The sequence below is a fragment of the Corvus moneduloides genome, chromosome 9 (assembly GCF_009650955.1).
Source record: "Corvus moneduloides isolate bCorMon1 chromosome 9, bCorMon1.pri, whole genome shotgun sequence".
Lineage (NCBI taxonomy): Eukaryota > Metazoa > Chordata > Aves > Passeriformes > Corvidae > Corvus > Corvus moneduloides.
In genome coordinates this window covers 27,871,791-28,013,277 of record NC_045484.1, presented here as the reverse complement: position 1 = coordinate 28,013,277, position 141,487 = coordinate 27,871,791, and the positions used below count along the sequence as shown (strand labels likewise).

At 44.9% G+C, this 141,487-nt stretch overlaps 4 protein-coding genes, 1 long non-coding RNA gene and 1 other non-coding gene across 10 annotated transcripts; 1 reads left to right on the top strand and 5 right to left on the bottom strand.

The window, feature by feature from the left end:
• Positions 1–38,581: 38,581 nt before the first annotated feature.
• LOC116448397 lies at positions 38,582–50,883 on the bottom strand. The gene is made up of 3 exons (XR_004241926.1): positions 47,263–50,883; positions 41,647–41,779; positions 38,582–39,508 (listed from the first exon to the last, which is right to left on the bottom strand). It is a non-coding gene; the product is annotated as an uncharacterized LOC116448397 (long non-coding RNA).
• A 907-nt stretch (positions 50,884–51,790) lies between these two features.
• On the top strand, positions 51,791–114,023 carry USP24 (ubiquitin specific peptidase 24). 2 transcript variants are annotated; one of them, XM_032117540.1, is made up of 68 exons: positions 51,791–52,279; positions 64,211–64,376; positions 65,325–65,392; positions 66,835–66,978; positions 67,489–67,611; positions 68,518–68,553; positions 69,134–69,199; positions 70,708–70,773; positions 71,583–71,657; positions 72,393–72,551; positions 73,624–73,738; positions 74,276–74,379; positions 75,523–75,630; positions 76,104–76,199; positions 76,301–76,462; positions 77,688–77,732; positions 78,305–78,412; positions 79,018–79,167; positions 79,815–79,946; positions 80,449–80,560; positions 80,817–80,893; positions 81,794–81,934; positions 82,090–82,143; positions 82,327–82,442; positions 83,206–83,272; positions 83,432–83,542; positions 83,910–84,008; positions 84,088–84,258; positions 84,862–84,947; positions 85,089–85,182; positions 85,445–85,600; positions 88,567–88,664; positions 89,417–89,512; positions 89,666–89,894; positions 90,759–90,918; positions 91,197–91,352; positions 91,893–91,963; positions 92,684–92,844; positions 93,258–93,319; positions 93,672–93,863; positions 94,114–94,231; positions 95,550–95,694; positions 96,406–96,525; positions 96,746–96,871; positions 97,087–97,185; positions 97,401–97,483; positions 97,691–97,832; positions 98,142–98,261; positions 98,646–98,866; positions 99,298–99,422; positions 100,000–100,141; positions 100,451–100,601; positions 101,629–101,724; positions 102,358–102,461; positions 102,545–102,658; positions 103,405–103,501; positions 103,718–103,834; positions 104,522–104,614; positions 104,935–105,037; positions 105,918–106,039; positions 106,528–106,641; positions 106,897–106,962; positions 107,233–107,299; positions 109,250–109,328; positions 109,910–109,985; positions 110,722–110,808; positions 111,277–111,387; positions 111,544–114,023. In XM_032117540.1, the coding sequence occupies exons 1-68, from the start codon at positions 51,974–51,976 to the stop codon at positions 111,604–111,606; spliced, it is 7,839 nt and encodes a 2,612-aa protein (XP_031973431.1). In that variant the 5' UTR covers positions 51,791–51,973; the 3' UTR covers positions 111,607–114,023. The 2 variants fall into 2 exon arrangements, with proteins under 2 accessions (XP_031973431.1, XP_031973432.1); XM_032117541.1 differs by lacking the exon at positions 77,688–77,732 and having other exon boundaries at positions 51,974–52,279.
• A 1,765-nt stretch (positions 114,024–115,788) lies between these two features.
• PCSK9 (proprotein convertase subtilisin/kexin type 9) lies at positions 115,789–120,944 on the bottom strand. Its single transcript, XM_032118622.1, has 12 exons — positions 120,544–120,944; positions 120,278–120,463; positions 120,038–120,161; positions 119,713–119,846; positions 119,222–119,363; positions 118,950–119,146; positions 118,648–118,831; positions 118,196–118,366; positions 117,790–117,938; positions 117,521–117,686; positions 117,090–117,271; positions 115,789–116,829 (listed from the first exon to the last, which is right to left on the bottom strand). The coding sequence occupies exons 1-12, from the start codon at positions 120,673–120,675 to the stop codon at positions 116,662–116,664; spliced, it is 1,935 nt and encodes a 644-aa protein (XP_031974513.1). The 5' UTR covers positions 120,676–120,944; the 3' UTR covers positions 115,789–116,661.
• Positions 120,945–122,663: 1,719 nt separating this feature from the next.
• Positions 122,664–122,734, bottom strand: TRNAG-CCC. The gene has a single exon. It is a non-coding gene; the product is annotated as a tRNA-Gly (tRNA).
• Positions 122,735–125,116: 2,382 nt separating this feature from the next.
• On the bottom strand, positions 125,117–128,009 carry BSND (barttin CLCNK type accessory subunit beta). The gene is made up of 4 exons (XM_032118334.1): positions 127,833–128,009; positions 126,733–126,812; positions 126,143–126,385; positions 125,117–125,402 (listed from the first exon to the last, which is right to left on the bottom strand). The coding sequence occupies exons 1-4, from the start codon at positions 128,007–128,009 to the stop codon at positions 125,117–125,119; spliced, it is 786 nt and encodes a 261-aa protein (XP_031974225.1).
• A 1,332-nt stretch (positions 128,010–129,341) lies between these two features.
• TMEM61 (transmembrane protein 61) lies at positions 129,342–141,012 on the bottom strand. Of its 4 annotated transcripts, none has more exons than XM_032118536.1 (3): positions 140,701–141,012; positions 131,994–132,401; positions 129,342–129,882 (listed from the first exon to the last, which is right to left on the bottom strand). In XM_032118536.1, the coding sequence occupies exons 2-3, from the start codon at positions 132,338–132,340 to the stop codon at positions 129,537–129,539; spliced, it is 693 nt and encodes a 230-aa protein (XP_031974427.1). In that variant the 5' UTR covers positions 132,341–132,401; positions 140,701–141,012; the 3' UTR covers positions 129,342–129,536. The 4 variants fall into 4 exon arrangements, with proteins under 4 accessions (XP_031974427.1, XP_031974426.1, XP_031974425.1 ...); XM_032118535.1 differs by lacking the exon at positions 140,701–141,012 and adding an exon at positions 135,810–135,864; XM_032118534.1 differs by lacking the exon at positions 140,701–141,012 and adding an exon at positions 135,810–135,861 and having other exon boundaries at positions 131,994–132,452.
• Between the last annotated feature and the right edge of the window lie 475 nt (positions 141,013–141,487).

The window sequence follows — 141,487 nt, the reverse complement described above, 5'->3', positions numbered from 1 at the left end:
GCCAGTGTTCAATTAATCTGAAAAAAACAAACCACGCTGATTTTATAGCAAGTGAGGAAGTTAGTTCATGCTTTGAGCTCCTTTCATCTTTATTACCAGAGCTGTGGCTTTTTTGTCCTTACAGCTGTCTGTCAGCAGTACTCCAACAGAGGGCCCTCCCTTGAATTTCAATCAAATATTCTGTTTCTTGAGAGAACTTTAAACACATCATTTAAAAATAAATAGCCAAAAAAATATTTAGAGTCAGTGCAATTGAAATGAGCTCACATAAAGTAAGGATGATGGAGAGACTCATGTTTTAAAAAGGAAGATTTACCACATGTCTTATAAAATAGATGGAAGCCAAAGGAGCTGCAGTCCTTACTGCGCATTTCTCACTCCCCCCCTGCCTTCCCCAGTGTTTCCATGACCAAGTACTTGCTAGCAGAGTGAAAAGCTTTCTTTGGGCCTTCTTCAGCTTTGAACTTGGCTCTCAGTCTGCTGGTGAGAATAAAAGCATCATAACTCCTACTCAGGACAGAAATTGTAGCAAAGTGAAATTATGGGACAGTTCAATATATTTAAAGCCATCCCACCCAGTTATTTCTCTACCAAATTACCAGACAGCAGCATGGAGGGGAAGTGTAAACAGCCTCCATAAGGTGCAGGATGAATGGACACTTCATAACTCTGATTTCCAACTGAAGTCACTACAGTAGATACATTCAAGTTACTAACATGATGGTTCCCACCATAGCAATAATCCAACTCCTTTAACATCAGGTGTAGACACAATTTTCAGTTTTCATCCAGGGAACTGAGGGAAGGACAGAATAAATGGGTATTTGCCCTGTGTCCCCGTTTAAGGCGATAAAAATAAGTATCAGAGAAGGATGAGCAATAAAGCTGTTGAACCACAGCAGAAAAGATGCCCAGTTTAGCAATGTTTCTTACCCTAGAAGTAGCTTCAAATGCCCAACAGACATTATCTCATCAATTCATGAGGGATGGACACTGCGAGGACAGTGATCAGAGGCCCTTTTAGATCTCCTGTCTGTGGGAGGTACCTTTGCTCCCAGAGCACGTGCTGCACTCACTGCATTGAGCTATCAGCTCTCGGCCTGCAGAGAGGAGTGGTGAATAGCACAGGGGAAGATTACACATCCCCTTCCTCCCAGCCCAGTGCAGAGACTATTTTCTTACTCCAGGCAGTCACTGTTCTCATAGACAACTGATGGAACCCCACAAAAATGCTGGATCGTGGCTGACACTCTGGCCTTCATTCCTGCAGCAGTTCTGGGCATGTCATTGGCCTTATCTTTGAGCTTCCTGCCTCATGTCACAACCCTACTATTATTCAAACATAGTTTGGTATTTAATTTAATTTCCTTGTTTTTGTTTAGCTTTGATAAAGGAAAGGAAATCTTTTCTAATCGGCTCAAAACAAGACCATTGACTCAAGACCAAGTTCAATGAGCTATCAGGGGCAACAGGATACTAATGGCTAATGCAAAAGTCTGAGAAAGAGTCATGGGAACAAAAGCCACTGGAGGGAGAACAACTTGTCCTTTAAATCCACAAAGAGGAAGAGGGACGTGGAGAAAAGTTCTGATTTGAAAAGCCATTGCAAGAGGGGCTGTGACAGAGCTTGAGCAAAGAGCCAGGGTGAGCTGAGAGGGAAATCACAACGTAATAAACTGAACCTTTTGTGAATGTACATGTGCAGGTACCTAGGTGTGAATATGTTTGTTATATGTGTATGTACATAGATATAGATATAGACATAGAGAAAAATTCATGTGATAAGGGTTTTTTGCCAAACAAGGATCCTGGAAAGGAAGACTTACCCACAATCACAGCACATCAAGGAATTTGAACCACAGTATCAGAAAATGTCTTTATCATCTCCCCCAGGATGTTGTCACACATACTCTCAGGACATAATGTTGATTTGATTGCATGTCAGTGTAGAAGAAAAAGATCTGAGCAATGAAAAATATAAAGGGGTCAGTTCTACCAGTCTAGGGCAACATGTAGAGTTTGAAGCTGGCAGAGAATTGTGGATACCTTCAGTCCTGACAAACAGCCATGTGACAGAGCCTCATCCACAAGTGTTTCCAGGAGCTTCAGAGACCTTTGGCTCATATCCCAGAATCCCTGCAATTTTCAGGCTAGATAAGGACAGAAGTGTTCCTACAAGTGAACACCATAAAGAGTAAATCCAAGTCATAAAAATATTGTGCTAGCAGTTGAGAAGGTTAGAATAGAAACACAAGTGAAGAAACAGATTAAGGTCAAACAGTCATGTCAGAATGACCCCAGTGTGGCGCATTTACAGCTCCTTATCTCCAGCAGAGACAAGTTTTTATGTAAGAATTCACATGAAAACCAAAGCTGCAGCCATCGGAACCTTTCTAATAACCACCAGCCAGACTTCCAGCCAAATCGCTTCCTTTCACAGCTCTTGGTTTGATAGTTCTAAACTATCTTAAATCTTCCCAAATATATTTGCCCTGATTTTCACATTGATGTCTAATATTTGGGTCAGATCTACCTTCCAACCTACTCCTTGGAAAACTCCCAGTGCACTTTAACTGCATGGTATCTGCCATTACAGAAACCCCTGTTACGACATCCAGCTTTTAACGCAGTGCTAGTTACTTATTTACTAGCTCTACAGGCCCAAAAATTCCCTGGCTCTTTCCATAATTTGCTAAGACTGTCAAGGGCATTTTTTTTTTCCATTAGGGCATTTTTTTCTCCATTGTTACTAATCCACATTAAGGGCCCTGGGCCATGCTCAGTCATGCTGCCTCTTTGATCAGCACCCAGGTCAAATACCATGAGAACAGTCTTTCAAGAAGTGTTTGGCTGTTCTGTCTTCCATCATCCTAAATGTTGGCTCTGCCAACACACTGGCCAGGGATTTCATTACCTTTACAATATTAGGTTGTTTACAGACTTCAAGCTCATCTTTATTAAATCTTCTCCACACATTTTCCCCTACAATCTCCAAAAACCTATCCCAGGACTTTGTTCAAATTATTTAGCGACCATTCTTCCATCTAAGTAGAGATCCAACAACTTGGGAGCTCTGCAGCTTGGTCTCTCTCACTCTTTTGGACCTAAATGTTACCTGCAGAAAAAGTAACACCATTATCACTCTTAACAAGCCTTAGTTTCCTCTGAGATGTTCAAACCCTTTAACATCAACATAATCTAGAGTATCTACTGACTCCCAGAAAAGCATTCCCAAGAGGATCTTAAGCTAACAACTGGGCTTTATTTCCTTCAAATTTAAGCACTGTTTGGAGTTTGGTTTTTTATTTGCAGTACCTTCTGGCCTACAACTCTCGTCTGAGCTGTATTTCTTCTCTCTCATGACAGTTAACTCACTACAGTGGTCAAAAAGGAAATGTAAACTGACACTGTTGGGGCTGCCCAAGGCAGCACAGCGTCCAGCTGCACACATCCCTGGCTTCTGCTGCTGCAGGCAGGGGCTGGCTGCAGCTAGCAGGGAAAGCTGTCAGCTGCAGCCTGCAGGGAAAGCTGGCTCCTTCACAAGGAGCAAGCCCCAAACAAAGGCGGTGTAAAAGCATCGGCAGAGGCAAAGCATGAGAAAGGGGTCTCTGTGTAGGTTCCAGCTGGCTTATCGCCAGAGAAGGGTCCAGGGACAAAGACGAGAGTGAGAAAGTTTGCAGTATTTTATATGGAGGTGGAACAAAGGGAAACAACCAATGGGGATCGACTGAGGAGGAGGAGAGAGCAGGGGAATATCCAATAGAGATAACTTAAGGGAGGGAATTACATGAGTAGACCAATGGGGCATCAAAGAAGGGAGAACTTTCCAGAACTAATACATAAGCAAGTGGGGGAAATACATAAACATGAACTTGCACATAAAACTGGGTGGAGAGCTCCTGAACCAATAAACTTAAAACATGTAAACTAGAACCCACTCGGAACTTGGGAACTTGCCATAACGACAGGGTGAGAATCAGACCTCTGTGTCCACCCTGTCTCTGAATGCTCTGCTGCAGTGGCCACTGTCACCTGCACTGCAGCAGTAAACCATTCAAATTCACACCATACTAAGATTTTCACAATGAGTGCATTAATCCCACCCAGTCATATTAAAAGTTACAGCAATGGCACTTAAGCATCTCTCTGACTTTACTGTTCAGTGAGGTCAAGCAGAGCAGAGTGTGCAACATTTGCTATTACAATCAATTCGTATTTGCACGTTTCTAATTCATTTTTCAAGCTACCCAGACCCTTTTTCTGCTGGAAGTCAATTTGTGACAAATACACAAGATTTCTTATACCTCACTAAAAGCTAGAGAGCAAACATACACACAGAGATAGATAGATAGATAGATTGATCGATTGATCCTGATCACATTCCTGTCTTCTCCTGAGCGCTTAATGGATGAAGTCTCTCCTCTCCATGAACAAAAATGGGGTTTTTTTGTAAAGCAATTAGGACATATTAGGCTGTACAAAGATGGGAAAATACTGCAACATTTCTTCCATTCTGGTTTCTCCCTTCTAGAGAATTGGGCATATTCACTCGGAATTTATTCAAGTTTCCAAACCAAATCAGTTTCAAAAGCCTTTGAGTCTGTGTAGGCCCTCCTGTTTTCAATAATGCAGCAGGAACACTATCAGCCCCTGGTGCTTTATTGGTCCTGAGAATTGTAATTGTCTCTCAAAGCTCCTCAAAATGTGGTATTTCTTCAAAACAGCTGAGCTGTCTGGATTACAGCCAGTATCTCTTTTTTTCCACCTCACTATTGAAGCGATCACAGCATTTTCTCTAATTCTTTAAAGTTGCACTGTAATTTCCACTTTCATCCTTAATCCTGCTCACTCATTTCTTCACACATGGATATTGTTGTAAAGTGCATTCACATTATTAATACCTCTCTTCTCTCCTGTAATTTCTGTTGTGTTTTATTATCTGACTTGTCATTTAACTCATCCCTCCACCTGTATTGTAATTCTCAGCATAAGGTGCCCTCTCATTCTGAGACAAACAATTGTCTCTGCAACAGCCCTCTCAGCCTCTATACACTAAGTTTCAGCTGCAAGTTTCTTCTCTGTGGTTCTAAAAAAATCTCTCATTCACTATCAACAGGTTTCTGAAACCTCAAACCTGATCTCAACTAAGATCAGCAACATCTGGGGTTTCTGGATATGTCAATTATTTTGTCTTGTCTCATGGGCTCATGAATTTCATTGTGTTGGGTCATTCTCAGCATTGCTTCTTTGAGGTCATACACTGAGCAACACTCTGAAGACTCTTGGGATATAACCTTGTCCTTTGAATAAATAAAAGTGTCAGACTGACTGACATCAGCTCCATTTAATCTTACAATCGTTCCACTGCTCTTCACAGCTGTTAGACATTGCAGAACTAACTCACCTATAGTATTCAACAACATTAGAAGATCATCCAGAATTCTTTCAAATTCCACATAGGATGCAGTTTTAATTTCATCAGAAGGCAATTATTTCTAATGTAAGTTCATACAAATCGTTATGAACAAAACAAACTGTGTGTTATCCTTCTATTCTGGAAAAAAAAAGAGACATTCACTGATAGCTTCAAAACCAAGAACTTCTGAACCCTGTCCACCATGACAAAAATTTTACCCATTTCATGCCTCTGAGTCTTTTCAGCTCAGTATATTTCTGAAGAGAATTATGTACTGTGGCTTTTTGCAGTGACAGGATGCTATGGAGGTCCAGTCCTTTGTCTTAACACTTCTTTCCTGTATTATAAAAATAAGCTGGAAATACTGATTTTTCAAACAGTCAAGGCAATGTAGGAGACTTACTCATTTCATGTAATTTGGAGGCTTTCTCGCCACATCTCAGGGAGCTCAGAAGTTCCATGCTCCCCAATCCCTGTCCTCTGCCTGTAGGTCCTCTATCCATAGAACTAACTTACTGGGGATTTGTTTGTTTGAAGGTTTATTCCAGTGTTTAACTGAGCTTTATTTGTCCTTTGTCCTACAAAATATCTGACTTAAGAAACATTTCTGGCCCCATCTCTCCTACCAACATTGCTCTTGTAGTCACAGAAGGACCTTCCAAAACATCACAAATCTGCAATGCACCTTTAAAGATTTTGATGCCAGGTGTTTGTGAAAGCCAACCTGGATACAGCCTGAAATGCAAAGCGTTTGAGCCAAGGCTCACAGAATGTTTGAACATGAAACCGTCTGGAGCAAGGAAGTGACAACCTTGATCCAAAGGTGTTTCCACATCATTCTCCTTGGATGCCAGAAATACACCAAGATTCCTTTACTCTGCCTAAGTGGAAAAGGCACAGGTCAACAGGAGTATCCCACAAGGAAGACAGGGGGAAGTTCCAGACCACTTTATACATGAATCTGGGTTTAGAAACATCATTACAATGAACAACCAGTGCATGCCTATACCATTGTGCACAGCTGAATGCAAGCAGATGAGTTCATTTCAGTATCATAATAGATCCTCTAATGCTCACTGCTGAAGTAGTTGTTTCTGTATCATGGGACAAATTCCTACAGTTTCAGAGACAGGAGTTTAATCCTGGCATTGAGAAGTTCAAAACATTAGTTTTCAACCTGTCCATTTTCTTAGTATGATCATGTTTTGACCAATGAAAAACATATGAAATCCTACAGTTTATTTCCTTTTCTTTATAGGATTATTATTTTTTTGCTGTCCTGGTGCTTCAAATGAGACAACTTCTGTGAACCTTGTTTGGAAAGAGACACCATGTGCTTACGCATCCCAGGAGTCCAAATTGTTCTGATGCTACGCTTAAAGTTCTTCATTAAAAACAGCTGAACACAAATGGAAGGGATTAATGTCTTTGTTCCTTAATTATTAGATCAATATCTATGTATAGCTGAGATTATTTAAGTGGGGAAAAGGCAATATTATTTTTTAAATGATGAAAATGTTTTTAGCACTAAATTCATGTAAGCAGAGACACTCACAAACTAGTTTGAATCACTTCTGTTTATAGTTGGTGGCACCTCTTAGTTCCTGAGTTTTGGGAAAGCAGCACTTACTGTGAGAGGACAGTGCACTCAAAATTTTCAAAGCATTTTAAATCTACAGTTCTGAGTTCCTTATGCTGAGGAAAAGCTCGAGAACAAGGATTTTCCATTGTGTATTTCACCTAAAAAAGACTGGGCAAGACCCCTTAAATACTTCCTCTCTTTTCATCAAGATATGAAGCAGAATTATTATCTGACCTATTTGTACAAAAACAATAGAAAAGGCGCAATTCTTTGCTCTCTTCCAAAAAGGCAGCCTGGGATCCCAGCAAAGCCAAGGGGTAACTCACAGTGATCTCATCAGCTGAGCTGCGCTGACACTTTCCCTGCCAAGAGCAATTCTCTGCAAAGGGACTTCCTGGACAGATAAGGGTAGAGAAACCTACTGAGTATGTTGTTATTCCAAAGGCTAACTGGTGAAACATGCGGATGTTGAACAACTCCTGGAGACCAGCTCAAGAGCATGAGGCAGCTGGAGAGAGACAGCTTTAGAATCGGCGCCTCAAGCTTTTGTTCCGAGCCCGTGCAGCAAACTCGCATTTTCTCCCTTCTCAGGAAATTTTTTCCCTTACAAATCCATTTCTCTGGAACATGATGAGAGCTTCTATGAACAGGCTTGGGCAAGGCAGGCCATGATGAAATAATTATTGGGTTTACAGTGTTGGTACAATCTTTCCTATAGATTTTTAAGGGTGCCGGAGCAAGGCTGTATAATGAAAAATTGACTTATAAAAGTGTCATTCAACAGCTCTGTATTCACAGTTGTGATCAATGTTAAGTCGTTGACAAAGACAGAACTGAAATTCTGGGGATGCTTTGTGCCTACAACCAGTAGTGTTCTTTAAAAGTTGTTTTTGTTTAGAAAGTAGTCAGGAACAAAAGGGAGGCTGAGAAAAGTTGCAGCAATTGCTTGAATAGAGGAGTGTTTTCTCTTCTAGAAACAACTAAGCAACTTTTTTGTAAAGAATTGTAGTGTCTATTAAAAGTGTAACGGGACTTTAGACAGCAATTACAAATGCCTATAAAGGTCCACAATCTGCCTTTGATTTGAGAGATTCTGGGACACTTCTTGCTCTTTTCAAGTCCTCATCCCCAAGCCTGCTAAGGATGGCTTTGTCTTTCCCAAAGCCCTCTCTCTGTTAAGCCAGCCAGCCTCCATTTGCTTCTGCAAGCATCATTTTCCTATTAGAAATGATGTTTTTATTACTCTCCTATCACGCTGAGCAGTGGGGGATATTCCTTCTCCAACAGCTGGAGTGCAAGGCCTCTTACCCTGTGGGGATTTGGCAAACCAGTTGCAAACTCAGTGGAGCAGGGAGCGAGATCTGCAGAGAGGATGTCTTGACTGTAATAGCACACAGATCGCTCCATTCCTGCAGAACTAAAACCAGGCCACTATTTTGCTTGTTAAGAGACAATAGGTCTCTTTCTCCCTTCCTCCCAAACAGGCCAGGCACAATAGCTCCAAAATGAAAACCTTTTGTGAGTGCATATTATTTGGTTTCAAGCTGCCTGGAGTATAATGATGATTTTTTCAGCTCCTTGCAGCAGCTGCCAGCATTTCTGTGCAAGGAGATGGGAGTACTGAATATGTTTGTGTGTGTTATTTGCTATGATTTTTAATTTATTTTTTTAAAAAACGTTCAAAAGACTGTTTAGGAAATTGCTGCCAGCCCTCCTGGTAACCCCAATGCATTTTCCTTATGGAAGGAAGTTCAGCAAGGAAAGCCACCACTTAGATTTAGAGAGCACTGACCTATTCTGTGCTACAACAGAAACTCACAAAGTCTAGAGAAAACCCTAGAGAAAGAATGAGGAGTGGAATAAAAGCCTCTCAGAAACAATAGAAAGGCTCTTCTCAGATTCATACAAGAAATATTGTTATTTAGAAAAGAGTAAAACTCACAACTGATTTGTCTTTCTCTCATCCTTTTCCCCCACCTCAGTCCTTTTCTAAGAGAGGAGCTCCTGGAACTCACCTTTTCTGCATTCCTTGGCTGGGGTTACAGCCAAGTGTGAGTAAGCACTAATGCAGCTCCAGGTATCTGGCTATATAAGTGGTTCTGCAAGGCTTAAATTACATTTTTTGGGGTAAGGGGGGCAGTGTCAGTCCTCTTGTGACATCTTTGGTAAGTAGTAGCTAGGAAACAAATAAAATAGAGTGATTTTCTTTTGCTGTTGTTTATTTTTGCTTAAGTATTTTTTTCATTGTACCACATTTTTATAGAGACTTTTCTTGTAGCTGAATCACTTCACTCCCAGACAGAACAGAGCAGAGCAGGGACTTCACTGGCTCGCTTTTCTGCCGTGTCAGAATCATGGGACAGGTGTGACTTTGGTTTCTGGCACATGAATCCTTTGTCAAAGACATCTGCCTTACGGGTTGCTGACCACTGAACCCAAGGGCTGCCACTCAACCACATCTGCAAAGGCTGAATTAGAATCCCCCAGTATTCAATACTTTTGAATAAGATGTCTCACTTGACTACAAAAAAACTTTACAGCAAAACTAAGGCCATACTTAGAGCATGGCATAGGGGTCAGAATTCTGCCTTGAGGTGAGGCTGACCCAGGCTGATGATGGAGTGCACCTGTAGAAAACACACACCTGTATTTTTTTGGAACTAAAATGTATGGTTTGTCCTGCCTAATGTTTATAAACCTATTGCGTCAATTTGGTGTATGACAGTGAAGCAGGACCGATTCATTCTGGGGAAAGGAAGAAGAAGCTTGCAAAGGACTTTAACTTTAGGTTTGGCCTGCTCGGAGAGGAAAGAAGAGAGAACCCAAACCAAGAGCATTGCAATGCCCCATCTTTCACAGCAAGAATGGGATTTGAGTGTGTTCTGGCTCGGTGCACAGCAGTCAAACTCTCTCAACCTTGTTGAACCCCAGGCTCTGGTGGATTTTAGCTCAAGCCTATCCCCAGCAGCCGTTCCCAGTGTTGGCAAGCAAGGGAGCAGTGCTGCCACTATTCACTGTCACAGCCTCAGCCAGGGGCCTCCTGCCTTGTGATTGCTGATTTCAGTTCATTTCTCTGATTTACAGTTTCCTGAATTGCAGGTTGTTAAAATACTTGTAAAAAACACTTGTCTGGAAAACGTTCCTAAATAATTATGTCAATGACTAAAAATCAGGCTGAAAGGGCTTTAATTCATAGCAGCTTATACAATAAGAGAGATTTAGAGAGAGCTTTTATTCTCCACTTGTATTTTTAACGTTTCATTCATGTTCATATCCTGTACTACAGACCCCAAAGTGAGTTTATATGGCTAAACTCTCATTCTGCAGTCAGGGACTACTTCATTCTCTGGAAAAGCTTTCTTAGGCAAGTAAATTTTTCTATCGGAAGGTTAGTGCTATGTTTACATCTTGGAGGGCTTGTGGGGAATCAGAGTATTTTGCCCTTTAGAAGGGGATTGTGGGAATTGAAAGGTTGGTGTTAAAATAGGGAGTTGAAGCACCAGTGAGAAACTGAGGTCGAGAGGTGCTCCATTGAATTATACAAATAAAGATCACCACTGAGGCTGTGCTCAGGGATTTGTGCAGTACAGCCTGACAGATCCTGGATCTGCAAACGAGCAAGACACAGCCAAGACTACTTTGATTCTTACCTCTGGTGTTGAGCAGAGAGAGATCTGTTGCCATTAGCCCGGGCTAATTTTTAGGCCTGCAATGGTGTCATCTCAAGTTTCTTATTTAACCAGTCCCAGCTGTGTCAAATTCTTCCTGCAGCAGAGCTGGAAGTTGGAATTAACCATTGAACCTCCCAAAATGTATGACTGATTGGCTCTATTGTAAGGTCTGGTTAGGACCATTTTGACATGTCTTCTGCTGGAAAATATCTTCGTTAAAACTCTTCAGAAATGCGTCTGTTACTTAATACCAAGACAGCTCAGAATACCCTGAGTGAGGCCTGGCCAGGATGGAAGATGGGCTTTACCACATCCCAGGGGAATAAGTTCAGGCTATTGTGAGCTGTTTCTGGTTTTGTAATGACTCCCAGCAGGGAAAAAGCTTGAGATTCACATTTTTTTGCCAATGAGATAAACATTCTCTGTTCAACTCCGTTTGCAAGACTTACGTTATTTAAAGGCCTCGGAGAAGTTAACACAAGAACATGACTACATTCAAACAAGCTTCTTAGGTGGGATGGAGCAGTTTCTGCACTAAGGGAACGTGGATTACAGGAGTTTGTCCATCAGGTGCAATAACAAACATCTTCATGCAGCTTTGTAGGCCAAGGCTGTTTGTGAGCTCCCACCAAATCCACAGGCACTGCCCCAAGGTGCCAGAGGCTCAGGTGGGAGTTCACTCATATGGAGAGAAACAGAACTTCTGGAAGCCTTGCTAATACAGAATTCCTAAAAGTTTGGAACTTGCTTAGCAGTGTAATGTATTAATAGAAGCATTAAAAAAGAAAGGCCTTGGTTAGTTAGTGCAGGTGCTTGCTCTGCCAGGAGGCAGCTCTGAGGGAGGAGAACTGATTTCAGCTGAAACCAATTACCTTGATGAGTGAAGCAAGGAGGGCTGTGAAAACACTCTCTCCTGGTGTGTTGGACAGTTGATGTGCCCAGCATCTGCTTTTGTCAGGGCAGAGCTAAATGACATGACCTTCCACCTGCTGTGACTTGCCAGACTCCTCTTTGTAGGATGGTGCATCCTCCTTGTCCTGCCCCCAGGAAACATTTGTCAGGCAACGTTTGCTTTGTTTCATCCTTCTACATCTCATCACACCTCCTTGTGCACAACAAGGACATGCTAGAGTACTGTGTTAGCCATTGGCTTGGAAGATAGCACATTGGAGGAATTTTCTTTGCTACTGTACCACTAAGGAAAAAAAAATATTTCTTCTATTAGAGCAATTGATGAAGCAAAGAAGAAACAAGGTCTTGGTCAAAAGTTTTCATTGAATTTTAGAATATAAGACAGCAGAATGGTGGTAGAAGATGACCTAGTTTTGAGAAGGTAGAAAGGGTGTTTTAGGAATTGGCAAATCATGGCCTTATGATTATTATGGCTACAGAATGGAAGAGAAGAGCAACAGCTAACCAATAACTCAAGGTGAATTTGCAAACTAGATGCACATATTTCCAAGGCATGGGCATGTAACGTGATATTTGTAGTGCCAATTTACCTGATCTGCTCAAACACTCTGAGATCAGCAAATTCTACCCTCTCCTTTAGCAATTTCCACAGGAGCAAGTAGTTTCATTTGCAATTATCTCCTTGTGTCAGTTTAATTTACAGTTATCTCCTTGAGTGAAAGGATGAGAATATAGAACCAGTCCATTTTAGGATGGAGGTGAGGGTCTTGCCAGTGGAGAAGTCTGCTCTGCTCTACCACAGCTTTTGCCATTTATATCCCTTAAGGGACCCCTTAAGGAACTCCCAAGGAGGAAGCACAGACAGAGGCAGAGAGTTTTTAAAAGCCCTTTCCACTTTTTTAATAATGTGTGTGAATATTGGATTTTATTATTTCCTCTTTGATTTTATGACTATTGCAGATTATTCAAAAAGCAAACTGAAAAGCCATTTACTGCCTGGGTTTGTTTTGTTTTTTAAACCTGTTACACTTTAAAGCATCGTGAAGAGTTCCAGATCATACTCATAACAACAAGAATGCTTGATGAATTAAAAGAATTTGACTGCAAGTCTGAACACCACTATAAATGGAGGGGTGGGAGTCCATGTGGAGCTGTAAGGTTCAAGAACCCAGTGAAATTGTGCTGTAACTCCTGACTGAAGCATCTAGAGAGGCTGCCAGCTTTGCTAGGGCTGCCTGCCCTCTCCAGATGACCTTCCATAACTGGACTGATGATGTCCTGATAAAAAGATATCAGGATAATATCTTCCTGATCCTTTGGGCCTTGCTAGAAAACAGATGTTCTTGGAGTACCTGACAGTCTCACTTTGAACACTGGCAGGAAATAGATATTGGAGAACACAGAAATAAGAAACCCTTTTTTTATTGTTATTATTGCACCTGATCATTCTTGAGCCTTGATACTGGGGACTAAGATTTGGGCAGGGATCCAAACTGGCTCTTCCTCATGAAATCCATTCTCCTGTTCCCACATGCACATTAAGGTGAGCATGAAGTCTGATGTTTCAGTTTTAAATCTCAATTCCCTTGCTTAGGTTCTGAGCCAAACATTTCCTGGGGGAGAGACAGGCACAGAGGATGAGAATCCTTCTTCCAGGGTACCTGTGTCCACTAACTGTGTGATGAAATTACAGATCATACTGAGTGGTTTGGGCTGTTTTGTCCAAGACACCAGCTAATTAAGCTGCAACCTGTCCCCACCTTGACCAAGTACATGGTTTTTGTACAGCAATCTTCACTAAATACTGCCAAAGTGCAGGTGGCACCGTGACCTAAAACTAATGCCTATGTCACCTGCATTTCAGACAGCCATTTCTTCAGGTCACAGACCAGGTCTAGTTAAGTCACCATTTTTCTTCCCTGGTGGCTCTCTGGTTTATTTTAAACCAAAGGGTTTACGTTCAAAATTTACTATAGATATTAAAGCACTTTTTCCCCTGCCATGCTCCTCCAAACAACCCTATTGAGCTTTTCCACCCAGAGGAAACTCCATTTGACTGTTTACATAATGTTTGACAACTTAAATGCATCTTTTGTGCTGGTTTTCCAGTACAGTGGGCTGCTAAGCAAGCTTTTCATGGCTTCAAGAATCATCTTATCAATGAAAGAAAAAAAAAAAAGATGGTTAAGTACACAAATCATAGTAACTTCAGATAATTGTAATTTGAGTAACTGTGAAACTGTCTTATCTAACAGATTGCACCTGTTTAAGGTTAGTAAATATTATTTGGAAAGGCTATTCTTAAAACATGATGCTTCTGGACCTGAAAGCAGTGTTAATCCATAGGTATTCATATCTCTGCCACTGACCACTTCAATATGAACTGAACACCCAATCCAAACAAGGATTAGATTTGCCAGTCAGGTAGTGGCAGTAAAATTCTGAAGTAAAAGTATTTCCAATGTGTCAGGCTGCTCCTGCAATGGGAATTCTGCATATATCATGGCAGTGTCAAACATTCTGTAGGAATAAAAGCCAAACTAAGTAGTAAGTGACTTAAATAAGGCTACTGGCTTGCTTCAAATTATTCCAAATTAAGTCATTTTTGAACTTAAAACCTTTGGCTTAAAATAAACCAGAGAGCCATCAGGGAAGAAAAACCTGAGTGCCATGAAAAGTGAGCTCTGAGTTCATGGATATGATTCATTTTCCCCTTTTCCTTCCCATGCATTCAGGGGCCAGCCAAATGCATCCCTTACCTGGCCTTTCTTTACCCTGAAACTCAGAGTAATGGGAGGAACAGAGGAGGTGATGTGGCAGGATGTTTGTAGGCGGCTCTGCTGTGAGTGGCCTGTGAAAGTATATCCATATATATATATATATATGTATGTATAGTGTAGTGATAGAAAACCTGGGCCTAAACAATATGTCTGGGTGGTATTAATATGGAATTTGCACAAAATCACATCTCTCCATTTCTTACAAGCTGGGGATGGAGAGATCCCTCACACACACACACACATACACACATCCACATAACCCTCTCAGAGTATGGCATGAACATCTGAAGCCCCCCTGATTGCAATTTTTGTTGTTGATGCTTGCTTTCATCACATCTAATATTTGCTCTGAACTGGCTGCTTTTAAGAATGTCAATCTTCACAACGTGTATGGATATTAATCTTCCAAAGAGGAATTTAAATGGCAGAGTGGACCCTTCAGGCTAATACAGGGGAGGTGATGCCCTGTCTGTTTTTAATTAGAGCTAGCTTGTTTAATGAGGTAATGTTCTGTTGTGCTGGGTTATCTCCTGGAATACAGGGCAGCAGGCGAGCTGCTGGGGAGGGACACTTGAAAAACATCACAGGCAGGCTGTTTAATGTTAGCACTATCATTCATCACCCGGGCTCTTTGGAGAGCCTGACAGATGGAGCACGTCCTGTGGGGACTCCATCAGCCTCTGGCGTGCTGCTTAATGCAATTTAGCCAGATGTATCAAAGCAGCAGGCGAGACCCTGCTATTTGGACAGCATTTACAGCATCCTGGGCAAATAGTCAGGAAATGTTCAATAATGTGCCTTGCACAAGTGTGGCAAGAAGCAGATTCTTAGAGGGACGGGTTGCCAAGAGAAATCCTGGCAGTGCCTCACTCCAGCTTTTAGTCACATGCTGGTTTTGTTGTTATTGTTTGAGGGCTTATTTTTGTAAGGGCTCTCTGAGTTTGAGGTTTCCAAAGGCCGGATTTAAGGTGTCTTGAACACGCCCATCTGGTTCCTGATCAAGAGGATGGATGTGAACAGCAGGATCCCTGGAGCGCTCGTGGATCTGGGCATGGGGCCTGCTGGAGGGCTGGGGTGCCTTCCCAGCAGACAGAGCAGGGCAGAGCTGAATTCTTCAGCAGCCCAAACACTCTGCTCCTGATGCAAAAGGGATCAGTGGTGTTTGGGCGATCAGAGAGCAAATATCAGTACAGACAGGGAATTTAGTGGGGCCTCTGGCTACATCTCCACGCTACAGAACCCAGTCTGGTATGCTGACAGCCTCTGTTTTGGAATCCAAGAGGGGTTCTGCAGAGTGTAGTTCAAGTACACCTAACTGCTTGACACTGAAATAATAATAATTCCCGAATTTTGCCATATGGACCTTTTCCCAAAAGCCTGAGTATACCCACAGACCTGTCTTTGATTCTCAGTGTGGAATATTATGTCTGTGAGATCTCTCCATCAGTTACTCTGTGGAGGATTGCTCGCTCAGGACAGCAGAGCCTGCAATAGGGACAGCACATACCCTGGGGAAACAGGTTTCTGCTTTTTCTGCTCCATGTCCTGCTGCCCAGACAGGTGGCCATTGGCACCAGCTGCCAGAGAAACCCTTGCCATGATTCGTGTGGGTGCTGAAAGCAGATGGGGTTTGTGGCACTGGTGTTTTGCTATTTAAATCTACAGCTTCTTTGCCAGGAAAGGAAGAAAAGAGCATGGTTAATGCACTGCCCTGTGGGCTGCTGGCAGAAGATGTTTAACTTCTAGAGGGGGAAAAGTTCCAGTGGGCCTGGAAAAAGAATAGTTGTGATGTGTATTTTCAGCCTTAAGGCCAAAGCCTCATTAAATTCCCAATGCAGAAGCGAAGCTGTCCTTTGCACTGATTCTTTTAATTATTATTGCTATTAGCAAAGCTCTACCCAAAAACACTTTTCTGAGGAGACACCCCCCCACTTCTCCCAGGAGCCAGAACTGCAGCCGGGGTGAGGGACAGACACACAACCCAGACACCTCCCCATGTGCTGTGGTGTCAGCTTCACCTGTGAATTCAGCTTTGGCTCAGGGCTGATGCCTAAAGATGTAAAATCCATCTGGGCCTTGCAGTCTTGGAAAGCTCTTTGATGATGTTTCCAGCAACAGAAATGTAGCATGTGCAGAGCCTTGCATCCTGTTGCTAATAAGTCTGCTTTTACACCGCTCTGCTACACTTATTAACTTTCATTTACATATTTTTCCAATAATCTTTTAAACAAGTGACTAGATGACCATAAATCCTGGAGAGTGAGGAGTGCAGGGTATGTTGGAAGAACAAGTGCTTGGGGATCAGTTTAACACTTCAGTCCCCACTAGAAAAGCCAGGGCCAGAGCAGCAGTGTCCTGCCATGTGCCCAGCAGAGAAGGCTGGCAGGGAAAGGTAAATGCTTCAAAAGGAACATAATTTCTTCTTGTGCTATCCCAAAAAAATACAAAATCTGGTGCTGCTGCCAAGCCCCAAAATGCAAATTGATGCAGAATGGGGAATTTGAAATGTTTTGCTAGCAAGTACACGCCGTGGTTCTGCATCGATACTCAGCTGCTGATGAAATCCCATCCTGGATTTAGCAACCAGGTTCACGAAACCAAAAAGGCCTTCCCTGCTTGATGATATATGATGAGGCAAGGGAAATCTGGTATGGCTTTTTAAGGCAGGACAGAACAGACAGCTGGGTGGAGTGTGTCAAATACCAGCACTATCCAGAGCCACATACTCTATGAAAAAATAGGGGATTATTGGGGTGGGAGGGTACCAACACTGAATTTCTAGGTTTAAGTTCTTCCCCCTACTACCCTTGGAATTCAGCCTCCTCACTGAGAGAAACAGTGACAGCTTGAAAGATTGTCCAATATATATAATTATTTTTTATACATATATACACATAGTTGCTTCCAATTACCCAGGAATAACTGTTTCCTCTACTGAGCCAGCTGCATAGATGGCTGAACAATCTGTCTGTTCAAACATACTTCAGTCAACTTTCTCTAGCTGATTTGGCAAGAATTTTTCTTCCTATGACTGGATGTCCTCCAGTAACAACTTAGACAGCCTTTTGACTTTGGGTCATGGCTGCATGACACTGAATCCTTTCATTTGTCTCTCTGCAAGTAATGATGGGAAAGCCAAAGGACTGCCATGCCTCTGGTTGAGAAAGGACAGTTTAATTCTTTGTGCCACACATCTAGGTGTCAGCTGATTTTACACCACAAAACAGGACAGTTTGTCTCAAAAACAGGGTTGGACCAGCACTCAGAGGTCCAAGCCCTGACACATCCCCTGGATAATTCACCCATTTTTGCATCTGGTTGTATGGAAGTAACTTCTCACCTCAAAAGGTTTCTGTAGGGATGATATCCTGTTATGACTGGAGGGCTCAGTGTAGTGATGAGCATCAGGGAAAAGAAATCCCAGTTCCAGGCAACCAAGAAAGATCTGGGAAAAGATCTGCCAGCAGCAGTGAACGAGAGCAGGAAGGGACAATGTTGTCATCAGGTCTACTTCACCTTTCCAGTCTCACCCTTTTGTGACAGCTCTACTCAGGCTGAGGCTGTAAAGACTATGAAAACCTCTAGGCAGGTTACATACAGCCCATGTGCAAATTTACCCTGCTCTCTCTAAAACTCCAGCTTGGAATGACAGCCATTCATAAATACTTCACATGCCCCAACTGAGATGCTGGAAGAAAATGTGGCCTTGATTAGCAACTGTTAATCAATTTCCTTTTCAATTAAATCTTGTTGTTCCAAACACAGAGTGAGACCACTCAGTTTGTAATGTTCCCAAACCTTATGTTGCTGCTTGGCATGAGGAAACCAGACCCCAGCCTCCAAGGCTGTCATCCTGGAACTTTCACAAACAGTGAAATGCTATTTTGACAAAATCAGCACTTTTCTGCAGCCATTTCCCTGATGACTTAGGGCAATCTGCTGGGATTGAGTTTGATAAGGGCCCCTGATTTTAGTAATGCAGCTTAATCTCCAAAAGCTGGATTTCAGCACTACCTAATCACATTGGGCTCCTTTGCCTTTGCCAATCTATTATGTTGCTGCAAGCTTCAAAGATTTTGGTGGCATAACGACATCTTCAGACCCACCTTTATGTATTTCCAAAATTCCCATCCAATCCCATGTGCCAAAGGGTATCATATTATTTTAATTGCCAGCTCGCTACTTTAGGGGCACCTTCCTTCATAACTTCTGCTTTGCTTGTAATGATGAGATCTCTTGCAGATGCAGTTAATCAAAAAGATTACAATCACTCCAGAAACACCTGCATTGGAAATAAGTCTGGCTTTTATTACTATGAATTCCTACTGCTGACAAGCTCTGGGAGGAGAGAATGGGGGAAAACCCAAGATCCCTTTGCACAGCTGGAATATAAATGTGAAATTTTCTTTCCATTTATTTTTCTTCTGTAAATGGTTTAGCTGCTATTGATCAAGATTACCACCAAATAAAAATCAGAATCTACTAGCTTGTGGTGTTTTGTGTAACACACTCATAAAACAAATTTATGCCTTCACCACTGGAACAGGCCATAGTTTTGCTAGGATGTGTACAGAACTGGAGATGGTGTTCATTGTCAGGGCTCAGCAGGCAGACACTCAGGAGCAGGAAGGATCCTGTATTGGGATTCCATATTGCATGTGGAAGGCAAAATACTTTAGTTGTTCCCACAGCCTGCATCCTCTTTACCCTTATGAAATTAAGGATAAATATAAAAGAGCTCATTAGTTGTAATGGATAGGTACAACAGGAAGCAGCGAAGTCAGAAGTATTAAGTGAGCATAAAAAGATGTGTAATTCATTGCAGGGTAAAAAGACATTCTGAAAACTGTTGCAAACTCTTCAGTTAATATCCCTGTTACTGTGAATCTCTTCTCTCCAGCTCTTGGGTAGGTGCCAGCACAGTTTTTCTGAGAAATACAAAGTTTTCAACAAAGCCCTACAGTGGTAAAGGTGACAGAGTGTCTCAAAATTCCAAGGTTCAGATAATAAAAGATCTTGGGATCCTGAAAACTGGCAGAACAAGAAATAAAATGCCATTCCTCACAGGAAATGAAAGAACATCCACATCCACCAAGGACAGAATGGCAACAGTCTAAGAAACAACTCAAGGCACATTTATTAAGGAATGTTAATTTATTGAAGTCTGCAATAGTCGCAGACTGTGGACACAACTTTTTAAAAATTAAATATTACATTCAAAAGCCATGAAGGATGTTCACAATTTTTCTAATTTTTTTTTTTTGCAAGTAGCTGCTAAGTGCTACTTCTACCGTGATCTACTAGCACAGGAAGAAGAAAAATCAAAGTGTCTCCCTGTGTCAGGACTGAATTCCCACTGCACACAGAGTCAGTACGAAATGGTTCCAATCCACAACATCCTGCTCTCTCTCACTGGATAACAACTCAAACCAAATGCATGCTCAAAGGAATGATTTAGTGGGGATAGTCTGTCCTACTGCTTCTGCAAGAGCTACAGAAAAGAATCTCTAACACAAAAGCACAAAATGTAGCCCCTTTACTGGCTCTTGCTAATAATATTTTCTTTTACCTTCTATAGGTTCTTAGCTTAGCTACCTTTCAGATCCATAAACCATCAGAGGCTGGGCTGGCACAGTTACTGACTGGTTTTAAATGGATGTATTTGTCATGCATATCCATGCAACTTCATTTAAATAGCCTGGAATTGGTATTAGACAACTAAGAAAAGGAATGGCCCTATCAGAGAAGATGCTTCATTAATAGCAAGGTGACACTTCATATTTTGAGCAGAAGAAATATTTAGGGCCAGATCCAGCAAACCACTCAGCTACTTACAGTTCAAGCTGGATGTGTTACAGATATCAGCATCCAAGAACATAAGACACAAACTCCATGTAACTTGACAATTTCTGAATTTTGCATTAAAGATACACAAAGTAAAATATGCATAGAGTTTTAAGACCATTGGAAAGCAAGGGAATGTCTTCTGTGACAAGAGTAATGCTCCTTCTGGCCCTGGCAGCTTCAACAGGAGAGCTGAAGAATCCCCTTCCCTCATCCTAAGTTGTCTTCCAGTATGAAATTGGAGGAGGTGGATCAGAAGGGCTAAAGGAGGATTAAAGAAGGTTTAACCCTGGGCAAAAGAAGGTTTAAAGTGTACCTCTCCCACTTCATGAGGTTTTGCCCTTGTGGTCTGCTACAGGAGGCTGCCACTGCTGTGACCCCCTGGCTGCCTTTAGGAGCAGGCCTGGCCAAAGGAGCAGTGCAGCACCACAGCACTCCAGGACATTTTGGGCTGTGGAGCACAACCTCAGCAAGCTGGTGAAATCCAGCCTGCAGGAACCTTGAGTAACAAGAAGGGAAATACTTCAGACGTCCTTTCCTCTTTGCCATTCCTCCTGGAAGCCTTTCAGAGCCCTCAGCAAGCTGGCCAAGGTCAGTGCTGGGGTTGAATGACCAACTCTTCACTCAGCACATAACTCAGTGCCCAACACCAGTTAGAAATGGCAACACAGTGGTACTTACTACATTGATAAGTGTTCAGCTGTCACAAATAACCACTCATCCACTCACAACCATACTCTATTTCTTCTTTCCAGAGCAATGCCAAGGTTGCATTACTGGGGCATGTCTAAAGACAGGCTGCAGGAACAGAAGGGCTTTGCCTAACAAGAGATAGGAGGCCACTGAAGTAACAGTCATCGCTGACTTCAGTGTACTTAAGTCAGACTTAGCCTGTGGTTAAATATACAAGTCCTTTGCCCTTTCAGGCTTAAAATAAATTTGCCTTAAACTACTGCATTGGCTTATATTACAAGATAAATTATGAAAAATAAGTTGGCCTCAAAGCATAGTTTTGCTTAGCTGCTCTGGGCATGAACTGTTTCACTTGGCCTCTGTTTTCCAGACCACCTATCTCCCTCACCAGGAGGATGAAGAGAAAATAATCAAGAAGGCCTGGAGCCTATTTAGACAACTGGTGAGCTCCTTGCAAAGGGCTCCTTCTTGGGTAGAAGACAGAAGATCCACCACAGAGGAAAAACAAAGCCTCCTAAAGGCTGATCATGATGCTGGTTCAATGCTCTGATGTTACTGGACAAAAAGGACCAGGTTTATGGGTTTGACCAGGAACACAGCATATGGTCAGAATCTGTGCTTCCCTTTTTCCTCTCTCCTCCTCCTCCTCCTCTCTTTCTCTGGCTCTCACCTTGCCTTCTCCCTCATCTTTACTACTACATTTATGTAAGTGCTGAACACACACAGAGTCTTGCACACTACAACTCTCATCACACCAATCACTTGACAGTGATGATCCCAGCGCCCTTTATGAGATCTGCAACCAATTACAGCTGAAATCAATATGAATCCATCAATATAAGCTCTTGAGCTTTACAACCATGGAACAGTGACAGGCACAGCCTGCATCTTTTCTAATAACACGATCTAGCTGACTCAAAAGGGGAACTGTATTAAAATAGAGTACTGCTACAGTATGTCATATATAAAATGTCATATATAAAATGTCATATATAACGTCACGTACAACAAGAGGGAACGAACAAACTACAAAGACACCTCTGTAAAGGCATTATTGCACTGCTATTGAACAGTGCCTTTCAACAGCAAATCAGTCACCAGTTCCCTTAAATGTACTTAGCTCCAATAATACTGCCTTTCTCATTTCTATTCCCAAGATTGGCCCACGACTGCGTTGCCTTCCCAAGCTTTATGACAGCTCAGCAAGGGTGACCCACTCCTCCTGATCTCATCAGCAAACTTTCAGTGGCTGCCTTGCTGCTGCCTCTGTTGGTCAATCCAGGCAACTCTGAAACAGCAGATGGGGCTGACTGCGCCTCACTCACATTTCATATGTGCCCTGCACTGGGTTCATGCCTAGACTTGAACTATGAAAAAAGAAAAATTAAAAAAGAATTTATGATCTCATGAACCTTGAGAGCAGAGGCCCTTGAGCATCTTGTGAATGACAGCAGCACTCTTAAGTCTGGATCCCAGCCCACGTTTTCCATCCAAGAGGACTGAGCGATGTTTGGAATTACATAGCGAGGAATCTAAACTAAACCAGGTGTCTTCCCAGTTTTGCCAAAAAAATAGTTTGACACATACTAGCTTATAAATAGATGGTTCTGCCAGATCAAACAATGATATATTACACTGACCACTCAAACAGCCCAACAATGAAGCAATTTTCATGAGGATGCGATACTTTTTACTTTTTTAAATTGAAAATAATAAACAGATTGGTTTGTATTATCATGAAAAATGTGCTAAAGGGTAAGGTCTGTGAAGAAAAATCTGACAAGTCATAGGTCATAAAAGTTTCGGTTCAAGCTTGTTCATATTACAGTGAAATAAATTATTGCTGAAAACTTCTTTCAAAGAGTTCCTTTTTGATTGGGTCTTGGTTTTAAGATGAGCAAGCGCTTTAAATGTGAGCTGTTTCCATTGTTTGTGAGCAATAAACATCAGGCTGAATAGAAAAGCAGAGACCAGAAGTTATTCCCACTGGTGTAAAAGAAAAGCTGCACAGTGTTTCCTTCCAACCACAGAACACCCTTTATCTAGCTATGATTATACAGATCACCTGTCCACACACAGGCACCAGGACAGGGAGTTCTCAGCATCATGCAAGGCTTTTCTTTCTCCTACAGGTACAACTCATAAACCCAGTTGGGACTTGGGAAAATTCAGTTCTGATGTGACTGACTCCAGGACAACCTGACTCCACTTCTAAGATTTAACTCCTTTTACTGGAACTGTTTACCACTTAATTCTCATTTTGTTCTTTCTAGAATGAGACTGTTTCGATCATGATGAGCAGTGTCTCGCTCGGAACAGAAGAGATTTTGAGGGGAGATGTGATGTAGAACAGTATAGCTGCACAGGACCAAAGAGAGTCTTGCAGAGATGGTGTCTGCAGCAGAACTACTCAGTGCAAATGATTCATGGAGAAACCTCTTTTTGCTGATAGGCTCTGGAGAGATGCCTGGGTACAGTGATAAGGAGCTGACAGGGAATCAGCCATGCTCAAATGCCTTTCAGTTCATCTAAATTTGCAGAGAAAATCTCCTCCCACACTTAAAGTCTTTGGGACCCTTCCAGTCATGTCTTTCCCTTCTGACAGTCTTCCAGCTCCCTGGGACTTTCTGGCCCTCCTCAGCATCCTCTTTTGTCTCCTTCTGCTACCCCAAGGACAGTTCTGTTCTTTTTTCAGCCCATTCCACTTCCACCTGGGAAGTTTTTGGGGAAGAGGCCACAGGTGGAGCAGCCTGTGCTGGGACAGGCTGCCATCAGCTGCACCTTCTCCTCACTCAGGACCCAGTGGATCCTCTCAGAACAAGGTTTTATCCAACACAGCAGACTCAGCTCTTCCCCAATGGTAGTTTCTAGCAGAGCCCTGTGCTCCAGCATGTGAAAGTGCTCTAACACACATCACACATTTTTCCAGGCTCCACCGTAGTGTCAGGTTTAATGAAACACTTAATTATCAGACCTCAGAACTCGGGATACCCCAGCCAGACAAATGGACAATCTGCATCAGGGCCTGGCTGTGCAATCCTTCCTCTGCCCAACACTTGCTCCTGGGAACACGTAAAACCAACAGGCTGAGAAACAAAGAGGCTACATGGCTACAGATAGGAATGAGGTGATGATGGTAACTTGTTCTGCCAGCCTAAGGAAAGCCTGGCTACAGGATCCAAATAGCTACTTGGCACCTGAGAAGCAAGGAACTAAATCAGAGGCCAGACACCTAAACATTAGTCCTAGAGCTAGAACAGGAAATACTAAAATCATTGCAGTCCTTGACTGAAGTAGTCTTGCCTAGAAAAGGCAGATCTAGCTGGAAGAGTCTGGTCCAATGGGACACAAGCAAAGGATGGAGACAAGAAGACACCACTGAAACTGTGGCTCTTGTCCCTGTTTCTGCTTTCAGAGCAGCTCAGTGAAGTCCACCCCCAGCTCTACCCTAGCACTGAGACATGGGGCCAGCACTCTAAATTCTTAGGTATCTCAAAAAGTTGCATCTTCTGGGCCAAAGAACAAACACTTCCAACTGCAGTGCCCATGTCATAGAGAAGCACAGGGGCTTTTGTAGCACGGGTCGTTTGTTTCCTATTGAGCACAACAATTCACCCAGGAGTGGTTTCTCCCTCCCAGCCTGCCAGGCACAACATATTCACCAGTTTCCTTTTCCATTACAAATTTAAGATCTGCCTGCAAAATATAAGAAGCCTGCAGCAAGACAAACATGCAGAGTAAGAGGAAGAGAGCTTACATCTGTCACTGCTGTCTGTAAATCCCTTTGGTAGCTGGGAAGTTCTGAGGCGGCAAGTTTTCAGTCCTGATCTACTGTTATCTGAAATGGATTTTATGGCTCTCTGGATTTTTTTTACCAAATCTGTAAAACCACTGAAACAATAGTTCTGGTTATAAGAACTCGTTCAGGGTGGAGTGAAAAAACAAGAAACCATTGCTGGAGAGTATCTTGTGTTGATCACAAAGAGAATAAGTACTATTTGCCCAGAGAAAACAAGATTTTTCCACTAACCTCTTATTTTGCTTTCTCAGCAAATTTTTCTGTTTTCTCTAGTCTGCAGCCCTTCTCTAGCCAGTAAATTCAATATCTTGTGAGATCTAGAGAGAACAAAGTGAACATTAGACAGACAAACAAGGAAGGGGTCAATTATTGTATTAAAATCCCCAAGTGCATTGTACTAGCACAAATTTCACATTTGCTTGTGCATGCTTTTAACTGATTCCTTACTTTGTACCTTATAAATGGGCACCAGATGCCAGAGAGAATGATCAAAATTGCAGTGAAACTCGAGATCAAATAAGTTTTTCCCTAAACTAAACCTATTTTTAAAATATCCTACATGCTTTCCCCTCCAATGATTTAACAATAAAAAGAGCCTTTCTCCCGATCCGTCACCTTAAGAACTGTGCACACAAGTTGCAAAATCTCAAAGACTTTGTGACTCCCTCCCAATCACTCCCCTCTTGAGGCACTGGAAGGACTGGAATTGTCCTTGCCTTAAACTCACGAATCAGCTTTCCTTTCCCAAATACAAACATCCAACAGCTGTAAAAATGGCATCCAATCAACTGCTGACTCTGCCAGTTCTGCAGTGCTCCTGCTCACGTCCATCTGTCTCCTCCTGCCACGCTGCAGCACACCAGAGAGTGCTGAGGAGGTAGGGCAGAAGTTGACTTGCTACCCGTGTGTGTGGGCCAGTAGCCAAGTGATTGCACTTTACAAGCTGGCCACAGATCCACCTTTCATGTCGAAACATGGGGAGAATTAGGCAACTTTTAAAATTAAATAATTCTTCAATGGATGTTCTCCTGTTGTTTATTTTTTTTTTCTTCCTGAAAACTTCTATTTTTTTTCAAATTTTTAATTAGAAACACCTTATTTCTCTCCTTTTAAAGCCCTCCTGGATTGAGTTAGTTGGGTCAAAGAACAGCAAGTTCTATACAAGTAAGATCATGTTAAGTTACGGAATCTTTCTGTGAACTATCTGGCTGCCTGCAGTGTGGCCAGAATATCTTTTCCCAGCATATGAACCAAAGAGAGACTGCAAGTCTTTCATCAGACACTGCCTTTTAAGAAAAAAAGTCCTTTTAAATATAACCTGAGGTACAAAACCTCAGATTTACTTCATGCTCAGTCAAAGTGTATTCCTATCTATATTTTCAAACGTTTGGGATGTTGGAACCAATCTTGTGCTCTGACAGAGTTCTGTCAGGAAGCTGAGCCTGTCCCAAGCAAGGCCTGCACAGTTTTCTAGAAGGTATCACCTCTGTCTTGCTGTAAATCTAAGAGCCACAGGTTTCTCCTCTCCAGAATGTTGTAGGAGTTCTTTTTTCCCACAAAAAAAAAAAAAAAATTGAACCAAAAAAATTATTCTTATCTGATTTTTCCCAGTGTGATGGGAATTATTCCCTCTTCATAATCTACTAATTATAAACTTTGAACCAAATGTGACCGTTTCAGAACCTGGATTAGTTTGGCTGATCATAAAGAAGTCTTCCAGCTATGACCCTCCTTGAAGGACAGGAGCCTTCAGTGGTCAAGTGAGCATCCATCCTAACCTTATGGACATAAACCAAAGCTGCAGATTGCAGATTGTGTTATTCCAAGCTGGGAGAAGGTGCAGCAAAGCACCATGATGGGTCTTGTTCCCGTGGGAAAATGGGATATGGCTCATCTCCATCTGTCAGGAAAACAGGAAGAAGAAATCTTATATGGGCATCAAAGTTACAATTTCAGTACTGGCCTATGACAGAAATCTCCCCTCCTTTCTGTAAGGGAAAAATTAATTGAAAGGAAGGAACAGAAGAATCAAGAGAAGTTAGAGGAGCTGGAAATTGCTGTATCACAGAACTCTGACTCAGAAATTGTGAGTGATTGCAACGCAACAAACTACCACATAGCAGCTTCCCTCAGTCCCCATGCACACTCAGGTCCCTGGGGAGGCTTTTTTTTCAGATATGTGGTAGCTTTCTCACGAGTTACAGAGTAAAACACCAAATCTAATTGTTTCCCATTTATTGTGGACTGTCACAGGGTCAGAATACACCAACAGCAAGTTATTACTGGGCAGCTGACAGATGCTTACTGCTGTGTCAAACCCTTTAGATCAGAAGCTGAGCTGAGTCCTGCTCCTTTTTAAGCCAACAGAACCTCTCTGAGATCTTTCACTATGTCCTAACACTGTTCCTTATGGCAGCTAGGAAACACCAGGTACTGCCTAAGTTTGACACCTGGCTCTATACCAATTTCAAGTTAACACAGCCCTCAAAGTGGGGGTGGGGTGCTTTATGCCTTTGGAAAGCCTGCTCCACGTTTTTCCATATATTTGGATAGTGCAGAATTGCAGGGAGTAAGTTTGGAAAGTCACTTGTGTGACCTCCCACTAAAACTCCAAGGAACTATTCAGTAATCCAGCCTTTTGGAAATGTTTGCATGCTGCTTACAGAGCACCAATCATTCATTTGACATAAATAGGAAAAGTTTTTTGCATCAAAGCTTGATAGGTTGGAAACCTTCTTCTTTCTACATATAATACAGAACAACTTCCAGAGCTGAAGTTGCTGAGGGCCAAACCCTATCAGTGGGAGCTTTGCCATTTGCTTTATTAAAACCCCAGTGTGGCCCTACCAGAACAGTATATACTTTATAACTGCAACTTGAATTCGGTGTTGTTGCATAAAATATTCTCTCTTCAACTGACAACACCAGAAAATTTTGCCCTCTGTTGCACCTCAGTATTTGTATTTTACATTAAAGTCTTTCAGGCCACACTGCCTTTGTTGGCTGGTGGGCTCAGCCCACAACTGGGCTCAGCCCAATTTGTCAGCCCACAATTTTGCAGGTGAGAGTGATGAATTTACCACTCAATCTTAACAAACATTTGAATTCCACCCCCTGTTAAAAGACCTCTTTATTCTCCTCCTTTAAGTTTTGGAGAGGCCCTCGCAGGATCAAACTCTTCCAACCACTTTGATGACTATTAATGATGTGCACCATCAGAGGCTGAATTTAGCATGGAAAATGTCCTTGGATGACCCAGCAGCAAGAGGTCATCGCTGTATGGAGAGCACTTAATCCAACACTACACCTCCTATACGCCTTGAACTTGGCATTTCACTTCAGTGTGTAAAATGTTAGGACTCTCTGGAATTCAGACCATTTAACTTCAAAGTTCAGGCTTATTTGGCTGGTGATGGGTAGTCTCAGTGATTGACCCATGTTTACTCCTAAACAGTCTGCTCCATATCCTGTTTCCTGAGATGTTTATAAGCACTCTTGGGATGTTCATTTAGTCTCCCCCTTTCAGACAGAACATCTTAAGTTCTGACCTTCTTTGGGTTGACACACTGGGATCCAAGGGCTGGAGCACCTCTCCTATGGAGACAGGCTGAGTCGGTCATCCTGGAGAAGAGACAGCTCTAGGAGACCTTAGAGCACTCTCCAGTGTCTAAAGGGGCTACAAGGGAACTGGAGAGAGACTTTTTACAAGGACCTGGAGTGACTGGACAGCAGGGAATGGCTTCAAACTGAAAGAGGGCAGGTTTAGATTAGGTTATAGGATGAAATTATTCCCTGTGAGAGTGGTGAGACATGGGCACAGGCTGCCCAGAGAAGGTGTGGATGCCCCATCTCTGAAGTGTTCAGGGCCAGGATGGAGTCCTGAGCAAGCTGGGATAGTGGAAGGTGTCCCTGCCCATGGCAGCAGGTTGGAACAAGATCATCTGGAAGGTCCCTGTCGACCCAAACATGATTCTATGATTTGGAAGCTGGACAACATGTCATTACAGCCCTGTGGATGCACTTAAAACTCCCTGATGGCCAAAATATTGTAGATTAATTGTCATTTACCAGGTTTCTGGTGAGGATTTTGCTATATGCTTAACTCCCACAATACCACAGTAGCTGGACTGCTACCAGCCCCCAGATTTGTCCACCTGAAGCTACTCCCAATGTATCTGCAGCCACAGCACAGCCATGACTACTGCTGCATCTTGCTGTGATTGGATCAGCCCAGACTATAATCCTGATGCAAATCAGCTAGTGCAAATAATTTCATTCTCCAGTTAGCCACAGCACCCCACTGGTGTTTATAACCAAGGCCAGTGGTTATGACCAGGCATTAGCAAGCAAGCAGGTTCCTTTGGCAGCTCTCTTCTGAAGGGCAGCAGAACAGTCTTTGCTGCCTGTGGCTTAATGTGCCTGTGTGGAGCCCTGGAAAGCCAGGCTGCTGGGAAAAGGGTAGGAAAAAGCCATACTGCAACAGCATATTGAATGGACTGAAACGGGAGGGGGAGAATGGGGGTCTGAACAGCCAGAGGCAAGGAAGCTGCAGCACTCAGATGAGTGAATCCTGGACAAAGGTAACCACCAGGACCAGTTAAGAGTAATCCAACACACACAAGGGCATGTCAGAGACAAGCACTCCCATACAAAATCCTGCTCACAAAAATCTGCAAATGAGCTGACACTAATGAAAACAAGGGGCTTGGAAACTGGATGGTGGCAGGATGAAAAGAGAGGCTTGTTGTATAACTTGCCCTTCCTGCCCAGACCTGCCAATGCAGCTGGATTCTGACTTGCAGCATCATCACTTTTCCTGGCCTCCTGAACCTGCGAGCGGCCCCTCGCAGTGACCTGCCAAACCTTTGCTATCCAAACTTTTCCCCCTTTGAACAGCCTGATAAGGGGCCAACCTGTGCAGTAGCTTCTCACTATGCCCCGAAGGGAGAATACAATGAGGCCTAAAAAGCCAATTGCACTTGTTACCCGAGGCAGCTTTTGAACTCTGCACGAAGAGGCTGGAATGCCCCCTTCCACTTAGCAGAACAAAGGGCAGCCAACCTGCAGGGGTTTAAATCTGAAAGTTAAACATGAATGTGATTAATGTGTGGCTTTGAATTTCATGTATTATTGAATCGTATACATTACTCCAGGCTCAGAGGTTTTTCGCTTTTATACTGCAACACAATTGTAAGTTCTGTTTGGGAGAGGTGCAGAGCAGAGAACACCAGGCAAAAGTATTTCCATATGTATTCTGCAAATTCTCGGCCTGAAGGACTTGAGCGAGCTGGGATTTATACTGTGTTCCACTGACCCCGAAAAAACAACTTGAAACAGATTTACAGAAGATGCGCTGGAGCTCACTGCAATTGAAACACTGGATACTTGTTTGACAGCCTCCAGGAATCCTTCCAGGTCCACCCGTTCCTGTGAATCTGCTAAAGCTCCGGGAGATTATCAGAGCTAAGCGAATGTGCGGGATGCCGGGTTTTAGGAGACGGGTTGCCTCTCTTAAGACCCATAAAAACGATCATCTCATGTAACCAGTGCTCCCACTCCAAAGTCTGAGTCCTTGATCCCATTTAAGTCATAATCCGCTGATAGGAGCCAGAAAGCTGGACCACACCACTCCTGAGTGATCCTGCCAGCTTTGGTGGAATGCTGCATGACCAGAGCAGTATCCTGCCTCCTACTACTTGCGGAAAACCTTTAGCATATTTTTAGAAAAAGTTAATTAATCCCATTCATTACATACAAGGGGCAACTGTAAAGCACACCTGGACACTTCCAGTTTGGACATTTTCATTCTCGCTATGGCCCTTGGGCAAGTCTCCTCACTGCACCACAACATAACACAAGGCTAACAAAGGTCTTGAGAAAAACTTGAAAGTTTTATTTTAGGCAATACAGTTCTTTTCTGATTGGAGGGTTTCCCTGGGGAAATCTTGAGTAGAGTGTCGAAGTATCTGACAGGCACTACCTGCCTTTCCATGGCAGTGGATCTCCTCCTGCAAGTCCTGTGCATTTCCACTCACCCGTCCAGTCCGTGCTGTGCTGGGTGCAGCTCTCATTGCATTGGAGATTCTGTACAAAATCAAACAACGTGTTTGTGTAAATGATGAAGCTGCACAGTTCCATGCCCTGGCACTCAGTGCTATGATTTTGATGTCCTGAGAAGCACCTTTAGCTTTGCTTCAAAGACAAGGCACTGATTTCTCTCCCAGTATCTAACTCTGCCAACTGCTGTTGAACTCATGCAGTGCAGTCACAGGCCCAGCGTGATGAGTTTGTGGAGAATACTCTGCAGTATCCAGACAGATCTTCAGAGGACTGTTTTCACTTGGATAAGATCACTAAAAAAGGGATTTTCTACCTATCAAACACCACCACTCAGCTCACTATGGTTACTTCTACAAGGACCACCATTAAAATATCCAGCGAGCCTGCCTTCCATCCATGGGACACTTTTCACACTGGGCTGGGCAGGAAGGATCTGGTAGAAACAAGAGTTCCCATTTTCAAAGCTCAGATCTAGATGGCTTCTCATAATTTCCCATGCCAGTTTGCATCTGGAACTTCATTTGCTTGTGGAAGGGAGCATGACTTCTGCAGTAGGAGAGCTCTCTCTCCAGGAACAGCTTCTGGCTCAGGAGGATGACTGACCTTTGTTTTGGACAGGAATATGAGCTCAGTTGCTGTTGGACACCTTTGAATCCTTGTCTCCTATGCTTTAGCCATTACTTTAGCCTATTACTAGCCAGGACATGGATATGGTTTCTCCTAACAGCACTAATAACTTCCCTGGCTTGCCAAGCTTATTACAGAGTAATGCTTCTTTAATTCTTTACTTCCCAATCAAAAGGTCCAGACAGTGGATATGGGAATTGTAGCAGTGATTCTTAGACCTGATATATGTCCAGTTCTAATTTTCGTAGAGTCTCCCAGAAATATGTATAGAAGAATTACTGACCACTGAGGACTTTAGGGAGCAGGGAAGCCCAGAACATCTACCATTATCCACGGCCCGAAACCAGCCCTGCAACTTCATCCTCGGTCTGAAATCTGGCAAACGCTGTGCACTTGCACTTGCATGGAGCTTACAGAATCCAGCTGCAGCTCTGAGCTCTGAACTGCAAAGACTGAACCTGCTGCTTCTCCTGCTCATCTTGGTGCAGTACAGATACAAACCAGTCAAAACTGACACAAAAATGACAACCACAATTCTGTCAAACACCTGAAAATGCAACTTATTCTTGGGACAGAAGGGCAAATAAGTTTTGAGCAGGGGACTGGACAAGAATGCTGTTGCAGTTCTGTGATTCTCAAACTGGCCATAAAGCACATGCCAATGTATCAGTCAAAAATAGCAAAAATATCAAATACTTTTTGGGCCAGCCCCCAGAAACAAAATTTTAAAAATCTCTGTATCTCCTCTGCAAAATGGTATTTACAACCCTCACATACTGCTGCCAGCCCAGAGAGCTGCTGGTTAGCTGGGGATATCTGCATCACCTTTGCTATTGTCTGGCAGCAAGGCCTGACCCACATCTGAACTCATTCAGATATTTCAACAAATCTGCAGTTTCCCCATAAGCCCAAAAGTCCTTGGTTAGGACACCCCTGTCCTGTCCAAAATAAACCAATTCTCCCCATTTTACTTTGGCATGGCTGGTCCTCCTCCAGTCTCTTAATTAACACAAGAGGAAAAAATAGAAAGTGTGACAAGACCCACCAGTGGCCTCTCTCTCTGTGTGCTCATGTGGCTCCATCTTTGGGGGCTGACCCGGGGCACAGCTCTGCTCTCCTGCATGTATTTTCCAGTGGAAGCATTTCTTTTTTCCTCCCTTGGATTTTTTCAGACTCCAAACTTCAAATTCATCAAAACTGTCATGGACCATTTGCAGGATGGGAAGATATTGTGGGTCCAATCAGCGTGGGTGTCACAAACAATTATCTGCTGCAGAATGATCCCAATTAGTAAACACCCTGCTAACAGGCCACCTCCCCAAGGACACTGATTGCCTGTGACAGTGTATTTTCAGGATGTCTGCTGGAAAACTACAACTCAAGCCTTTGTGGCCTGGCTCCTGGCAAATTCCTTGTTAACCCTACAAAAGAATCTACACATGAATAATTAAAAATAGATTGGAGTAGAAATTTAAATTACATTTAGCTTTGTCACCCAACCCCCTTTATAACAAGACCTACTTCTCATCTAGAATAAAATGGAAATTCTATTCCCTGTCTTGGCTTGTATGAGGCACTCTGTGTTTTGATGCTTTGCTCTAGGCTTTTGGAACTAAATAAAGGTTTCAGTATAGCACTCCCTTCCACTTTCTCCTTTCTTCTCTCCTTTCCTCTTGGTGCAAAATTCTCAAAGAGTTGCCTGAAGGACCATCTCAGTGAGTATTTGAAACCCAGCTGCTTACTCCTTGCTTAACAAATGCAGCCTTTAACAACCCAACAGTTGTTTTTAGGGAATAAAATTTAGGGAAAAAACAAAGACAGGAACAAAATGAAGGTATAAAACTAAATATTTTCAAGAGTAACTCTTTGACCACCCAATTATCTCCTGGAATGGACTGGCTGTAAAGCTAGGATGAGCAGGAAGACTGATTTGGTCAGCAAGGCTGCCTCCCAGCCAGCCCTCTTGCTCCCAAGGAATGGGCTTCAGTGCCATACTCCACTTCCTTTCGAGTGTGCCAAGTCTTCCCACACTGCTCAGTAATACTCCCACATCTTGGAGATTTTGGCAGACTCCTGCACAGCCTCTCTCCTTCTCCTCTGGCCTGGAATAAGCAGAGTTCCTTCTTTAGTGTATGGGGGCAAGTGGATTTATTTAACTCATCCCTCGTACTTTCAGCTCTGATTTCAAACCAGTTGATCGGTAATTTCTCGTCAGTAAGTTCTACCCCAGCTGTCTCTTCAGCAGGGATAAACTGCCAGATCTGTGTAATTTCCATGGAGCTCTGCCACTGTCCCCAGTCCCAGCCCAGCCCAATAACCTGACTCCTGTTACGTTGTTGTCAGTCTGTCACACACACCCAGGGGCCCACTCTGCTGCATCTCACTCTGCTGTATCATTCACAAGCTTTCACGGTTCCTCCTTCCTAAAGAATTTTGCTTTCAGATGTTTCTCTCATATCGAAAAACTACTTTTCCTCCTCTAGCACTCCATCATTTTCCCACCAAAATGACCAAACTTCCTGGTTTCTGCCATGCTTCACATACAAGGTACTCAGTAATGTTTGAAAAACATCGCACCTAAAACTGTCATTAAAAAGCTCTTTACTGCTTTGCTAATGCACAGGAGGAGCCCTCAGTGAAATGGATGAATCAAAAACTTTCATCAGTCACATTGGTTGAAAATCTGCATGACCAGAGCCATGTATCATTTGTCATTTCTACTAATCCACATGACTGAGCTCCTATTTAAAACAAGCCAAACAATCTCGGAGGGAGGGCAAGGTCTTGTAAGACCCTGTATCAAATGCTCTACCAGGCTCCAACTGCAATATATCTAAGGCAATCCCTTTGTCCAGTGCTTTGCCTTTGCATGATTGAGGGTGAAATTGCACAACCATTCCCTCCCTCTCTCCCCCAGGCACAGCACCCTGTGGTTTGGAGCAATTTAAGACTTAGTTCAAAAATTTGTCTCACTTTTCTCCCATCTTGGTGGTCCACACTAAATCACAACCCTTTCTCCTTTGCTTTCTTACTCCTTTCTTCCTGATCCATTACAGTCCCAGCATCCAGAGCATCACCTTTCTTTCTCTTCACCTCCAAACTGCAAAGTCACAGGGACAAAATGTGACAGAAGATCTCTGGTATAACCAACCCAGTTTACAAAAACCTTGACACTGGCACCATTGCTCTCCTATCCAACACCCTCTTTCCGAAAGAGATTAAGAAATACTCAGAATTCCTGTCTCGGTAGAAGAGGCTGTTCAGCCCTCTGCAAACCTGCAAGAGGTATGGACACTTGTGAATTTGGGAGAAAAAAAGAAGGCTGGCTCTCTCCCAGGGGAAAGGCTTTGCACATCAAGCTGCAGACAGAAAATATGGCCCTGCTTTAAAGAGGAGAGGCATAGTTCTATTTCTAGCAGGGACATTGTGTGAGCAACTCCCTCTGAAGTCAAAGGATTTTTGCCCTCAGATATCCAAGGGCAGAAATCAGGAGCCATAGAGTCAGCCCTGGTGCCAGCTGATGGAACAAGCACCCTCCAGCTGTAGAAAAATAGCTCCCAACACTAGGATAAAGCTGGAGCCACTGGAAGTGTCCTTGCAGACGCAAACAGATTTATGACCCAAAAATCCAAACAGAAATTATCATTGCAACCACTGCTAATGCCAGGAGACATTCATTCCCTGCCTATCCATCCTGTTTGGCTCACAGATCCCAGTGGTCCTCCCTAGGACAGCCACACAATCTGTGTGAAAGCACTTGGCTTCTGGGGATGCCATGAATTTTCTGCGTTCCCCACCGCACACACTCGCCAAGTAAGTCTTGATTTAGCTACAGTAATCTCTGATGCCTGTTCCCACAGAGAGAACTGTTTATTTTGTAGGATCTCAAATGGATGGTAATAAACTGCCTGCCTCTGCATCAGAACAAGGTCACTGACCCAATCTGCTGCCCAGCAGATGTGTACAAATTCAGCAAGCCCCAGGCCAGCAGTGAGAGCCAAGCCTGCCCCATCACCCTGGGCTGCCAAGCTGGCTGCCTTGTGTTGGTGTAGCACGGACAGAGAAAGCCTGGCCTCTAAATGTGACTTGAGAGAGGATGGGACATCAGGAAATTGCACCCTTGGAAGGACAGCAGACCCTAAATGCAGATTCAACATAAGCTACACAACCAAAAGAGAAAAGCTTCACAGCTTGGCCAGCAGCAGCTTCCAGAGCTTTGGAGGAGCAACACCACATTGGTCTGAGAGGGAAGTACCCACACATGAGCTGGAGTGGCTCAAGGAACCTCTCCTTCACAGAAGAAGAGCACTGACTAGCTGGTACACTGCAGATCAGCCTGAGAAATGGGAATGTTCTGGAGGAACTCGCTTTCTGGCCACGAGACTTCCAGGCCAGAGGATTCTGGTGAATGTCTGAGTTGGTCTTGAAGTGTTTTACTGCAAATGGCCACTTTGACTCCACCACACACACGTAAACTGACAGGTTTTACAGGAGGGCTCATGGCACTTCCAAAGCCAACAGCTTCCCAAAGCCTGCCATCCAAAAATTTGGCATGCGGTCACTGTGCCTTCAGCAGCAGCTCCCTGACCACATGATGCTGAGATCTTTGTGGGACACTCTGGTGTGGGACTGTGGTCTCCTTTCTGTCCACCTAGCCAGGACACAGGCAATGGAATTTTGTCCAGTTTTATGAGTCTACAGCAGTAAAGCAGGTGACACCTGGCCCGGCATAAAGCCTAGCACAAACAAGGGAGTCTTCCTGGATGGTCTGAACCAGCAGATTGAGCTTTTACCAAACCAGCATGATCTCTCATGTGGCTGCAGTGTTTGGATCCAGTACTAACACCCTAAAGACAGTTTTATGGTATCGCTGTGTGAGGACTTTGTTTGAACTCCTCTGGTTTAAGCCTTGATTTAAGCTAATGCATAATTCATAATGGGGATGATAACAGATGGCAACTTGTGAAGCCACAGGAACTCAATCAGTTGTGATCACATGACAACACCCTAAATAATTTAAATCACGTCTTGCTGCAAGATCTGCTCTGCTGGGGCCCTGTAACAGAGATGCTGATGCCACACTGTGGGAGTCATCCTGCAAGGCAGGATCTGTTACCAAACCTCCCTGTTTGAGAACCTGAGGCACAGAGCAAGGGGCTTCCATGTGCTGGCTCCATGAAAGCAGATCCCTGGTGTCTTCCTGCTCCTCTGCCCCAGATCCCAGCCATGAGGCCCTGCCTCTCCTCCTCCGTATATTGCACATGTTTACAAAGATATTTGCAAAAGGTAAATTCAGGCAAAAAGCATTACTTTAAAAAACAGCCTCTCTTCCACAGCATGGTTCCTAACTCCAAGAAAACTCTCCAGAGAAGTTTATCCTCAGACCAGATGCTCTCATGTCAGAATATCTATTTCTTCTTTAACTACAGGAGGAAATTAGCTTTCCAACACATGGCCTAAACCTCAGTGACATGGAGACCCTTCAGTGTCTCTGTGAGAGCCAGGAGGCCCTGCCAAACTCCTTGGCCACTTCAGGAAGCAATGTGGGATGCAGGGAAGCAGGGGGGTTTCTCTTACGAGTTTCAGCACCTTCCTTTCCTTTCCATCAATTTCCAGGTTTTGCCACATGCACGTGAAATCTGGGGCTCTACAGGAAAGTTTTGCTCCCAGTGACTTGAAGCAGTTTTCTGAGTAAAAACATTCTTTAGGAAAGAAATGTTCTAGGAATAATCCAACGTGGTCTGGATTACAGAAATGCTTCTACCGTCACAAGGGACAAAGCACCATAAAGAATAAAAAACTTTAACGAATTGTTATTATCATCTCAGGATACTTTGAGAAGACACACTGAGTTTGAGCCTTCTCTGGCATTCCAATAAATCATAATCAGCACAGTCAGTCCTGGCTGAAGCACTGGCTGCTCACCATAAGCATAATTAACACAGACTCCTGCCTCCCGCCTCCTCATGTATTACTGGGAAATGGGGAACACTGCCTACACCACATTCGTCCTTAAATATCACTTGACTGCCAGACCATTTTTACTCTTCATTTCTGAAATCACCATCCTTTTTTTTAAAACACTTCAAGTATAAGAGTACTCACAAGCTGAAATTCTCCTGCAGTAACTGTTGAGGGCACTTTCTGAACAGAACATCCCCCAAACAGAAAGGAAATTGCCACCTAAAAACACTTCCCAGAGGTGTTTGAAGCCCTGTTGGTCTAAGCACAAGACATGGAGTTCTTCAGCACACTGATTCTCACCAAAGCACAAGTGTGTACTTTCTCTCTGGTGCAATATTAGTACTTGGCAAAGGTGTTTGGAGAAATACCACTACACAAAACAAAGCTCTGTGTGTACAAGATGGACCGGATTCTGAGGTGGACCAAAGCCTGAATTCAAGGCAGCTATGCCAAGTGACATGAGCAGAGATACAGAATTATGTTTCCTCTAAACCTGTGTGTTAGCAGTGAAAGACAGAGCGGTGGATAATAACAACACTGTCCTGATCTTCAGGCAGCAATGCAACTCAGAAGATACCTCATGCCTTGGGGGATCCTAGAAAAAAAGGAACATCCCTTCCAAAATGATAATAACCCCAAGATTTCTCACAGTTTTACACTCAGAACGAGGCCCTGCAAAATGTCTCTGTGCTGCCTGGAGCAGGGACAATTCTCCATCACTTTGCTCAGTGACTCCAAAAGCCAAGAGTAGCTGCAGCCAAGGGCAGCCAGCACTGAAGCAGGTCCCAAGCAAAGTGTGAACCACAGGTTTAACTGTAGACACTCAAGAGTGGTTCTGTCCATTTGAATTTGAACCTAAGGAAGCCCTGCCTTTGTAAGGAGAAAAATCCATTTTTGCCACCAGGAGTGACCAGCCCCAGGCAAGGCTCACAGTCTCTCTCCATCGCCCTGTCCCCAGGGCTGCCTGCATGAAAGCCAGCACAAACTGCTCGTCCTGGGGTGGGGTGCTGAGAGAAACCTCTTCACAGCATCGATGGATGCTGCCCTCCCTCAGTGACCTCCCCTCAGAGGAGGCACTTTTAACCCACAAATTACCCAACTTGCTCTCCTCAGAAGGAAGAGAACCACAACATGCACATACCCACCTGCTCAGGCTCTTCAAGGAATGCCTCTTTGCATCTGAAAAAGCAATCTGACGCCCTTTTTTTTATTATTTATTTCAAGCAAGTAAGGACATGTCAGTCTTATTGCACAAACCATCAAGGCACTAACTTCAAAAGCAATGAACCTTACACTTCACACTTATTACAGGGAATACAATTATAGGACCTTGTTTTTTTTAGCATGGAGAACTGGAGTGATCTGAACCCAGACTGAACTTAATCTCCTAAACAGGACCGTACCCAAATCTCTACTCCAAGTGCTTCCAAACTTCAGGGCAGGTTGTGTCTGGGTTATGTCTCTTGGTCCCGAGCGTGCCAAGTGCTGCAGCTCCGGGCAGGTCCTTGACACGCTCCCAGCAAAGCGGTGTCTTGGCTACCTGCCCCTGGGGACAGAGACAGAGCAAAGCACCAGACACTGCAGCACGGTGACCTTGGGCGATAAAACTGCCCGAGGAAGATGGATAGTCGGGGCTGCAGGGAACAGCTCCAGAGGAACCGGTGACAGAGCAAGGAGTGCCAAGGACAGCGCGCTCAGCAGACGGAGGGTGGCGGAGAGACGGAGGCTGGGGCTGTGAGTGCGGGATGATGGAGTTGAGACCAACCTGAGAGGGAACGCGCCCTGCCGTGCTGGGAAGGATCCATAGGCTATCCAAGAGTGTCCTCTGGTGGCAGCAGCCACAGCGGCAGGGCTCCCGCCCGGGGTATGCACCTTCCCTTATCTCCTAATTACGTGGGTGACTAATGGACGTGAATAAACAACTGTTACTAAGTCGTTTTGATCTTGCCCGCAGCTATAAGGTCAGGGTATGGGTTTGGTCAAGATGAGGAGTGAGAACTGCAAATCAAATCGTCCGGACATCCCCGAGGTTGCCTGGGGGCTTGTCCAGGCTGGCACCGGCAGCCCGAGCTTCACAAGCCCATCCCTCAGCAGGGAGGCTGCCACAGTGTCCTCTATCAGCAGCAATCCCAGGCTGACTTCAAATCCTACCTGGTTGCACTGGGAAAAAAAAAAAAACCAAACCATTTGAATGCTTTTCCAGCTTTCCCTTTCCGTTACAGTTTTAAAGAAAATGCCGGTTCAAAGGCCCGAGCTCAGAAAATGTAAATCACTAGAAAGATACCAAGTGGAGATTTGGAATGATCCCAGGCTTGCAGAGTGCCTTTCCCTCTCGCTGGCACAGCCAGACAGCACCAGCACGGAGCTGTGAGTGTGAGTGGCCATGGGAAGAAGCACCAAGGCTGGACATGGAGGCAGGAACTTCCCACTTTGACATGGTTCCTCACCAGAATGGGAGTCAGGAAGTCACCACCAGTACAGGTGAGCATTCCCTGCATGGCAGACTCCCAAAGAAGATGCCACAAAACTCACAGAACACGGAGGTCATAAACACACTGCCCAAAAAGGAGGGATGTTAGGAGCAGAGGCACGGAGATCTGGTGAGAGCGAGGGCGTTTCTTCCCATGATAGCAAATCTGTGCTGAAATTTTTTCATGGCACTTTTCCCTTTCTGGCACTTCAGCTCCTCCCACCATAATCTGATTTCTGGTGGTCCACAGGCCAGGAATGCCAAGTGTAGGTCCTGGCTTGAGAAAACCTATGGGCTGCTAGAGAAAAATGCAAACTCCAGAAATGGGCACAGAGTATCTCTCCTGCTCACCAAATCCACATGCCAAGGGTGTGGCCAGTCTGAGCAGGACAGAGAAACCCCAGTGCTCTGGGGCTGTGACTGCCCCATGCCCCCCAGCAACATGGGGGCAAGTGCCAGATGAGCCCTGTTAGCCAGCAGAGGTTTTCACACCTAATTCTGTGGATTAGGTGTCACAGGACAAGAGTGGGTCAGGTAAGCAGTTCCATGTTAACCCAATGTCTCTCTGCACCTACTTGACCCCCAAGATTGCCAGAAAGCAAAATTGGAAACCTCAGGCTCATCTGTAAGAATTAGGCACAAATAATATATTTTTTGGAGAAGAAATTGCCAAAGGCAAGCAAACTGAGACATCATTTGAACACCCCTTCCTCTGAACATGTGTGCAGTCAGGATTCTTTACATCTGGGCCTGGGAATGCTCTTCAAGAACAGGCACTCTCTGCTGTGTGGTGCTGTGGATCAGAAGTGATTTCTTTTTTATTTTAAAGGCATAAGAAAGAGTACCAGCCTAGCAGAGCGCTGAGCAGGTGTCCTGTACCCCAGAACAGAGTTCCTAAACAGAGACGTGTCAAGGTCTTTGCAAAAGCAAACTGAGAGCGAGCCTGCTCCCCCTGTACGAGCACACAGTGCGTAACTCTGCCCTGCTCTTCCCCTCTGCTTCCAAGGGAGAGTTCCCTGAGCCCTCCCTCAGCCTGCCCAGGCCTCCTCCAGCAGCTCATGGATTCAGGCAGTCTCTGGGAGATGTGTACAAACTCCCCAGCAACACCAAAAACCCAGCTCTCCCATTGCCTGGGTAGGTATTTAGATTTTGACTTTGCCTAGAGTCTGACACACTGTGAGCATATTCCCTGGGGGCTTCCCAGCTGCAGGGATGGTGGGGAGACAGAGCTACAGGCACACAGGGGGATTTGCAGCCCACGTGGGGGTGCACAGTGAGGGACATGACCCCTTGAGCAAGGCAGGTAAGAGAGATGAGATATTTGGGATAACAGGGGGTTTTTTTGGTTGGGTGTTTGTTTTCTTTTTTTTGGAACTAGCTCTGTGACTCCATGGGAATATAGAGATATCCATCAATCTGTGCAGCCTCAGGATGGTGGCTGTTCTGAGACACTCTGACCCAAGCACTGCCTGTTTCCAGCTCCTGCTCCTCCAAGGGTACGTGCCGTGAGTACACACGCTTCCAACTCACAGTGAGTTTTCTTGCTGACAGTAATTATTTTGGTAAAAGACAAAATGTAAGAACACAATCACACTGGAAAACAGCTAAATTTTCCTCCCCCCCACACCTCCTTCTTGCTGTAAAACAAAATTTCTGTAATCTAAAAAAGAGGTAGAGAATGTTAATGAGGTTCTCCAGGCCATGAGAAAGGCTGAGTACAATGTCAGACACTGCCAGGACAACATAACCCACACAAGGGCAGGAAGAAGAACAACATGTAGCAGAAATGGGAAAATGTGGGACCATTGCACCCCACTTGTTAGAATACCTGTATGGACCAGTGCAGAGCTCAGCCTGAATCACAGCACCAGGGACAGGATCTTTACCAAAAGGGGTGAAGTCAGAGATGCCTCTTTCAAACAAGTCTCTGTTCCCAGATTGCTCCCACATCTCCATTACATCTGGAAGTATAAATTCTCTGAAAAGTTTATGTCATAATTATGATTTTCCAGCATTTACATAAAATGCTCATTTACAAGCAAAACCAGATGAAAGTCTTCCATTGCATGCTTAAGAATCAGTCTAGCAGATTTCTGTGGTTTCTTACATCACTTTCTTGCACACAACGATAAAATCATTCCTAAGCTATTTTTCTCACAGTTGATTTCACACAGTGCTGAAGCTTCACATAAATCTTGTCATGAACTCCTGGAGGGAATGTTGGAATCACCTACAAAGTCTGCACCTCTGACCGAGTTTATAAATCACAGCACGTTCCAGTAATCTTCCCTTGGCCACCAGGATGCTCAGGAAAGGCAGGTTCCTCAGCCCAGATCCAGAGCCCATCCACGGCCAAGGGAGGGCAGTGTGTCCTGCAGATCCAGCCAGCAGAGCTCTCAAGAAGAGAGTGTCTCATTTCCTCACTACAACCACAGCACATGAACCTTCTTACAGCAATTAGGCTCCTGCTATCCATTTGGGGTGCATCCATGTCTGTGTGATCCTATCTGAGCCTTTTGGATATTGAAGTGCTGGCCTCAAAGGTAGGTAATTTTCCCCAACCTCATAAAATCACAACATCACAGAATATTCTGAGTTGGAAGGGACCCACAAGGATCATCAAATTCAAGTTCCTAGGTTTACTAAAGTTTTACCTCAGGCTGATGTTAATGGGGAAATTTCCTAACAGGTATGAAAGCAACTTTTTTCTGGAAATAACATTAATCAGCATCCTTAAGCTGAGTGCAAGATATTTCCAAACAAGTTTATGAAGGCAAGAAAAGACAACACTACAAACAAAAACCTGGGAGCTAGGAAGAAGAACCTTGTTCCCACTGAGGACAGGCTGAGAAGCTTCTCTGTTATTAGTCATCAACAAGTCTTTCTGTGGAAAGGTAAAACACAATCAGATGCACCAATAATCCTGCTATATTAATCATGCTCTTCAGGAAAATGCCTGCTTTAAAAGGTGAGGTCATTTGCAGCTTGCAGGAGAGGAAGAATGGAAGCAAATGGCTGTATCTACTTCCAGAAGAATTTTTGAGAAGTACAGACACTAACTCCTGTGTGCCTGTGACTGGACTGCTCCAGGAAAAGGACCATTCCCTCCTGCACAGCAGGCTGAATCTGCTCCAGAAAGGGAAAGTAGAAGCAAGTGAAGGCTGAGGTTGGATGCAGCCCAGGAGAGAGCTGAGTGCATTTGCTGTGTAGAAGGAGCAGAGAACAGGAGAGGGGGCTGTGCAGCAGGAAAAGTGCTTCTCTCTGCCCTGAAGATGGGAGATCACGCTGGAACAGACAGAGCTAGTGGGGAAACAGCATGCTGCTTCTCCATTTCCACATCTGCCCCCAGAAACGCACCCCATCCTACAGGCAACGCTGAGGCTCACAAGTGGTGGATCATTTCCAGCTCTGCCACTAACCTCCTTTGCAGTACTGGACAGATTCTCCCCTCCTGGTGGGGATTACTCTTAAATCAGAGCGCACTCCAGAGATATAGAATCTCTCTGCACATTTATAAATATCTCACCCACACATTTCACAGGAGGGCAAACGTCAATAAGCATTTTTAATGACAGCCCCAACAATTACAATGGCAGCAGCGAAAACACTGCCACTTTTCTCCAGCACGTCCTTCCTTCCCACATCCATCACACCAACAGGGACAATTAAAACCTGGGAGAAGCCCCAGGACACTGATAATTAGTGACTGTAGGCCAGGCCTGAAACATAGTCAAGGATCAGTGGTTACAAGTCTGTGAAACAGGCTGGGCAAGTCACGAACTGAGCACACAAATGACACCTCAGGTCCTCGCCTCATCCTCTCCACAAGCCCAGACCACATCTCACACATTTTCTGCACCACGCTGCGGCCCTTCTCCTGCCCACGCAGCAGGCAGAGCTTTTAACTTGCCAAACAGTTTGGCACAGATCACAGTGTGGGGGAGAGGAGAGGTTTCAAGGCAGAAACAAAACAAGCCCAACCTGGCCAGTGGAAGGAAAGCAATTCCTCACTGTTAAATCACATCAGGACCAGCACACCGTGGTGAGGACTCCCAGCGTTTGGGACGTGCCGCAGATCAGGGCTGTGCCACTTGGCTGGACCCCATGAGCAGACAAACACAGAGCCACAGCCTTCCCTGTGCATGACCTAGTGCAGCAAACCCTTCTGTCTGTCTATCTGTCTGTCTGTCCTCCACCCCACAGCACAGCCAAGGCCCACCCCTGAGTGCAGGGGCAAAACGAGTTGGATCGCTGATCTGCACCACATCAGCAGGAACTGGCTGCTCTGAAGGCTCTCAGAGGAATGTGCTTGTTATGCTGGAGTTTCTGCCCCAAATCCTACAAGCCAGCAGGGTTTTGCTAGGTCATCTGATAAGTACCATCTCCAGCAGAACCAGCTCAGATGCTGCTACTGGTTTCTACCAGCGTTACTATGAATTTAGCTGATTTTAAGCAAATACTTTTTAAATTATTGTGTGTCTCTGCCTTTGCCCATTCGTCACTCTAAAAAAAAAAGCAACTGTAAAACACAGAAAGCTCTTTCAGTCCTTCAGCACACAGAGCACCTTTCTTTCCACTGGGGTCTCTAGCTTTGACAGAATCAGCCTCGAATTAAGCAAGATCCAGCCTGGCCAGCAGAAGGGGACTTCTGCTGGAAGACAGGACTCAGGACTGCTCAGTAACATTAGGATTTACAGACTGGTCAGAGCCCACAGTACCAGGTGCTTTAAGGATGAAGCAAACAGCCTCTGCTCCATAGGTTTTTAAAAGCAGCAGCTAAATGCAGCAGGGAGAGGCAAGGGAATAATTATCATTATACCGCCATGTAGTGTCTGATGGAAATTGCCATCCTGAAGCAAACTGATTTCCACCATGATTATTTGAGGGCCGAGTGGAATAAGAGTTTTATTTCATGCTTTCAAGGAAAAGCCTGGATTTACTTGTGAGAGCAGGGCACAGGCAGCAGAAATTGCAGCATTTGGGGAGGGCTGATGGCCCTGCACAACGTAATGAAGCATTAAAAAACAAGGAAAGCTGTTGCTGCAGCTCGGGAACAGATCAAAAGCTGGGAGCACCCCAGAAGCGAAAAGAGTAGCTGATAACAGGGTACAGTAACAGAACTGATGCATGGGTGCGACTCAGCCCCAAGCACCTTGCTGGTGCTGATAGCGAGCCTGGGAATGAGTCACCGACAGATCAAATGCCTGGTAAATGGGACAACACGGCTGTGCGTGCCAGCAGGCAGATGAGGCAGGAGAAATCCAAGGCTTTAGGCTCTCACAACCTCGAAGAACCTCTCCGTGCTTCTGAAAAATTAAGCCTTGTGTTGGAACCAAAAATATTCATACGTTTCCACCCCTCCTGCAGTCCCACCTGCAGATCCTGAAGCACTGCACCCAGGCATCTCGCTGGCACGGGACAGCTGCTGCCTCCCACCCAGAGCTGAGTCCCAGTTCCAGCTGCCCTTCGGCCAGCACTTCATAATCTGCATGAGATGTCAGAATCTGCCTGAATGAGAAATGGAGAAATCCTGTGAAAACGCAGCTGAAGCAATGGTAATGTTAAAAACATTAAAAAAGGGAACGAGGTTCTTCCATCAGAGCCCCTCTGCCTAAATACCTCTAGATTTTTAGTCAGGATAATGGTTTTCACTTCTCTCACCTCCAAAGCCCTGATGGTGCCAAGCAGCTGCAGTGTTCTAGTACGAAACCCTGGCAGCAGGAGCACAGCTGTGGGTTTCCAAATCACTGAGGGCAAACAAGGCAGTGTTTTGATCAAGAGGCAGAGGTGCCCTTTAGAAGGTTAGGGACCAGTCTTTGATATGAACCATTGTTTGGTGCTGATTTAAGCCCAGCACCATACAGGCCCATGCTGCCATGGAATGGAGTAAAACAAAAAATAAAAGGCACCAGATCTGTAAAAAGGTTTCCATTTGGTGATTCTCTCCCTCAGACGCCTTCCAACCTATTCTGTGTTTCACTAATTAGAGCTTAAAAAAAAAAAAAATCCTGCAGCTTCACAGACTTGTTTCTCAAGCTTCAGCGCAGAATTTAGACAATGAGAAACTGAAGAAGCAGGTCTTGCTTTAAAGGTCAGCACCTAATTCAGACAAAATCTGCAGAGGGCAAGAAGCCAGCAAGGAGCTCCCTGTTGCTCTATCACATTGCACCACGTTTCAGAGTACACCAGGGAAATGCCAACTGCTTTTGTTCCTGGATATCAGATACACGCACACACCACGGAGAGCAGCCTTCACTCTCAGAGCACTGCCTGTCACTACAGGCTCTGTCACCACACCCTTAGCCACACTGAGGGAGTCTTTAAGTCGAGTATATCCCATCAGAGTTGGATTTGCTGTGCTGTTTTCTACCTGCCTAAACTGTCCTCACGCTATTCCCCACCACAGTCAACTCGTGTTTGCAGTGATTTCATACTCCTATTCACAGCTCTACTGATTATAAGATTGCAAATTCTCTAAGTGTTGGGCTGGTATCACAACAGCCAGGACATTCATGGTGTCACATGTCTCCCTACAGCAGTGTGTTCACATCAGTGGCTCCGTGACACAGCATTGAGGGGTCCCTGCAAGGGGACCAGCAAGCAAGGCTGGGACAACCCAAGGACAAAATAAAAGCACCCAAAAGCTTGGCTTTTGTGTGGTGCCTCACAAACTTCTTCAGTACAACAAGAAGTCTCCATTTCAGACTGTTTCACTTCTAAAATGTCACTGCCTGAGCCCATCCCTGCACAAACAGGGCTCTACAGTCAACTATTACATCAAGTTTCCTCAGCTAACTTGGCTGCAGGAGAGAGTGAGCATTCAAGTGCCTGCCCCTGCATGGGTCCCTCGGGGTGCTGCTGCAGCTTGACACTGAATATCCTGTTTGTATCGTTTCTCCCCTTCACCAGCAGCTCAGCCAGAGCCTCTCCAGCATCAGAAATACTTCTGTCCTTGCAGCCCATCTGTAACCAAACTCACATGTCAACACATCATTTATCTAAAATGATGGTAACAAACTGTAACCAATACAGGGAGAGAAATGATCTTTTAAAGAAGTGATTTTACCTACAACCACACACATTAAAAATGGATTAGTCATAACTGCAGGTTTTTTTCAGGGCTCTGTTCCAAATCTGACTCTCTTGAATGGTTTCACTCTGCACTTCTGCATCTGAGTGCTTTCAGCTTAAGTTCAGCCTTAGCTTTCATTTCCCACAGCCTGTGATGCTTGTTTCAGGAAGAAGGAACAACCTCTTTGCAGTTGTTTCATTTTCCAGCCCAGAGCTGTGGAGATGTGTTGCAAGACCCACGAGATGGTCTGAGTCAAAAACAAACCCACACAGTGAAGCAGAGAGGGCAGATCTGCTCAGCCCCTGGAGTCAGCTGTTCTCTCCTTTCAGTCCTGTTTCCCTTAACATACTGTTCCACTCTTTCCACGCTCACTTCATGCTGCTTCCATTCAAGGGAAACAGTATGAAACTTCATTTTTGTATTCAGGAGGCCAGCGGGTACCCAGCTTCTGCTGCAGAAAAGCGGTCACGGTTCAGCTCCTGTTCCCTTTGGACGCTGCAATAATAACGGGGACAGACTTGCTGGAGGAGGCACAGCAACACCACGAGATCTGTTCACCTTCTTTCCCTTTCAGCCCCATGATGGTTTGTAGCTGTTGCAAAAAATTAATACACATTGAGGAGCTAATGGTATCCCTCCATCCCCCAAAAGGCTTGTTAGATATCCATCTTAAAGCACAGTGTTAGAGTAATATTGTAATTATGATTACTAGTGTGCACGAGTCCCAGCTTGAAAGCACGGGAAGCTGCCTCTTTGCAAATCACTACTGACAGCAGGCAAAGCCTTGGCTGCTGCCCCAGCTCAAATCTCCTTTCTCGATGGACAAAAGCTGTGAAGGCAGCAAAAATTCCTACCATAGACGAAGTCTAGAAGTGTACTGCAGGAATCTGTCAGCTGGTGCTTGTGAACAGACTCACACACTCCCTGTGTTTGCTAAAATCCTTGTTTTGCGTGAGGCTGCACAGCTACCTGAGGAGTCAAAAGCATCTGTGCATCTACTTTGTTATTCCTCCATCACAACTGTACCTTGGAGGGGGGTTACAGAGTTCTTCTCTACACAAACACTTTGAACCCCTCTGCTAAAGGCAACCAAACACAATTCATCAGTATCTGCATATAAGAAATGTGATTTTCAATAACTCAGGGGGATTTGCACTATCTACTTCCCGCGGCACTTCCTTAAAATCTACCTACTACGTTAAGCTATAAATAAACTAGAAACAGGAAACTGGAAGAGACTGGGTGGGACAAGGAATACAAGGAAGGAAGGAAGGAAGGAAGGAAAGATAAAATCATTCCAGAAAACCTAAATTAATTCTTTGCAATACTATGCAAATGCTTGGTTCTGCAATATCCCAGATACTGGCTTTTTCAGATAGTAATGAGATCATACAACTCCTTCTGCGCTTATGTACTGTAGAGTGGTAGAATCCTGTCGTTAAATTTGTCCTGATTTGCTGTATTTAGTCATTATTTATGACCAGCAAGTTTCAGCTCATGCTAAGCTTCCCTCAGCAATATATTCCTATGGTATTTCTAACAAAATACGAGAAAGATAGTCTTTTATGCTGAGTAAAACATACACATGAAATTGAAGATTTTGTGGCAACATAAGGAACCTTAAATTCCCTTCTAGCAAAATCTCTGAGTATTTATGTAACAATCATGGCTAGGACAGTACAACAAAGAGGGAAACAAAATCAGGGTGGCATTGGTGTTTTCCAAGTACATGAGGTTTTCGCTGGAATTTCCCAGCAGCTGTAAACAACAAGGGAAACCTCCAAGTTCAATAAGGCAGAGAGTCACTTAGTTTGGCGGTGAGTGTATGTTCCACCAGAACAATAGAGTTGTTTCTCTTTGAAGAGAAACACTGCATTCACTGTTTAAATAGCAAAAGAGCTGTAAACACAGGGCTGGCTTTAAAACAAGCTTATGAAGAAAAGCATGAAAGCATTCTCATTAAAAAAAATGATTCAAACACACCTACTGTAACATTTCTGCAGAAGTCATTGCAATTCTCCATCACGCTCTATTTTTAGTCTATCTGGCCACACCATGGTCAACCCAAAAGGCCAGGTTCGATGTCACAGCATGACCACTTACCAAAACAGTGGTTCCTGTTCAAAAATGTCACTTTTCTGTAACACAGGGGTTTCAGACATGCTTCAGGATACACAATATGACACAGTCAGTAGAAAGCAACTACCTTCCACATGGTAAGGCAATCAAATACCTTGTAACTGTGTGTCATATCTAACTGGCAACTACACAGGCACAAACCCCAAGTTATCCAAAGGCAGATCTAGAGGATGTTTGTTCCCCGCTTCAGTTATTTCCTTCCCTTTTCTCCTTGCACCTCCTGGTGCCCCACAGAGAACGAATCACTCACTGCTTTCGTTGTTCTCAGGCAAGTTTGCTCTGCTTCTCCCTGCAGCTTTTCTGGATGTGGCAATGCATGAAAAACATTTGCAAACTGGGATTTCCAGGCTGAATAACGTCTAGAAAAGGATGCACCCATTCCTTCACTAAGCTGGGATGTGTGATTTTGTCCTTCAAGCAGTCTCAAGAGAGGTGCTGACAGTGAAGTCTGTAAAAAATGCTTTTGTTTTTGTTATTTGATGGGGTAAAAAAAGAGGACCAGCACCCCTCACTGTCAGTTATATTTGGCTGCTGAGTCCAAGTGTTATTCTGACATATTGCTAAATTCAAATTCCCTCCAAACTTCTTTCAGGACAGCTGGACTACAGAGCATAAGTAACTTAATGGCAAAGCATCCTCTTCCTTCCTTAGTCACTTGGGATTACAATCAGTTCCTCCATCACTTGTGGTAGTTTTCATTAATTAGCACAAATTTAGAGGAGCACCTCCTTGAAATAAATCTAACAGAAATAATGACATCTAATAAATTTCTTACTTTTTCCTAATAACTTTTCTTGCATTAGTAGGAGAAAAATAATGCCAACTGACTTCATCAGGCTGTGAGGATTGACCCATCATTTATAATATCCTTTAAAATGAGGATGTGTCATTTAAATGTTAGTCACATGAGTAAGCAGTGAGTCAATATTCTGCATATTAACTGAATGCATTTGCAGTGCTGGAGGTTTTCTGAAGCCTGCCAAGACTGAGCCATAACAATTTCTTTTATAGCTGGAGATCAGCCTGAAAGAAAGACCTTCCTAAGATCCAGAAGGTGAAGATCAGAGTCATATGCGCATTATCTCCATTCCACTAAATGTCAGCTTAGAGGGAAAAAAAAAAATCAGAGAGGATTGAGCAGGATGAAGGAGCTGTGATTACCTTTCAGGAAAGTAAATAAGGAAAATGAGATCACTGGTACCATAGTGCAATCTAAAACTTAATCCAAAACCTTCCAGTCCAAAAGACTGATCCATCAGTCTGTCTTTTTCAGAGACCAACACCGAGCTCTGAAAGTTCCTGTTAGAGACCTAAATATTGTTTGTGTCCCCTACAATTGAACCTTTATTTTATGCTGAATGTGATTTGTATCTGAGACATCAGACAGGGGATTCTGGATTCCTAACCCCAGTGCCTTCAGTGGTGTCAACCACTGCTAACACATAATAGTTTGCCTGAAAACATGAGCCTCCAAAACAAAATGTTTATATACGGATACAGCACGGATCTTGACAAATCTTTAATCTGTTTCCTCCTTCCTCTTCTCTGGACACAGAAGATACATTGTTACAATGAGGTAATAAATTTACCCTGGGAGAGTGCCAGGAGATACAGATCTACTGACTTCTGTGCAGTACAAGACTTCACCAAGTGTATTTAAGCAATAGATACAACTTTCCCTCGGCGTTGGGCACTAGAATTTTTTTTTCCCCAATTGTACTCTGCTTCATTCTGTATACACAGAATGGTTTGGGTTGGAAAGTACCTTAGAGTTCATCTAGATCCACCCCCTGCCATGGGCAGAGACATCTTCCACTATCCCAGGCTGCTCCAAGCCCCATCCAACCTGGCCTTGGACACTTCCAGGGATCCAGAGCAGCCACAGCTGCTCTGGGTAACCTGTCCCAGGGCCTCACCACCCTGGCAGGGCAGAATTTCCTCCTAATGTTATATTCTTAAAGAAGGTAACTCCAGTAACTCCACGGTGTGCTCCCGGGAGCCAGAGCATCCTCCCAGCACTTCCACTCCACTCCCAGCCGGCCCTCCAGGGGCAGGAGCTGTCGGCAGAGGTCGGGAGTTCGCTTGGCCATAAAACCGACCCCATTCCCTCAGCCAAGGGCACAGCTGCCCCCGCCAGCCCCGCCGCTCGCTCCTGCCCTCAAACACCCACGGGCTGCGCTTTGCCGCCCGCCGGGCCCGTCGTGCTCCGCTGTGCCCCGCGGCAGCCGCACACTGAGCAGAGCCGTAATTAACGGCGGCACTAATTGCACCGGCAGGAGGCCGGCCCTGGCAGCCTATCCCGGGCTGCCCATCCCCGACATCCCATCCCGCGCAGCCCACCTCCGGCAGTCCGTGAGACACCGCCCGGTCCCGGCGCCGCTCCCGGTACCAATTCCGATAGCGGTCCCGGTCCCCATACCCAGTCCCAGTCCTGGTCCACATCGTCGTCCCAGTCCCCATCCCCGGTCCCGATCCCCATCCCCATTTCCGTTCCCATCCCTGGCCCCGTCCCCGTTCCCGTCCCGGTCCGGTCCGGTCCCCGCTGCCCCGAGAACGCCGCCCGCCCTCACGTGCCCCCTCGGCCACGCCCCCTTCCCACGCCGGTCCATTCATCCCCCACCGCCTCCCCCCGTCACGTGACGCGGGCCCGGCGGGCGCTCCCGGCCGGGGCTTGGCCGCCGCTTCCGGGCCGGGCCGGGGGCGGGGCCGGGGCGCGCGCGGGGGGGCGGGGCGGGGCGGCCGCCGCGGCGGCGGCGGCGGGAGGGGAGCGGCGCTCCCGGCAACATGGCGGCGCGCGGGGCGGGCAGCGCCTGAGCCCGGCGCCCCTCGGTCCGCGGGGTTCCCCCCCCGCCCCCGGCCTCCTCTTCCTCCTCTTCCTCCTCTTCTTCCTCCTCCTCCTCCTCCTCCTCTTCCTCCTCCTCCTGCCCCGCTCCCCGGCGCGGCCATGGAGAGCGAGGAGGAGCAGCACATGACCACGCTGCTCTGCATGGGCTTCTCGGACGCGGCCGCCATCCGCAAGGCCCTGCGCCTGGCCAAGAACGACATCAACGAGGCCGTGGCGCTGCTCACCAACGAGCGGCCCGGCCTCCACTACGGCGGCTACGAGCCCATGGAGAGCGGGCAGGGCCCGCCGGGCGGGCACGGCTCCCCCGCCGGCGGGCAGGGCTCCCGCGGCGGCGACGGGGACGGCGGAGGCGGCGGAGGCGGCTTCGACCCGCCGCCCGCCTACCACGAAGTGGTGGAGACCGAGGTGAGCTGCGGGCGGGCGGTCCCGGGGCGGCTCCGGGCGGTGGGAGCCACCCGCAGCCTCCCCGCGGGCGGGGGTCGGCCCGGGCGTGGGGCCGGCGGGACGTGCCCAGGGACCCTCCGTCACTCCCCGGGCCCGGGACTCCTTATCCGCCTCCATTCCCAGCCTGCCGCCCGCCCGGCGCGCTCCCGAGCCCGTTCCCTGCGATCCCTGCAAGGTGAAGCGCACCCAGGGTTTTCCTTGGCATTCCAGGAATGTGTGGCTACCGTAGGGCTTTGCTTTTCGCTCCCCCTCTTGTGCCTTCTTGCATAATCCCGGTGACTAAGGGCTGTCTATTTTTTTTAACTGTTTGCACAATATGAAGGAAAGCGCAACGTGGGTATGACCTTAGGTACAGTTTTATTTGGATAAGCTGAGTGTAAGTTCTGAAATAGGAACGCAGTGAGGTCAAATGTTTTTCAAAACAGAGCTTTAAGTCATTACTTAGGGCTGTGATCAGAAATAAAACTGAAGTAGATAGAAGTACTGGAGAATGTCAGCCTTTCCCAGGTTCTCTCTTTCCTCCTTGTTTGCCTTTCTCTCTCTTCCATCCTCTTCCAGAACTCTGAACCCTTCAGCCAGCAGATACACTCATGGTGCTCTCCTTGCTCTCTGGAACAATCTTGTAGTGCTTTCCTATAAAGCCTTCTCCTCCTCTTGGTCTTTTTCCCAAAACTTCACAGAATGCTCATAAGAAAAGACCTAATTAGTAGTGTCCAGACTGTGGGACTCGTGGGGTGAGAACAGCAGAAAGCCCCCCTGTGTGATACCAAAGGGCCACCTTGCATAGTCTCTGTCTCAAAAAGTGGTCAAGAGCAGATGCTTAAGCTCATGAGCAAAACCAGGGAACCTCATGTACGCTCCAAGGCTCCAGTGAAGAGTATCCTGAGGGTTTTCTGTGCCAGAGAAGTGCTCCCTTTCTGTGCACGCATGTGTACGTGTCTATAAATACATTCATGAAGAATCCATGGGCGTATCAGGTGCGTAACTACGCTTGCACAGATCATCTGTATCCGTAGCCTCAGCATATTGACGTCCAGTCCTGCGGAATAAAGATAGGTGATCCTGCTCACTGAGTTAACTGGGTTAGATCCTGAGCTCCTCTAAGCTGCTGGTGTGTGCTCGTGGAGTAAGCTGATCCGTGGGGTGGCACATGTGGTGCGCAGAAGCGGAGCCGCTGTTAAACTTCCCTGACTGAAGCGCCAGGGAACTGGTTTCTGACCTTTCCTGTGTGAAGGATTGAGAGTGAACGAGAGTTCTTGTTGGCATTTAGGTTGGATGTAGTTATAGTTGGGACAGTCTGGCTTGTCAGTGTGACATTTCGAGAGAAGCTGTCAGTGTAAACTTCAGAGAAGCACTTTTTTCCCTGCTCTTGTTCCCATTACAAATGGCACTTTGACAGCTCTCAGAGGATTCTCCCGCCCCCCCCATTGTTTCATCCTGTATTTCTGATCAAATTTACTTAACTTTGTAATAGCTTCCTTTGCCACTCACGTTCTTGTTTGCTCTGACTTGTGTTCTTTTTAACCCACAGGAGGGAAGTCAAAACATTTCGATGTAGGTAAATCCCTGCACAGAGCAGGCATTTCAGAAGGATTGAGGTGTCTTGCTACATGAAACTTTATATAAGTTCATGCCTCAATTTAGTAATTGGATCCATTTGCATATGAGCATCTGTCAACTCCTGCACGTGTATGCAGAACAGTATTTTTGTAATAAAAGAGTTATATCTATAAAAATCTTGAGATTGGAATTGTTGCCTGTGCATATTTGTCTAACACTGCAGCACAACTTAACAGCTTTTGGCATACATTTTATGAGAGGGGGAAAGTGATATATGATCAGTCCTTGGGTTTTTTTATTCATCAGCTGTAATCTAGCATTACATTTAATAAGCTACAGCTATTCTTTAAGCAGTTAATCAGTAATTAATCAGGTTAATCAGTAGTTTTCCATTCAGCAGAAGCTTATGGCATATGAAGCTGTACAGAAAGCCGTTGCAGAAGCAGCTATATTATTCATTGTAGTCATACACATTATGGTGAAACATATTGTACCCCATGCTGTCTTGTGGTAATTCAGATGTTATTTCTGGTTTTCTTCCTCTCAGTATCATCTCTCTTTCTAACAGCTCTTCGAGTGTGTATTCTTCCTTCTCTTCATAATACCAGTTTTAACTTTTATTCAGTGGGGAGGAAATGGGGTGTTAGATTTTTGGATTTTATATATCAGCAGCAGGAGGTAAATCACAGGAGAAGAATTCCTAGAAATATTCCCCCAAGTAAAATGTTCAAGTCTAACACTTCATGAACAAAAGTTAGGATTAGATGTTATAATTTAAAAATAGCAAGAATGCTTCAGTCATTCTTCAAGACGTGTAACAGGTCTGTACTTTGAATTTACATGCTTTTTTTGGCTGAGCACACTTTAGCATGCATATAAGAATAAGTGTATGAATGATTAAACACTTTACATTTTCCCTAATCAGTAATGAATCCATTATGTTTGCATATGCTTATTCGGTCTCTATTACATAATGTTAGAATCTGTTCAACATTCATGTGGATCAAAGAAAGGCTTGTCTAGTGGTTTTCTTTGAAAAGAGCACAGCAACCAGATACATATCATACTAGTTAAAACATGTTTTCTTTAGATAAGATAGTAAAAATCAGTATGAATCCTCTTTCAGTGGTCCAGACTGCTGGTCTTCAGGGCTGTCTGGAAGTCTTAAAGGAGCTTGAATTCGGAGTAACTGGCCCAGAAGCAAGATAGCTGCTGTGAGCTGGTTCAACATATGCCCTGTGCTTTCTTTCTGTGTGAGGCTTGAGCTGAAGATGTGCATAAATTTCAATTTCTAGGTTAAAACTTCACTTTCAGCTGGCCAGTGTTTCCGAGTTGCTTCAGTTTTAGGTTGATGGCTGTGGTGTGCCTCTGGCGTTGATGCTGGTAGCATGACCACACTTAACTCATCAAAAGGAAAAGGCCAGACAAACTTGGAAATACAAAGGGGGCTTCAGTTCATTTCTGCAGTCTTCCTGAAAGTGCAGGAAGTTCAGCTTGAGGCTTACAGCTGATTTGAAGTTTTACCCTTTGTAGCACCAAACCACATTGATAGACTGAGGTCACCTGCTTTTCCAAGAGGTAACTTTGTGTGTTTGACATAACTTCTGTGTTTATGTCTGTTGACAGAAGTAAATCTTGCAATTTGGCAGGAATGTGGGATTTCTGTGTTGATTCCTTAGGCAACATGCAGATTGTCATGGTGTGATTCTGTGCTGAGGGAGGCGGGTGAGGGACGCTATGCTCATCTCTTCATCTGACTGACAGATAAGCTGTTTTATGAACTGCTGCTCTAAATCCTTTATAATTTAAGACAAGACTATAAATGAGTGCGATGACAATGTCTGTCAGTGTGTCCGTGAATTGCCACAAGTGCCACAATTGCTGGCTTTAGTGAGTTCTGGAGAAATGGGATGGAGAAGAGCAGGCTGAACAAATGTGGGGATTGTGACCGGAGAACTTGAAATTGTGGGGAGGGGCAGGTAAAAATATTAAAGATATACCAATGGTTTGTGTAACCTTCACTAAAACAATCTTAATTTGCTTTTAAAACAGCTTCTGAGAGCCATTACTATGACCTTTGAGCTAAATTGTGATGAACAGATTATATTACCCTCCGACTATTCCTGTCCCCTTCAGTATGTGCTCTTTTGATTTATGTTTTTTTTAGTTGAACTGGATCAAAAGCTCGTACATGCCAGATTTTACTAGGTAAGGTTTATAATAAAACTTGTCCAAGATTGCTTTTGAGGTGCTGTTTGACTGCAAGAGAAGGGATTTTGTGAAAAAGCCAGGCCGGCGACTGTAGTGAGTGCCAGTGCCAGGAACATTCTCACTAGTCATGCTGCAGAACTGTGGTGTTCAAACCCTACCTCTCCTCATTATTAAAGCTCAGGACTGAAAGCAGTTCTGCCACAGATGTGCTGCGTCACGGTGGGTGTGTAAGTTAACCTCTGGTTTAGCTTTTAATGTGTAAAATGAGGATAATGGGGTGTGCTTTATTAGGAGAACCATGGATGTTAGGCTTGTGAAGTTCTTTGATCTTTGAATGGAAGGAGCTGTATTTATTTAAAGACAAAGAAGGTATTTAGCCTCCAAGCAAATGAGATGGATTTCACGCTACAGTTCTGCACATTTAAAGTCAGTCTCCTCTCTTGTAAGTAGTCTTGAGCTTTGCAAAAGTGAATATTTCTTGCATTCTCGTGTGGAAGTTTTACAGTGTGGCTTGTCTACGAATTGGCCTTGTAAAACAATTAAGCAATCAAATAAAGCTCTGTGGTGGATTCTGGCATCGAGGCCCTGGCTGGATGCCATCAGAATGTCAAGTGGAATTAGTATTTTAGCACTCCTGGTTTTCAGCATCACTGTTTTCAAAAATGAGTGGCCCTGGTGTGGAATCTCTTTTTGTATTCTGATTCCATTAACACTTCCTTGAAAGCATTTGAAAGAAAATACTCTGGGTTTCATTCTCGATACAGCACAGGCTAATAGAGATGCTACATGAAGTTAGGGAAATAGGGGTGATACTGAGAGATGCAGCTGGTTAATTTTAAATGTAAGCTTTGTTTTGAATAACTCACGAAGTCATTATCATGTAATGTGATCGTTAGAGTAATTGCTGGATTGAGAGGAGCACTCTGTAATTACTGGTTCATTGGTGATGAAGGTGATGCCTGCAGGGTCAGTGAAGGTGGGAGACAGCTCTCTACAGCCAAATTCTCAGCTGGGCAGGAAGTCTCTCTGCTATAATGTCCTCTGGAAGCATTTTCTGGTCATCTGCCCAGTTTACAGTGCTATTCTGTGGCAGCTGTTTCATAAGGAAGTGAAATACTGAGGAAGAATGAGAATAAAAACAAATTAGCCAGTGTTAGAAGTTAATTCCAGCAAATCATTTGGATTGCTTTTGGATTAAGGAACAGTAGCTCTTTGTATGAGGAGGGCAAAGAGGAAGTGCCTGTTTCTTTTGTAAGCTTTTATTTTGAAAAAAACATGTATTTCTGCTGCTGTAGGAATAGCCTTTGGTATATATGTTTCAGGAGCCAAATGTAAAATTAATTTTAAAAGCCAGTGTTCCCACTGTTTCTTGCCACTTGATCCTCCTGCTCACTACTTTACAACAGTTCTGGCTTTTCTGATGCCCAGCAGAGAGATCTTGAGAGGCATTTAAAGATTTTTCCATATTAGTTAGTCACAATTTTGGAATTATATACTGTTGAAATCAGCTGCTTTGTCAGTTCTGGTTTCTGGCTCATCAGTGTACATTTGTAGAACAGAAGTACAGATGAGTGTTTAGCAGCATTATTGAATTAATTTTCCTTTCCACACCCTGACCTTTGGTCACTAAAACATTACATTAAATACTTTATATAGTGGTTTTTGCAGCACTTCTCTATTAATTCCTGGTGTTTTGGCAAAGGGAGATATAAGTATTGACTTAATTTTAAGTACTGAAGTGTTAAGCGTTTGTGATTCATTGTTTTATTGTTTTAAAGCACAGTGTTTATCTGATACCACACCAAGTTATTCTGAGTTATTTGGGAACAAGCATGAGGTTTCGTGCTTATGAAAACTCAAGGGTTGGGAGGAATAACGGTGTAGACTCCGAGTCTGGCTGTTTGTAGTTACACTAATGGAGTAAGTTTTTAAATATATCTGCAGACAATAGTGAAAAAACATGGAAGATAAGTGTTTTCCTTGGTTCCTTATGAATGGCATTCCTAACAGTGCTTTCCATGACTTCTTCCTCGCCTACAACTTATCAGACTTCAAAATACGTTGCCAAAAGTGGTTGTAGTGAATCTGCCTCAGATTTCACTGAATACTGTGGTAATAGCAGTATAAAAGGGCAGAGAGGCTCCTTGTATTTTCAAAGTTAAACGGTGGTTTTAATTCAAGTGCTATTTTTACAGAGCCTCGGTTGTTCTGTTTTGCTGTGACGCTCAGGACTATGTTTATCTCTGAACAAGTAGGCAAGTACATCAGGGAGTATTGCCTGGTAACATCACACCATCACCCTGGAAATCAGGGAAAGAGTACAACCCATGTTTTCAGAAACTCTGAGTTAATTTCCAGCTTTGCTGAATTTATTTTTCAAATTCCTGTTGTGTTCTTATTAGCAGTCTTACACAGTTCTTGGTTGTGAGGGGTGGGGAGCGGAGGAAAGGTGGAGCCATAGGGTTTTTGTGGTTATAGTTTGTTATAATCCTTTACAGCTACTTAGGGTTTAGTCTAAACATGCATCCTTGATGGTGTCCTTGTGCTGCTCTCACTTAAGGTCAGTGTCTAAAACTTCCTGTGAGAAAGTTCACTAAATAAATTGGGTTTTTCTTAGGGCATCTCTGTGATAGGGTGAGAGTCCAGATCAACTTCAGTTAGGTGGAGTCTGTAAAGGAGTTAGTAGTAGACTGGTATCATTCTTGTATATTAGCATGACAAAATGCTAGCATTTTTTTCTCATGACAAGACTGGATTTGTTTGTGTGAAGTAGTCCATAGTAAAAATTTGAAGAGCTTCATTTCTATGAGAAAAGAACAAAACAAAACATCTGTGTATCCCACCAACAAGCTTATGTTCTCTTAGCAGAACATAAATAACAAAAAACATTCCTATCTGTTGCTGCATTTAAAATTTTTGCATCCAGATGTTTCTTTGGATGAAAATTCAGGGGTGAGATGCTGTATCTCTTTAGGACTTAAAAACTGTGACAATACTTTGCAAGTAAATGCCTGTTTGTCAGTAAAACATTCAGGAAATCACAGTGGGTTTTCTTATTGCCAGATAAGAAACATAATGTGGAAATTCCCTACATGACACCATTTTTTGAGTCTTATTGATACTGACATTCACAAGAGGATACCAAGCTTGCTCTTAGCAATGTGGGTCCAATGGGTTTGATCTGAGTGCAGGAACAGGCAGCTAGGAAATACTCCAATTTTGTTCCCACATCTACCACTTAACAAGAGTTGAAAGTTCTTTAACCTTTTGGATTACCAGTTTATAAATAGAAAGTAGGTTATAGGTATGAAAATGTGACATTTTTTTTAAACAGTCAATACCTTGTTCTTCGTGTTCATGTGTAAGTGCAAGGTGGTAGCTTTGAGTTGTTTGAAAGGCTTTGAATCCTTACCTGTCTTTTTCAGTTCTGGGTAACAGAATATCCCCCTTTTAGGAGTTAATTAAAAGAAGAAAAGGTTTGACATCCAGACGTGAAAGTAAAAGCTGCTTTAATCAATAGTCTGGCAGATGGAGGGACTGTCAGGTCATGACTTCAGGATTCATAGCTTCTCCCACAAATTGATGGGCACAGTACATCAGAGCAGAGAAACGCTCTATTTTTACGGGTATTTGATGTATTTCTCTCACCTTGCCTCCACCTGAGCATTACAGTGCTCTGCAAACACTTGTGTGTGATGCATCAGTGCTGTGGCAGAGGGGAGCATCCCTGCTGACACTTTGCAGCTGGGGAAGCTGAAGCATTGGGAAATTGATTTCTTTATGTTGACTATGTCTGTGATTAAAAACTGAAAGGTGGACCTAAAATTTTTGTCTGCTAGTTCTGGCTTTATGCATTTTTTTTTTCCATTACTGCTTTTCAGAGCAGTTAAACTTTGTCCTGTTTGTAGGTACATAGTAACAAGGTTTTGTGGTTGTTCTTTTTAACAATGCAATGAAACATGAAAAATCTGTTTTCTTGGCGATAAAATGATGGTTATTTTGTGAAAGTCACTTATTAGAGAGGCATGAGGTGGAGGTAACTGCTTGGTCTGCTGGTGTCCTAGTCTGATCCTGTTGCTTGTTGAAAGAAACGTGACTTTGGGGGTTTGTTTCCTAAGTTATACCAGATTCAAGAGCACATAATGTGACTTAGCTGTGGTGATAATAGATTCTGTTGGTAGCCTCCTATCAAAATCAAATTATCTAATTTAAATCATAATTTGACTGTAATTTCATTACTAAGGCTGCCAATTAGAATTAAAACAAGTCTTAAACTCCTTGTTATTTTATGTAAAGTGACTGGTATGGGAAGTGTCAGTGGCTTCAGTTAAGCAGTGTTTGATGAGTTAATTAGCTGCATACTGCATGAATGAGTTCTGAAGCTTTAAACTGTGACCTTTTGGCAATTAAAGTTAATTCATATTTTACTTTTTGTGCTAATCTTTGTTCTGTGTTACTCTTCAATAGAAGGTTTTATGCTACAGATTTAAGCAATGCTTTATTGATCAGATGTTGAACAATTTTTGTTTATTAAGCCTTGCAAGCAACTCTGGGAAGTGCCAGGTCCCCAGAGAGGGAAGCTTAAATCAGTGCTTGAGCCTGTTCCTGTGAGGATATTTCTCCTGGGAGCCTGTGTGTATGTTTAGCCACACACCTTGAAAATAAGCCAGAAGAGTCAAGACTGTTAGAATGAGGGGATTTTCAGGGCTTTTGTGCAATAAGAGATATATCAGAAGGCATGGAAAACTATGTTAAAGGTTTGTCACCAAAAGTTTTCTGGTCTCAGTATTTCAGGTGCAGGAATAGTCACAGATTTGTGATGTGCATCATGACTTCCTACTGCAGAAAAGAGTGATTCTTACAGCCTTTTAGACAGTTTATCTTTGGATGACCCATTAGTGACCAGGAATGGGGTTGGGATTTTTTTTCCTTTTTACTATTCTATAGAAGAACATCCCTATAAATCCTTATCATGTTGGGGGCCAGTCCAGTGTTAAGTCTGTCCAGCCAGAATTGCAGAGTCCTGAGACAGGTCATCCTCAACTAGCAGACACCATTCTGAAGTCACCTATCTGAGGGGAGGGAGATAGTTCTTTTAGTATCTTCATTTATAAACAATTTACATATATAATCAAGCAAACAAACCCCATGTAATTCCCCAAAGACAGGATTCAGAAATTCACCTTTTGGGAGGCTGATGTGGCCTTGTATCCTATTTACTTTCACATGTACAGTAATTTTTCTTTTAAAGCTTTTATTTCCTCCATGGACCTTTGTCAGTAGAGTTTGCAGTGACAGTTCCTGAGCTCCTTAGTTACAGGGCATTAATTGTGGATACGTGTTCAGGGCTGTGTTGCATTTGTGAATGTCAGCAGAGCAGGTGAATTCTCCAGGCTGTGTTGGAGTGAGATCTGTGTGCAGATCACCAGCCAACATAAGATTATGCAAGAACTGAGCTGACATTTCACCTTGCTGTAGCAGCTGCTGGTAATAAACCCCACACTTTAAAGAGCAGTGCCCAAATTGATTAAAAAATGTGTGGTGAACAATTTGGGGTTTTTCATGTGCAGAAGGACACTAATTGTGAAAGAGGAGCAGTAAGTCTTTAAAGAGACTGTTTCTTGTAGTAGATTTGTTGTAAGAAACACGACTCAGTCTGCACTAAGATAATGTGAACGTAGCTGTAATCTCCCAGAAATGCAGAGTGTTAAATTTATTAGTGGTTTGAAGGGGAATTTGGGTTTTAAACTGCCTGGGTGTGTATTTGAGACTGTCACAGGTTTCACAGTAGCTGTGAAGCTATGTGGATGTGATGTGTTCTAAAATTAATAAATGAACTTGATGCTTTCTGCACATGGTTTTAGTAGCAGAGCACTGTCAAGCAAGAAGCCTCATTGCTTCTTAATTCCTGGAATGTGCCAAGAGCATGCTCCTTCAATGCAAGTAGTTCTCATTACTAGGGCAATATTCCAAATACCACACTCATTTTTTTTGTGGAAAACCATCTTGTCACTGCACTGTTGGTAGCAATAGTCCAGATGTGTTCTAAGCATAATTTATGAAAATGGAAGCTGAATGTACAGTGAAGAACATGTATTATTTCACTTTCCATATGAATTTCTGTGTCATGGACCCTGGCAATCACTTGCATGGAAACAGGTAACTAAAGAGCAGCATGGCTTGGATGCAGATGGGAAAGCAGAACAACAAGTGGAGTTTTTCAGCTACAGCTGAAGGTCTGCATTGCTGTTCTGCATCTCTTAAGATACCAATTGCTATCGCTGCTTTTATTTGGTGTGGACACTTTCCTCCGGGGAATGAAGCAACTGTAGCTCTGTATCTGACACATTTGTTGAAATGTTGCTTTCCTTGGCTACAATTCGAGGCTGAACTGTAGTCATTGAACACCCAGCAATTGGGTGTTTATATTTTACTCAGTCTGCCTTTTTTGTACTAAAAGTTCGTTCCTGTTCTGTTACTGTGAGGACACTTTCTTTATAACTGCACATTGTTTTCTGTAGGAAATGGTTTTGTGTTCTGCATGGATGTTCTTTACAGAAGCTGTATAATTAACAGTTTAATTCCTAAAAAATGCTTCTAAATAATTTCAGTGTCTTTTCATTTAGACCTTCAAATATCTCTTCTCCAAAACCTGAAGTATTTAAACAGGGCATGATTTGCTAGGTGGGAATTACATTAGGCTTCCATGCACAGCGCTGGATCGGGTGATGACAGTTTCAGAAGTACAACTTCCCATAAAGACAAGCTGAGAACTAAATGTTTAGTAGGGAGTTGGAAAAGGTGGCACTTTATTTCCCAAACACTGATGTGTGGTTTTTTTTAAGCACTGTTCTGTGTTCCGTTCCTATAGATTGTACTGCTGCTCTCAGAACCTGTTAGTAAGTCCAGCCCGCATGTTGTCCATGAACTTTAAAGGTTAGGCTCTATACGATTGCTGTTCCCTTGGCTTAATATCTTTGAACCATTATGAAAGTGAATGACACATTTACTTTTTTTAAAACAAGTCTAATCCTACAAGTAGCAAATGCCGTGAGAGAGCTGGAAGCACACTTGTGTGCATACATTGATTCTGTTCTTTGTATACCATCTCCTCCAGAGTTCAGTTCTTCTTTTGGTTTATTCCTTTCTTGTTTTTCCATTCACTTTCCTGACACTGTCTGTTTTTTACTTTCAAATATGTTTCCTGCCTTCCCTCCTTGTCCCTGGCTTCTCTCTCGGTGGGATCTTGTTACCATCACTGCTCTTGTTTTCCACTGTCTCCAATAGTGGCTCCTGCTCGCTGCCAGGCCTGATCCAGACATTCTGTCCTTTCTCCTGCTGGCTTTGCCTGCTGTTGTGGAGGCAGGGAAAGGTAGTCCATGTGAACTCTTTGACACATTGGGTAGCTGGCATCTATGGGAGGTTAAAAAATAAACAAAAGAAAATAAATGAGTAACTTGTCTACTCTTTCTCTGGTGCTGCTGAGGCAGTTACCTCATATGGCACTCAGTGGAGATAGCTGCTCTTCATTGGCTTTAGCAGGAAACCTGTAAAGCTTAGCTGCAGTCATTATGACTTCAGGAGAAGGACAATTATATTACCTTGTTGGACAGCCATATTTGATGTAGATTTTTCTTTAGATTACTAGTTAGTAAAAGAAAATCCTGATGTACTGAAACAGTATCCTGTATTTCTAATGTGGTGGGATGAAATGGACTTCCCTTAGAGTAAACTATTCCCATATTCTGCATGAGTTGTTAAACAGAAGATTAATACACAGATCTATGGAGATCAAAATTTGTACTCTACAGTCTCACAGGGGCTGGAAGTACTTATCACCTGGCTCTAGGATCTGATATCCTATGGAACCAGATTTGCCTCTTAAATAGGCAATTAGTTATCAATTAGTTATGTAAACATAGTAGTTATCACCTACACGAAATACATCAAGGTATGTAATCCCTTCAATTCAAATTGAAATATTAAATTCTACTTTGAAAAACACGAGCAGCCTCAGGGTTGAGAATTTGACATGCTTGTTACAAGCACAGCTGCCTTTTCTAAACCCTTTAATGTGCCTAGGAAACTGTGTCACTTGAACTTTTTTTTTTTCGCCCACAGAAAAATGATGAAAATGGGAATTGCTCTGGTGAAGGGATTGAGTTTCCAACAACCAACTTGTATGAACTGGAGAGCAGAGTTTTGACAGATCACTGGTCCATACCCTACAAGCGGGAGGAGTCTCTAGGCAAGTGCCTAATTGCATCCACCTACCTGGCAAGACTGGGTAAGTTCCCTTTCACAAATACAAATCTGTTCAGAGGGTGTCACAGACAGAATGTTGGGCAGTTGTGTCTTTTGCTTTAATCTTGCTGCTGTATACTTGCACCCTGCTCAACAATCACATCTCTGGGAAAGTGGTTAACAGTGAACTGTAAAGGCAACATTGATCCCTTTTCTTTCTCTCTAAAGTAATTTGTTTGCTTAAGTTTTTTTTCAAAAAGTGGCACACATGTTTCTTTTTGTTCTAATGATTCAGGGAATTACATCTTTTCAGAGCTAAATTACTGACTCTTTTTTTTCCTTGTGCTGGTTATTTTCCATTCATAAAAACAAGCTGTCATCTCAATCCCTGCTGTACCATGCTTGTATAAGTGGTTGTTTTTCCCTGGTGAAATGCTTACATTGCATTAGATCTGAATTTGGCTCTTCTGTATTCTGTACTTTGGCTGGGGTTAAGAGTGTTAAGGAGGCACCACACCCAACAACTGATGTATAATGAGAGTACAAGATAGTTTTTCAGTCACGCCTGATGGCAGACTAAAGGAATGTTGTAGTCTCTTGGAAGAATAGAAGTTAAGTGGTTCTGGTTTGCTTCTTTGTTTCCAATCCGTGTTAAAAGGCTGTGCTTTCATTTGGTTTTGGAAGGAGGCTGTGAAGTATCAGTAATGTATGAATTGTAAACTCTGAAGTTTACAGATTACTTATGGTTCTAATAATGCTTGAAGAAGTTGTAAAAGGTGTTGGGAAGTGAATTCTTAGTTCTGAAAGTCAGGTTCTCTCGACCCATGCTTTTTGTGGCTTGAAAAGCATGCTAGTTATGAATGAACAGTAGCACTTTTATGACTGCTGGTTTGGATTGGTGTTCCCAAAAACTTGCAACCAGGTCCCTGAGGTCATCTTAAAAAGTAATTTTTTTAAAGTACTGTTCAAAAGCACTCTCCTTTCTGTAAAGGTCTTTCTGATTCCGATGAGAATTGCAAGAGGTTTATGGACAGATGCATGCCTGAAGCATTTAAAAAGGTAAGTAGGCACAGTAGGCCAGTTCAGTGTTTCTTTGCATTGTTCATGGTAGAAAAAGTGTTTTGTAATCCAGACTTCAGGCAGCTACTAAGTGGGTTCTTGGATTAAAATCACACTCAAATTACTTTCCTAGGTTAAAATCGTAGAGATTTAAATCATACAAGGTCCCAGTTCTGTAACTGGCCAACTTCAGCACATAAGTAATTTTCTTTTTTTTCTTTCCCTTTCAATGAAGAGCCCTGTAGTAATTACCAGAGCCCAAAGAGAGGTTTAGAGACCCTTGGATATGGCCATTAGTGGCAAGTTCATGATCAGGTTTCCATTAACTGTTCTTTCTCTTATTTCTTCAGAGGGTTGCTAAATTCTTTTCACAGTCCATTTAGAATTTTATCTTTCACCTCAGTTCTTAATGCCCTGTGTTTCTCTGGGCTGTTGTGAATTTTCTCTCTAGAGCTTCCCAAAATAATTGGCTTCCCACTATTCCATCCACTTCAGGTGCTGCCTAAATTTCCTGCCCAGTTTTTAGACCATATGTATAAGAACACATACATACCCTTTAAAAAGTTACTCTGTCCTAGTGTTAAAATACTGAGAATATGATTATATTTAAGGAAGGTAGAAATTCAAGGGAAAAAATATTTTTTCATTTAGTTATCAGAGTACTAATCTTACATGCAATAGTTTTATATCACTTGGTATTGTTTGCATAAGAAATAAGCAATGTATCCTTCCTCCAGAAGGATAATCTGTAGAAATCTAAGTTCAGGATGTGCTGAATTACGATTTGCTGAAATATTTGCAAGAAACTCGATTAGTGGTACAAAAAGTAATTGTATTTAAACTATTAAGTTTTTTTATCTGCTTCTGTTCAAATACAGCAGAAATTAAATGAAGTTTGCAGATGGCAGCCAAGTGTCCTTTATAAACAACCATGAAACCAGATTTAAAGAACATGTTTCAGTAGGTGGAAGCAGCACTAAATAACTCTCTCTCCTGGTACATGTGCTTTGTTTTCCAATAGAAGATGCTCAGGAAGTGTGAATTGGTAAATGGTTACCTTAGCTGAATCAGTGCAGCTCTGTGGCTGCCTGTTTCAAGATTTAATAGTTGTGTGTTCAATCTGCAAACAGATTCATTTCATATTAGTTGTTCTTTGCAAAGGTTACGGTCTCTACTAGTGCATGCAAATGGAAAACAGTTTGATAGATTTTATTTTCTGTCATAAACTGTGATTTAAGGTGTTCTTCTGCAAAATTACAAATTGAATTAACTCTTAAGCCATTAGTGCAGAAAGAACATCTGAAAAACACACCAGACAGTCATGAGTGCCTTCCAAGGAAACATTTGCTCTGAAAACAGTCTCAGGAGCTGATAAATTTCTCCTGGTTTGTGATTGTGCTCAAACTTGTAAAAAAAATTACTTTTTTTTTTTTCCTTGTTAGCTGTTGACATCCAGTGCTGTTCACAAGTGGGGAACTGAAATCCATGAAGGAATCTACAACATGCTCATGCTGCTGGTGGACCTGGTTGCAGAAAGAGTAAAACAAGATCCTATTCCCGTGGGCCTGCTTGGTGTGCTTACAATGGTATTTGACTCTCTGATGCAGTTTCTAATACCTGGACATTTGGCATTTTGTGTTTATGCAGCTGATGCTTTTTCCAGCTGTGTAAGTTGTAAGTCATTGTCTTAAAAACTGCAGCCATTGCTTGCTGCAGATACTTAACATCCAGTATGGAATTCAGAGAGGTGGGTGCTGTTCAGAACTTCTGAAAACTAGCAGTTTTTAAAAAAATCACGTTTTTGTCACTTTGCTATTTATGTTTTAGAACTGATACTTTGAGTTCAGTTCTCTGTTTTATGGACCTCTGGCTCATGTGGTTATTGGATATTGTCCATACAGAATGGAAGCTTCAAAATGCTTTATATGGTGAGAAGTGAGAGGCAGGAGCAGGGAGCTTGTGTTCAACTTCATTTTTTTGCTAGATCTTTAACTGTCAGCTAGGAGAATGCTCAACTGAAACAGTCAAATGTTATCAAGATAAGTTTTGAAACTGGCATAAGCCACCTGTTCATTGCCATGGGCTTTTTTTTCAAGGCGTTTAATCCCGACAATGAATATCATTTCAAGAATCGAATGAAGGTGTGCCAGAGAAACTGGGCAGAAGTCTTTGGGGAAGGGAACATGCATGCTGTCTCACCCATATCCACTTTTCAGAAGGTAAGCATGGCCATGCCCTAAAATCTTATTTTAGGGTGGATGTCTTTGTTTCAGATAAGATTGTTTGGTTAGTATGTATTTATTACACGAAATTTAAATATGTCACCAAGAATTTTAGAAAATAGATGTTGAGTATGTGTTGATCTGTAGACATTAATTTGTGCTCTCAAATTGTTCTGATGCCCTGTTAAAAGCTACATTTAGAAGTGGATGTACTTTCATGTCTAAAGTAGCACAACAATCTGTGTGTTGCTTTAGACATGAAGCACACAACGGGTAGATCTGTGTTTCTAAGGACTGACATCTGTTTGGTTGTTGAGTGCGAAATGACCAGGATAACTCCAAGTGTTCAATTCTAGCAGAGAATTTGTGCTTTTCTGACAGCCAAGGATAAAATATCTTCAACTCAGACACACTGGCAAGGAGGCAGTTTTTGAGGTTTACACTGTCTTGTCACAGTTGTTCCACATGAGTGGGTCCAAAACAGCATCAATGGAGTCGATTTCTCCTTCAGGAAACAAGTTTGTGGCCACAGAAAGAAAATCCTACCTAAAATCCTACCTCTGCTGCTTTGGGAAAGGTGCTTTAGTAATGTTCCACACTGCTACAGTGCTGTAAATACAGTTGAGTGTGAGTCAGCAGCCACAGCGTGATCTGTTGCCACAGCACATGGGCAGTGATGTCAGGCAGAGTCCAAAACAGGATGATGCTCATGAGAACCAACCAGAGCTCCAGCTACACTTAATAAAGGAGCTGTTACAAGCATTGTTTTTTTTGTGTAATAGTACATCCATTTGAGGTGGGGGCTAATGGGCTGAACGTGTCTGTCCAAATGTCTGTTTCAGAAGACAAATGTTTAGCATTGATGTTGCAGCTGCTAATTTGTTCATGATCTTATTGTTCAAGGAACCTCACGGGTGGCTGGTGGATCTGGTAAACAGGGTAGGTAAATGTAAACCAGAATTGTTGTTTGTCACTTGAATTCATTGGTCTTCAGAGATAATTTCTTCTCCCATCCCCCACCCTGCCCTGACTTGTTTTTTCACTCCTCACTTTTCTGACAACCACAGAAAAATAGTCTGAGATTTTAATCCTGCCTTGTAAAATACAGCTTGTTGAGTTGCTGCCTTCTCCCTTGGGCACCTTTACCCTAATGTGGTATCTATGACTAGAGGAATTTGAGAGCCCAGCTGAGGCTGCAGTCAAAGGTCCCCCAAGAAAAAGTGGCAGTCCAGTCAGCTGTTGCTGTATGTGGTCTGCCTTTCCTCCCTATGTCCATTTTTACTCAAGACAGAGTTTCTAGTTTGATGTTTAAACTCTGGTGCCATGTGTAATTGCATTGCATTCCCCCATGTGCCCCTGAACTCCCATGAAAATATAAAGCTTCTTTTGGATGGGATGTTCCATGGTAAAGGACACTTGTTGGCATCTCAGGAACTGTCAGTGGAGTATTTTCTATAATCACTTATTTAAAAGATAAGATACTGTTGTTCACTATGTAATGCTGATTATTTTCTTTCAGTTTGCAGAGTTGGGTGGATTTTCAGCAATTCAGTCCAAACTCAATTCAGAAGATATTGAACTTGGGGTAAGTCCATCTTGTGTCATGAGACTTTTCCCTTTCCATTGCACCCTTCGTGGACAACCAGCAAAGTCCCTTTTGGCAGTGCTTTTTACCTTTTCTTTGGTACCAGAGCAACACTCCCATAGAGCCCTGGAGAAGTGCTGTCAGGCTGGAGGTCAAATGAGGTTATACATAAGAATCCTGACTGAAAAGCAATTGAGACTTCACAGAAAAGAGGAGAAATTAGTGTACCTTTCTGCTAGCATTCAGCCTTCTGGTTAGACATCAATCAAAGTAGTTTCATTGTATGTTCATCAGTATGTGCCTGGTTTTCTGTTTACTGCACCCATAGCTGCATTTAGCTGCAAGTGAATTGACTTCTGTCATTTATTACAGAAATTGCTGTTTAAGGAAAAAAATCCTTAGGAAGACAGACAGTGTCTAATCCTAAACAACTTTTTAGGAGCTGTGTCTTAAAACTGACTGGTTCAACAGAGCTAAACTATTTTTAGTGATGAAGTCTAACTTGGTTAGTTTTAGCTTCCTAACCTATATTCAGGAGACTTCCAATTCTTTCAAGCTTTGGAGAATGAGGAGGCTAAAGGAAAACGATGTCATGTGGAACCTTGTCCCCCAGTAGAAAATCAGTCTGCTTTCAGTGACATGCCACTTGGAGAGAATTCAACTTTTTTTCTTGGGATATTGATGTTTTCTGCTCTATATAGAGATAGGTTCATATGTGAGCTTGACAGAAGAATAAGGAAAAACTTGATTTACATCCCAGTCCTGTAACAGAAACTTTGACTTGACTTTGTTTAATGATTAATAACTGCTTGCTTAGGAAGGAAATCTGGGTCAACGTCACTTAATTTGGGCCTTGGATTGCACTGCTGCACACTCAGTTCCACAATTCTTGATCCAGTGTGAAAAGAAACTGATTTTGATGTTATTTATTGGCAAACAAATACCTTCATACATTTAATTTCTTGATGATAGATACCACTTTAAAATCATGCATTGAAGAGATCTTGACATGTATATGACACATTTACAAAAGCTTTCTCCCACATAATGCTTTGGGAAAAAAATTTGCCATATGGCTTTAACCTTAAATTTTGCATTCACACTTCTGATTGCTGTAGAGAGCAAGCAAAATGTGATATGTTCCTTTCCGTCTGTTTATTTCTGTGACTGAAACAGGATCTGTCAGAGAACACTGAACAGAGTGATGAGAGGACCAAGATTAGTGAAAACTGGGAAGGCATTTTTTATTTCAGACAAAAATATATAACACATACTGCATGCCATGTATAATATATAGCACATACTCTACTGTGTGCCATAGAGTAAATCTTTCTTAAACCATGTGTTGTAAAGGACTTGCACACCAAAAACAGTTGTAGCAAATGACTGGAAATGTATGATGAGATAAATAATACTTGTTCACCTTCATTTGCCTTTTAAGCTGTAGGTTACTAACCATGAAAAGATCTCTTAACTATGCACCTAAATACTTGCTGGCTTTCTTTCAGGCAATCTCTGCATTAGTTCAACCATTTGGAGTTTGTGCAGAATATCTTAACTCTTCTGTAGTACAGGTAAAATGTCTTTGTTATGACTTATAAGAGGACTGAAAATTCATTTCCAACTGTGTTGGTGTGAAACTGGTGACTAATTTGAAAAGCCTTCAAACCTCACGTTGCAGAAAGTACAAGAACCATTTTGAGCATATTGAGGTGTTGAATAAGGGGCTCAGACAATGTTCAGACTCGTTTTCCAAGCAATGATCTGTAGTCATGTATCTACATCTGTAGCAATGAGAAGCTTTACCACTGTCACTAGTAAGCTTCATCAGTATAAACCATGTGGGAAAAGAATCCAGCCTGATGGATGGCTTTTGCTTTTAGTTTAACTTCCTGGCTGAGATCAAGCACATGGATATGAGAGTTTACACTGCAAAAATTGTGGTACAGGCAAAAAATTCACCAGGATCTCTTTGTATGTGCAAACGTACTCCAGGCTTCACACCTGCCCTCACCACCAAAAAAAACTATTGACTTAAGTGACTGAAAGATTTTATTTGAAGAGGATGTAGTTTAGAATCCCCTGGGAGTCAGAGAGGCACATGCACCTAATAACTACTGCATTTTTAGAGGGCTGTTGGTCTGTCTCTGTGCAAACCTGCAGTACAGTGGTCTGAAATGGGTTCTTAATCTAATTGCTTTTTCTTTTCCTGGACATAGCTACCAGGATGGTTTTATCTTTGTTGTAGGTCTTGCTTTATCTCTAGGTTAATGGTAGCTTTCAGCTAAGTATTTCCTTTTCGCTGCAGTCATGTCTTTCGAGTAATTTTATTGATTTCAGGAAACATTAAAATGATTGTCATGCCTTTTCTCACATTGTTTAGCCCATGCTGGATCCAGTCATTCATAAAATGATTAAATATGTACAGAACGTAGAAGAGAAGGACTTGAAAGACAAGGTAATGTTTTACATATTAAATATTTAGGAAGAACTTCCTGCCTGTCTTGGAAATGCTGTCAGTGTAAACTAGAACAATAGCTTTCTTTTCACTGGCAAGAATGCAGCCTGTTCTAAATTCTGACTGAATGACATAGATGAAAATGCATTTACCCAATTCCATTCTATATGCTTTTCGGTAAATATCTGATTTATGACCTTTTTTAAAAATATTTTGCTGCTGTTGCTATCAATTTTTTGGTTTTGTTGGTCCCCTTGTGCAGCATGCTGAATGCTCACTTCTCTGACTCAAAGATATTTACTGTCTTGCAGTCTGTTAAATTCATATTACTGTTGCATTAGCTGTTTGCTTTTGAGAATTTGGTAGTTGTTGGTAAAGTGTCTGTGTAACTTGTGGCTACTTCCTGCATTACCCTGAATTTGGCCTTCAGTTCTATTAAATTGTGTTGGCTTTTAACTTAGGTTTAAGTTGTTAATTTTGAACAGGAAGGTATTCACAGGTTGTTGAACCAAAAGAGAGCAATTTACTGTACCAAACTTGCAGCTTTAACCAAAGGTTTTATTGCCTTAAAATTTCTAGTGTACAAGTAATACTTTCAGATGTACCAGGTGCTGTGTTTTGATTCAACAGTCTGGTCACTAAACCTACTCTTTGTGAGTCACTGACATCTGAAGCAGAATAGCAAAAATACCAATGCCTCTATTTGTCTCTTTCTTGTTGTTTTGTTTCCAACAGAGACTGGTGAGTATCCCTGAGCTCTTGTCTGGGATCAAACTGCTGTGTATGCGCTTCCAACCTGACCTGGTCACGGCGGTCGATGACTTGCGGCTGGACATTCTGCTGCGCATGTTGAAATCCCCCCACTTCAGTGCAAAAATGAATTCCCTCAAAGAAGTAGGTTGGCTTTTTGTCTGTCTCTGTGTGCACACGAGAGCTTGTGCTTGGGTGGGATGGGTTGTTAATAAGCCACTGAAACCACAGCCTGAAAAAAGAGATGGCGCAATATTTCCTTGCAAATTGTGTTGCCTTAGCAAAAGCTCAGTTCAAAATTAACACCAAACCAAGTTAATATGACAGGAGTGGTTAAAATTAGTAGCCACTGCAAGGTCTCCCAATCAGACACAGTTTGAGAAGTGCACGAATCTAAGAAGTGCAATTTTAGATTGATTTATAAGCACTGGTCTATGCTATTCATTGACTATTCACTCCTGGATAATCCTGAGCATCCTGTGGCATATCCCTTTTTTCTCCTTTTGTTGAGAGGAAATGAAAAAAAACCCAAATGGGACTTAAACCTATATTGATGTCTTAGTCCACTCATATCAGGTCATTGCACTATGTAATTGTATTTTTTATTATAGTTGCCACTGTATAGTTGTTGTAATGTTTGAGTCCATCCTTTCTGCTTTTTTCCTTTATTTATGAGAAAATTGAGATGTTAAACCTCACTGCTGTTTGGTTCTTAATCATAAATTCTGTGTATCCGTGGTGAATTTATAAAAGTGCAGCTTTTGAAGATTTTAGCAGAAATGTGCTCTTTCTCCCTAGAGTGAGGAGCCTGTATCAGTTCAGTACTGGATAAAAAATAGGACACTGATTTGAGTGTAACAAGCAGAAGCCTGAGATAACCTACTTCTGGCATATCTGTAGAAAAATACCTGGCAGCACAGGCCAGCTTTTCTGTGTCAGACTGAGAATAAGATTCTGCTGCATCAGAGACTGATGACATGGTGTTTCTGGTTAGGAGTTTGCCTTTAAACAGCTTATTGAAAAACAAAACAGAAAAACAAACAAGAAAACCAACACCCCACCAAAAACAACTGACCCGAAAAATCTCCCAACACCTTCTGTACTCAGAATATTTCAGGATTCACACTTTATCATAAGCCTTTTTGAATGGATTTTGTTGTGTGTGTGATGCAGGCAGGAATTTTTTTGTTAAAATCTCACATGTTGCAATTTCTAGGTAACGAAATTAATAGAAGACAGCACTGTCTCCAAGTCAGTGAAGAATGCCATAGACACAGACCGACTGCTGAACTGGCTCGTGGAGAATTCAGTCCTGTCCATTGCTCTGGAAGGTAAGAACTCTCACAAAGCCTTTTGGCACGTGCTTTGAATGACTTAAATTTAAAAACCTCATCTCTCCCTTTCAGTACATTTTAATGAGCACTATTAACCAAAGAGTTCAAGGTTTTTGTTGTCTCCAAAATGAAGTAAAATCCTGCAAATTCCGTTACTGTCATCTAATCCTTTGCTTGACATCTGTGCAAATGTCTTCTGCTCTACCTGGGGTTTTTTACTCTCAGTTTGTATATTGTTAGCCTCTAGAAAAGAGGGAAAAGAGGTGTTTTTCTCCCCAAGTAGTAACATTCTGTAGGTGTGCTATCAGATGTATGAAGCAAAACAAAATAAAAATGGAAAAGCCATGGAAAAGTTCTTTTTCTTTGTACTGCTAGACTTGTCTTTCTTTACTGTTACAGACTTTCCAAATGAAGACAGCTTTGTTCTCTCTTTTAAAAAAACTAGTTCTTTTAAATTCATTTAGTGTATCTGATACTGTTTATTTACTGTTTAAATGAAATATATTCATTTAGTTGCCTTTCTTTGTTTCACAGGTAATATAGACCAAGCACAATACTGTGATCGTATAAAGGGAATTATTGAGCTGCTGGGCAGTAAATTATCCTTAGATGAGCTCACTAAAATTTGGAGAATTCAGGTGAGCAATCAAGACTAGGCAGGTGCTTTTAGACTGTCTTACAAAAGCAAACAACTCTGATGAAGGGACTTTTTTAAAGTAATCTATACATCTCTATTGCAATGTGGAGATGTTGAGAATTTAACAGTATAATTAATGCAAAGACTTCCTCTCCTTCTTCCTTTACTACCATTGTTCTGGTAGTTTCTTGTATCACATCTGTTAAATCCTATGATGAAGTTCAGTTCTTAGCAACAAGTGTTAAGGGACTGCAAAAGTATTTGACTTGGCATAAGAGGTTGTCAGCTTGAAACAGGTGACAGGAGTGTTTGTCTAGACCAAACTAGGATATTAATGTTTGTGGCTGGAGGTATGAATTTAAAGTCAGAGTGTGACTTTAAAGAGAGTGGGCTCCAACTGTAGGAATTCCCATTTACCTTCCTGTATGTCCATAAAATTGACTGACAAGTCATCTTTTGGCCTTCACTTTAAGGATATTCAGCTTATTACTGTGTGGGGAAGGTGGTTTGAGTGTTTATGCAAATGACATGTGGAAACTTTAGCCAGAAACAAATCTTCCACTGCAGGAAATGGTTTTCTTCTCTGTGCAAATGTTGGTATTTTAGACTAAACTCATTGAACATTGTCAGCTCTGCAGTGTGTGTGGCATAATAGCAAGTTTTTAACACTTAGCAGAGTTGAAATGTGATTCTAGCTCCCTCGCTTTTATTCCTTAATAAAAAGCAATACTTCCTCCCCCTCTCTGGCTGTTGTTACCATGGTGCTTCCATCCGTGTGGGAGGAGATTCTGTATTGCTCACTTTTGAGTAAAGCCTGGGAGAGTTCCAAAGATTCAGCACCCCACATGTGAACCTCACCAAGCAATGGAAAAGGTGATGTTTGCATTGCTGCCACTGCAGCAGCTTGAAGCTGCTGTAGTGATGGCAGACTTGTACTTTCCTGCTTTAGAGTTGTTTCCAAAGACTTCTCATCCAGGGAAATGAGGAGCACAGACAGTTTACTCTGAACTTGTGTTTCTAACATGTCAAAAGTTTCTATTCTCACTCATTAGTATGAATAGTAAGGTAATGCTTACATGAAGGTTTTTCCCTATCTTGTTTGGGTTAAAGACCTACCTTCTTGTGTTTTCCTCCTCCTTTTCAGTCGGGACAATCCTCCACTGTGATTGAGAACATACATACCATTATTGCTGCAGCTGCTGTGAAGTTTAGCTCTGATCAGCTCAATCATTTATTTGTTCTAATCCAAAAGGTAAGTTTTCACATGAATTTACATTCCTGAGGAAGAGAGGTGATGAGATGTACTTGTGCATCCAGCCTACTGAAAGGCAAATGCCTTAAATACATTTATATTTTCTATATAAAAGTAAAATTTGCTATTAAAAATAACACTTTTGCTACTCATTTTTTATGTTAACCCAGAAGTCTAATCTGCTACTGTATTTCTAACTGACTTGGATTTTAAGTACATTAGGTAGCCAGTCCTAAGGAACTTGAAGTGAGATTTTATTATTATATTTAATCCCTAATAGTATTTGAAAAAGAGTTGAGCAAATTAGTGCTGTAACTTCCACCAACAGAAATAAGGAAATACCTGTGGTGGAAACATACTTGTTTGTGTTTTGATTTTCCTGCAGTAAAGCAAAAGTGGATTATATTTTTGTGTACACTTGGGATGTAACAGCCTGACAGAGGTGCTTTATTCATTATTTCTTTGCTGTCCAGAGCTGGGAGACAGAGAGTGACCGAGTGAGGCAGAAGCTGCTGAGCCTCATCGGACGCATCGGCCGAGAAGCACGAGTGGAAACAACCACTGGCAAGGCAAGTGGATGGTTTTCCTTTGGATTTTTGATTTATTAAATGTAGAGTTGCTAGTCTCTGTACTCCCTAGGTCCTGACTATCCTTGCCCTTCTTCCTCCAGGTTCTGGAGGTACTTTGGGAGCTGGCTCATCTTCCAACGTTACCGTGTAGTCTTATCCAGCAGGCCTTGGAGGAACACCTGACAATCCTCAGTGATGCTTATGCAGTGAAAGAGGCAATCAAAAGGAGCTACATCATCAAATGCATAGAGGATATTAAGAGGGTTGGTTCATTATTTTATCTTTTCCAAAATAAAATCTTATCTAGCCTCAATGTTGCCCTTTTCTTGCAAGATGCACAAATTGTGTGTCCCATCTGTAAGTTCTTACCTTGGGGAGTCCACGAGAGGGGTAGGCTTTGTGTGAGCCACTTTGTTGATCATGAGACTCATAGTAAGTCTCTTGCCTTTGTTTTAAGCAAATTTTCAGCACAAGGAGTGATCAGTTTATGGGAAACTACCAGGATGGGCCCAAGGTTAGAATTTGCAAATGGAACCACTGTAAAGGTATGTCAGTATTTTAACTGTCCCTTTCATGTGAAAGCCTAGATTAGTTTTTTTTTTTTGAGTAAAGCATGTGTTCTGGCATGACCGTTAAGTCTCAAAATGCAAATCGATATTTAAATCGTAGTCGTTTTGTATTTTAGTAAAATACTTAACTCTTTTCCTGTAGCATAAAGAAGCCATTCCCCAAAGCTGCCTGTACTGTTTCCTGGCAGCAGCAGAGATGTGCATGGCTTAAAAGACTGCATATATTCTCTCCTGCACCGTTACATAGCAGGCAGTTTTTCTTGAGGCCTGCAGGAATGCTCCTGTCTTCTTTTTTTTTCAGCCTGAAGTATGCTGTAAATAAAGAAAAAGACTTCTACTTTTTTTGTTCATTTCTTTCATGATAAATCAGGTTTTGTCTGTGTTGCAGCATCTGTAGAGGATTTTAGATGTTCAGGAGGCATAGTATGTCAGCTATTGATATTGATCACACTTCTCTGTCTGTTCATGAATATGGATTTCAAATTTTGGGTTCTCAATGTCTGTGAAAGTTGTAGTTTTTTTCTTTTGGATCTCCTCTTATGCTTTCCTAATCTCATTCCTTTTAATTATATTCTGGCAAGGGCTTTTACAGAGGTGCTGCAGTGGGAAACACTAACAAAAGCTGTAATTGTAATCTAGAAGGGATTGGGGTAAGCATACAGCAGACTTCTAAAATACATGGTGTTCTTATTTCCCTTCATTAGGGAAACAAAGACATAAACTGGGAGGGAATGTAATGTTAAGGCAGCTTTCTCAAATTTGTGAGGGAGTCTTCAAGTGCGGAGCTGTCTGTTATGGGCAGGTTCCTTCAACCTCTCTGAGTGTGTAGGTGGTATTTGGGTGTTGTCAGTATTTAAACCAGACATCACTTCTCTGAACAAGCAACCTCAGTACTGGTCTGTGTGGTCAAACTTTACAGAAAATGAAGCCTCCCAGAAAAGTGATGAGCAGTTCTAAAAATGAGGTAGGAGGGTTATTCTTTGTAGGATCTCTTTCAAAATGCAGCTTAAGTATCCTTTGCTTCCTATCGGGGGCTGCTTGCAGCACCAATCAGAAATTTCATGTCTCTTAAGCCTCAGTAGTAGTTGAGATTCTTTCTTCTGTTGCTCTTGCTTTAGCAGTAAGTAACATCATTTGACTGGATTTGCCATTTTTTACCCTTTTAGACCTGCTTCATCTCCCATAATTGAGGAAGGTGGTGGTTATCATCTCTCCCTGGTGCAATTGAGTTCTTTTTGGCTACTTAATTTGCATGTTCTCTAGCAAGGAGCTGGTACTTTTGGGCTTGATAATAGGGATAGCAAAATGGCAAATGTTTGTATCAAGGGACTTCTTGTAGAAAGTGAAGAAGGGCACTTTGAGTGTGTTCAAAAAGGGAGCAGGAGCAAGTAACTGAAGCCAGCAGAGGTGATAGCTGTTGTTTTGGAACAGCAGCATTATCAGATATCATTAGGCTTCCAGGAGTCTGAGAGGAAAGTTAATCTATTGTTGAGCATGTACCACATGTGTAATTGTTTTTACCTTTCCTGCTACCAGTCGTCCCAGCACAATAATCCTCAGTTTGTGTGGGTGGTGCCAGCCTTGCGTCAGCTCCATGAAATCACGCGTTCATTTATTAAGCAAACTTACCAAAAACAAGACAAGGTAAGGCTATATGCTGACAAGATTTTTGAATCCTTTGTTGTGTCTGTGTAGCTCTGCCAAACATGGAAGTTTGAATTTAAAAAAAAAAAAAAATTAGCTAATAAACAATTCTAAAAGTAGTTTAGCGGTGTAGCATAAACTGTTGGAGTAGAGGTGCTGTGCTGTCCCTTTGTGAGAGTGTGTGTGTGTACATATAAATCTGTTTGCTGTGTCAGGACTAATTTATTTTATTCTCAGCTTTTTGTAGAATAATTAACAGGCATGTTTGTGTTAAGAAATGAACAATGGCTAATGTTTAGACCAACTGCTTTGTAATTGAATTGACATTGACTCTTGGAAAACAGACTGAACTACCAGCAATCATGTGTGCTGTAGAGTGACTGTGTGGAGGTGTGGGACTTTGCAATCTGCAGAACGTGTGTTTCAGCACATACTGAAAACACAAACATCAGGGGGGTTGGGTGCTTGGAAGGGGAACAGCTGACTGAGGGGGGAACATGACTCCTTCTGATGCACGTCTGTAGAAAAGCAGACTGCTGTATGCACATCCCTGTTTATCTGTTATTTTAAAAACATCTTTTCTCTTTTTTTATTTTATTGCCAAGAGCATTATTCAAGATTTAAAGAAGAACTTTGAAATAGTGAAGTTGGTGACAGGAAGCTTGATATCCTGTCATCGTTTGGCTGCATCTGTGGCAGGCCCAGGAGGGCTGGTTGGAGCAACGCTGGTGGATGGCCGATATACTTACCGGGAGGTACCAAATTTCTTTACCTTGTTGTTTCATTTTTGAAATTCACTGGTGAATAATTACTCTAGTTTTTTATTTATAAATAGCTCTAATATTTATCTAGGAAGGCTTGTTGTAGCCTCGTTATTATACAGAGGAAAGCTGTGCAAACATGACAGTTCCTTAGCCAAGTCTTTACCTGGTGGAGAGCTAGATCTCCCCATCCTAGGATCTGTTGTCTCCAAGCCTGTTCCAGCTTCTTCACCAGCTTCAGTTGCTGGTAGAGTTGAATCCCTTGAATGTGTTGTGAAGCTCTTAATACCTGAAACAGATTTGCTAATTAGCACATAGAAGCCACACACGCAAATAGCAGTTTGTTGCTAGTGCTTTGATAATCATTTTTTCCATGCTACTTTTGACTTAGTGTCAAATAATATCCCCACCAGCAGAGTAAGAGCAAATCCAAGGGGATTTGTTTGTTTGTTTGTTTTTAGAAAGGTAGCCACAAAGTATGTTTAAAATAAAAATAAATCTCACAAACAGTTTTTGTTTCCAGGCTTTTTAAAGTGTACTGTTTGACAACTAAATTTGCAAAAAAAAAAGAAATGAATGCTCAGAGTTCTTGTTTCAGAAAGAAAAGTCTTAAGCTTGAGTTTTTGTTTCCTCTTTCTCAGTATTTGGAGGCACATCTAAAATTTTTGGCATTTTTTCTGCAAGAAGCCACCCTTTATTTGGGCTGGAATCGTGCCAGGGAGATCTGGGAATGCCTTGTAACTGGCCAAGACGTTTGTGAGTTGGATCGAGAGGTAAGAAAAACTTGAAAAGTCGGTTTCTGTGGTTGCAGAAGGAATTTTAATGGATCACGAGCAGCATGTATGTTTGTTGAGACATGTGGAGTATGAGTAGCAAACACAAACTTGTCATGCATTTTATGCTTTGTGTAGGCTAGAGCAGCAGAGGGGTTCACTTATGGCCAGGATGCTCTTTTAACATTAAATTTGACTGGAAGAGGGTTGTTGGCTGGGAGATTAGTTGGAGATGCTGGTTTGAAAAGGGGTACGTGGAGGTTGGTGCAGTCACAAGAGACATTCAGCATTATTTGTGTGGAAAGTGACTATGAAGTACCCTAAAGCTGCAATGCAATCTCTATAACATGTGAGGTTACCAGGAGATGAGATTTTGAACCTCTTGCTGTAGATGAAACCTCTACAAGATGAGTTACTGTGGTGTCTGACATAGTTTGCTGTATAAAACTAAAATATTTGATGTGACAGTGGGGTAAAAAATATATCTGCCTTTCATTCACAGATGTGCTTTGAGTGGTTTACAAAAGGGCAGCATGATCTGGAGAGTGATGTACAGCAACAGCTCTTCAAAGAGAAAATTCTTAAACTGGAATCATATGAAATTACTATGAATGGTAAGAAAGTGGCTTTGGTGAACAGATTTGGGGTTGAAATATATAGCAGAAATTTGTTTCCAAAGCCTTCAAATCAAACATCTAACCAGTTCTATAAATCAATATAATAATGGAGTCTTTTTCTATCATTTTGGTTTTTATTAGCTGTAGAAGGAAAAGTTTGTCCCCTGTATTTGGTGTCTTCATTTTTTTAAAAAAGCATAGAAACTAAACCTGACTTGAATAAAAAATCTGCACCTTTTTTTTTCACTTACAGGTTTTAGTTTATTTAAGACTTTCTTTGAAAATGTGAACCTGTGTGACCATCGCCTGAAGAGGCAAGGAACTCAGCTGGTGAGTGTGTTCTGGCAAGTTCTTGTGTCCTCCCTGTGGCCTCTTAGGGACAGGAGGAGGTGAAATGAGGATTGTGTAGCAGCTGTTTGACATGGTCGTGTTTGTATTAACGTGCAGATTGTCCTTGTAGCATTAGCACTGTTAAATTCTGAAGCGAAAACTTGGAGAGTCAATTTCAACATTTAAAATTCAGCAATTGGTAGCTGGAAGCTGCTTTGTAGTTTGTAAAACTTTGCAGGAGGAATGACTGAGCTATTTTTTTAAGTAATCATGAATTCTAGTATGCAATTTTTCCTTCTCCCTAGCAGGGAAAGTAGTTTTTAAATTATTTTTTACTTTTCTTCTTTGCATGGGAGTTAGGCTTATCACATGTAAATTCTAACCTACTATAATTTTTAACTCTGATCCTTCAATGGTTTTGTTAAATTAATGGTTATATGTTAAGTAGTTTTCCATAGGCGTTTTAGATCTTTATCACAGAGAACTTACTTCAAATGCAGAATTTTTTGCCAAGGATCATAGCATGTTTTGTGATGATTAATTGTGTGGTTAGTTACCATGTTGACTTTTTTGAAACAAATTCCATTCTAGATTAAATTTCTCCATGCTTTTAAATTTTTTAATTTTTCAGTTGGCTCGACTGAGATTTGGAATTGTTCTTTGGAATGTGTTTTTCCACTAGTAAACAATATTTTTTTCTTGTATAAATACACAGATGTGCAGCAGTTGGTTTAATTTAACACTATGCCAAAGTTTGGCAGCATGTTGGAAAAGAAAATTTTTAAGTTTTAATCAAAAGGTGCTTTTCCAACAAGATGTAAGACAGTTTTGTCCCTGTGGTTCAACTCACTATTGTGTAAGAAATCCAGTCATGTTTTACTGTTGTTCTTTCTTGTGTAGAGCGTAGAAAAACTGGAATTAATAGGAATGGATTTCATTTGGAAGATTGCAATGGAGTCACCAGATGAAGAAATTGCCAATGAAGCTATTCAACTGATAATAAATTACAGCTATATTAATCTAACTCCTAGATTGAAAAAGGTAGGCATATATTTGTACATAAATGTGCTTTGACATTCATAGAGTCTTGATACTCTGCATGTTCAGCTGTTTAATTTGTTGGGCTCTAGGTAGTTTATGAGTATTTCCCATGATATTAGTTTAAGTTGTAATTAATTTGTACATTTTATCTTCAGGATTCAGTATCACTGCACAAGAAATTCATTGCTGATTGCTACACACGATTAGAGGTAAAGGGCAAATTTTAATTATTCTTGTACCTACATCCCTTTGGTTCTGTATCTTAGAATAATTGTCTATGCTAATTCCATTTTTTTTAAAAAATTTCTTTCCACAAATATTTTTTGTCCTCTGAGCTTTCCAGGACATCCTGACTGTCCCTGTAAAGCAGCCCTTGCTCTGCTCTGTTGCAGGCAGCCAGCTCTGCACTCGGCGGTCCAACACTAACACACGCCGTTACGAGAGCTACAAAAATGCTTACAGCAACTGCTATGCCTACAGTGGCAACATCAGTTCAGTCTCCTTACAGGTAGGCCAGCCTCTCAAGGAATCAATATCAAGGAATAATTTGCTCCCAGCTGCTTTCCACGAGATTTCGAGTGCTAATTAAAATTCTCAGTAATGGGTAGTTGTATATTCTGGTGGTTTCTCAATTGAATATTCCAATTGCTATGTAATAGGGGTTCCAGAGATTTGGAAAAACCTCTGTTTAAATAAAAAAAAAAAACCAACGAAACAAAGAAAACCAAAGCCAAGTAGAAATTAAAAAAAAACCCAAAAAAGCCCCAAACAACTAATCAAAACCAAAAAAACCCCAAAACATCTAATCAAAACCAAAAAACCACCCTGCCTCCAACCCCACAAAAACCAAAACCAACCAACCAAAAAAAACCAAAACAAAGCAAAAACACCCACAGGTTTATTTTTATTACCAGCATATTAATCACATAGTATTTCTGGGGCAATGGAGCTTGGTTTTGGTTCTTTTTAAATTAGGAGAGAAAAGGATGGGTTTTTAACCTCAAGCCTACTTAGTCATACCTGAATATGAGTAACTTAAATACAGGAGCATGGGGAGGGACCTTTAGAAACATGGAGCTTCCTCTGAAGCTGGCAACATCTCAAGCAGTACAACACAAGCCTCTTGGGCTGTTTTCCTAGTTCATTTTTGCTGAATTAACTCCAAGTTTAAGAAGGTACCTTCAAAACCAGACAATTCATGGTAGTTACCCGTGGGCGTTGGAAATGAATGTGCGAGACAAGTTACTCTTGTTCTCAATGTTTATCTTTAGGTCAACTAAACTTGTAATAATTGAGAGACTGCTGCTGTTGGCAGAGCGTTACGTGATAACAATAGAGGTAAGATGTGTATTTCCTTCTAGGCAAGGCTAAGAACACAACTTTCACCTTATTAAAAACAGTAAAAGTTATTTTAACATGCAACCCTAGTTACCAACCATCCCAGAAATGTCTTCGTTTTCAGGGGTGGTATTTACTGTCATCCTTCTCTTCCTGCAGGACCTTTACTCTGTTCCCCGAACTATTCTACCTCATGGTGCCTCTTTCCATGGACATCTTTTAACCCTTAATGTTACATATGAGTCTACCAAAGATACCTTCACCATAGAGGTAGGTGTGCACAGCTTGTGTGTGCCATGGGCTGTTGGTTATGTAGCCACTCTTGGTGGGTTTTATAAATAGAGTAAGATGGTTATAAAGACTCCAGTCAGCTTGAAAACTCTTCTTGAAAATGTTAAAAATATGAATATGGAAGTGCCTGTGGACCAAATGTATTTTGATCATTATTCCAGGATGGAAAAAATAAGGTTTTTGCGTCCTGTTGGTGTTAGAGCATTTCTCTGCTGCCCTGCCCTGTCACTCTTATGGGCAATACTTTTGCCACCCTGTGCAGGAGGACTTTTTTGGAAGACTTTAATTTTTCTTGGCATTTACTGCTCGAGCAGACTTACTGAACCAGTGTTGTTTAATTTCACAGGCTCATAGCAATGAAACTGTAGGAAGTGTCAGGTGGAAGATAGCAAAGATGTTGAATTCACCTGTGGATAACATACAGATATTTGCCAATGACAGCCTGGTATGTTAACTACAAAGAATTCCTATTCTTTATGAAATTGAGTCTCTTCCAGAACTAAAGGATAAATATTTTCTTGCAGCTAACAGTAAACAAAGATCAGAAGCTACTCCACCAGCTGGGCTTCTCTGATGAACAAATCCTTACAGTAAAAACATCGGGAAGTGGGACTCCATCAGGGAGCTCTGCAGATTCCTCAACCAGTTCCAGCAACAGCAGCAGTGTATTTAGTTCCTCGTATGCAATGGAACAGGTACAGCATAATATGACCTGAAGCCTTCCCTCAGATTTTTCCTGAAGCAGGGATAGTTGGGGGAGAGGGTAGGAGCTCCAGTAAGATCATCCAATCTTTAGTAATCTGGTTTTGCTTTCAAACTGCAATTGAAACGATTCATCTAAATACACAACTGCCTTGTGCATGCAGGTTGGACTTTATAATCTGTACTCTCTCACCTGTGGTAGGCTGCTCAGTGTTTATTCATCTCTGCAGGGTCTTTTAAACAAACAGGACCCATCTGGTTTAATTTATGTATTTTTTGAGGGTAGAGAATTCTGCATTTTCATTACTAATAAAGCTGAACTATGAAAATAAACTAAGAAGCATCAACTGGCATGTTCAGATCACTCCTGGTCTGCTTTGTATTTTACTTGTCATAACAGCTGACTTCAAAAATTGACTGTTAAAGGGGAAATGGAATAATGTAAAAATTTAAATGTTGTCTCAGCCTAGAAAGTAGCTGGGACTTCTGTGGGCCAGGTTGGCATCTGGGCCATTTGCTTCAGTGAAGAGCTCTGTTAAATTTACCTGTAACAGAGAAGGGAGGAAAAGACCTTTGTATTTCTGCTTAATTCTCAGGAGAAATCCCTCCCTGGAGTAGTCATGGCTCTCGTGTGTAATGTGTTTGATATGCTTTACCAGCTTGCCAACCTGGAGGAGCCAAGGTAAGCAAATTAAATGGTTGCTAGATGTTGAAGAACTGCTCCCAGTGCCCAGTTTGAGTACTCACTCCACTGTGTGCAAGCACCCACCAGGCTAGTGTGGCTGAGCCCATTTTGTGCAAATAACTTCTGATTTCTTTTCAGGATAACACTGCGAGTGAGGAAACTTCTGCTCCTGATTCCCACTGACCCAGCTATTCAGGAGGCTCTTGATCAGCTTGATTCCCTGGGAAGGAAGGTATGGGTTAAATAATTGATCATGGTGAGCTACACAAAGAGGATTTTACTATCGGGTTTCTTAAATTCCCTGTCAGATTATAATAACAGAGGGTTTGAAACTACTGCAAAATAAGGTTCATGTTAAGTCAATGTTCATTATTGACTTATTTCCAAGCAGCCAGAGGTGAGAGGGTTATTACAGGGGTTATAAGAAATGTATTCCCAATTACAGCAAAACACAGGAATCTCAAAATATTTCTTTTGTGGCTTTTTCCTCCTAGAAAACACTGCTTTCAGAATCCAGTTCTCAGTCCTCAAAATCCCCATCCTTGTCTTCAAAACACCAACATCAGCCCAGTGCCAGTTCAATACTAGAAAGTCTTTTCAGATCTTTTGCTCCAGGCATGTCCACCTTCAGAGTGCTCTACAATTTGGAGGTAAGAAAACAAATTTGCTTCTTTCGGTGTTTCTGAGCACAAAGATTTAAGTATTTTTAAGTTTTTTTTGGGCAGGAGTCCACTGTGATGGGGTCATAATGCAAATGTCATGACACTGTCTGCTTTTATGCGTGTGATAAATCTTACACAGAATGAAAGGGACAGAAAGTTCCCCTTCAGAGACTTTACTGAGAAACCAGGCCCCTCTTTATGTGATTTGCAAGGTGGAAGGAGTGTTCTGAAGTAAGTGGAGAGGACCAAAAAAAACATCAAAGTCTTACTGTTTAGGTAAAATTCCTGCTTGAATCTCTAGGTCTCTGGATATGCAATTTTTAGTGTGTGTATATATAAAAAATATGTATTAAAAACCAGTTGGCACTTAGAAATTAATGGGAGCTATTTTAAGTTGAATTAGTTTTGCTTGATTAAATTGGTCAGAAACTTCTGTGCTGTGCTCCTATTTTCTGTCTATGGAGGAGTATTTTTACAAAGCATTCAGCTGGGAAGAATTTTCACTGTCCAAACATGCAGGGCTTTCACCAAGAGGCCTCTGGCCTGTTTTGGCTGCACAGGTAGAGTGGAGTACTGTTCCAGTTTGGGCAAATTTAGAAATATATCCTCTGAGAGAAGGCACAACCACCCCTCCCCCACCAGGTTCGGGAAAAAATAAATTTTCCTCGAAGGAAAGTGAAGAAGATAAAACTATTTATTTAACAAACACATGGGAAGGAAAACAATGTTAGATGGTAAAATCTTTCGCGGTAGAGGAAAAAACCTGGGAAAGTGTTCGAGTCCTCCCTTTGGTCTCCTCGGAGCTGGGCTTGGGCCGGGGCCAGGCCCTCTGTGCCCGGTGGAAAGTCCTCCCGATGTGCTCTGATGTTACAGCAATCAAGCAGTCCAGTAGAAAAGGGGAAAAATCCGGAATTCCAGAGAAGGAAATCCAAAGTCCAACTCTCAGTCTCTCTCCAGAGAACAAGAAGAAGAAAAAACTGGCCAAAAACTGACTGGAAAAAAAACAAGCCGGGTGCTTCCTCCCTCCCCTGCCCCAGCTAGGGAAAAAAAAAAAACCTGCTATCTTTTTGTAACCTTGAACGAGCTGCAAACTGCTTTGAGAAAGTTTTGCTCAGTTTTTTCCTTCCCCCTTTCAGGCTCAGTTTAGAGGCATAGAAAGGCACAAAAATTAATTTCTGGGCATAGGCAGCGATATGGGATACACATCATAAGGTCACCCCAAGACAAGTACATAGAATTTTTTAACCCCGAAGCATCTCCTAAATGCTTTAGCCAAAATGCTGGATTGGACCATGTAAAGATTCTTTCCTAGAGTTCAGTAAATGGATTTTAGGGAGTACAGGAGTTCAGCTGGTAGGACACTGTAACCTGCACACTGAAAGCTGGACAGTGTTTGGTTCTACTTGCAAGTCCTGCTGTTTCTAAGGGCCCATTACAAATGTGGTTTGAACAACTTGAGGTTGAAGGACTGATTGCCAACTGCTTCCAGAACATTAGACAAGAGTTACTCTTTCCTTCATGGTGTGTGCAAAGATCACTGTAGGAATTGTCTCGTAGTTGCTTCCCTTTAGGTTTCTACAGTCTAATGTTAGCTCTTCATCTTCCTACACTGTCATCACACTCCTGCCTTAGGATTCCCCCCTTTTCTGTACAGCTGGAGTGAAAGATACTTGATTATGTCTTTGGAATATGTTGACAAGTTCTACAACTCAAAGCAAATGTAAACGTTTAGGGTGTCTTGTTGAACTGACAGGTTATATTGCAGTAGGATGGGACTGTTATCTGCTGCTTCTGTGCCAGAGAAAATAGTAATAAAAGCAAGTCAGAAATTGCTTGCTTTTCTGGCAAGGGATGAGAAGTAATAAATTGGATTAGATGTGTAGATTATATGAGTGGACTCATTCCTCAACTCCAGTCAAGCCCATTGGAAGATGGTTTCTGTCAGGAAAAGGAATATGTACTTTTTTATCCCCTCAGCTGGTGATCTGTTGAAAATGTGGGAACCAGTCTGAACTGCTTTCTGAAAAAAATGTGCGCAGGAAATTTGCAGAACATATGAAAGAGATGAAAATTGAATGTTGCAGATGTCCAGGGGGTGATAAGATTTCATGCCTGGAACTCTGTAAAACATTCTTCTGACCTGTGAACCTGGAAGAGATGTATTTTGTTTGCAGCATTGTTGGCTTTCAAAGAGACTTTTCAAGAAAGTAAATAATATCTGGGGGGTTTTCTGGGGTTTTGGGAGGGGCTGGGGTTTGTTTGGTTGATGGTTTTGGGGTTTTTGTGGGGTTTTTTTCTGGTTTGTTTGTTTGTTTGTTTGGGTGTTGGGGTTTTTTTATGTGAAGTGAAACGGATTATGAACATAAATGAGAACTGACCCACAGAGACCACGGACTTCCTTCTGGCCATGTTTCTGAGATTTCCACTCTGAAGTTTAGTGCTGATTTAAAACAGGAGGGGGATGACAGAGTGGTGGTGATCATAAGGCATCTAGAATTACCTGAGCCATCTTTTACAAAGGAACACCAGAATGATAGCAATACAATTATATTTCAGAAGGTGTGAATCAGTAAGTAAGCCATATGTAGGGTGTTTTGTGGGATACTGTTGATTGAAAATCTGGAAGCAAGGATAATTTGGGTTAATAAGGAGCACCAAGTGAACCAGAAGATGACATTCCATGTACTTCATCCTTTCCCTTAACCTGTAAACTGCAATGAGATCAAAATGCCCTTTGGTTCAGAATAAACATCTGTAATTGCCATCGATGTACTGAGTATTTGAGATTTATTGGATAGATCTGATTTCTCTTTACCGACTACAGCTTTGTGTAAGTGTATTATTAATAGCTTCATTTGTAGTGATTTTTTTTCTGTTACACTCTCAAACTTCAACACATAAAAAAACACTGAGGGGTGGTAGTTTACATCTGCTTATTTATTCATTTATTGTAGGTGCTGAGCTCCAAGCTGATGCCAACTGCAGATGATGAAATGGCAAGAAACTGTGCCAAGTCTTTCTGTGAAAACTTCCTCAGAGCAGGAGGTTTGAGGTTAGATTTCAAAACCTTGACTCAATTTGTAGCACTTCATTTAGTTAGCAGTTGTGTGGTTTCCCATTTCCACACTGTAGCACACTAATACACCTGTCAGCTTCTTTTTCAGAGAAAAAAATCCACCCAAGGGTGTTTTACCACTGTAAAGGCTGTTTTACACTGTACCAGCTGTAGCTGTCATATGTAACATGCTGTTAAACCTCAAAATCAAATCAGGCACAAGTAAGCTTGTGAAGTGTAGCTTTTACTAAAGTTTGGGTTATATTTGGATGGTTTGGTGACATTTAAGTGTTTAGGTTCAAGTGTGTACATTGCACTCCCCTGTGTAGACAGCAGTGGACATTTTAAGCAGTCAAAGTATAGATCATGCAGGGAGAACCAAATTAAATTTGTAATTACAGCCTTGAAAATCCAGACCCTTCAGATAAGAGTTGAGGCACAATGTGAGTAGTTTGGAGGACCTGACAATGCTGATTATGTGAGATTTATCAAGTATACTTTGCTCTTAGTAATTCTATCGGTGGCACTTCTCTGCCCAAGAGATCCTGAAGCATTTTCCAGCAGGAGCAGAAAGCTTCCATCTGTAGATAGAAAAGGGGAAAATGAGGATGTTGGCCTCCAAAGAAGTCAGTTTGAACTGGGACTCAGCTGAGTGAATAGGAGGAAGGAAGGATAGAGACAAATTAATTCCAGCTCTCCTAATGTGAAACATTTCCAAATAGAGTCTGTCTTGTTGATTTGTTTTTAAGTTTGGTGGTGAATGTGATGCAGAGAGATTCCATCCCATCAGAGGTAGACTATGAGACAAGACAAGGAGTCTATTCCATCTGCCTGCAACTTGCAAGGTATGTAATTGCTCTTCATTAGAGAAAGTGCTGCTTTGTTGGCTTTTAGCGTGCAGCTTTTAGTATTTAAGATTAATTGGTACTTTGAGTTACGTTTCATTCGCTCTGTGAGTGTTCAAATACGAGCCTGATGTTTTTGCTCTGTGAATGTAGGTTCTTGCTGGTTGGCCAGACAATGCCCACCCTGCTGGATGAGGATTTCATTAAGGATGGGGTGGAAGCTCTGTCCTCACGGCCCTTCCGCAACGTGAGCCGGCAGGCCAGCAGGCAGATGTCCATCTGTGGAACTCCTGAGAAGTCCTCCTACCGCCAGCTCTCTGTGTCTGACAGATCCTCCATCAGGGTAGAAGAAATCATCCCAGCTGCAAGAGTTGCCATACAAGTAAGGAAGTGTTTGATGATTTTGATGTAGCAGTGTCATCTCCAGTGGCAGCTGGATTTTTACTCAATCTGTCTTTTATACAGGTTTTTGCCCTGACTCCATTTAAAAGGCTCTGAAAATCTTGACCATCAGTCTCTTTTCCAGTCTTGATCTGAATTTTAACATTCTCATAAATTATTTTGGCACTACCAAGGGAAGCAGTACCCCAAAAGTGCTTACAAGAAGTAGATGTATACAGAAATCTTACTTGTGATTTATCTTCAGTCATGCTTAAGTCTTAAGATCTTTTTCTTCCTAATTTTCTGTGAATTGAAAAGATAAAGTTCCTGTTTGAACTTGTGGCTTTATAATCCATGATACTTTGAATTAGAATTGGATGAGTTTGGTTTTTGGGTTTTTTTTCAAAAAAAATTTCATTAAAAATTAAATTTGCTTGATGGTACTGTGGAGAAAAAGGAAATTTTTGAGTTTCAGTACCTTAAGAAAATGTTATTTGAAAACCCATTGAGTCTAGTTGAAAGAAACTTCATAGCTAATGTGACAAGTACGCTGTGTTAGGCTGTTGGGCAGTGCTTCCCAAATGGATTGAATGACTGAAATCAGCATGCCTGACTCCAGATAGGTGAAAAGGGTGTCTACCCTCATGGAGAATTTAAAAATTAATTACTTCTCCTAAGGTAGCAGTACTAATCTCTCATTGGGAACAAAAAGACTCTCAAAGCCTTGAACCTGTGTAGAGAAGAGAGAGGAAAACAAATGTAAATGTCAATTTGACGTGATCCAAAAGATACATTCCTCTTATCGCTGAGATTAACAAAGATTGTTGAATAGCACAGAAGTAACTGCTGGTTCTTGTTCCTCCAGACCATGGAGGTGAACGATTTCACCTCCACAGTGGCTTGTTTCATGCGCCTCTCGTGGGCCGCTGCTGCGGGACGCCTGGACCTCGTGGGAAGTAGTCAGCCCATCAAAGAGAGCAACAGTCTCATCCCTGCTGGGATTAGAAACAGACTTAGCAGCTCAGGTGGGTTAACTGTGTCCCTAAACCAATCTAAAAGCGTTTGGTTTAATCTTAATTGAACACTTTAGGAGCTTGAAGCTGAATTCCTTGGATGTTCATCCTCTTGGGTCTCTTCCAGCTTGGGACATTATATGATTAAATTACAAAAAATCTGAGCAAATTTATGTACATTCATCGGGCATTCAGAGAAGTTTTCAAATTGCAGAGAACTGACCAAAAGCTGAAAACATCAGAAAAAGAATTAATGAATTACAGCAGTTGTTTGGTTTTTTTTAATGCAGGAAGTAACTGCAGTTCAGGAAGCGAAGGGGAGCCCACGGCGCTGCACGCTGGGATCTGCGTGAGGCAGCAGTCTGTGTCCACCAAAGATGCTCTCATTGCTGGGGAAGCCTTGTCTCTCTTAGTAACCTGCCTTCAGCTACGTAGTCAGCAGCTAGGTATGGAAAAAAATTGGATTATTCACTATTTGGAGTATAAGCCAGGTGGGAGGAGGCTTATGGATACAGTCAAGTAAAAAAAAATAGTGAGAAACTTGTAGCTTTGTTAGCTGAGACAGCTCAAGCTAAAAACACAATATTTCATTTAAAATTACAGGGATTTTTTTTTCCAGGACTGAAATAAGGCATGCAGTGCTGTGCCTTAGTGAAATGTTTTGGGAAAGCTGACTTACTGCCAGAATATAAATATTTGCACTGCCTTTGAAGTATGTCATTCTGTAAGTGCTGCTGTTTGCATAGCTCGTGTTTAGTACTTGAGTCTTTGTGTACAGGAGGTGTAAACAGTGGTGCAGGAAGGCAAGGAGAATGCTGTTATGTTGTGGTGGCAGCCTCTGGTGAGGGAAGGAGATCAGGAAATAGCCTTTACTGCTTTTCTGTACTGATGTCCTCTAGGTGCTGTGGTATTTTACTGCAAGACTGTAACTGACTTATTTTAAAATACTATTTTTAATAAGATAGCCTGGTACTTTTCTGTTCCAGGATCTTTTTACAATTTGCCTTGTGTTGCTGATTTCATCATTGATATTCTGCTTGGATCACCAAGTGCTGAGGTGAGGGTCTTCCTCTGAAAACTTCCTAAATGCTCCTTCTGAAATGCGTGTGTTTTGATAATTTCATATGGTCTGAACATAAAATTTTTTGTTGCAAGTATTCCCACAGTTTAATGTTTGAATAAGTAACCTCTGAAATTTTTAGTAATCCCAGTATCTCGTGATGGATTGATAGAAAATGCTGTAGTATTACATTTTCTAGGTTTCCATGAGATGCACAGGATTGTGCTGTGACTAGCCTAAAGAAAATAGTCTCATTTTGGTGACACAAATTCTGTAAAACTAGTATTTCAGGGAAAGTTTCAAGTAACTTTGATTTGGGTAAAATTTAATGGACTCTTCTGAACTTTTGAAAATTTATTCCAAGTGCTGGAACCCTCCAAAAATCATTCTTTCCAATTTAAGATTACCCTGGATAATCTAAAATGTAGAGATTTTTATGCTCACTTCATTTCATCATGTGTCATCTATTTTGCATGAAGGCATTGCATCTTTCCTCTCGGTCTGAATTTATAATTTATGTTTATCAGAGGTTTTCACTCAGGGATGGACAGGGTTTGTTAAATTTCTAGGAACCCTGGCTGGTGGGTGCAGAGCTAATAGCCTGGTTTGCACCATTTCAGTGTCCATTTTCTCTGTGAGATTTCTAACATTACAGAAGTGTGGGGATTTTTTCAACCTTTGAGTAACTGCTGGTGCTTGACAATGACACTGTTTCAGATTCGTCGCGTTGCCTGCGACCAGTTGTACACCCTTAGCCAGACAGACACATCAGCTCACCCAGATGTACAAAAGCCAAACCAGTTCCTCCTGAGCGTTGTTCTTGGGGCCCAGCTGCCTCTTTGGTCACCAACCAGCATCATGAGAGGAATCAACCAGAGGTAACTCAGATGTGTGTTTATTGAGGAAGCAAATCTGACACGTTTTGAAATAAGTGTCACTGTGGAAGCTCTGAGGAAGAAGGGATTAGCACTTGCCAAGTGTTGGAAGTAGACATTCTGCGCTTCTAGAGAAGTAACTGAGAAGTTAAAGCATGTTGTTGTTTTGTTGCCAACTGATAACTGATTAGAATTGCTATGAGGCAAGGGAAGAAATCAGAATTCAGTATGATTCCTAACATTCAGAAGGAGCTGTTGGGAAGGAATTTTTTTTAAAGCTGCAGCATGCAGAAGCACACCTAGATGATTATGCTGCTTTGGGTTAGATGGACAGAGCACACAGACTTTAAAGACAACTTCTTAGAGCAAAGTTTATGATTTTAAGTATACCTTTCTTCTTTTTACACCTGTTTCAGACTTTTGTCCCAGTGTACAGAATATTTTGACCTGAGATGTCAGTTACTGGATGATCTGACATGTAAGTATGTGCAGACACCTGATTCAGTCATTCTGATGGCAGCTTCCAAGCTCGTCTTCCTTCTGTAGAAAAGATGTAGAATTGCCTTCACAGAGGAATTATTACACCTTGAATTCTGAGTGACCTGCCAGTGTGCTGACTGTCCTGTACTAGTGCCTGGCATGGTCTGTTCTTGGCATTGGGTAGCTGCAAGGCAGCTCATTCCTTCTGGAAAGTGAACTGAGTTCCTTGGTGAAAGGGATTTACTTGGGGGGAGAAAACCATTACCAAACTGTTTGAAATTCTTTGTATTTATATTCTACATTTCCAAAGCTGCTCATTTTTTCTGTATTCCCTTTTATTTTTCTTGCAGCATCAGAAATGGAGCAGCTGAAGATAAGCCCAGCTGCCATGTTAGAAGATGAGATCACCTGGCTCGACAATTTCGAGCCCAACCGTACGGCGGAGTGCGAGACCAGTGAGGCTGATAACATCCTCTTAGCAGGACACTTGAGGCTCATCAAGACTCTCCTCTCACTTTGTGGGGCAGAGAAGGAAATGGTTGGTAAGTATTCCTCTTTAAATTGACTAGACCAGTGTGAATTCTGCATTAATACATGACTGGACAGCACATGTGAAGACGTCAGTAGAAGTGATCCAGAGCTATAAGGACTGATTTTGGTGGTCCCTTTAACATTTGATAAACTATTTGTTGATATGGTGCTATGCAGTGATTTTGTTGTTGTGGAACACCTTTTGGCATTCACAGTGACAATACAAGTATTTAACAGTAGATGTGGATTGCTGTGTTTCAGGTTCATCTTTGATTAAGCCATTGTTGGATGATTTCCTGTTCCGAGCCTCCAGGATTATCCTGAATAGCCATTCCCCAGCAGGCAGTGCTGCAATCAGTCAGCAAGACTTCCATCCAAAGTAAAAATGCTTCTTTTATGTTGAGTTCTGTCTTGGATCTCATGAATGCAAATGTCAGTATTAAATCCTACAGACAGCAAGATTTAATACCAATGGTGGAGCATTTCTCCAGTTTTCTATACTTCCTACATAAGTGCCCAAATAGCATTTTAGAAGTTTTTGTGTGACCCAGTATCCTTGCATTTCTGTACTTCAAAGTCTGTGCTTTGTTAGATCAGTGATGAACTTCAGGCACAACTGAATGCTGATTTCATGAGTCCAAGGAATATTCCTTTAGCTCGTTACTGCTTGGGAAGTTGGCTAAATTGGAACGTGAGCAGGAAGTTAGCTTCCCAAGCTCCTTGTAAAAGAGAATCTCAAAAGTTCCACTACTTTCTTTTTCCCTTCTCCCTACCCATTTTGTAAAAAAACCTTAACACCAAGCAAGTCTCTTTGCACCTGAGAAAGCTGATATAGCCCAGAATAGATCAACTGGAGAAAAAAGAGTGGGCTTTCTCCTTCTTGTCACAGCTGTTATGGCCATACAATATCTGAAAGGGTTGGTGTAAATTAGCTCCCGTGGAGTTCTGAGCTAATGCAGCTGGATTGTTTGTGTTGCACTGAGTAGCTGGTGTTAGATCAGGCATAACCTCACTACCTTTCCACAAACCCAAAAGAAAGTTCCAGTGGAGCATTTGAAACCCTGGAATGAGTGGAATTTCATATTGCCTTAGTGTTCTGCTCCATTGCAGTTCATCCCAAGCATGCTCTTTTGTTTGCTTAGAATAAATAAAGCCTTTTCTTTGGCCTTCAGAAGAAAGGGCTGCTGTGTTGAATGATCGCTGAAAAGAGCTGGGAGTGTTTTGTATTGGCCTAGCTCAGGTCTAAGCTCATCTCTTGTAGCAAGGATGTTGTCTGGTCTAGCTCTTTCCGAGCTTCCCTCCCTGTAAATAAGTCGTTTTGTCTCCATCAGTGTTACATGATGGAGAGTGTCTGTCTGTTTGTCCTCAGAATTGCAACCAATTCTGTGTCTTTGTTTAGAGCACCTCCTTTTCCTTGCTACTGAATGTTAGCAAGTGTATCCAGGTCAGTAAAGGAGGCTTGTTTAAAGGAGTGTTCTCTTGCCACTCTTCTCATTGGATTGTTCCCCATTCTCCTACCCCAAGAAAGAAAGAAAGAAAAAAAAAAAAGCACTCTGTAGTCCCCCTCTGGAGTGTTTTACCACTTAAAGTATTCTTTAGAACATTAATTGTTGCTTGTTCTGAGTAATACAGCTTTCTGGAAATAGAAATAATTGAGTCATCTAGCCAGTAGATCTCAGGTGTGGTTGTCTTTCCAGGTGCAGTACAGCAGACAGCAGATTAGCTGCTTACGAAGTGCTGGTAATGCTGGCTGATAGCTCACCCTCCAATCTCCAGCTAATTACAAAGGAGCTGCTTTCTATGCACCACCAGTGTGACCCTGCACTCACCAAGGAGTTTGATGTAAGCAAGAAGCCTTTTTTTATTTGTGTTAGCATGGTTTGGAGTCCTGTGCATGGTTTACTTTGTTGTTTCATTCATGAGATTTCCATGGTCTTCAATTTAAAATGACACAAAGCAGATAAGGGTAAATGCAGATCCATTGGATCTTCTTCAGAAGCAGATACTCCAGTGTGTTTTGTCTGTAATTGTCTGAGTAAGAAAGAAGTATTTCTTAAATATCACGGATTTTATTTGTTATTACATTTAGGCTATTTTCAACAGTGTTGTGCAATGTGTTAAATATTTAAATGACCACATACAGCACTCTTTCAGTTTCAGAATTTAACTTCCTGGTTCTCTATTAAATTGTTCTTAACAGCTCATATACAAGGGGGTGTGGTTTTAAACCGAAAGAGAGTAGGTTTAGGTTGTATATTAGGAAGAAATTCTTCCCTGTGAGGGTGGTGAGGCCCTGGCACAGGGTGCCCAGAGCAGCTGTGGCTTCCCCATCCTTGGAAGTGTCCAAGGCCAGGTTGGACAGGGCTTGGAGCAGCCTGGGATAGTGGAAGCATCTCTGTCCATGGCAGGGGGTGGGACTGCATTAAGGTCCCTCCCAACCCAAACCATTCTGTGATTCTACAATATAAAGGTGGTTATGAAAGCTATAGAATATTGTTGGAGTCTCACATTTTTTATAAGTTATTGGGACAAAAAATGTATTTGTCATTCTAGTATCTTCCACCAGTGGACAGTCGCTCCATTTCTGGATTTGTGGGACTGAAGAATGGTGGTGCTACTTGTTACATGAATGCTGTTTTCCAGCAGCTGTATATGCAGCCTGGTCTCCCAGAGGTAATTAGTCCAGCATCCAATAAAGTCCTGGTTTTGGAATTACTTTCATTTGAACTACCTCATCTTAGCACCATTTGTAAATAGGTTGTAAAAATAAAAGTCAACTGTGTATGTATAAATATGCACAATAAATATATAAATTATAAGTTTTAGTGCTGTGTGCCATGACAGCTTACAGTAATGATTTTTCCAAAAACCAATTTAATTTCTTTCCTTCCAGGCCTTGCTTTCCATTGATGATGATACAGACAATCCTGATGACAATGTGTTCTATCAAGTTCAATCTCTTTTTGGTCATTTGATGGAAAGCAAGCTACAGTATTATGTACCTGAGAACTTTTGGAAGGTATTGCATCTTTTTGTTTAGAATCTCTAGCTTTTCTACTTTAAAAGTAATCATTTATTCAGCCTTTTCTCATTGCAGAATTTATAGAGATAAAGTAAGTTCTAATTCAAAAAATCAAAATATGTTAAAATAACAAATTTATATAAAAAAATACTTTTCTTAGTGATATAGCTATGAAATAACCACGTTTTAACATATATTTATACTTTATATAGATTTTCAAGATGTGGAATAAGGAGCTTTATGTTAGAGAGCAACAGGATGCTTATGAGTTCTTCACCAGTCTTATAGATCAAATGGATGAGTACCTCAAGGTAAAAACCTCAGCAATTTCTTTCCTAGGTCATATGCATATCCTTCGTAGCTTTTTTCTCTTTTTGCTTTGATCTTTAGAGAAGAAGGCAGAGAGCCATTTGACTTCTTTTATAATCTGCACAGTATAAACACAGAAGTTTAAAATTCCTACTGATTTCTTGGTCTTCCACCCTGCAATATATCCAACTGATGTCTAACTTTACATCTCCAACAGAAAATAGGAAGAGACCAAATATTTAAGAATACTTTTCAAGGAATCTTCTCCGATCAGAAGATCTGCAAGGACTGTCCTCACAGGTAATGTTACATTTAGTGCATCAGTTACCAAGTTATGTGCTCCCAGAACTATTAAAATGTAGGTCAAAGTAGCACTGGAAAGTAGACAAAAGCCCCTGTGAGCATCACAGCTGTGATAGCTGTGGGGCAAATGCAATATTCCTTCCTAAGCATATTCTTGTTCCTGCAAGCTGGCTAAGTTCTACTCTGCTCTTCTTCTGAATTTAGGTATGAGCGTGAGGAAGCCTTCATGGCTCTCAACCTTGGTGTGACTTCATGTCAAAGCCTGGAAATATCACTGGATCAGTTTGTTAGAGGAGAGGTTCTGGAAGGGAGCAATGCGTACTACTGTGAAAAGTGCAAAGAAAAGGTATTGATTCTTAATTTTTGTGAAAGAAGGTTCATGTGCAGTTTGATGTTTTCTAAGCGTGGTCATGGAAGCCATGCTCACTCTTGCTACATTAAAGACAAAAGGTTCAATGCCTGTAACTCATGTTGTAAACCAAAAATTTAAGGGGATGGCAGGATGAAAAAGTATTGTGTGACTTATTGAGATGTATCCCAGCTGTCCTATGGACACTCTGCTTCCCATGGCTGGGTTTTTGTTGTGCATCTCTAGAGGGATGCTGCAGATTGCCTGGGGTGTCAGATAGAGGTGATATTCTTGTTTCTTTTTAAGAGAACTACAGTGAAGCGCACCTGCATTAAGGTCTTACCAAGCCTGCTGGTGATTCACCTGATGAGGTTTGGCTTTGACTGGGAGAGCGGCCGTTCTATTAAATACGATGAACAAATAAGGGTAAGAAAACTGTCCCCAACTATTTTGTGTAGTGCACTCTTGTTCTTCCTATTCATTTTTCCTTCTTTTCCCCACATTTTGATACAAAGATTTTAAGTATGTGATGCACTTACAACATGGTAGTGCTACAGAAAATAAAGTGATTTTTTCTTAGAGCTTTTCCTTGCTTGCAGCACTCTCAGGGTCCTTTCAGAAAGCAAGACAAAAAACCTCCTTAAAGAGAGTTTATTATTTAACTTCTGTGTAATAAGCATAAGAAGTTGAAGTTCCATGTTTTCCTTTGGTGTTCCCAGTGTGGGAAGTATTAATACCATTCTCATAAAATTACAGGAAGCGTGCACGCACTGCAACGTCTTGATTAATCCAAAATCTCTTTTCAAACAGTTTCCCTGGATGCTGAACATGGAACCTTACACTGTGTCAGGGATGGCTCGTCAGGACTCGTCCTCAGAAGTGGGGGAAAATGGCAGGAACACAGACCAGGGAGGAGGAGGCTCCCCAAGGAAGAAAGTTGCTCCTACGGAAAACTACGAGCTCGTCGGTGTGATTGTCCACAGCGGCCAGGCACACGCAGGGCACTACTACTCCTTCATCAAGGACAGGAGGTAATGGGCAAGAAGGTTCATGTGGGAGGTTTGAGAGCTGTCTAAAGACTTCTTGTACTGGAAAGGTACATGGAGCCATCCAGAGCTCTACTGGAACCACTCTTCCCTTTCTGAACACCTATCATGAGGCAATGATACAATAATATGGGACATCATAGTACAAAATTCTAATTAATTCTTATGTGCCTTGTGTTGCAGTTTGAGGGCTTCCTGTGACACTGAGTTGCAGGCTGAACAGTTCTCATAGTTTTAATCAAAGCTATTTTTTTAAATGCAACTTTGACATCAATTGAACTAAGCTTTCCTCTTACTGTCAAAACAAATGTGAGTTCAGGCTTGTCACCTCTAGGATATTCAGAGTGGTTTGTTTTTTTACTGAGACAATCAAGTAACTTTGTTTCTCTTGTGTTTATGTTCTGTTTTGATCACAGAGGATGTGGAAAAGGAAAGTGGTATAAATTTAATGACACTGTTGTTGAAGAATTTGATTTGACTGACGAAACCTTGGAATATGAATGTTTTGGTGGAGAGTATAGACCTAAAGTCTACGATCAATGTAAGCAGAAGTACAGACTGATTTACAATAGTTTCATATTTCATCCTGATTTCAGCAGCAGTAGAGCTTAGTCCATTATAGGTACTTTGAGTTACTTGTGCTAATAATCCTTCTGAAGCACTTTTTCCCTAAAGCCTTCCCTTTACTGAAGGGCATAACAGTTTGTTTATGGCCTAATATGAATTGACCCATATTCACTGTTGTCCAGCACTTTGTAGGCTTAAGAGCAGAGATTGTAAAGCAGAATAGCACTTGTTAAAACAGTGTAAAACAAACCCCAACCAAACACAAAACAGCTTTTATTTTAGGCTAGTGAGAATGACTGCATAGAACACGGTGTGGCATCATATTGTTGAACTTTTCACCACTTTAAGGAATTTATTCCAAATTCATTTCCTGTATTCACCTGTTTCATAATTCAGACAGTTTTTGTCACTGACACAGACTGATGTTTTGATCTGACAGACTTCTACTGCTGCAGTTCACATGACTTGTACCCCCAGTTTTGCATCCATATAGGAGTGGGAAAGGTACTAAACCTTCAAGGGCCTTCATGGACTGTGTTTTTTTCCCACAGCAAACCCCTACCCCGACGTGCGCCGGCGCTACTGGAATGCCTACATGCTGTTCTACCAGAGAGTGTCTGACCAGAACTCTCCTGTCTTACCAAAGAAAAGCCGAGTGAGTGTCGTGCGTCAGGAAGCTGAGGACCTCTCCTTGTAAGTTCTTCTTGTATCCATAAAGGTTTCTCTCATGTTGATCACTACACCTCTCCCCACAACTAAGAATTGCATAGTTCCTGTCCAGCAAAGCAATATATTGACCCTTCTGTTGTTTTGGGTTGGTTTTTAGGCTGCTTGTCTACTACTACTCTGGCAGCAAGTTCAAGCTGATTGACAGCCTCAAGAAATATTCAGGCTGTCATCAAATTTGCCTTAAGATCACTCTGGCTGCACTGGTATTTTATACCTAAACTGTAGATTTGTTGTAGGATTTCATTATTCACCTTCAGCTTGTTTATATTTCAGATCTGCTCCTTCTTCACCAGAAATTTCACCCCAGTCATCACCTCGACCCCACAGGCCCAACAGTGACCGTCTCTCCATCTTGACTAAGCTGGTTCGAAAAGGAGAAAAAAAGGGACTTTTTGTAGAGAAAATGCCTGTGCGGATATATCAGGTAGAGCACCCTGAAAGTGGCAACTAAATTCTGCTCATGTAAAATTTGAGCACATAGTGAGAGAAACACAGGAACTTTTAAAGGTTACCTTGAAGTAATTCCCTTGTAGCAAAACTAGAAAGCAATTCTGGATTCTGACACAAAGTTACTAACAAGCTATTTAGTGATGCGTTATTGTAAGTTTTGCTCAACCTTCTCGCAAAATTGGCCCATCAATTCTTTGCTTTGAAGAAATTGCAGGCAGATGAATCAAACGAGGTCTGGCAGCAGTCAGCATGCAGGCAGGGAGACACAAGAGCAGAGAAGGTGCTTCATTTGGAGTACACTTGAGGAGTCATGGAGATGATGGCAAATTACAGTCATCCCCAAGTTCTTGAGTTCTACAAGAATGTAGGAAGAGGAGGAGCAGTGAAGAGAGCCTGCATCACACACACAGGGAGAATAAACTCTGCAGGCTGTGTCTGGCCCTCCACATGGGCTGGTTCAGGGCAAACAGTCACTTTGGGCTTTCTTCTATCTGGGACTGTATAATTACAATGAACAGAACTTGGCTCAAATGTATTGAGAGTCTTTCAGCAAAATCTCATTTGAAAAAAGAGGGGTTTGGCGTTTGAATACCTTATTGTGGCTGCAGCTTGTAATTACACCAGGGCTCCTTGCTCTCTGCATCTTAATTTGTTCAACAAATTTGTTTCTAGTTTTAGGCATGTTCTCCTGGCTTTTTTTATTAAAAACAAGCAAAAATTAGAACTTATCTGCAATTTCTTCCTTTTCTCCCTTAATGGCCAAATGATTAAGTCACTCATCTGTTGTTTTGTAATATCTTTGAAAGAAAATCACTGGTTTTATACCAAATCTTCTAAGTCTCTTGTATTTATTTTCTCCTCTGCTGAAGTAGTGATTCAGAAGGAAACAGAATAAGTTTGACACTGATTTTTAAACACCACACATTTACATAAAAGATGAAGTTTTAGTTAGAGAAGTGTATTTTGACAACATTTTTTTTTGCCTTCTGTAACTTTTATAGATGGTGAGAGATGAAAACTTGAAATTTATGAAAAACAGAGATGTATACAGTAGCGACTACTTCAGTTTTGTTCTGTCATTAGCATCCCTGAATGCTGTAAGTACCTGGATTTTAATCTTAGAGTGTTCAAAGTATGTTGGGTAAAATGCCACAGAAGCTATTTGGGTCACAACCAGGAAAACTGCAAGAGAAGGGTTGACATGATTTTGCTTTTCCAGACAAGCAATTCTTTGTCTCCAGTAGTTTTTGATGCTGATGATCACATCTGTCTCAAAGCAAACTGCAGCCTCCTCTTCTAGTACTACTGGGAGAAACATCATTTTTCCCCAGTAAAATTTATTTAATAAACCACCTTTTGTAATGATGCAAACTGAGCTCTAGAGGGACAGAAGTCCCTCTCCATGTGGAAGGTCTGAAAGTTGGTATTAATTACCTCAGGGTTGATAGAGTTTATTGGAGATAGTTTCTTAATGAAGTTTTTCTAAATGGAGTCATAAACAAACAGCATTTATTAAATTTTTGAAATCCACAGATCTAGTTGGCCTTAGAGCAAGTTTGCTCCTGTTTTAGCATATTTATTAAGTAGCACAGTCAGCACTGGAGACTGACTTAGCACAGAAAAATGCTGGGGTTTGTTTTTTCTAAGTGAAGCATGTTGATGTGTTTAAGAGACAGCATGTGTGCTGCAGACACACTTCTGCTCTGGAGTAAACTTGATATTTCTTTCAGACTAAGGTAAAGCATCCCTATTATCCCTGCATGGCAAAGGTGAGCTTACAGCTGGCAGTCCAATTCCTCTTCCAAACCTATCTCCGAACCAAGAAGAAACTCAGGTAAGGCAAATGAGAAACATGGTTTAGTTTCTGGAGGTGTTTTTTCTCCTGGATTACTGACAGTTGTCCTTGTTTTGTTGAAGGGCTGATACAGAAGAGTGGATTGCCACTATAGATGCACTGCTCTCCAAAAGCATCGATGCTTGTCAGTGGTTGGTTGAGTATTTCGTTGGGCCAGAGGGCCGGGAGCTTGTAAAGTAAGTCCTGGAAATTGTGTCTGAAGTGTTTTGTGTGGATAGAGCTTCCTAATGACATGATCTGGCCTATACTGATGTATTCCCAAAGAGCTGACTGTGTATATTGTTTAAACAGATACTTTAGACAAAACTCTTAAGTGATTATTTCTAGTATTTGCTCTGTGCAGCTTTCTGAGTAATTCTGAAAATCCAGTGAGATAGTGCAGTGTACATGGAGGAGGGTGCAGGTGTTGAGTTCAGTGGAGTGACTCAAAATGTGTTATAAGTTTGTCGAGTCAGTCCTGCAAGTGGTGGGGAAGAAGAACATGGCAAAAGTGCTTGGGGTAAGTTAAATACTTACCTGACAAAGGTCACAGTTAAACTGGAAAGATTTTTTTTTCTTGCCAAGCTAAGGATCTGCTAATTAGTGTTTTGAAAACAAATTATTGGAGTTCTGACATGCTGAAAAAGTGTGTCAGTGTAAAGAAAATGTTATCTTCTAATTTGCATTGAAAAGCAGGATTCTATGAGAGTTTTTAGAGCTTTTATTTTATTTGAATGAATAAATATATAAATAGGGGTGTTATAGGCCTTACTGGTGTCAAGCAGGAATGCACGAATGTAAGTTAAAGCTTACCCACAAAAGTACCATACAAAATGTATCTGGGCTATTAAAATAATAAATACTAAACACCACATTTAGTCATAGCAGCTGTGCTTACACGTTGATTCCAGTTCTCTTTGCAGCTTCACCTTTTATCTTCCAGGACTTTCCTCCTGGAATGCAGCGTGAGGGAGGTGCGAGTTGCTGTGGCCACTATCCTTGAAAAAACCCTCGACAGTGCCTTGCTTTATCAGGAGAAGGTCAGTGAGTGTCACCTCCTCTCCAAACATCCCCTTGCTTGGCTCTCCCTGCTGGCTCTTGCTGTGCTTGTAGAGCTGTGTGAGCTGGTCCTGGCTCTTCATTTCTGGAATGGGTTAATGCTCATCTCTTCCTGCCGAGGAGGTGTTTGAAACATTTTGGGTTTTTAAGCAGTTGACAGCTCTTTACATTCAAAATCTTTTTCTTTTTCCCCACAGTTAAAAACTTTACACCAGTTACTGGAGGTGCTACTTGCTCTACTGGATAAAGATGTACCTGAAAACTGTAAAAACTGTGCTCAGTACTTTTTGCTGTTCAATAACTTTGTACAGAAGGTAAGAAACCATTATTCCCTCATGGCTATTTAAATTTTAAAGGACAATAATAAAGCAGCCAGTGATCCTTTTTCATAGGAGGGTTAGCAGCACAGTGTAACTCTCTCAGAACTTTTATTAAGAGTAATCAGGGTTGTTCTGTTTTGTTTTGTTTTTTAAGTAAATGGCTTTGAATCATGGATTAGGATAAAATCACACAAAAATATGCCAGCAAACTATACCAATAGAAACTGTCATTTCCAGAATCTGAATATTGGTTTTGTGTTTTGAGAGGGTGTACAGGTGTGTGTGTGTATATATATATATATATATATATATAAAACACATATATTTATATAAATATTTATATATTTATATAAACATATATTTAAAAAATATATATCCAACATTCAGGATTTTTGTCCCATAGGGAGCAGGATAACTGACTGAACTATTTCTATTTCTCTATTCTTTTTGCCCTTTTTTTTTGTTTCTTGTAAGACATTTAGTGTGCATTTGCTGACTCTGGTCTGATGTATGTAACGTGCTGCCTAGAATGAGCTCTTTAGCAGTTTACCTTATTGATCTGTGTAGTGATTTTATGGGGGTTTTGGTGTGGAAAATGCAGCTTTTAGCCTGTGCATTTTACTTTTGAGCACTAATTCTTCACCTGCACAGGAAGGTAACTTGTTGGTTTTGTCTCCACAGCAGGGAATAAGGGCTAGCAGTCTTCTCCTCAGACACTCTGCCCTGAGGCACATGATCAACTTTCTCCTTGGCCCCAACCGGCAGAGCAATCAGGTACAGTTGTGTCGTGCTGTACTTTGTCCATCCCCACGTTTTTTATGATGTTTAAATTATGAATAAATACTTTTCATGTGGTAGAATAGACAAATCCTTTGATTTTTCTATAAACCTCATGCAAGTGTGAGCTGACCTATGTATAGTTAGCATGGAAATAACTGTTGTGGCAGAAGTGAGCATGATGATTTTGATAACAACAAAATTTTTACCCACTCCAAAGTATTAACCATGGTGGTGGACTGGAAGAACATTATTTTGGCTTAAAAAAATTGATTAAATAAACCAAAGTTAATTAAATCTCTCTTTGGCTCAAGCAGAACCGCAGGTGGAGTTCAGCACAGGCACGTGAGTTTGGATATCTTCACAACACTGTAGCACTACTTGTCTTGCACTCTGACGTCTCCTCACAAAGAAATGTTGGTAAGAATTGTGGTTTTGTCTTTTGGTGACTTGGCATTTCAGTTATATTGCCTGGGAGTAACTTAACATCAATGAGGAAAATACAGTAACTTTGAATTTAAGGTAGTAATGGTTAATACACGCTTGGTTACTTCTGATTTTGCTGTAAATGTATTGAGGGCCCGTGGCAAACAGTATTTGGGGGTGGCTGAAAATCTTGATACTAACATATTATTGTGTCTTCTGCCCTTCCCTATGTGCCCAAAAGTTCTTTCCTCATGTGAGTGAATCAAGCTGTGTCATTGGATGAACAGGCTCACTGCCTCACAAGCTGTATTTTGCTTGTGCTGCCTTTTGCTAGTCTAAAGGGGACTACTTAGACTAAGCTACTGAATAATAAAAAATGAAACACTCTCCTAGATAGTTCTTACAAGAGGCAGAAGTATCCAAATAAAGATAATAAAGAAATAAGGTAAAATCTTCAGTTAAAATTAAAGTTAAAATTCCGAAGGAGGAATTTGAAGTTGTCTTTTAGAAGAATAACTTAATTTCTGTCTAGGATTGAAAGCAGTCAAAAATCAGAAGGTAACAGGAGAATTATAAACATTCTGGATATGATGAATGTGCAAAAGTGATTAGGAGTAAAACTAAAACTCAAAGTACTGATAGTCTGTGGACATTTTGCTTTACCTTCCTGCAGTTCTTTTGTCTGCTGTCACTAAAGTAAGTGACACTTCAGTGTGCCAGAGATTTGTTACTTGGAGTGGTAGCACACCAGCTATAAACTAGTTGAGATGAGTGTCATGAGGGATTTCACGGTGCCAAATGAGCAGCAATGTCTTCAAGGTGCGTTAGAACAAACTAATCTATGAGTGGATTGTTTTTGTATTTGCTGTTATAGCTCCTGGTCTCTTTAAGCAGCGTCCACCTCTCAGCATCACCGCTTCAGGGCCGCTTCTGGCACTCCATGAAGAAGTGGAAGCCTTGTTATTCCTGTCTGAGGGAAAACCCTACTTAATGGAGGTACCTGTTCTAAATTCTGCCCTGCTTGAACCCAAAAGCTGGTCTGATGTATTCCTTTGACATATCCTTCCATGAAAAATACTGAATATTCAGAAGCAGGCAGCCAGGGGCGTATGTGGTTATTTTGAGCCTAAACAGGAAGGCACCTTTAGTTTCTTGATCTCTTCATATTCTAGTATATCCCTAAGCTTTGGGTCTGGTTTTATGCACAGTCTGGTTTTATGCACAGTTTGCAAAGGCCTGTGCAGCTTTTTGCCATGTCAAGTGCAGGTGCTAACTTGAGTTGCTCTGATTTAATGGATCGTGCTTGACCACCCCATTGGAAGTGGGCATCAGGAGCTGAAGGAGTGCTGTGAGGGCAGGGGTTCAGCCTCCTGGGCCATGCAGGCACTGGGGAAAAGAGCTGCATCCTTCCTGGGAAGGACAAACAGTGTGTTACAGACTTATTTTGTCGAAGAGAGCTGTATGAAGCTGTGCTGTGCCTGCAGGTGATGCACGCGCTGCGCGAGCTCACGGGGTCACTGTCGGTGCTCATCGAGATGGTGGTGTACTGCTGCTTCTGCAACGAGCACTTCTCCTTCACTGTGCTGCACTTCATCAAGGTACACACAAAACCAGGACAAGCCTTTCCCATAAGTGCTTCCTTCAGGCTTTGCTCGTCCTGTGTCTTGTGCATTATAAGAGCGCTGCAGAACAATCAGTACAGTTTGTTGGATCTGGGGAGGTGTTGGGGTTTAGGTTTTCTTGGCCTTTACTATATAAATTAACAAATTTTCAAAAATCTGTAAAGCTGTCTTGAAATTCTGTGCTTCATCGGTATATTCTGCTATCTAAGTAACTTTGTTTCTTACTCACAGACTCAACTGGAAACTGCTCCGCCTCACGAACTGAAAAACATATTCCAGTTACTCCATGAGATCCTGGTAAGTGAAGGGTAAAGACTTGGACAGGAAGGATTTTGTATTGATATATAACAAAAAAAGTCAGGACTGCATTGGTAATTTCAACATCCACACGTATTTTAATCCTTCAGTTTGAAGTTTTATTACTCCCTAAATTTCTGTCTTGGTAATCCAGTGACACATGAAACTTCACAGTCTTGTTTTGCATGTTGGAGGGGTTAAAACCATTCCATAGAATAGCTACAGCATCACACACAACTTACCTAAGTTGATATTTTTCTTTCCTAACAGGTTATTGAAGACCCATTACAAGTAGAGCGCATCAAATTTGCTTTTGAAACTGAAAATGGATTAATAGGCAAGTAAGCTAGTGGGTGAACACTCCTGTCTCCTGCTGACCTTGATGGTGTGGTGATTCATGCCATCTCCTGGTTCCCAATCCTCCTAAACTGTTCTACTTCTCAGGGAAAAGAACTCAACACATTTGATTTAGCAACTGCCACTCCAGGAAATGCTCTAAGAAATCCAAAATAAGCACTGGAATATTATAGTGACAGCAAACTGGAAAGGAATTGAACTGGGAAAGAGAGCTAACTTATTTAAATAAGGGACAGACTGGGCTGTGTGTAAAACAGGAGGGAAGAAAAGTACCTTTGATTACCATAACAGAGGAACTGTATGAATCCTGCAACCTTAAAATTAATTTTTATTTCCTACATATCTCAAGAAATTGTCAGTCTTTTTGTTTTGTCAGCACCCTAATTACCATAGAAAGAAACTGGTTCAGCACAGCAGGATGCTTGCCCTGCTAACTGCAGTAGAGCCTCACAGTGGGACAGGGGGCTCCCACCTGTTGCTGCTCATACAAAGTGCTGTCTCTCCGTTTGATACAAAACTTTCCTGAAGTTATTGAAGCATTCAAAAGCAACAGAAAAATCCCAAAAGTAATGAGGGCTTATTTCATGTGCATCAGGAGAAGTGGCTTTTGTGTGTAAATGAAATGTGGCATAACACAGAGAGCACCTCTGATGGGTTAGTGCGGCTTGAGCAGCTCTTTCATGGCTGTTTGGGTGAGGAGCTGCTTCAGATTGGGACTTTGACCTTCAGTTATCTTGGATTCTGTTTTAGTGAGAAGGAATATTTAGCTTTGTTCTTTATTTCTCTCGTCAGTGCTCCCCTGTTTAGTAGTTTCCAGGTATGGCTGAGGGAACAGAAGCAAATATGCAGCAGTGTAAGAGAATAGCTAAGTGATTATTTTAATTTCTGGGTAAATTGGTCCCACTTGGACCAATTCTGTGCTGTAATTTGGGCAATACATGACCTTTTCTCCTCTGGAGAGGAGAAGTGCAAGTGTTCAATTGGATTTTTATGTTGAAGGCTTCAAGAACTGCCCTGAGATTTGGGAGTGAAAGTTGTAGTTTTACCTTGAAGTTTCCTCACAACAGCATTGAACAGCATCCCTCATGTTGACTAGTTTAATCCAGGAAAGGAAAACCAGCAAATGATAGGTTTTGGTGGTCCTTAATAGGATGTTTGTGCATAATTTGCAGTACAGCAGTGCTATAATTTTAATCATCTGCTCTGCTTCAGCTGTATTAAAACTGGCAATTTGCAGTTCCCCAGCAATTTTTGCCAGCTTTGGAGGCTTCAGTACAGTGTTCTTTGCTGACTGCTATGGACAGAGCAACTTTTGAGTAGCAAATCTGATTGTGGCAGCTCTATGGAAATCTTTGTGCTTCTCCTCAGTCAAAGAATTTTGTTTAAAGAGGTGGGAATTCGTGGTATAGAAAACTTCCTGGTAGGGAATGGCCTGGGGTTTTGCCTGAGTCTCCCATGAAACAGTTTCATGGCTGTTGAATTCTGCTATGCTTGTTTTTGTGAAGAAGCTTTAAACATTCCTCTGGCTTTGCAGACTTTGATCCAGGTGCAAGCTGGTGATCTGGTTCATTTTTGGGGGTTTCAGACAATTTTTTTTTTTTTCCTTCAGACAAATGTAACCATAGTGATTATCTAACATAGAATGGATTATAGGGGAAGAATAACTGCATTAGGGCTGTTTAAAATTCAGGTACTGCATTTGAAAGATCAAAGTGAAAATGCAGCAGTTCTATTTTTAATCCAATAGAGTTGTGGATGTACTCAAGACTGCCAGCACTACAGCAATGTGTTTAACACAAATTATGCTTACATCTGTAGAAACAAATTCTATTCCCTAACTTAAATTTTTAGCTTCATCTTTATGTTTTCAGACTGGCTGGTACACAGAAATCTGGATTGTGGTTTCTAATCCATGTGTTTCTCCCTGCAGCCTTGATGCACCACAGCAACCACGTGGACAGCAGTCGTTGCTACCAGTGTGTCAAGTTCCTTGTTACTCTGGCTCAGAAGTGAGTAATGAAGGTGTCAGAGTTTAGCCTCATCCCTGCCTCAGGCCCCTCTGTGACTATTACAAAAAACCTACTACTCCTATTTTTGATCAGTTTTATCCTTTGTTACTGGTGCTCAAAGGTCTTGGTAGTACATGTGCCAGTATGAAGTGAAATCTTTGCTGGTTGGTACCTGAAGGGATTTCTCAGGTAACAAATTAGAATTGATGTTTATAAGGGGAAAGGTCATTCTGCAGAGCAGGAGTCTGACATTAGCACCAGATAAACATTGGGAAACTGTCCCAGATGTTTCAAATATTATAATTCCTAAATTCTCTTTGTTTAGAACTTGGCATATGTCCCGATGAAGCATAATTCTGAAATATGTGAACCTGTGGGGTAGACTGCTTTGAGTAAATTTTACTAGACCTTATTGCTCTTGCTAATTCAATTAACAACAGGACTGTGGAGTTTAAGTCTGTTTGCAGTGATAACAGTGCACACAGAGGGCAGCAGTGCAAAGAGAGAGGAGTCTTTGTATTTTTTTTGTGTTGGCCAGAGTGCCTTGTTCCTGACTAATGCATATAATTGCAATTCCCAAGGTGCCCTACTGCAAAAGATTACTTCAAGGAGAATTCCCACCACTGGAGTTGGGCTGTGCAGTGGCTACAGAAAAAGGTAATTTGGCTGTAACAGGGAAATTGTCACTCATTTACAACAATAATCAGGGATGGATAATCTCCATCCTCTGCATGGCTTTCTCAGGTGGCTCTAAAGACAAAATACAAGCTACTTCATTTTTCCAAGGACAACTTGGATGCAGCTAAATCTGATGCAATGCCAGAACTTCAGTAGCCCCCCACGTGTTCCAGGCAGAAATGCGTTTCCAGTGAATAAAACGAAGTGTGAATGGTTGCAGTGATTATTCTTTGTTATGTGGGAAGCTTTCAGTGCCACTGTATTCGTCTTAGAAGGCTTCAGTTTTTTTAAAAAAAGCAGTTTTCCTTTGCCTGTGTGTTGATGCAGGAGAATGTTTAAATGATTGGATTCCTTACAGAATCATCACGGCTTTGCACAAAGCACAGCTGTTGACTGATACAGCTTTTCCTCCCACACGTGTAGTGTTTGTTCTTCTCTCTAAGCTGAACATAGTTTGGCCAACATATCTTTCATAAATATCCAAGGACACTTGGGAAACTTGGAGCTCAGCAGAAGTTGGTTGCTGGTTTTCAGCTGAGGGACAACAACCTTTATGGCTGCATTTAAAGTGTCTGTGTCCCACATCTCCAGCTCATTGCCAGAGGATTCAGGAAGCTTGTTCCAGTCTTAGTTCACCCACCATCACAAGTGGTTGAGGCTTTACATAAGTAAAAATCAAGTGGCAATTTTATGGCTTTCTTGGCTTTTTATGCAGATGTCTGAACATTACTGGGCTCCCCAGAGTAACGTGTCCAATGAAACATCCACTGCAAAAACCTTCCAGCGCACTATTTCAGCACAGGTATGTGGCAGTCCTGGCAGAGATGTTAAACTTGCTTACTTCCTTTCCTGGAAGTATCTTTGGGTTTGGCAACTTTAATCACCATCCCTGGAAGTGTTCAAAAAGTATGTGAATACAGCACTTGAGGCCATGGTTTAGTGGTGAACATGGTGGTGTTGCTGGGTTGACAGTTGGACTTGATTTTAAAAGGTCTTCTCCAACCTTAATGATTCTGTGATATTCCAGTGCACTTAAGACAGCTTTTCCTTTAGAAGCTCAGACCCTGTGCTTGTTCCTGAAGCAAACTAACCCTTGAGTGATATCAGTCAATACTCACAATTATGGGTGGTGACTCGGCTGTCTCACTACAGCGACTATTATTGTTTCAAAATAATAATAATAAAGTAATAAAACTTTTTAAAAATAATAATTGTGAAATGAAGGGATCACCATGGCCACTGACCTTCTCTTGGGGTGTTTCCAACTCAGGACACCCTGGCCTATGCCACAGCCCTGCTGAATGAGAAGGATCAGTCTGGAAGCAGCAATGGGTCAGAAAGCAGCCCTGCCAACGAGAATGGAGAGAGGCACCTGCAGCAGGTAAAACAAGGGCAGATTTACCCTCTGTTGTGTGGCTCTGTGGGGCAGCTGGTCCCTGGGGCTCAGGTCAGAACCATCACTGACCATACACACAACTACTGTGCATCTTACAAAAGTAACTGTGTCCCTCTCTCCCTGTCCCTTGTGTGTTGAAAGGGCTCAGAGTCTCCTATGATGATTGGGGAGCCTAAAAGTGACCTTGATGATGTTGACCCTTAGAGGAGAGCCCTATGAACACAGGAACCGACTCAAACATTCAATGCCTGGTACCTACTGGAACTGGAGTCGTGTTGCTTATGCCACTGGAAGTCTGGGGGAGCAGTGGCTTTACAGGACCAGAGGAGATGCTGGAGGAGGTTGCTTCCCTGAAAGATAAAAGCATTTTTTTAGCCACGAAGGCTTCAGATCAACAAATGCTCTAGAAAACTGCATCTTCACCTGCAGTAGCTTGTGACAGTCCAAAACACCGAAACTAAGTTTGTCAAGAAGATTTTATCAAATACAAACGCTAGTGGTTGAATTTTTATGTGAACATTAAATGAGTGAATGTAAAACTGTTGCTTTTCTGTGATGCTGCAAAAAAAAAATCTTTTGGTTTTTATACAGGAAAAAAAAAAAGAAACAGACTGCCCTTATGTATGGAGGGCAAATTTTTAATCTTTCTGATAATATTGAATAGGAATATTCAAATTTCTGTAAAGATGTGTGATGACTTACATTTCATTGTAAAATATTAGTTAAAGAATGGGTTTACATAAGGACTTCTGTATTTAATATGTCTCCCTGCTAATTTGCAAAGCTCTTGATGAGAAAGATCAGCAGGATTGCTCTGTAAGAAGAGTGATTCCTTACAGAATGATTTGGTAAAGGAGCTCTGGAATGAGTCATCTTTCCTGGTACCTTTCTAAAAGCCCTTCAGACAGCTGGGAAGGGCAGTAAAAGAAAAGCTTTGTTCTCTAGGTTTGCAAGCATTTATTATTCAAGGATGTTGGTGAATTAAAAAAAAAAAAGAAAAAGTTAATGAGTAGTTTAAAAGAAAAAAGCACTTTAAGAAGGAATTCTGTTGCAGTTTTACTCATTAAATTTTTTTAACCTTTGGAGACATATTGAATAAAATGTAGTCTCAGTCATGGATCTGCAATCACTTGCTTATGCTTTGAAATTACTGAGAAAGTTGGTATTGGTTGTATATGATGAAAAATTCCTTGAGTGAGCTGGGAACACTGTTGTGCAGATTTTATAGCAATTTTAACATGGGGAAAGAAAGAATTGGCTTTGTTTGTATTTTCACTTGACCAGGCAACGTTTAAAATATCACAGCTCTTTTAATTTGCTCACAAATAACTGGAAACCAGTTGGGATGATTTGAGCACAGTTTTGTTTTCTGTCAAGTGCAGTTCAGTGATTTCTGGCTCTGGATTCAAGCTTCTTTTGTGCCAACTAACTTCATCTTTTGTACATTTGTGTTTGTCACATTTTCTGCACTGCTTTTTGCCTTTATTTATGGATTCTGCCTTACTTTAAAAAAATTATATAAACAAACATGCACAGAAATGGGGGACATCTTAAGGAGTGTCTGGGTACCTCCAGAACAGACAAATTTGCCAAGTTAAAGGCACAACCAGCCAAAAAGTGCCTTTTTTTATTTCTTTTCACGCACTGCTGCCAAAACACGGAGCAGCAGACAGCTTTTCACTGTTGTGCACTAATGTTGAAAGTAACCAGTCATTTCACTGTTGGAAGTAACCATGGGATGTGATGTCAGCTGTACAGCTTTATAACTTATTGTGGAGTAGGAGAGCCGGCGTCACGGATTGCAGGGGCAGGGGGGCACCGTAGTGAATCTCTCACTTTCCTTTTCCAAGCAATGTCTTCATAGACACACGGCAGAGTTAGCATTTTATAAATGTTTCTGATGATGTGCTGGGACATTTGAAATGTGATGTTTTAAATTAATTTTGAATAAATCATTTCTTACGGACACCCCCTCCTTCCTTTCCCCACCCCCAAATACTTTGGTAATGGGTCACGAACCTTCCCAAGAAGTCAGTACACAGCGGTGATGGTGATGGGAGAAGCTGGTCATGTTCCTATGGGTTGGCACCACTTGTCACTTCAGGTTCCTGTTATTTCCTATGGAAACAACATCCTCGACAGCCACAGGCCCAGGGAAGCACTGGTGGGAATTTCATCAGGATGGCTCATCACCACTGTATGCTTGAAACCAATACAAACTTTTTCACGGTTCTGCTCACGCTTGTACAAAGTCAGTGGTTATAATTTGCAATAAGATGATACTTGGTCACTTATTTTTGTTTCCAGCTGCTGTCATTTGAACCTGCTGAAGATTATTTTTTGGAAAATAGAGTTCAACAAAAAAAAAAAAAAATCTAGTTTTTGTGTAAATTGTGATGCATTTATATGTTGTAATTTTTACTGCCAATCTTTTTGGATGAAAATGTTTTTATACAGCTTACAAAATGTTCAGTGAGGAGCAGCCACAGCCTGCCTGTGAGCACTCGGGGAGATATTGTCCAATTAATGCATAGGCATTTGGCACTGGAAAAATAGGCAGTCTTGATGAACAGTCTTGGGATTCCTGGTCAATGGAATAAAGTTATTCCTTTCACAGAAAACTAGCGTAATCTTTAGACTGCACATGCTGCCACGCTCTTGTCTTGTTGATCCTCTTATCCTGAACCTCCTTGGGCTAGCCCTGCAGATGCTGAGCTCCTCAAGGATGCCCTGATTGCCATTTTGGCTCCTGTCCAGAGTAAATGGAAGTAGCTGAGTGGCCCTGGAGCTGCCCTGCTGTCTATCCTTACGCCACGGTGTGTGCTGGGGCTCTGTCACATCTGTGTCTCTGTGCAGCTCCTCCTGACCTCAGCAGAGTGATTGACCCTGGCCACACTCACAGTGGTGGATTAGAGTGGATTTTGTGTGTCAGATCCAGGATTTGTGGTCGAGCTGGGCGTGAATTCATCCTGCCTCCCACTGGGGCAAGGGGCAAAGAGGTGCACACGGAGCTGGTGTTCCACTCTCACCTGGGAACCAGGACCTACAGCCAGGGCTGCCATCCCCACTCTGCCTTTGTCCCCTGCTCTAAGGACAAGGACTTCCACTTTTCCAGCCTGACCCAGCCCCTGCTCTCCACTGGTGCTCCTGGGAGCATGGACTGGGCATTGCAAACTGCTGCCAGGACTGGGATCGGCATCCCTGGGATCAGCCCCGCTCTCCTGAATGTGAGAGGCTTTTCCGCCTACTCACGTACAGGGCACAAAGCAAGGGCTAATCTTTTAATGTTGTTTCCTTCCACCAGGCTTATGAAGGTTTGAACAGAGCTGGGGAAGCTCTGTCTGGCTTATCAGGAGTGGAACATGCTCACACCTTGTGCTGGATCCTCCCCTCTCGCAGGGAAGTCAGCAGAGCTGAAATCCTGATGTGTGTTTTGAGAGGTGACAGCCCAAGGCGTCTGCTGAAAAATCACCCTCGGTGTCAGAGCTGTCCAGGAGCTCTCAGGCTGGCATCCCTTTTTCTTTTCTGCCTCTTTGTGCAAAATTCAGGTTCCAGCTGATGAAATTATGGGCTGTAATTATGTCCATGTTATATAATTACATGTTTAGATTAGGGTTGGGCTTTTGCCAGCTTTAGTTAACAAGTTAGAATTAGTTTCAACCTTTCAAAGTGGTGCTTTGTGCTGGGTTTGTCTTCTCTTGCCAGTTAAAGCCTTAGTAGCAGAGCTGCACAGGGCTTTTGGATGGGAAAAAACACCCAGCCCAGCCAAGTCTGACAGGTTAACCTGCTGCTTGTGGTATCAAGCTGTATTTTTTTTCATCTATCCTCAGATAACACCACAAAAATTATATATTGTAGTACCAGGAGGCTGCTAAACACTGAGAGAAAAGTGAGACCCAGCTTTGGTGGCTTCTGGTGCTTCTCAGCCTTTCCCTGCTGTGGCATCTCTCTGAGCCAAGCTTTGTCTCCTTCCTGGGGGCTCCAATGCTTCCCAAGTGAAGGAACAACAGCAACACGAGTTCAAGGGCACATTCCCCAAAACTGGATGATGTTTGTTTCCATAACTGGCAGCTCCTGCCCTGCACCGCTGTTGTTAAAACAAACTTCTGGTCTCGTGTGTGTGGACAACACAGTCCCAGAGCACAGCCCAGCTGTGGGCAAGGGTGCCTGTGCTGTCTGTGCTGACCTCCAAAGGTGCCAGTGGTCATCCAGGAGCACCTTGGACCCCAGGCAGGAATCAGATCCAAGCTGGGGGCCTGTGGCTGCTCCCTAACAAAGCAGAGCTCTTTGGGAGAGCAGAATCCCTGCTGGATGGGTCCCCCTTCCCTCTTCCAGACCAGTTCCTCAGGGGGGATGTCTATGAAGCGAGACAATGGACCACAAGAGCACAGGTAAGTCTAGGAATTTTATTTTAGAAAGACATTTTAAAAATGTTTATTTATAAAATTCCAAATGAATATTTAAGGTACAAATGTAAAAACTAAGGTGCTATGAAAGCCTTTTCTTCATTCTATTTTTTTTAAAGGAATTACAACCTCCTACAGCTCTTATGTGTCTTGGGAAGACCCGAAACTGTTAACACATAACACCAGCAGATCATTAACTTTGACTTAACAACAAAAAAAGCACTAACAAAGCAGTAGCTGACTGTTGCAATGCAGATAAAAATCTAATTAACCAGCAGACTGTTTAAACTACAGCCCTTACACTTGACTCAAAAGTAAAGAATTCTCCCAGGAATACGATTAGGCAATTATAAAACTGCCCAAAAATGGCTAAACTAGGATTTTCCAGGTGCTAAGCAGCATTAGCTGGCAACTAATGAGCAACTAACCAGGAAAGGAAGGAGCAATGCTCACAGCACTTTTTCTCTAAAAAGGTGGGGGATTTGTCCTATGCTGGGTGACAATGGCTGGTTCAGTCAAGGCGTTTATAGAAGAGCCAGTGCATGGCAAGGAAAGGATTCTGGGATGACTCCAGCGATGGGACAGGGCTCCAGCTGCATGGGGGGTGCTTGGAGAGCTCTTGCAGAGCCACCCTGGATGCTCGCCCTGGATCCTGACCCCGCTGTGTGCGCCGAGGAGACGAGTTCATCCCCCACCAGCACAGCAGCAAAGCGTGGAGGTCATCACCAGCCACATTTTGGGGTGTGGATTGTGCTGGACGCCCTGGAAACACAGCGAGCCAGGGACACACTGGTCCAGCAAAGCATCCATCCCTGCTGTGCCACAGGAACCTCCTGCCTGGCTCAGCCCACCCCTAGTGCCGGCTCCGGCAGCAAATGGCGATGGCCACGGCCAAGCTGCTGCCCGGGACAGCGGCTGCCACGCAGGAATTGTCCACGGCGTAGGCTCCCATGGAGCCAGGGCTCTGGGAAAGGGCATTACAGCCCGTCAGCGTCCAGCCATCGTCACAGGACACCGTCACCTAACAGGCAGGAGAGGTCATTGTCCGTGCGTCAGCAAAAGGCCAGCGCCCTGCCCATCCCCCACGTCGCCACAGCTCAGGGTGATGTGACCGGTGTCACCCAGCTGGATGGCGTGTCCCATTACAGGTGGGGACACCAGTGAAGGCTGGGGTTGGGACAGCCACAATGGGCTGAAGCTGAACCAAAACCCATCAGGGTGGCAGAGGGACGGGCAGAGACAAGGACAACACCATGGGGGAGGAGCGTGGCTCGTTCCTACCTTCTCCTGGGATTCCGGGCCCATGTGTTCCTTCAGCCGGCACTCGAGGCTGGCAGTGGGGCAGCACACGGCGTGTGCCATCGCCTCTGTCCTGCTGGCACAGCGGCTGGGCCCCCTCCCCAGCCCCACCACAGGCCTGCCACTGGCACCCAGCACCTCGAATGGGGAGTGGAAACTGCACCCTGCCCGGGGGAGAGGGGATGTTGGCACGGGGCAGCCATGGCAGCATCCCAGGGCACACACTGGTGCCAAGGGATGTCCCAAGGGACCCCTGAACCCTTCCCCCCTTCATGCACACAGCACATGTACCCCTTCCCTGCCACCCCAGCACCCACACCCACCCTTTTACCCCCAGATCCCAGAGCTTTTCTGGAAGAAACCCCCTTGTTCATCAGGCTCAGAGGTCTGTAACCGGGTGTGTTGGGTGTTACCAGTCAGCACACGGTCCCGTGGGGAGCACTCGGCCCCCTCGGCCGCCGGGGAGCTGGCATTGATCCGGCACTCAGCCCTGGGCCACGTGCAGCACCTGGCGATGGCATAAACGCCCCGGCCCCGGAAAGCGCTGTGGGCCACGCACCGCTTCTGCCCGTTCTTGTCCTGGGAATGGGGCAGCACAGCGTCACGGAGGGGCTGGGGAACCCCCTCCGAGGCCAGCGGGCGCTCCAGGGGCAGCACCTCTGCCTCCACACGCTCTGCTCACCTCCACGTGCTCCCCCAGCCGGCTGCCGCTGCGGGAGAAGCTGGAGCAGCTGAGCATCTCCTCGGTGCTGGCGCAGCGAGCCACGGCCGTGGCGTGCCGGGCGAGCCCCGAGCGCGCCGACCACACCGAGCGGCAGAGCAGCTGCTCGTCTGCAACCGGGCCGGGGCGTCAGCGACGGGGGACACCCACAGGGACACCCACAGGGACACCCACAGGGACACCCAGCCCAAGGCACCGACCAGGCTCCATCGCCCCCCATCCATGCAAACGGCTGCACCCAGGCTCAGCCGTCCCCGGCACAGCTCGGGGGGCTTTCTCTGCCGACACACCGTGCTTTCACCCCGGCACTTCTTCCCTGCGAAGGGAAGAGCTCGGCCAAGGGCCCAGCAGGCAGCGAGGTCCTTACCTGCTCCCAGCCGGGGGGGCAGCCCAGCCACGCTGTTGGGTGTCTGGAGCCGCTGCTCCTCTGGGAGCCGCGCTGTGTCCACGGCGTTCTTGGCGGAGAAGCGCAGGAGGCGCTGCCGGAGCTCGGCGAGGCTCAGCTGGGGCTCGGCGCTGAGCAGCACGGCAGCGATGCCTGCAAGAGCCCGGGAGGCTGCAGTGAGAACCACAGGGGACACAGCCACCTACACACCGCTCCCATGGGCAGCACAACTCCAGGGACAGCGGAGAAGGCGTCTCTGCCGCCCATCGCCCACACGTCCAGCCAGCTGTGCAGGCTGCAGCACCCGAGTGAGGCAGACCAAACCCACGCATCATGGCACACAAAAATGCCCCCAGTTCAGGCATGCCTGAAGCCCTGTGCCAGCACCAGCAAGTGCAGGGCTAGCCCTCCCTGCCCCTCAAGGCGCAGCTCGCCTGCCACATGTGCGGCCGCCTGCGACGTCCCGCTCTGCGCTGTGAAACACGTGCTGCAGTCGCTGGAGGCGCCGATGATGTCGTCCCCCGGGGCAAACAGGTCCACGCAGCGGCCAAAGTTGGTGCCCAGGGTGCCGATTGAGGCAGGCTGGTCCTCGCTGTCGGTGGCACCGACCGTGATGACCTGCCAGTGACAGGGGAGCACGGGCGGGATGGCACGCCCAGCCCCAGCCCACGCGGCTGACCCGGAGCTGGCGGGACGAGGTGACATCCAAGCCTCAGGGCACCCCCACAACCCGTACCTCTGGCTCGGAAGCAGGCGAGTACAAGCAGGCATCGTCCTTGTAGTTGCCGGCAGCCGCCACCACCACCGCTCCCATCCGCGCCATCCGCCGGCAGCCCGCGTTGAGCGCGGGGCTGTGGGCGCCGGCCAAGGGCAGCACCACCACCAGCGGCGCGTAGGGCTGGGCCTCCAGAGTCCTCTGGATGAACTCCAGGGCTGGGAGGGACAAGACACTATCGCAGGAGGCCCCGGGAGGGATCCTGCTCCTCTCCGGGGCGTGGGATCACTCACCCATGAGGGTCCCGCTGACGGTGCCCTTCCCCTGGCAGTCCAGCACGCGGAGGCTGCGGATGTTGGCACCCGTGGCCACGCCGGCGTCGCGCCCGCTCAGCACCCCGGCCACGTGCGTGCCGTGGCTGTCACACTTGCTGGCCTGGCACAGGCACCACAGTTTCATGCCCCAGCCCATTGCACCAAAGCAGGTTTGCAATCCCACAACATCCTTCCCACTCCTTCCCACCTTGATTCCCTCTTACCTGACACACACCCATGCCACCCTAGAACGCTTTCCTGGAAAGAAGCCCTGCCCTATCTCGAAACAGACCACCTTGAGGGTCCCAATATCCCCCAGAACCACAGCTCCTGTTGCCCGTCCTGCCCAGCATTTTGCCCCAGGCCAAGTGTTTCCCTTGTCCTGGAAAGCCCCACAAGCCTGCCCAGGGTATGATGGATGCAGGGGGATGGTCTGGCCAGGATGCAGCATGTAGCACCTCGGAGCTCACCTGCCTGTGGAAGTGGGTGCCATCCTCCTCGGGGATGCTCTCAAAGCCAGTCACAGTCACCCTTCCCTCGATCTCCCGGTGGGTGCTCTGCACGCTGGTGTCCAGCAGGTAAATCTCCACCAGGTCACCTTTATCTGCCAGGGATGCATCCAGGGATAAAGGCAGCCACCACCACGGTCAGCACAGGCCACCTGGGATGCTCCCAAAATGCAGCTCCAGACCCGTAGCACCATGGGGCAGTGTAATATTCCCATCCCTCAAGTAAAGGGGAGGGGACCCGACTCTTCCCCACAGGGTTGCCCCCCTCACACACCGCAGCGCTTACTGGGAGGGCTGTAGGCGCCTGAGCTGGGCTGTGGCGGCACGATCCTGCCCAGGTTCCAAGGAATGCTCTGGGCAAAGACATAGGCATCCTCCTCAATGTACTTCACGTGCGGCAGCTTCAGCGCCTGCGGGGAGGACCCAAAGCTCCGGTTTCCCCCCAAAGCTGGGGCTGCCACCCCCACCAGTGCCCACCGCAGCTGCTGTCCCCTGCCACGACCCTGCTGTCCTCCACTCCACGTACCGTGTCCAGGACGTCGCTGCTCATCCTCACCAGGAAGGCTGGCAGGAGGTGGAAGACGTGCAGCAGCTCTGCCAGGTGTCCCCGCCGAGCCGCCCGGGCCTGCAGCCGCCGGGCCGTGCCTCGCACCTCGGCCTCGCTGCCCGCCCGCAGCATCACCACGTAGCGCCCGGGCAGCCGCCACGACGCCTGCGGGGACACAAGCACCGGGCTGGGGTTCGAGGAACACACACCGGAGCGTGGCCGTCCCCCCACCCCACCCTCCTCACCTTGGCGGCGCGATGGAAAGCAGCGGGTCCCGGGGGGGCAGCCCCGACGGCGGCTTCCCCCTCCTCGACAGCCCCCGGGGCCAGAACCAACTCCGCCAGCACCAGCGCCAGCCCCAGCGCCCGCGGGGACATCCCGCACCCGTGCCCCGACGGGCAGCGCCGGGAGCCGCCGGGACCCTCAGCGCCGCGGGGACCCCCTGCGCGACCGCCGAGGGGCCGGAGCGCACCCGCGGGGCCGAGCGGCCGGAGCGGAGTCGAAGGGCTGGAGCGGGGCCGGGGAGCTGGAGCGGAGCCGAGGGATCGGTGCGCACCCGCGGAGCGCACCCGCGCAGGTCCCGGAGCGCACCCGCGCGGGTCCCGGAGCGCGGCGGCGGCCGCGGCTCTGCCCGTCGGGCCGGGGCTCAGCGCGGCGGGGCGGAGATCGCGCCACGGCCGCCGGCCCCACGGGCCCAGCCGGGCGGGTTAAGCATTAACGGGGCCGCGGGAGGGGGCGCGGGGCGGTGGGGCCGCGGGGAGAGGGCAAATGGGGCCGCTGCTCACCCCGAGTCCCGGCGGATCGCTGGGGGCTCTGGCGAGCAAAGCGCAGCCGCTCAAGGACGGTTTGCAGAAAGGGCTGAAAGCTTTAATGTGCCTCCTCCTGCCTCGCTCCACGAATAAATTCCCGTGAAATCCTCTAATCCTGTTTGGGCATTTTTTACAGAGTCATCACACATCGCAAATGCCCTTTTTGCGGGATGATATCGGCGCTTTCCGGCAGGTCTCCACGCCGCTTCCCACCTCTGCCCTCCCGCAGTATCGGGATCCCACACTGCCCCACATCCCCAGTGACCTTCGGCAAACCCCGTCCCTGCTCCCAGCTTTTCAGGGAACCAGGAATATATTTATGTTTTGCTGGTTATTTACAAGCTCCTCAGAGGATATATGGGTTTATATGGATGCACATGTTTTATATGGATGCGTGTGTTTTGTACGGATGTGCACGGTTTGTATGAACATGTGTTTCACATGGGTGTTCGTGTTATAATTGTGTGTGTGGTTTGTATGCATGTATCTGTTTTATATGGATGTGTGTGGTCTGTATGCACGTAAATGTTTTACATATGAACATGTTTTATAATTATGTGTATGGTTTGCACGGACATCAATGTTTCATACAGACGTGTATAATGTTTCGTAATGATGTGCATGGTTTATATGGATGTGTGTGTTTAATATGGATGCGAACAGCTTGTATGGACCATGCTGATTTTTTACTGAGACCTCAAGTGGGTGCCTGAACTCTGGTTTGAGTAACTGGAGGGACACCAGACCCCGCTTGTCACCCACTCTGCTGCAGAGAGCTGGCACTGGAAGGGGTCAGTGTTCAGGACACTGATCATGGGCACTGATCATGGGCACAAGTCTCACTCCTGATTTTTGGCTCAGCTTCTTCAGTGCCGCTAAGTCCCACAACGCACCATTGGGGCCTCAGGAGGCTTCCGGGACAGCTGAGCACGGGGGGACCCCATCTCAAGGGGGACAGTCTCCCTCTTCCTGCAGTCGCTCCATTCGTTTTTGCACAGGGGACAAGCTGTGTCCCAGGGAAGGATGGAAGGAGCTCAAAGAGGAGGGGGTGGCAGAGTTCCCCCCCGTTCCACGTGCACCCCCACGTGCTGAGGAACCCACTGAGGTCCTGACATCAACATCTGGCCCCAGCTTCTGAGCAGGGAGTGTGAGAGATGCCCCGCTCTGGAGCTCTCTCCGGGAGCGGATATCTGCAGAAAGGTTATTTTTTTAATTGAGAAATTATCTACAAATAACCCCAAATTTGCGCTTTGTACAGAAGAGATCTGATTCGGTCCTGGCACCCCAGGGGACCTCCGGTGTTTGTGTCTGTGGAAAGGCGAGCTTTCTCTCGAGGGAGGAGGAATGAGAGAGCAGCGGAGGCATCGGAGACGACCTCACCAAGGGGGAAGGGTTCCTAAATCCCTGCTGCCGCCCATCCGGGGGGAGAGGTGGGGCTCCGGGCCGTGCGGGCAGAGGGCCGGGTGCGCTGGTAAAGATAAGCCCCCCCACAGACCTCCTGGGAGACCCTCTCCTGTGTAAGCATCCTCCTGATCCTCAAGGAAGAAGCGCTGCGCTGCACCAGCCGGGAATCGAACCCGGGTCGCAAGAATGGGAATCTTGCATGATACCACTACACCACTGGTGCGCTGCTGACGCCTCCCCCCGCGGGCCACCAAGGCTCGCCCTGACCCGGTCCCACGCGGGTGGCACCGCCGGCCCCTTCCCCGCCCACCGGCTCCCAGCCGCGGGGTCCCCGCGGGAGGGTCACACGCGTGGGCGGCGGGCGGGCGGGCCCCCCCTCCCGCATAAGCTGAGCCAGAGCCGGGGCTGCTCGCAGCGTTTAATGCCATGCAGGAATGTCCCGATTCCCACAATGTTTAACCTCGGCCGGCGCGGGAGCAGAGTCCTCCGGCTCAAGGATGCTGTGGCGGGGATGGCGGGATGCACATCCAGCTGCGCGAAGGGTTCCGTCAGGGACAGGGTCGAGGCCCCGTGTCAACCCCCTCCCCTGCCCCTGCCAGGAGAAATACTTCTGAAAACCAGATTTCTTTTGCCGAAAGTGGGAGAGAGTACCAAGCCATGAGGTAGGAACCTCTTCTGTGAGAAAGGCTGGGAGAGTGTTCAGCCTGGAGAAGAGAAGGCTCCAGAGAGACCTTAGAGCCCCTTCCAGTACAGAGACTACAGGAGAGCTGAGAGGGACTTTGGACTGTGAAGCCCTGGCACAGTTTTTCCCAGGGAAGCTGTGGATGTCTCACACTGGAAATATTCAAGGCCAGGAAGGACAGGGCTTGGAGCAACCTGGTCTAGTGGAAAGTGTCCCTGCCCATGGCAGGGGGCTCAGAACAAGATGATCCTTCCAGCCCAAACATTCAGTGGTTCTTTAGGTAAAAAATTTTGGGTCTCTACCAGACTCCCACACTCCACAGGAGCAGTGACACAGAGTGACATCCTGCCCCAGGCACCCTCTGAAACTCAGTGAGACATGGCCCTATCTGAACAGCATTCCCAGAGCCACCACTCTCCCCTGTACAGGGAAGGACAGGCAGGAGTGCATGTAATCAATCTGGTAATGCTTCCTCCTGGAGAGCCTCTCGCAATCCTGTGGCAATGTTCAGCCAACACTGAGCCTTCATTCCCCACCCTCCTGCTGGCCATAAACACCCTGAGTGTGTAGGTGCTCCCTGTCACCAAAGGCTGCTTTGGGGACACCAAGGTGAGCGAGGGGTGCAGGAACACCTGCAGGGGTGTCACAGGGGTGTGACACCTCAGGTACAGCCTTTTCTTGCACACCCTGCACTGTACCAGCAGAGCACTCCCTGGGTGGCAGGGGGAACACGGGAACATTCTTCCAGGGCTCTCGTGCTCCATCCCCCTCAGGTGCTGGAGGAGAGCTTTCCCCCACTTCTGCGCTTGGGCGGTTGGAACTGCAGGATTTTTAAGCTCCCTTCCAACTCAGCTCTGTGATCCTACGGAATTTGCTGAAGTTCTTCTCTGCCAGCAGACGTGCTCCCAAGCCTCCTGGGGCCATGCCAGGCACAGGCAGCATCCAGCCCAGCTTTCCAAAAGCAGAGCAAGGGACTCTCAGCATCCCCATGCTGCTGGATCCACTGATGCTTTGATCCAGACCCAGCTGCCCCGGGGGAGGCTCAGCCTCTCAGATCCCTGCTGTCCCAGGCAGCCAAAGGTTGTGGCTCCCACCTGTGCTGCCATCTCTGTGTGCTGGAGACGGGCTGTGGAGAGCCCCTGTGTTGTCCCTGCGGTGGTGACAAACCAGGCTGAGGTCCATCCACGTGGTTTGGAACAAGCACTTACTATTCACAGAAAGTTTGGGGACAGTGAGTGACAGTGTGCAAACCCACCTGCAGCTGTTGGCACTGACCCAGCAGACAGTGTCCAAAGCCACCACCTCAAGTGCCATCACCAGGGGTTTGGCTCAGCTGAGTCCTCCTCCCTCTGTCCCCAAGGGTCCTGGAAGCTGGTCCTTGTGCAGGAGATAGGGGACAGCATGGTCTGTCACCTCCATCACCCCTCTCCCAACCTGGAGATAGGAAGGCTGCCTGCTGCAGGAGACTCAGGATTGAATTTTAATTTCTGCAGAGCTTGGATAAGTGGGAAAAAGACTTTGAGGACATCTCTGCCTCATAATACCCACCTGCATTGAGCACATCTTTACCTACCCAAACCTGATCCTGTTCCAAGCAGCACACCCAATCCTATCCCTTCCCAAGAACAGTATTTAGCCCAGATCCTGCCCAGCCCAGCTTCTCTGTGCCCACCCAAAGGGCTCCAGCAAGGAAGCCTTGTCCATATGCAGTGGAACTAGGGAGGTGGCAGTTCCCTGTTTGGTTTTGGGGGAGTAACAGTCTCCTGAGTGGCTGGGTGTGCACAAGGGGTGCAGCATGGCACAGGCACAGGCAGGAACCGGGGCCACTGCGCTTTCAGGGACAGCCCCCTTCCCTCCAGGCTGTGACCTGTGTGTCCCCTCCACGAGAGGAGTCCATGCCAAGTGGCCATTCCCCCGGGGAAATCAGTTTTCAGGCTCAAAAAGGCGGTCGCTATCCTTGAGCAGAGCATCCGGCTCCTCCTGGAGCCCGTAGTAGAGGTCATCCTGCTCCCCAGGGCCTTTCCGAGTGGATCCGGGGTGCTCTCCCCCCGCCGAGGAGCTGCTCGGGGTGAGGCCGGAGCGGGCGGCGGAGGGCAGGGTCCGGCTCTGTGGCGTGGGGCTGCCGGGCACGGAGCCCTCCAGCGATGGCGTGTCCATCTCCTCCAGCAGGGATGCCAGCGGAGCATCCCCCGGGGCTGGCCGGGCGGGGCTGCGGGGACAGGGTTACACCAAACACGGCTGGGCAGGAGCTGCGGTTCCCCCGGAGCCCGTGGCTGCGGGAGCGCTGCTCAGGCAGCATCCCAGCATCACCAGTCCCCTTGCTGGGTGGCTGGAGCGCCCTGGGATGTCCCTATCCCAGCCCCTGGTGCCTGCCTTTATGGGGACACCTGCCTGCCAGGTTCCTGCTGCCCATGGGATGAAGTAGTGGTTGTCTTTGCATTTCCTGCATCCCGAGGGGAAAGCAGTGCACCCATCCCAGCTGTAGCTACATTTTGGCAGGTGCCCAAGTCCTATGCCCCGAGCCTGCACAGTGATCCCCATCACCTGCAGAGCCCTTTGGGACCTCCCAAACCAATGCTTGGGCATCACATGTGGCACCTGGTTTGAGGGTCACGTACTGGGCATCTCATTTCTATCAAAGTCTGATCAGAAACTTTGGGGTTATTCTGGTGAGGGACACTGTTTATACTGATAAAATTAAATAAAAGCAAAATGCAAACATCAAAATGCAAATTACAACCAAAGGCCATCTACATTTCCTCCTGGGAAATAATTTGGTTCAGAGACTCCTCGTGGGTTGAGGCACCATCCAGGCTCCAGTGGGGCCAAGGGTCTGGGGGCTGGCTCAGTGCTGTGAGAGCAGCAAAGACCTCTCTGCCCCCTCTCCCTCCCCCCCCTTTTCACCCCACATGCCACCGGTGCCACCCCAACCCCACAGGCATCACATACCAGCTGCCTTCTGCTGTTTCCAGCCGAGGTCCCAGCTCTTGGAGGGGGTCTCCAGCACCCCCCAACTCTCGGTGGACCTCTGCTTTGGCCTGCACGGCTGACTGGGAGCAGCTGCGGGATCTGGACTGGGCCATGGGTGGGAGTGGAGCTGAGCTGACCACCTGCCTCTGGATCTGGTCATAGGACGGCAGGCTCGTCTCGTAGGTGCTGGTGGCCTCTTGGTTGGGGCAGGGGGCAATCAAGCTGCAGGCAAAGGGATAACAGGGTGCTGAGCAGTCCTGGACCTCATGGAGCTGGGAGATGCTCAAGCACAGGCGCACAGGGCTCCATCACGTGAGGAAGTGGCTTTAGAGGCCACCAAGGCCACATCACTGCCCACACCAGCAGCAGAGCCAGGAGATGCCTGCAGGAACATCACTGGATGCTCTGCATCCCCCAGCATCACTCAAGCTCAGCCTCGGGGGGCTCAGGCAGCCGTTGCCTCTCCCACCCTGATCCCTGCTTGGCATTTTGTGCTGCAATCGGTGCAGCTGTCCCCAGTCTCAGGCCCTGCCCTCAGGGCACACACATCACCCCACTGTGGGACCCACCGGGTGTCCTTCTGCGGCAGCACCATGGGTTTGCGGTCCAGGAACTGCTTGGCCTCGAGGTCCGCAGGGATGAACGTTATCTGGGGGGAAAAGAAAGGCAGAGCCTGGGCATCACGGGGGCCCTCAGCCCTCATAGGGGAAAAGGGCTGGAGTGTCCCTTCAGCTGGGTTTGGGTGGTTTTCCTACCATATTTGGATGTTTTGCTTGGAAATAGCTTTTTTGAGGGAAATCAGTAAGGAATGAATGAATCCAGCCCAGCCCTGAATGAATCCAGCCCAGCCCTGCTCTCAGTGCCTTTCCCCCTGTGGCATCCCACATGTCCCCAAGGCCCACACGGGAGCTCAGTGGCCAGGGACAACATCGAGGGTGTCCCATCCTTGAGCCTCGAGCACAGTGGCAAAGCCACCTCTCCCTCCTAGCCAGGACTGAGCTCAGCCATGAGGGGAGCTGGTTTCTGTTTCACCCCAGTCCCAGAGAACACAGCTGCTTTCAGAGGTCCCAGCTGCTCCCAGGCCCTGAGGTCGCTCCCCCACGTTTTGGAGGGCAGCCAAGTTGTTGACAGGCCATCCAGCAGTGCCCAGATCAGTCCTACAGATGCCCTCTCCTTGGAAAAAAACCCTTTTCTGCCAGACCCGTTTCCCAGGGCAAGGGCGCGTGGCTGCCCTCTGTGCTGGCAGTGCCCTCTGCCAAGAAGACTGGCAGGTGAGGGCTGGGCTCAGGGGGGCTGGGACCCTCCAACCTCCATGGCCACGACAGTCCCTTCTTGGAAGTCGTGGGAGCCTGCCAAGCCCCAGACCCCAAGGAAAGGGTGCCATGGGAGAGATGAACATAAGTTTACTTCCTTGGGATTATTCCCTGCTGCCTGTTTGAAAGCTAAGTCTAGGCTGTGCAGGGGGTGACGGAGAGTGGCCACATCCTGCAGGCATCAGCAGGGCACAAGCTTCCCAAACCAACAATTCCCCCTCCAGATTGCTGCAGCTGGCTTCCTCTGGGGAAGCTGAGGCACAGCCTGAGGCTACACATCCACAGCAGCCAAAGTCCCCCAAACCCAGCTGAGCCCTTGAGCCCCCCAGAGTGCTCAGCAGCGGGATGGATCCTACCTTTGGGTAGCACTGGCACATGCTCCAGGTGATGCCCACGGCTACGAGCAGGACACCCAGGACACAGAAGGTGATGTAGATGTGGGGCTTTTCCACACTCATGATGAACATCCCCGTCATCACCAGGAAGAACCCCAAGATGATGAACCCATAGCGGAAAGTCTTCTCCTCTGCCATGGGCTCCGGGTGGGAGAGGCAGGAGGAGAGGTGCCAGGAAGCCCGTTCACCTGCGGCTGCTGCCTGCTGAGCACACCTGCAGGGTGAGGCAAGGAGTGGTTTCTCTCTCTGGAGGCTGCCAGGAGCTGAGGATCAGCTGCACGTTGAGCTGGTCCTGCCCAGGGCTGAGCCAGCCAGTTTTTAATGGGTTTGTAATGAATGCAAACACTGACCCGCCGTTCACACTCCAGTGGAGCCGCCTGGCACGTGTCCGGGTAACCTTCCCTGCAGGCACGCTCAGCCGGACCCCACACCCGGGGAAGGGACAGGAGGGAGAGGGGAGCACGGCTGCAGAGGTGGGGACCCGGAGATCAGCTGGTCCTGCTGGGATTTTCCCAGCCCTGGGCACTGGAGCTGGACTTGGTCATAAATCAGAGCTGGCAGAGCCCCAGATAAGAGGGATGCCAGGGCCCAGCATGTTCTCAGGGGCTGTGGGGCTGCAACAGGAAAAGAGGGAGTGCTCTGGGGTCTTTTCGGAGGCCAGTGGGTTTGGAACAGACCCTGCCTTGCTGTGGCCGAGTGCTAAGGCTGCCTCACTGGGCAGCAAGTGGGCTGTGAAGAGGGCACTAAAGCCAGAAAAGGATGGACTGAGGTTGGTCCACCCAGGGGGAATGAAGACAGAGTATCCCTATGCCCTGTTTTCACTTAATTCGGAGCTGGGGTGTTTAAAGGTGTCACCTTCCCACCACACATCCGACAGCCAGACAATGTTTGTTTTATTTCCTTGATTTATTCCCTCGTTTTATTCCCTTGATACACCTGGCTTATGACAAATAATTATATTATAAACAGAATCTTAGACGTGGCTGTGGCTCCTCAGCCGCTGTGCAGCCCTGCAGGGCTGCAGGGGGTCCGGGGCAGCCCTTTACTTTGGTGGGATGCGGGAACTGGCAGCAGCCCCTGCCACAGCTGGCCTTTCCTATGGGCAAGGCTGCACAGCCATCCGCAGAGAGCAGGGAGGGAGGGGGCTATGCCACTCAGGATGGCTTTTACAGGAGGCTGCCTGAAATGCCAAGTGCGCTTGGATGCTCTGACCACAGGCACGACCCACTGAGCATCTCCAACACCGCATGATGTGAGGCGTGGGAAGTCAGGACTTAAGGAAGCAAGATGGAAGGGATGGAGACAGGGCTGGAAGGGGCATTGCAAAGGCAGAGAAGCGAATGGTGCAGACGGAGCTGGGCTTTCTCTGGCCAGATTCCTCGCTCTTTGCTGCAGCTTTCGTTACTGAGTGGGCAGCCCCCGGCCTGACAGGAGCTCCCCAGGGCGGGCCAGAGCAGGAAATGCAAAGCCTCTGAAACCAGCAGTGGCTTTATTAAAAATATGAAAGCTTTCAAACATGCCAGTTACCCCCGACGCTCCGAACACATCCCCCGCAGGACCCACAATCCCAGCAGCGCCAGACCCATCGCTCGGAAAGCCAGGCAAGCCAGGCTGACCCTTCCCACTCCTCGCCCACCCTCCTCTCACCCCCACAAGGAAAGAGGCTCAGTTTAAAGCTGAGGGACTGGGCAGCCACCCGCAGAGTCCCGGCCCGGGCTGCCCCAGCTCAGACCCCCGGACGCTGATGTTCTCATAGCTGGGGGGAGGCGTTGCCTGCGGCTCCTCGGGGTGCGGCGCGTCCAGCCAAGACGGGCTGGGGCGGAACAAGGCGCTGTCGGAGGAGCTGCGCCGGCGGCCGCCCTGCCAGCCCTCGTCCTCCTCCAGGTAGCGGTACAGGGGCGGCGTGAGCTCCTCCTTCCTCCCCGGCGGCTGCACGTAGGCCGGGGCGCCGTGGGCAGGTCTGCAGGTCAGGGCTTCTTCATAGGTGGGGATGGCGCTGGCGTCCCAGGTGCTGCGAGGGAAGAGGGAAAAAACCAGCAGTGCATATCGTCAACATCCCAGCACCCAGCTGGAGCATCCCAGCATCCAGCTGGAGCATCCCAGCACCCAACTGGAGCATCCCAACGCTCATCAACCACAGCCATGCCAACATCCCATCACCCAGAGCATCCCAGCACCCAACAACTGGATCACCCCAGCACCCAATAACTGGAGCACCCCAGCACTTGTCAACTGTAGGATTCCTGTACTCTGTCACCCAAAGCTATCTGAGTGTCCCGCCAACTGCAGCATCTCAGCATCCATCAGCTGGAGCATCCCAACACCCCACCAGCCCCAATCCTTGAGCATGATTAACATCTGTGCTGGGGATGGCACATGGGCAGGTTTTGCATGCTCAGGGTCAAGGGGTGACCATGTCAGCTGCTTCCTGACATCATGGGGGTGCAGAGCCATCCACGGAGGTCTTGCAAGAGGGTCCCACAGGGAAAAGTGCATCCTCATCATGCCTAACCCCTAATTCACCCCAGAAGAGCAGAGGCTGCTGACAGCTGAGGGAGCAGTTTGGCACAAGAACCTGGACAAGCACCAGGCACCCTGGGTCACTGTGGTCAAACACCACTCCTGTGCCAGCCAGAGCCCTCCCTGCACTGGCCAAGCCTAGTGCCACTTCCAGCAGAGCTTTGCTGAGCAAACACAACTTGTGTACAGGGAAAACCTCCGGACAACCTTTGCCCTGCACATGGCCCTTCTTGGCACCCTATGGAACGGCGCAGTCCCAAAGCTGGGAATGCTGTGAAAGCAACTCATCATTGCAGATGAAACCCAGCCCTCTGGGGTGGGGAGGCAGCAGGCACAGGAGGGCACAACTGGTCCAAAGGAAAAGCCATGTGCTCCACAGGGATGCCTCCATGCTGAACTTGGCAGATCCCTGTCCCAGACAAGCTGCCCTGGGCTTCTGCGCCAGGGATTTTGCCAAACAGCCTCAGCTTGCACAGGAATGCTGCCTTGGAAACGCATAGAGGGGGATTTATCCCAGCACAGGATGCTTTGCTGGGGCTGGAGGAGCTGCTGCAGCACCAGCAGTGCTACATCCCACCCAGCATGGGAGCTGGGAGCTCAGGGAAGGGGACATTCCCCACAGGGGCACAGCAAAGTCCCTCCCTGGGACAAGGAGCCTCCCCCCAGATACCCACACTGGCTCACAAGCTCACAGATATCCAGATGGGCACTGAAACCCCTGGAGAACCAGGAACGTGCCTCCCACTCCAACTGTGTTTTTATGGTTTAATGTTCTTAAGAGTTTCTTTTAGTGCTGCTTTTCCCCAGAGCCTGATTTATGCTGGAGCCAAGATCTTTGCTGTGACCCCACAAAGCAGCACTTGGAAGGGCTGGCTGGCTCTGCTTCCATAGCAGTCCCTGGAAAAAAAAAACCCTTTTGATCAAAAAACCTTTTAAATCAAGAAGTGGGAATAAATCTCAGGCTCACACTGGAAGATTCAGGGAACCCGAAAAGCAGCAGAGGAGTTCAGGGCAGGGCAAGAAGTCTTTCCATACCCTACAATCGGCTTCATAAATGACCCTCTGCCTACATTCCTGTCTTGTTGCCATTCCAAGGATTATTTTCCCTTTTTTTTTTTCATTTAACTCCCTTGTAAGAAAGATTTTGCTTCCATTAAAGATGTTATAAACACCTCCATCTCACAGAGCATTGCAGACCTGGGAGACCATGACTGGAGCTCTGAGTGACCTCTCCTCACCCCCACATCCAAACCTTCTGCCAGAAAACCAATGTATTCTTCTGCTTGGTGGCCCTGCTAAGGAGATTTGTCCCTCGGCACGTGATGGCCCTGCAGGGCGAGGAGACCTGGATGCAGCCGAGCTGGCCACGGGCACAGCCAGCGTGGCCACAGAGGGGGTGGGCGGGGAGAGGACTGCGGGGGCTCGGGGTGACATTAATGAGTAGGAGCATCTGCTCGGGGAGCAGCAGGACAGCACTGAGCAGTGTTGCTGCTCCTGTGAGTTCACCAGCGAGCAAGGCTGGGAACAGGTTTAGGCTCAGGGACAGCCAAGCCCACCCTCCACCTCTGCCCACCCAAGCACTGGCAGGGACGTGGCTCCCACCTGCAGTTCCACTTCTCCGGAGGCTCCGCCGTGAAGTACTGCAGGTCCCTGGGGAAATGGTACTGGTAGCGCCGGGACACCACCCTGGCGTTGGCCTTGACGGACCAGAGGAGGCCGAAGATGAGGAGGATGCCACCGATGCCGCAGCAGAAGAAGCTGACGGAGCGGAGCAGGGCGCTGGAGGAGGAGGAGCTGGGAACGGCCTCGGCTTCCCGGGGAGGCAGGAGGCGAGCCCCGCTGCCAGAGCCCACCTCCCCGTCACTCCACCAGGCAAAGCACAGTGTCCCTGTCACCAGCAGCACGGCCCCCGTGATGGTCAGGCCGTAGCGGAAAGAGGCGGCTGCCATCCTTCAGATGGAGGTTTTAGGAGGGGAGAAGAGTGAGGCAAGGCATGAGAGACCCCACGTCCTGTAAGACAAGAGGGGGGCCAGGTTTGAGCAGGAGAAACTCATGGAAGACCTGCCAGAGGAGAAAATGACTGAGTTAGAACCTCTCCTGGGGTTGCAGCCTCTTTAGCCATTATTACTGACCATCAGAAGGGGCATTTCCACCATCTCAGATGGGAAGCCCTTGGGAAGAGCAAAGTCAGCACCAGGTTGCACCCATAAACTTCCCAACAGCCTCATAAGAACATCCTGATTTTCAAGGAATCACATAGCACTCCCACAAGGGCAGGATGGACACCCCAGCTCCGGGCACTTTCACAGCTCTTCTCTTTGGGTTTTATTCTCAACTTCCTCCCAAACTGGGAGGAATGCCAGCTGGGTTTCCTGGGTTTTCAAAGCATGGCTTATGGAAGAGGTCAGAGAGAGGGACATAAATTTAAGATGTCATCGCTTCCGAACTATCAGTGTGCCTGTTTTCTCCTCCAGAGCTGATGACATTGGAAAAATCTGCTCAATCTTCATCTACATGAGGTTTGGCACACAAAATCTTACTCCCCTGGGTCAGCTCCAGTGCAGACCTTCTCAAGTTCTTCTGTCAAGACCAACCCCGAAGGTGTTATCACCACTTTCACCTGCCCTATCAGGGTGGTCTGGGTTGGTTTGACAACCAAACAGATGAGCTAGTGCCGCATGTTTCTGCTGGGTGACTCCTTTCAGCTAAATGTCACATGCAGAAAGCAACCATGCTTCCCTGGTGCTGGAAAACTTGGGGAGGGGGAACTGGTTTCTGATCTCAGTCCCTGTGACTTTCTCCAGCAAACAGCAAGCATCTGTTCCCTCAGCTTGTGCATCCCCAGCTCCCAACTAACCAAGGGGGCAGAGAGGTCCCACCATGTCCCCCCTGGCCCTGCTCACTGCCCAGCAAGAAGACGCAGGTTCAGCTCCCACTTCTCAGTGGACAAAAAGCTTTGGCCCATGTGGGAGTTAAGCACCAACACTCCCAGACAGATTCAGTCCTGAGTGACTCCACTGTGAAGGTTTCTCGTGGTGGCAAGTGCCAGTGGAGAACCTGCACGTGAAGGATGGCCAGGACAGAGGAGGAGCTCAAGCAGAAGTGGGTGGACAGATGGATGACCCACACTCAGCTGTCACCTCTGCCTTCATCACTCTGCCTGTGTGTCAGTAACAGGAAGATAATGTGGTGGCTTTGGTCTCCGTTCCTCCAGGCAGGGCTCATCTCCTCCACAGGGGTCTTAAATTGTACCCTGAGATATGAAAGTGCAGACCCAGAGCTGGGCAGGGAGCAGAAGTCCAGCATGGACTTGGTGTCATCAAGGTCAGGTGGAATTATGTTATTTCAAGCCATTATTTATCAGATGGGCTGACTAAATGGAAAGCCAAATTACCTTGTAGCGAAAGAAACACTATCTGATCTAATCGACATTTAATGAAGGAATCTGATGAGAAGCGGGATTTAGGAAAGCTGCAGGACTGGGAGCCCCAACAGCTCACTCCGGGCTTGTCCCAGGGTCACAAGCCCAAATTGCTGTCCAGGCTCATGGTGACCAGTGGCCACCTGCTGGGAAGGAGGTCATGCTCCTGGGCTGAGAAAAGGCAGAGCTTCCCTCTGTAATGGGGGGCATGTTTGGGTGCTCCCTCCTGAATGGCAGGGGCTTGGCTGAGCTGAGATGGAGAAGGGGCTGTTGGAGATGGTATTAGATGCCATCAGGGATCAGCATCCCCAAACCATCACTGAACGTGGGCAGGACACAACAGAAGAGCTGGACTCAGGCTGCCTTGCAGCAGGAGATGCTCAGGAAAGCGCAAGGACCCTACTGACCTGTGAATGCAGCTCCTTTGGATAGCAATGCATTTTCACAGAAAAAATTCAGCCAATATTGTTTGGAGAAAAAAAAAATCACCCAAAAAAACCCCCTACAGCAAAGCTCTCAATCGTACTGCATGGAAATGTCAGGTCACTCCAAACCGAAATCCTGGATTGAACCAGCATCAAGAGTTGAAATGTTCAGCTCCTGCAGTCAACACTCTCCTCGTTCCGGGGTCAGACTGGTGAGCTTTGGGAGATGCTCTGAATTCCCTGGTCAGATTTAGGAGACGCTGTGAGTCCCCTGCCTCGGCACGGGAAATTTTGCAGCCTCCAGCACTGAGCACATCTGGAAGCGCTGGCAGTGAGGGGGAGGCAGAGGGAAGGTGGAGAAGCCTCTGGGAGATGATGGATTGACAGCTCGAGAGAATAAACTCTTCTCTCTTGACAAATCCAGCGCGCTGAAAGCTCCCCCAGCCTCCCCGCACGTGCTCCCGCAGCGCCTGTGCGGGGGCAGCTCCGCCGCGCTGGGTGACATTGCCACCGCTGGGTGACATTGCCACCGCACCGTCCCCTTGCCAAGCCCCCTCTCGGCCTGGCACAGCTCTCCTGAGCCTCTCTGAAAGACCCACGGTGTTTTCTCAGCACACCGACCGCTGGAAGAGAAGTCTGAAGGAGCAGAGGCAAGGAGAGATGTGCGAGGCTGGAGCAGGACCCGCGTCCCTGCTCCCGGAGCCTCTCTCGGCGCCGCTCCCGGGGCGCTCAGCATCTGCACAGCAGCTCTCCCTGCCCATGAGCATTCCCAGCACAAGTTTTCGCGGAGGGGCTGCCCGTCCGACCACGGCAGCTGCCGGCTCCCAAACACCCTTCTCCACGCTCCGAGCCACCCCGACATTTTGCTCTGCTCTGTCTCCTCCTTTGACCTGCTCTGAACTAGTTTTCCAGGGAATAGATTTGCACGTTGCATGTACAAACAGATAAGATTGTTGATAGTTTACATAGTTCCAGTGAAATGCTGAGAATAGCAGCCCCCATATAAAGTTATGCAGATGGTGATTCATAGGGTCTACTAAGCATTACTCAGAAAAACGCTCTTTTCAAGCAACACGAGAAAAGAAAAGAGTTTTGAACCTCTCCCACCGCCATCAAGCAGAAATCCACCTCCACACCCGTCCCTCCACGGCACTCACAGACCGTCCTTCCAAGCGGGGCTGGAGACCTTTAATCACAGAAGAAGAACGCCGGGGAGAGATGCACCAAAGCGTGAGCATGTCTTTAGGGAGATCCCTTCCTGCCTTTATCCGAATTTGCTATTTTGTTGTGATAGTTATCGGTGAGGGTTTGGTTCCCATTCAAAGCAAAGTAACAGTGATGCCTGGGAAGAACGTCCAAGAACTCCGGCGTGCTCAGCCTCCCGAGGCAGGTGCGGACAGAGGAGGGCACATGTCTCCCCTCAGCCAGGCTTCGGGGCGATGCCTGAGCCCCACGTCCCCGGCGGCACCCGCGGGGGTCTGTCCCCCGGCACAGCCCCTGTCCCGCCCGGCACAGCGCCCAGCCGGGGGGTGCCCGTGTCCCCCCGCCGCCCCGGCCCCGCCGCGTACTCACCGCCGCCGGCAGCCCCGCTCCGGCCGAGCGGCGGCTCCGCCGAGCCCGGCCCGCGGGGCGGGCGGGGCCGGGGGCGGGCGGGGGGCGGCGGCGGCTCGGGGCGGGCAGGGACCGGCGCTCCCTCCCGGCACGGCACAGCCCGGCGGGCGGGCGGGCGGCTCCCGGCTCCCCGCAGCGCGCTCCTGCTCCCGGTCCGTCCCGTCGGGGCGCGGCGCTCCCGGCAGTTCGGGATGCAGGGCCCGTGAGGGGTCCCCTGCGGCTGGGACACCCCTGCCCTGGGGACATCACTGCTGTCCTGTGCGTGGGACAGCCACGCTGCAGCACAGGAGGGTCTCTGCCCCAGCCTTGCTTTGTGACCACTTTAGTTCTCCTCAGCTCTCTGTCAAACGCTGAAATTGTCCCTTGCCCTCGTTCATGGAATCAGAACGGTTTGGGTTTGGAGGGACCATTTAAGGGCCGTGTAGTCCAACTCCCCTGCAACCAGCGGGGACATCTGCAACTAGATCAGGCTGCTCAGAGCCCCACCTCACCTGGCCTTGGATTTTTCTGGGAATAGGGCATCCACCACCCCTCTGGGCGACCCATGCCAGTGTTTTATCAGCCTCATTGGAAAAAAACTTTTTTCTTTATAGCTAATACAATTTTTAGTTTAAAACCATTACCCTGCAGCACTCAGGACACCTGGATATCAAACAAGCTGGAGGCAGATTTGATCAAGAGCTGCCGTACCATGATATGGCTGTGCATTTCACACATCCACAGATCCACCACACTGCTCTCGGGCTACAGCTGAGCATCACTGACAGGCAGAGCCATTTCTATGGATACCCTGGGCTGCTGTTCCTGCACTGCTTGGAGCTCCTCACCTCACCAGCTCGAAAGCAGCTCAAGGTTTACCTGCACAGGCTGCAGGGGCCGATGCACAGCCCTGGTGTGGAATAGTGGCTTAGAAGCCACTCAGCCAAGCTGAGAACATGCAGGTTTACAGCAGACACTGTGGAGTTTTACAAATGGCAGACTGAGGCACATGGAGAGCTGGCTCACACAGGAGTGGCCTTGTAGCAGGTTGGGTCTCCCTCAGAGAGGAGCATGGGGCAGGAGTCCCCAAGGCCAGCACCCAATGATGTGGGGGCACTGTGAATCAGGAGTTACCCTGTTGAAGGACAATAAGACAACTTTTTCTGCTCGTTACCTGCTCAGATATTGTATTTAACTGAAATTTGATTCAAACAGCATCTGAAGCACTTCAAGGTGGCGTTAGTGCACAGCTCCATGCTGTTCCCAGCACAGGGCTGCAGAGCGAGGTGGCTTTGTGCCAGCACACTGGTTTTTAAGCCCCATAACCATCCACAACCTTCTGCCTTCCCCAGAGGTCTGGCCTACAGGCAGCCACAAACCCATGCCAAATTCTCCACCACAAAGTAGAGGCTGGAAGTGCTGAGTGCTACCAGCACCTCTGTCTGCTTAGCAGCACCTTGGCCAAACTGCATTTTCCCTCTCCGAGAACTTTCCTGCTGGTGGACAAGGTGCTGCAACACAGGGCACAGGGAAAGGGCTTTTCCAGAATAAAGACAGAATATCTGTGGAAAATATGTAAAACATCCCATGTATGGTGAAACTGCAGTGGAGAAAACAAGGAGATATGAAAGACAGTTACAGCCCCTGCAAGAACAAGAACAAAGGAGGAACGGGGAAAGAGATTGTTCCAGTAATTGCCTCCCCCAGGTAAGGATGCTGAGCCTGAGCAATGCTGCTGGCACAAAAAAAGTGCTGCTTTTTGATTCACTGTTCACCTAATTTTGCTGCTGCAGCAAATCACATGTAAAATAGTGCATTTCACTGTATAATCAAGATAAATAAAGTCAGCTTTTCCAGTAGGGGTGTGTGTGCAGATGCATGGACCCTCTGCCCTGTCACAACAGGGGGGTGACACCAAGAGCACCAAGTCAAAAATGAATTTGGATGCACCAAGTCCAGAGCACAGGCTCCCTGGCAGAAACCTTATTTGTGGGACCTGGGCCAGGCCACAGGTGTCCATCAGTGATTTGGCACACAGGACACTCTCCCCACGCCCAGCTGCCCCCAGCAAGCACCTCTGGTCATGCCCCCTGTGACAGAGTCACTAAAGAGGCACTGATGTGGCTTCAGGGGTCATTTCTCTGCAGGCATAAGGTGTCCATGTTGTCCAGATCCATAGAGAAGCCATTCTCAGGGCCTGGCCCACCTCGTGCTTCCCTTAGCATGGGCCACTGGGCACAGCAGGAGTGGGTGCAGCCTGCCAGGCTGATAAGGGGCTGCAGCACGTAGCCATGAGGATGTGCAGATGGGAGAGAGTTCCTGCATTCAACACGTGTAAAGCAAAGGAGAAACCTCCTGATGTTTATCTTTGCCTTAATTTGCATCTTCTTAAAATGCCTGATTAGTTGTGCTGATTGATGTACTGGCTCAGGCACTCCTACTTAATCCAGTCAGCAAACCCAAGCTTTGAAAATATTTGTCCTACATCTTCACATGATGCAACATTCACCGGTGTCCTTTGGGGTTGAACCTGCAGCTTGACACGAATCTCTCTGTGGTGGTTCTGCTGCATGGGCAGCTGAGGGTTTGGGAGCACTCCTTTGTGCTCTCCAGCATGAAAGGCCAAGCATTTGGATGTGAAAGGGGATCATCCCCCTGACCACAAAGTGGTGTCTGTTTTTTTGGCTAGTTCACCTAGAAGTACTCCTTCTGCAGACAGCTGTGGTTTCGCCCTGAGACTTTATTGACTGCCAAAGTCCTTTTTGTACCATAATATGTACTTTGTAATATATTTTATTATTTAGTTCAAATGGCTTTTACTGAGTTTGAATTCTAACAGAAGAGCAAGAGGTGTACAAAGTTGTCTAAGATCAGTTTCTGAAGTGGTTCCTGCACTAGCTATGTCCATCATCTAGCAAGCCACTGGACCCAAATCCTCTGAGTGTATTAAAGCTTAAATATTTGCTTGATGTCTGCAATGATGTTCCAACCAGCAGCCTGTAAATCTGCACCACACTGAGGAACACAGCTGTGGTGGAAAGTCTTGGAAAGGGACTTGGAAAGTACTGATAGCATCATCCACAGAGGGCTTTATGGACAAGCAGTGTTCTCAAATTCCTTCAGCTCTTCATTTGGGACTTGTGTTAGTACAGGAGTTCCTGGCTGAGGTGCCGACTCCTGTTGGGGCTGTTGTGTAGATAAGTAGGTATGGTAAAGCTTTGGGTTTCCTGTAAGGGAAATCTCTGTGTTGCAGATGAGGACAGAAGGAGCTTCCTAGGAACTTTCCAACAAAATCTACAAAGGGTTTGAAATTTGCCTAACAGGGGATGGGGGCAGAAAAGAGTTAAATCCTGATGTCTCAGCTCAGTCTTCAGTCAGACAAAACTTTTTCTGAGCTCCTAGAGATTTTTGCCTCGGGGAAGCCCCATGTCTGAGCTTCTTTCTTTCTCCATGAAGAGGCACCACGGTTGTGTTACACATGGGTAACCCACCACGCAGCGTGTTTTACACGCCACAGCTGCTGCAGCTCTGCTGCAGTGTGAGCTGCAGTGAGGAAACATTGGTTTCCAGCCCTGCAGGCTCCTCAGTCAAGCTTGATGTTAGTCACATCTATCACACCTGAGCAGAGAGAGCTATGGGAGACCTGCCCTGGCTGCTGGAACACGGCAGCAGTTTGCTTTACTCCACACATTGGATGTCTGAGCTTGAAGCTCCTGTGTATCCTTGATTCCAAAGGCTGATGTTCAAAGAAGTAGCAAGCACTTTGATTAAACACAAAACTGGCTAAATTTGCTTCCCAGTGAACTCAGCATTAGATGTGAGATGAACTACAGCTATGCTGACATCCCCGAGACCCGGTACTTCTTCATGCCTCTGCTGCATACAGCTATTACAGAGCTCTCCAGGGAGTAGGGAATGGGTTGGGCTTTGTTTATTTTTCAGCACAAAAGCACAAAAGAGAAGCTCAAAGCAGCATTAATTACAAATTTTAGAGAAAAACGGTGGAGCTGCCATGCAGCTCTTCTGGTTGCCACCATGTGTGGAGCCCTCGGTGTCCAACACACACCTGTCCCAGATGTGCCACGGCTGTTTCTCCTTTTCCAATGCCCCTGCATTATCCCACTGCCTGCCTCGGCATCAGGCTGCCCACAAGCCCTTGTTCACATCACTGTGCTGTGCTGGGAGGTGGCTGAGGGACATTACACTGCCAGCAAACCTTGCAAAGGTTTTGTGGGAAGCGTGACAGCCTGAGGAGAGACACAAGGAATGGCTGAGAGGAGGAGTGTTGTCAAGGAGTGTTTTAAGGTTGTTCAAAGAATCACCGGCAAAGGTAGCAGCAAAAACAGATTTAATATAAAAGCAACAGCACAACAAAGTTTGTTAACAAGTAGAGTAGTCACTCTACTACTTACTGGGTGGTTAAAGCACAGAGAGAAAAAAAGAAAACAAAAAATCCGACGTTAATCAATCCAGACCAAAATAAACCCAAAATTATCTCTGTGGAGGCTGGGCTGGGGAGGGGGAGACAAAAGGATGGGAAAATGTAAGGATAAAAAGGAATACATCCTAAAGGCACAACAGTACTTCAATAAACAGCATTTAAACTTAACAGCACTTAAACCTAACAGATTTAACTTACGTTATCAGTTAAGTTAAACAATGTAGCAAAGGATTCATACAGGATTTACTATACCACAACAGCAACTTACTTACAGGCCTAACTTACTTACAAATCTAAAGTACTTAAGAATCCAGGAGAGCAGCATTCCCAGGACATTTGATGTAGCATATGCACACTTGCATGCACACAGACGTAAAGAGTCTGTACAAGATACCTGTAAGAAATTCCCTTCTAATTCAGTGAAATACTCACCTGGGATGCCTTTGCTGCCCTGCTGTGCCCAAAAACCTGTCTGCTTTCTTCAAAGCTCATCTGCAACATCAGCTGTTGACCCAGTGAGAGCTCTGTGACTTCTGCCCGCACACCTTGCCTCGCTTTAACCCAGAACACTTACATCTTCTTACACGGGTTTCTAGGTAACTGAAGACAATTTTGAAACTCTGCAAGAAATGACAGGAGGTGAGTTTGGGAAAGGCTGCAGCTTCTTTGTAATGGCATTAAAAGAGTCAGAGCCAGGCTGTCAGAGGGTATCAACACTCATCTCCAGGGCCACAGCTCCCTCAGTGGGGAATTTGCCTCGCACTCTGGTTAGCTCTGTGGTATGAGGCTCTGAGGAGACCCCACTCCTGATGTCTTCCTGATTTCCGCCTGCAAGAAACAGCACTAGCAGGAGATTTCTCCTATGGAGGTGTAGGAGCAGGTTGCTCCCATGTCTTCCCTCAATCTGTCAGGGAAAAACAGACTCTGTACTGATTTGGAAGAAAGAGGGGGATGTGAATGTGAGTAACAGGCATTTGCAAAGATGCATGTGAAGAAACAGCTGGAAGGCATTGCCTAAATTAGTTACCTTCAGACTGAAAAGAAAGGTCTCCATCTACCATATGCAGATGACTTACATCAGCACCTCAGACTGCAACAGGACCTCACAGAAAGCACCCATAAGAAGCATCCTTGAGACGCAGACCTGCCATCCCAGATGGAGAACACGGGCTTCCCTGCTTGACCTCCCTGGGAAGTCACCCAGGATCCAGAGAGTTAA

Coding starts and splice junctions, on each gene's coding strand:
- TMEM61 (XM_032118536.1), bottom strand. CDS start 132,340: ATGGCAGCCGCCTCTTTCCGCTACGGCCTGACCATCACGGGGGCCGTG. Junction 129,883..131,993: donor CCGGAGAAGTGGAACTGCAG/GTGGGAGCCACG, acceptor CTTCCCTCGCAG/CACCTGGGACGCCAGCGCCA.
- USP24 (XM_032117540.1), top strand. CDS start 51,974: ATGGAGAGCGAGGAGGAGCAGCACATGACCACGCTGCTCTGCATGGGC. Junction 68,554..69,133: donor TGGTGGATCTGGTAAACAGG/GTAGGTAAATGT, acceptor ATTTTCTTTCAG/TTTGCAGAGTTGGGTGGATT. Junction 106,040..106,527: donor GAAAACCCTACTTAATGGAG/GTACCTGTTCTA, acceptor CTGTGCCTGCAG/GTGATGCACGCGCTGCGCGA.
- PCSK9 (XM_032118622.1), bottom strand. CDS start 120,675: ATGTCCCCGCGGGCGCTGGGGCTGGCGCTGGTGCTGGCGGAGTTGGTT. Junction 120,162..120,277: donor GCAGCGACGTCCTGGACACG/GTACGTGGAGTG, acceptor TCCTCCCCGCAG/GCGCTGAAGCTGCCGCACGT. Junction 118,367..118,647: donor GGCGGCCGCACATGTGGCAG/GCGAGCTGCGCC, acceptor GGGCTCTTGCAG/GCATCGCTGCCGTGCTGCTC.
- BSND (XM_032118334.1), bottom strand. CDS start 128,009: ATGGCAGAGGAGAAGACTTTCCGCTATGGGTTCATCATCTTGGGGTTC. Junction 126,813..127,832: donor TGTGCCAGTGCTACCCAAAG/GTAGGATCCATC, acceptor TTTTCCCCCCAG/ATAACGTTCATCCCTGCGGA. Junction 126,386..126,732: donor CTGCCGCAGAAGGACACCCG/GTGGGTCCCACA, acceptor CTTTGCCTGCAG/CTTGATTGCCCCCTGCCCCA.